The following is a 144,179-nucleotide window of genomic DNA, read 5'->3' on the forward strand; positions in this document are numbered from 1 at the left end:
GATTATTCCAGACTCAGTCATAAACAAACATTTTGCTTTGTTTTTTTTCCTCCCTCCTGGAGTTATAACACAGAATCTGAACTTTTGTTTCAAATCCTCAGGATTAGCATGAGACCCTCAGGCTGCTTCACAGGTTTCTTAGCAGAAAATGTCTATAGAGGAAATATATATTCTGCTTTTCTGATCATCCTGGTCTTAATGGGCACTCTGTCAGGTCTGAACATCAGGAACAAGTGATAATAAAGGTCTCCTTAAAGAAAACCTTTTCAACCTTTACAACCCTTGTAGGAAAAGAAACAAAACAGCAGTCTAGCAGGGTGGAAAATACTGGATTTGCCACTTCAAGACAGACAGGCTTCAACAGGGTGGAAAGCAGGACAATAATTCCTGATTGCTTTGTTGCACAACAGAGGACATCATCCTCAGGCTGTTCAGCTATTTAACTTCTAATTAATCTCAGAGAGATGGGTATCTGTCTAAGGATCTGCTGGGGTATGGGCAGGACAGGGGGAACACCAAAATTGCTTTAATATCTTCTTGGCAAAGTCTTGAACTTGATTCCTTATTAAAAAGTGTATTAAAAAAATAAAAATAAAAATCAGTTGTTAGGCCTGCAGGGTGTATCCTAAATGTAAAACAAAGTGAAGAATGAGCCACTTTCAATTAGGAAAGCATTGATATGTTGGCCTATAGAGATAAAATATATTAAATTATATATATGTATATATAAATTATAGAGATAAAAGTTTAGTCTTCCGTGTTTAGTGCCTTGCAAGGTTTTCATGGACAGAGCAGTCATGGCACACCCTACACCTTCCAGAATACTGAAAATCTATGTACAGGTGGCAAATTCTCTGCACCTACTGAAAGGATGGAGAAAAAACCTGCAGAGTTTTCCTTAAAAATCCTAATCCCTTTCACAGGTACACACACAAAAGCCTCCTTCCTGCTATTTTCTCAGAAGTCTTGCTCCTTTTAGGCATTATGGAGTGGGAAAACACCATTCTTCCTTGTACAGTCACTAGTGGCTCACCAGTGCCAGTCACTTTGCTCTGCCTGCTGGAGAATTCCCTCAGTGAGAGGGTGGTGAGGACCAGAGATTTGGTTAATATATATATATATATTTAATACTGAATTTATCCAGCAAAGGACACAGCCCCATGCAGCACGGGGTGCTCTTGGTTCCTGTTGCTCTAGAATTCACAGGAGGTACTCAGAATCTGCTGGGACTGGGTCTGAAGGAATTAGGGGTCACTGCTGCATTTTATCCTAATTTATCCTAATTATAGGATGTTTTCAGCAGAGAAAGTGCCCTGGCAGGCAGATGTTTGACAAGGACATAATCTAAGCAGACATTTCTTCTCCCAAAGGTAGAAGCAGATGCCACAAAGCCAGTGTTTAAGTTACACTGCATCATTAGAGCTGAGAGGGATCCTCTCTTATCAAGTTGCCTCCCCTGTGCTGTCCAGGCAATACCCCTGTCTCAAAACTGGGCTAATTGAGGAGGAATGGCTTGAAGAGAAGCTGTCCCCCTTGCTGGCCTGTCATTTTTTAAACCTGTAATTTGCTGTGCCAAATTTGCTGTCCTGCCTGAGCTGCGCAGTGACTGCAGCGTTTTAAGGATTGAGAAAAAATAATAATAATAATAATAACAATAATAATAAAAATAAAAATAAATAAATAAAAAATAACAGAGATGGGCAGAATGTAAAGCCCCTGTAATATAAATATTATATTGAATATAAATGAAATATATAATTTAATAATTATATAATTTAATAACTATATAATTTAGTAACTATGTAACTATATAACTAAACATAAATATAAATATAAATATAAATATATAAACAAATAAATTATATATATATTATATATATATATTTAATTCAGATGGTCTGGAAGACATTCCTGCCTGGCTTGCCCTCTCTGGCATGGTGACAAGGACAGGTTGTGATCACACACATCCACCATGGTATGAGGAGCACATGGATGTGCTGGGCCCCAGGCAGCCCAGAACAGGCATCAGCCCCTATCACCTGCAGAAAAATTGAATCTTCTTCCTCCCCCAGGCTTTGCTTTTAGTGCAGTTCCCTTCAAAAAAGCTACTCTAAACAATGATTTTATTGGTTTTGGTCTCAGCCTTTGAGTGAAGTTGACATAAACCCTGGTGGAGAAGTAGTTTTTCTGCATTGTGTCCAGCTATTCATTCCCTTGCAAGATATTACCCTGTCAGGGGGGTGAAAAGGGGGAAACAACCCAAAATATCGCAGCAGGAGATGCCAGTGAGCTGCAGGGATGGTTTTTCAATTGGAAAATAGCCTGGAGCTGTCTCTGTGCCGGTGTGCTCAGCCTGTGGGGAGAAACACGCTGGGACAGACTGCACCAAAACACCAAAACCTGGGCTTGGGATCAGACCTTGGCACTGGGTGTGCACACAGGGGCTGCAAACAGAGGGATGTGGAGGAATCCTCTGTGCCTTGGGGATGTCAGGGTTGTAAATGAGAGAGGGGAGTAGCCCTTCCTGCAGTCAGGCTGATACAGAGAGAAATGGGTGTTGTGGAGGGTCAATCCTCCATCACAAGAGGGTGTGTGCAGAAAAAGGCATTTGTGTCATCCCTTCTGAGTTAATGGGAGCAAACAACAGGAGAAGAGGCTGCCACAACCACTTAGAAATCTAGTATTTCTTCCCAAAACAGCGTTCTGGGACAATTAGATATGAATCTCTTTCAATATGAGATACCTAATAAATATTACAAATATTTTATTTTATTTTATTTTATTTTATTTTATTTTATTTTATTTTATTTTATTTTATTTTATTTTATTTTATATTTTGTTTTATTTTTAATTTTTATTTTTATTTTTTTTTTTATTTTTTTTTTTATTTTTTTTTTTTATCATGGGTAAAAGAAGGGTAGAACTGCTTGGTGCAAAGGAAAGAGGGAGAAGCAAATTCTGGTCCTGATTTCACCAGGGCTGGGACTCCCCATCATTTCTGTCCCCAGTTTCCTAAGGGTGCCTGGATGCTGTTTCCTCTTCCTGATAGGGAAAAGGAGCCAGATACTGGGAGAATATTCCAGCAAAATTGCTAATTATAAGTTTTTAGCCCTCAATCAAATTTTGACCTTTACTAGAATCTCACATGTAATTAATTGGAAACGATCAAAGCAATTCTCCATTAAAAAAGGTGAAGGATGACATTTCTTAATGAATGGGGAGGAGGAGAGGAAACAAAATGTATTATTCCGTTTCACCTGATTCAGGGGCTACAGACAGGGTGAAAATTAAAACTGAGGTGTTGAAAAAAGGAAGGTAAGGGGGGACTGAAGAGAAAGATAGCAGACCAAAATTATGTTTCCTCTTTCTCTTTAATAACAAATTTTTCTTTCTCCTAGCATAGCATTCTTTAGTAACACTTTTCCCCATGAACCATGACAGCCAGTTTTGCCTTTTACAGGCATTCTTCTTATTCAGGCTTGCACTTCAACATTTCTTTTGCCCTGTCAGTCCTACAAAGGACAGCACATGCTCAAAAAGTAACAGGAGAGCCAGGCATATTTTGTGTCTTACAGAATTAAAATCAGCCTCTATACATGCAGGTGTGCACATGAGGAGTGTGTACACGCACACACAGAGGCAGGAATGCCTGTCCCACCAGCTTTCCTGGGACTGGATGGTCCTGGTCCAGCATCTGAGCTCTTCTTTTCCATTATGTGGTGCATCAGAAATGATCCCCTGTCCCCTGCCAGACCCTTCCAGCTGAAAAATCGCTTTACATATGCTACTCCTGCTTTGAACGTGCAGGCAACTCCTTCTGCTGTGATCCCATAAATCCAGACTCTGGATTATTTTTCTGTTGTTTTTTTTGTTGGTTTTTTTTGTTTGTTTGTTTGTTTTCATTTTTTTTATTTCATTTTTTTTCATTTCATTTTTGTTTGTTCATTTTTTTCATTCACTTGTAATGAAAGTAGTATAGTACTTTCTGAGAGTATAACACACATTTCAACCCATATACATAGGTATACTCCAGTTATGGCAACATAAGAACAAAAAAATTGCTTCCATTTCCTTTAAAACATGGATTCCTTTAATGGGGTTTTGCAAAGAGGTGTCAGCAGGAGCCTCTGTCTGCTTGTGTCTCTTCTCTTGAAGGTGATTCCTAAAGATTTTTTGCTTCTTATGCACTTTTCATATATATGTAACATTGTAGAACTTTAATACCTGGTTTTGTAGCTCCTGGTATTTTGTTCTACCCTTTCTCTTAGATTTTAGAGTAATAAGGTAACTTTCTAACACATTACTGAAATACTGTTTAGCCTTATTTTCAAGCAGAGTACCTGCAAGGAGACATTATAAGAAGTGGGGCAAAGAATCTCTGGACCAACTCCAATGGGGAAGTTTTTTGGGGAAAAAAATTACCTAACCAACTGCTCTTCTAATTGGACAATATTTGTTAGATGTGATAATTTGTTACACTTATAAAAATTATGGGAATCTTACCATGTTAATGAGATGTAGAAACGTAGAAACCTGGCCATTTTAATACTGTTGGAAAAGTTTTTGTCTTTTCAAGCAGCAAAGGGTGAGCTTGGCACCTGCAGCTGGTGCTGGAGCACACTCAGGGATACCCATTTATGTTTTCACATGGTGTTTCTGTCCACATGTCACAAATAGATCCCTGTGACTGTGTTTTCTGTCATGATGCACACTAACACTCTGTAGCAAGTGCATTTCTCCTGAAGCTGCTTTCCTGTCACCTCAGTAACCTGCACTGTTGGTGGATCTGGGTCGTGCTCTGGCTGAACTCAGACAGGTCTTTGAGACTGAGCTGGTAAATCACTGTATTTGTGAATTTCTGCCTGTGAAAGCTCTCAGTGAATATGACCAGACCCGCTGTGTCAAGTTGTTTGTATTCAGAAACGAAGCCCAGCCTTGCCCAGCCCCTCTGATCTCTGAGGACCAGCTGGACAGCAAGGGAAGTTATTTTCCACCAGCTTCCTGTGCCCTTGACACAGCAGCTGGCTGGAATACCTGAAGGTGTAAGGTACTTTTATCAGCTGTGACTTCTTATCTGATGGGAAGGCATTGAAAAACAGCCACACAGCAAAGTCACAGTGTGTTCTGTGTGGATGTCCAGAGGGTTTGTCCATCTTTCCCTCCCTCTTCTGTGCCCACAGAAGTTAAAATACCTAATAAACTCTGTACCATCTGCCAAAGGGGTTATATGGTATGTATAAGAAGGAAAAAACCCTCTTGCCCTCAAAATATGAGAGCTTTTTCCTTCCCCAAAAGAGAATTTTCTGTCTGTAACAATGCACAAATGTCCTTTTGAATTTTTGGTGTCAGTGCTTCTTATGACCCATCACAAGCTTCAATTCACAGTCTGAGTTGTCAAATACAGCAGAAATATGAAAATCTTGTGCCATTTAAACATATTTTATTGTTTCTTTTCCTCCTTTCAGCCTGAAGACCTCTGGAGTGGCCAGGAAAGCAGCACCCTCCTCTCTCAGGCTTTAACCACCATTCTTACATGTCAAAGAAGAAACTTTAGGGTAGAGAAGCAGCTGGAGATTAAGTGAGGATTTATTTCTAAATCAGCACCCCACCTAGGATGACAGTGAGATATCTGATAAGGTGCTGAGCTGAGCATGATGTCACATGCAGTTTTCCAGGCACTGGAAAATGTTAGTTCACTCTCAAAGAAAATTCCTAGAGATTCTTCTCTAGACCACAGTGATATTGAAGAAGATAATAATTTAATTGAAAAACAGCACTTCCTTCAAAATTATTTCAAGTCAATGGGACAATTTCCCCTGACCACAGGATAAAGTGCTTGATGACTGGGACTAAATTTTCACTAGATTTTACAGAATTTGACGCTATAAGGAGACATATTTGGAAAGAGACAAACTTTTTTTTTAAAAAAAAATTGCTTTGTGTGCATGTGCTGTTTTTAAGTGACTGAAGAAATTTCAGTGGGGATGAAAAGGAGAAAAATGCAGATACTCATCCAATAAAATTCAAACTTTTCTTCAACTAACTTAATGCAGTAGCAGATTAATTATTTAAATTGAAGGTTTATGGTAAATACAATGCTACCACATAAAGGGATAATTATTTTATAAACAGATGGCCACAGGTTTTGTTTGTTACCCTAAGAATCTAATTTCAGTACTTTGTTTCAAGACTTCATAGTTTTGAAAATATGTCTACAAAGAGTCCAGGCTTGATCTCAAAAAAATACAATTTAATCCAGTTATGAAGAAAATCAACCAAAAACCCCATGTTTGGAAATGGTTACTAAAACTAATTCTTTTGTCATTTTGGGAAAGCAACTGTTGTGCTGTTTCAGCACACCAGTGCCATAAATAACTTCTAAGAATAAATCTCGCCCAATTTTTTTATGGTTTTGTAATCCATACATCCAGGGATTTAAAGCCAGAGAGAGCATTAACTCATCCAGTCCTACAGAATAAAGCCCAGGGAATTCCATGCAGTTCCTATTACACAGTGTCCAACAGCACATGCTGTGTCCTTAAGCCTTCCTCTCCTCCAGGAGAACACGCCCCTTTCATCATCATTTCATCCTGTGGTTAATCCTCTGCTGTGTTTAATGCATATATTTTATTTCAAATTTTAATATGTGTGCCTTAAATTGCCAGCTCTCGGTTTTCCTTCTCTGGAAGGTAAAACATCCCCCCAAATGCATGTGGTTTTACAAAGAGAGGACCACGCTCTCTGCAGAGCCACCAATAAATCACAATTCCAAAAAGCAGCGAGGTTTTTAATGGGTGGCAGGGGATTTGTTCATTTGTCTCTGCATTGCTTTATGTGGCTGATCCTTCATCTGAATTCATGCTCAGGTCCAGCCATTGTCTTTTTCAGCTCTAGGATCCGGAGTGCTGGAGAAGAGCTTTGATTCCCTTGTTATTGCTGTTATTGCTCACTGTAAACTTGTGTGCTGGGGCGAGGAGGACCCTGCTGCAAGAGGCATTTCTTTCAAGGGAACAAAAATTTTATGATTAAAAATGAGAAATGCTGATAGACTGCAAGAACACACGAATTTGAATTTGCTACTGTGCAGAATGGGGGGGTGGAACAAAAAAAAAAATTGAAAAAAACCCCAAAATCCAACCCGTCCCAAAACCCCTATGATCTTGTCCAGGAGAGCCACTGAAAAACCGAGCTGTACTTCTCTCAAAATTAATTTCCTGCATTGAATCGCTGGTTCTCCCTGCAGGTAATCAGTTGTCAGGAAAGGACCTCTGTGAGTACACGGTGGAGTAAAATTATGGAGCAATCCCAGCCCGAGTTTCTTGGTGCAGGGATTTGTGATCCCACTAGGGAGAGCTCATGCACTGTGTTTTTTTTTTCTCACAACTGTTGCAGCACGGTCCTGTCTTTCCCCTTCCTCACCCCACCCCTCAGGATTATAAATCCTGAAACGTGTGCTTATAATATTTAAAAAAAATAAAAAAAGCAGAAAGCAGCAGGAAATATTTGGCGTGGTTTTGCCTGCACCTTTCTTCTCATAATCAGGTTTTCCCACTTCCTTTCTGAGCTGTAAGATTGGTAAAAAAAACTGAAACAGAAGACTGAGCCTGGTGGATATATTTTGTTGTTGTTGTTTTTTGTTTTTTGGTTTTTTTTCCCCCCATAGGTCATGAAGTACATCCCCATTCACCCCTGTGCCTTGTAAATATTGGGAAACAATCTTTCTGCATCTTGGTTTCTTATCTATAAAATTGGGATAATGACACTTTTTTTTTTTTTGCACCTGCCTCCACTATTTGGTTGGCAGAACCTTCAAAGCAGAGGCCAGATGTGCCTTCATTTTCAATTGCAGCCCCTCGTTTTCACTGTGTCCTGCACAAGACATTACCTAAAGCACATCCCCAGCACAAAGAGGAAACAATAACCATAGTTTGGGGAAGATATTTGTTCTTCACAGAAAAGTTGGGCATGAGGGGAGAGAAAGGCGTAATTTTCTAGGCTTGGAAAGCTGTTTTGCATTAAAGTACAGCTTCCAGCTGGGAGCTGATGCTGATAGTTCTAACACAAGTACTTCCACAGCAAACTATTCCCCAGACAGCTGCAGGGATCCTGAAAACCACCAGAGGCTGCTGTGACCAAATAACAAAGAAAAATCCACCACACTGACCCACTGCAGGACAAGCAGGTCTTCCCCCTTCCCACATATTTTTATTTCTCCTTTTCCCTGCTCAGCTGCTGGCAGCAAGGGCTAGAGTCAGCAGCCTCCTCACTGAAAGAAGCTAAAGACACCAACAGAAACCTGAGAAATCCCTGCAATTATGAATCAAATAGCGAATTAAATGGTGCTTTCAGTGAGGGAAAACAGGAAAAGAAGCAGTGTGGTGCATCTAGAGAAATTATTCTTTTGTCAAAGTGGAATATTAAATATTTGGAATACGACATGCTCCTCCTGATTTCCTGATGTGGAAAATATGGAGTCTTCCAATGTCTTTTTTAACACTTCATCATGACTTCCTAACATCCAACCTAGAGGCACTATCATAAATCTGTTGGATAGTAAATCCTGCTAAACCATGTGCCATCAGTTATTGCCAGTGCCTAATAAACATCTGCAGGTCCTTCACCTTGCTTACCAAATGTCTTTTATTATATATTTTTCCTTCCAAGGACAGTTTCTGCATCAGATAGGAGTGACAGCACACCTTAGCACAGTTAGCCAGAAGGATTCTTGCTCAGACTTACAGGTGTTGCTCTACACTTGTGCTTCCTTTGCTCCCTTTCTTTATCACACTTTTTTTTCTGGTCTTGAGATCTGAGCTTCAAATGCAGAAGGGGAGGAAGGAGGATGGGAAACATCTTTTTTAAGGCCTCATCTATGTACTTTGTCTTTTTTTCACATAAAAATACGGTGTCCAGCATCTAAAATACAAAGTGTCTCCTCAAAAGAAAAAGCAAACAGAGAAAACAAATTCCTAAAAGTTTACAGACAGAAGCAAAGCATCCTGCAGGCATCCAGTGAAAAGAAGGAATAAGTAGGAAAGGGCAACAGTCAGGACTGAAGAGTTCACATATGTTGTTTTATTGTGTTTGGGAGGTACTTCTGTTAAAAATAAAAGAAAGGAGCATTCCTCAAAGCCAAAGAGTGGTAATGGCTTGAAGCAGTAATGGAACACAGAAATCTGGCTCGTACATCCAAGACTATAAGTGATCCTGCTCCCATCACATCTCAGGGAACATCTTCCACCTTGTGTTCAAAAAGCTGCAGCCAGGAGTGAGGAAGCCTTTCCTTGCAGGTCTTCTATTAGTGGAAGGAAAAGGCTGTTTTAAAATTCAGATTTACCAGTGGATGGAGACATGGAATTCTGCTTTAGAGTGATCCACATGCCTAGAAAGACTATATATTTTAAAATGTCTCATGTGACCTGATAGGGCAGTTCCCATAACACCAAGCCATGTGAAATCTGTTCTGGGTAGCAGAGTGGCTGAGGAGGAGGAGGAATCTGGGGAGGGCACACAGGGGACATGGCTCACACCATGTGGGCAACACTGCCTTGATCTGGGGGACTTTATATATATAAAATATCTATATCTATATCTATATCTATATCTATATCTATATCTATATCTATATCTATATCTATATCTATATCTGTATCTATATCTATATCTATATCTATATCTATATCTATAATTAATTCTATATTAATTAACTAATAATACAATAAATATTATAATGTATAACTAAAATAAGAAATAATAACATAATAATAAATTAATCTTATAATATTTTTATATATTTTTTATATATATATGTATAAAATATATACCAATACTGCTCCATCTTGATGGGCTTTCTTTCCCTTTAAAATAGCATTTAAGCAGAATTTTGACAATTTTACTTGGCTACCTCCCTTTCCCTTTCCCTTTCCCTTTCCCTTTCCCTTTCCCTTTCCCTTTCCCTTTCCCTTTCCCTTTCCCTTTCCCTTTCCCTTTCCCTTTCCCTTTCCCTTTCCCTTTCCCTTTCCCTTTCCCTTTCCCTTTCCCTTTCCCTTTCCCTTTCCCTTTCCTCTTCCCAACTTTTCATCCTTTTCTCCTTTTCCTCCTTTTCACCTTTTTATCCTTTTCCTCTTTTCTTCCTTTCCCCCTTCCCCTCTTCCTCTCCACCTTTCTTTTCCTATTTTCACCTTTTCCCCTTCTTCACTTTTCTTCTCATTCTTTCTCAGTCTGTGTTTCCCCTTTTTCTTTGTCATTTTCCCCTTTCTTTCCCCAGGTGGAGAACATAGGGGTAGCCCAAGCTTTCCCAAGAAAGGGGAATTGAGGCACTCAGTTTGTCAGTGACCCCCTTAGGATTTAGAACTGCAGCCCTGTGGCTCCTGATTAAGCCCTGGGAGAAGGATTGCACACAGAGGGAGAGGGAGTGCATATCCTGAGTAAGAAAAGAAGATTGCTGAGGCCTGCCTCTGGGGGGAAAAAAAAAAAAAAAAAGAAAAAAAAAGGCTTTTTAATGATTTAGAAGTGAAGACATCTGTATCCATCACCCACCTCGGTTTTATCTGAGTTAGTTTTGTGCAGAGATAAGACTATCTGCCCTGACACACAAAACAAGGTCTGCTTTAATGTCCCGGCCGTGGATTGCGCTGCAATCCCAGCTGCGCCGTGGCAGGATCAGAACAGACGTCACAGGAGTTATCTCAGGAGGAAGTTTTCAAGGGCAGCTATCAGGTGTGCTCTATTGATCAACAAGATCCCAGGCTCTTAGGAAACCCTTGTATCTCGAAACTGCTGCCACTGGAGTGCTTGGGAAACCTTTCTCCCCGTGTGGTGGGGAGAGCTTGCCCATGCTGTTCCTACCCACAGGGAAAAACAGGAGCTGCCTGAGTCTCCCACTTGATGGAGGTGATATGTGTTCTGGGCCTGGAGAAGAATAAAAACAGGTTTTCTGGCTGATAGCCTTCATTGTGATGTGTTTTGTCTTTTTTTTTCCCCTTCCAAATAGGAATCATGGGAGCCTTGGTTAAATGGAGCTAATTTTCTCCATTTCAGAAAAGTAACGTTGGGAAGTGTAAATTTCCTCACGTTTTTTCTGACTAGATGACTCTTCTGTGGTGCAAAACAAACTGCTCTCCTTCAGTCTCAAGTACAATCTGGCTGTCAAAATGTATTTTGAGAGGCACTTGCAGCAGCAGCAGATCTCTGATGGTGAGCTATTTTAACATAACCATGTAAACTTCCAGTAAACAATGAGTACCACAACCAAAGAAGGGAACATCTCTAATGTTCCCTTGACTTGAGGGGGAAGTTCTTGTGTGCAAATCTATCATTTAACGTGCTTGGACTTGAGTGGAAATTAAAAGTAATTAAAGGAAATTTTATTAAAAATATGAATATTTGCATGTAAACCTGATATCTGAGAGGCAAAGTGAACCTCTGGGGTGTGGGGTGAACGGGGCCTGCACTGAATCTCTGGTAGAGACCATGTCCTCTGTGAAAAAAGGGACATCTTCACAAACCTCATGGAGCTGGGGAGAATCATGGAGCCTTCTCCTTTCTCTTCTCACACTTTGTGAAGAAATGCTCCTGAGGAAGTGTGGTGAGGCACTCAGAAAGCATTCACTGCCATATGCAGCCCTACAAGATTATGATCTTGAAGTCATCACAAATTCACTCAAAAAGCTCTGAAACAGGTTTCAGTCTCTTTGCATATTCCTTGAAGTCCTTGCATGATTGCACAAGATGTTATGTTAATAATAATGAATTTTATAGAGCTGACGTGCAGATTTCTGATTTTATGAACAGTCAGATCCAAAGAATGTTATGATTGTCCATGTAATTCCACTGTATTCAAAATACAAACAACACATCACTGTTTTTTGCCCAATATGGAGATTCTAAACTCCTAAATGTGCTTCAGAGAAAAAAAAAAAAAATAGAAAAGGTGAATTACCTTTTCTGCAAATACACAATGGCAATAAAATGAATGAGCTTCACGTTTTTTTCTCCAGACTGTATGTACTGCTCCACAACACATGGGAATTAAAAGGAAGGAAAAAAAATGTATCAAGAGCTGCAGGCATAGATTTGAGAACAGGGTTTTGAAGAGAGAGAAGACACTTGATCAGAATAGCGATCTCTGAAGGTAGAGCCAAACAAAAGCAATGGAATAAAAAGCTGGCAAAACCAACCAAAGAGCTGGCAGGGATTAACTCGGTCTCTGCTTCATGCTGGTGACGAGCAGTGCTGGGGCTAATTGTCAGTGATTTCACAGGAGCTGCCTCTGCTCCCCAAAGAAGCCCAGGGTCCTCATCCCTGCTTGTCACAGGCCAGTTTTCTCCCAAGAGCCATTAACTCCACGAATCTGTGGTGGGTGCAATTCATGTGTGCCGTGGGAATAGTTTTCTTGTGTGTGAGCAGCGGAGCCTTCCCTTGGCCTCAGTTTTCAAAGCGTTTCAATGGCCTGCCCTGCCATAATCCCCATGAAATAATGCAGGCCGAGGTAGAGCAATTAATTTTAATTGGTAACTCAGCCTATTGACTTCAAAGGGAATTCAGAGATTGGGTTAAAATTTGAAGAATACAAGTGTAAGTATCACCACTTCTTAAAGGAAGAAGAAGTGCAAAGGGCTGAGTTGAAATACTCCTGCTGGGTAAACTCTGAAAAAGTCATTGTGCCTTAATTTCCCTGATCAATAATGGGGGAATCATTACAATGCTACCAAATCCCTTGGCAGCACTGGAATATTTGCAAATAAAGGTTTATCAGTGTAAAACAAATCAAGCTGTTTTCACACAAATTTTTAGTTCTTTGTTGTTTTTTTTTTTTAGTTTGTTCTCAGTGTCAGGCAGGAGAGTGTTCAGCTTTGAGATGAGGGACTGGCTCTAAGGATCTTCAGTGTCATCCTTTGAAAACTTGCAGATTGACTTCAAGTTTGGGCTTCCTCCAGAACCTTCATCTAAATCAGATTATGGTAGATTCCCAGCAGACACATAGTGCTACATTTCTTTACATTTCTTTGCATTTCTGCCCTTTCCCAAGCAGAATGTATGTATTTGATAACAGGAATCTGTGCAAAAGGGGAAAGGCTCTAAGCAGAGAAAAACATGATTGAGTTTGGAAATATTAGTGTTGAGGACTTTTTTATGAAGAAACTTCTCAAGCTTTTGTTAATCACAGTCAGAATAGTTTAGATTTCCTTAGATTTCCAAGTACTCATGTTGGTTCATTTCCTGCTTATTAGGGATTTTCTGGGCACTAACTAGGGATGTGTCCCAATCTTTTCCTGGCTGTCATTTCCCAGATCATTATGTTGTGCTTACAAAGCAGTTTGGCATTTTTTTGTCTTCAGCCTGGGCTCTGTGTAAAAGCAGAATCAGTTGTTGTATTTCCTAGAGTAAATGTTTTCATGCTTTTCAATATTAGCTGTATAAAAGATGTTCACACAACTTCCCACCCTGAGCCCCCATCCCCAGTGGGGAGATCTGAAGAAAGACACCTACAAAAACAAAGAAATAGACTCCCAAAACTGAAACAAGAAGCCCCTAAGAGAACCCCAGCACAGTTTTAAATGTGGGGTCCTGGAATCTAGCCCAAGTTTTCTCACAGTTTGAGTGAATTCCGTTTTCAAATGCTATGAGTGAAGATAACTGATATTTTGTGTGATATGGATTTTTGGTGTAGCTGTGGGTGGGGAAGCAGATGCTGTTTCTGAATAGATCCTTATGCCAAACAACCTGAAAAACTCCTTTAGTAGGAAATTCATAGGTGAAAATATGTTTTAGGGTCACATTAATTTAAAATTTAGCACTTTTTAAATTTCATGCCCCAATTCCTAGAGACAAACTTCCACTGCAGAGTGGCGTATGAATGTTAATTAACTGCATACATGCATTTTAGAAGTACAAAACTGGAGTTTAAATCCTGCACAGCACCAGGTCCCTTGGCCTATTCTGGCAATAAACACTCACACACATGATTCACTGCTTCACTTCAAAGCTGAGCACACTGAACAGGCTACCCACAAGTGACTGAGGGAAAAATATTGGATAAATTCAGAAGGAAAATGTCAGGTCTCTGGTCATAAGGTGCATGTATGACAGGAAAAAAATGAGGAGCCAAAGCACCTTTGTTCAGATCAGTGATCACCAGTCCTATGAGCCACCTTGGTTATTAATCCTTGTTTTGGCTGCTGTGATCTGGTCTCAAGATGAATACATGAGGGATCAAAACTTTTTTACATTTGGTTATAATCTAAAGTTAGAAACTATTGTTCCCCCAGGGCCTGACTGAAAAATGAACACACAGACTTGAAATGTAATGATCAGCCAAAGAACACCATCAAAAAAAATCAGATCAAATAAGGTATTGTGATGCCTTATTGTGATAAAATTAGGGATTTTCCCCCATGTAAACTTGATGGTAAGTTCAAGTTCAAAAGATCTATTGCCATGGAAAAGAAATATTAGATTGCTTCTTTTATAGAAAAGAGAGGAGGGTTTCCATTTAAACACTTATCTGCTATCCATAACCTCTCTTTTTCCCTTTGTTCCCACATCTGTGAGTTGGTGGTTTTGGACATTTCCCTTATTCCAGCATGGAGCCTCATAGAACAAAAATATTTTTGCTGGGTTATTTCTCTGTTTGGTCTATTTGATACCATTCAGGTTTTAGAGTTCTTTATGTTAAGGCCTATTTAGTATTAAGAAACTATCATAAAATTAAGCTTATAGATGTGAATTTTGCAGGTGTTAAATTAAAGCTTGGTTGGTTTTGGTTGCTCCAATAATTACTAATTTCTATATAGCTAAATGTGCTTTTTTTTTTTTTTTCCCCTCAATATTTATTCTTGACATTAGGAGTTCCCTTGAGTAACATCTAATAAAAGTGTGTGAAAATAAATCTGCTGACCAAAGAATACATTCATATGGTTAGAGGATTTTTCATCTGATCAATGGTTTGCAGCACCAAGGTTTCAAATGTGGGATCTTGGAATTGGGCCCAAGTTTTCTCACAGTTTGAATTAATTCAGTTGGCAAACACCGTGAGTGAAGATAACTGATATTTCATGTGATATGGATTTTTGGTGTTGCTGTGGGTGGGGAAGCAGATACTGTTTCTGAATGGATCTTTATGCCAAACAACCTGAGAAACTTCTTTGGGAGAAAATTCATAGGTGAAAATATGTTTTAGGTTTGCATTATGTTAATATTCAGTTTTTAAATTTCCTAGCTAAGTTACTGTACTATTAGTTAACAACGGAGTAGAGAAGCAACACAAAACAAGTCTAGTGTAATCCCAAACAAAATTTTTTTATGGTTAATTTAAAAATAATTAATTACCAGCTCCTCCTCCAGCCACCTCTGTGTTTCTCCCCCCACTAAAACCAAACATGTGCAATGTGGGACCATGGAAAGTAAAAGAAAAATAATTTCATGGCAACCTTGACTGCTTACATTTTCTCTCAGGATCAGCTGTGAAGCCTAGAAGATACTGTAGATGATTTTTGATTGTGGTGTACCTGGAGGGAGGAGCAGCATGTAATTGTGTTGCTTTGAAAAGAGAAATTATCTCTGTGGCCATTTCTTTCTCTGCAGATGTTTACCTGAGTTTTGCCACGCAAAAGAAAGATGAGGGCTAAATCTCCCTTGCCCATCTCCTCTGTTATTTAATTTCCTCCCCTGTCATGACCATGTTTTGCCCATGGAGAGGAAGAAATCTCTGTCACTCACAATGCAGAGAGCTCATACTCATTTAGTGCTTCCTAATTAACTCCAGAGAAATTGCTTCACTAGCTATTACTGCAAGGGCTTTTCAGTCAATTGTTGGCACTTTCCATATTGTCATGGTTTTCTTCTGCTCTGGAGCTTTCAGACCACAGGGTTGAAACTCTGAGTCTCTTCTTACCCACTGTTCTTTAAATTTCAGCCTTTGAGACCTATTGTTTTTTGTTTTAAGTAAGATATGTTTTCTCTTAAATAACAGAAATAAGTTTATTACTTACATTTTTATGGAAAAGAAAAAAAAAAAACCAAACCACTTAACACAACTGCATTCTCTCATTCTCTGCCTACAGAAGTAAAGGAAACACAAAAACTTCAAGCCACACTTCAAAATCATACCTGTTTCAAGGTATTTCAGGAAAATACCTAATACACAGTATCCGAACACTTGGTGGGTTGAAATGGAGGTTATTTTTTCCAATTAACCCCAGATTTCAGGACAGAAGAAATGTGATGTGTTTATGAGCTTGAGACAAAATGTTTTTTACATGAAGAGCAAAATAAAGGAAGGCAGAATGGGAACTCCAAAGAGTTCTTATTTGTCAGGTTACACACATTAACCAAACACTGCTTACCACTATCTATTTGGACCACACTAGAGAGTGATAAAAGTCTTTGAATTTCCATGGCTTCATTTCCAAGCTCCTGGCATTCACATGGGAACTCACAATAGGTCTTTATCAAATTTGAAAAGGTTGATTTTCTCTCCAGGAATGTGGTTGTAAACAGTTGCTAGGCAAGAGGGAGGGATGATTGTCAACATTAGGAAAAAAAAAGAAAAAAAAAAGAGATTTTTCACCTTTTGTGTGTTGACATACAAAGGTACAGGCACATCACAGGAGGCTGAAGGGGAATCTCTGCTGTGTGTCACCTGCAGTCCTGAAATGAACCTGTCTGTACCTGAACTCAGTGCACCAGAAAAGCAGTCAAATTACCACAACTTATTTCCTTCATTCTTTCCTTCTTATGGGTTTGGTTTTTTGTTTGTTTGTTTGTTTGTTTTTTTGTTTGTTTTTTTTGGGTTGGAAACCAGCTTTCTTTCACTTCTTTATTTGGTGTCAGAGCCTTAGCTGATATAGCTGATATTGTCACACATTAATGTATGTATTCTGAATTTCCCTTTGGCTGAATTTATTCTGCTTAAAGCACATTCCTAGCATATCTACATTACGATTCCCACAGCTTCTCAGTGTCCTGAAATCTTTGCTTATTGCCCCAGACCACAAGGTAACTAAACACTCCCAATAAACTCACTGTCACTCATAAACATCTTCCTGCTCCAAAGCCAGAACTTGCCCAACGGTTTTCATTTGAATCACAAACACACAAATAGTTCAGCAGCAGTCCATTAAATACCATGGTAATCTGCTGCTTTTAATTATCCTCCTCTGTGCCGTAACAGCTGCGAAGCACAGGGTGACAAGCCAAACGTAATTTAAATACTGCGGTGTGCTCCAGATGTGTCAGTCATCTGCCAGGTGTTTATTTTTAAGGTATGACTTGGAGTCTTACCCTGTTAGCTCATCTTCTGCTATAGAAAAAGTCACTAAAAGCACAAATTCCTTTGTATAGTCATGATTGTGATTATTTCAGTTTTGGTAATGGGGGACAGCTTTTTTGCTTCCCCTCCAGGGCTAAATATTAATTAAGGACATTATTGCTACTATTTTGAACCAAGGCCACACCACACAATTCATGATCCAAAAGCAGCTGAAGTGCAGGGAAAAGTTTATGGTGTTGCTGGTTTTGATTTTGATTTGGTTTTGATTTTTGGGCATCTACACAGCACATGCCTGTATTTCACATTTGCACACTACTCTCCCCACAGTTCACTGACATGAATAATACTCGGTTTTGAATGTTTTTGTTGTTGTTTAATTTTTTTGGTTTTGTTTGTTTGTTGTGTTTTAAAAAAATTATCTGGAATTTCAAACCCCTCTTTTAAAAGCAAATAAAAGCAATTTTTCAGGCTTGTCATGTAATAATGTGCTTTCTTCCCCCTGAACTTGGAACTCCCTATACACCTGGCGGTACAGAATTTAAAAAAAAAAAAAAAAAAAAGAAAAAACACAAAAAAGTCCACTTGGCTCCCAACATTCGTCCTTTAAAATATTCTGTGAAAAAAGAAAATCTATTGACTTAGACCTTACAACAATGAATAATAAGAGGCAACTAGGCTGTTGCATTTTTCTGATCTTTTCCTTTTATTCCTAAAATAATAGATTTTTCAAGATATTGGTACAAAATGGCCTTCTCATGAGCACATTGTTGAAATTGGGAGAGTGATCATTCATAGCAGGGATTGATAGGGCCAAACAGTTTATATGAAGATTATTAACTAGCCGTGTCCCAACATGCCTAAAATATTCTGTATTGGTAGTGCATGCAACTGTAAAATAAAGTGGTGCCTGTCTTTTTTTCTGTGAAAAAACACATTTTTTACATAAAAATGTAAAAGTTCATTGCCATGCTTCCATTTAATCTTCTCAAATAAATGAAATGTTGACCTTAAAGGCCTTGTGAACACCAAAGAGAAGCTGCAGCCATGCATGGGCATCCAAAACTGGTGGAAGGAAATCCAAATGGGGCTTAGAGGATTTGTAGCTGTGTTTTCTACAGAGCTGGATGACTGATGAGGACTTTTCAAAAGGTATTGCCTATGAATACAGCTATTTCCTAACAAAAGGCACTCCATGGCCTAAACCAGGTGACTCAGGCCCAGGGAATCCTTATTCCAGTCAAATGGGAATAAAGCATTAACTCTTCCTTTTCGAGCCAAACTTGAGGTGGTCTTTACTTCCCTGCCTCTCTTCTTGGTCTTCCTGATGGGATGTGTCAGAATTCAAGCGTGTTTGTGTTTTGTTTGCTTTTTTTTTCCCTTTTCTTTCTTTCAGGCCTGGAAAACATGAGGCTTTGGGCCTTGGGTTTGTTAAGTTTTTGTTTTGTGACTCATCATGGCAACCCTGCGTGCACAGCGCTGAGAAATGAGCACATTTGGCTCCTGAAATGTGGCTCAGGGAACAACCCAGCAGAACCTGTGGCTCTGGAGAGCAAGCAGCAGCAGGAATCTGGCAGAAAATGAGGTCAAACCAGCTCCAGGATAAGCAGGATTTGTGGTATCACTCAGGAGCCACAAGGCTTCCCAGCACTGCACTCAAGAGATAATTTCCAAATGGGCAAAGCAAGACTTTTCCCCAGTGTTCCATGGAGTAAATGACCAGCCTGGATTCTGGGAATGGCAGACAAATTGGAGCGCTGCTGAAGTTTACCGGTTTGGTAAAAACTTGAGACTTGGGATAACGTGTTTTCTGAGAAATGGGCTGCGCTCCTAAACGTGTCTTTAATACGAGAGTCATTCCCATTTGCCAGTGAACTTTACTTTTCCTCCGAATTTGCTTTGACAGTATTTATTCATCTTTCGAATGCCATATTGTTTCCATTGCTTTGTTATTTTAAGCTGGAGATCTAAGCTTAGACAATATAATTCTCAAGCCTAAAAAGCAGAGGCACCAGATATTCCATTTTCTTCTACAGGTCAAAGACACATAACTTAGTCTGTCAGGTGATGAGATAAACATCAAGCAGTTCCCATTGGCTTTCATACTGACAGTCAGGAATTCTGAATCTTTTGGGAAAAAAAGTCCATGCTTTGGACCTTAGCTCTAATGTTTTGCTTTAAAATCTGAAGCTAATGTTAAAAAAAATAAAATAAAAGGATTGTCTTCAAACAGCTGCAGGATTATTCATGTAATTATAAAATATATTTATTTTGGAACGTAAAATGAAAAAGAATGAGTCAGAAGCATCCTAATTTAACTATCAGCACTCTGTGAAAGAGAAAATTTGGAAATCTTCTCTTTACAAGCAAATACAACAGAGCTTTATCGATTCAATTACTGATTTAACTAGAATAGGATCTGCACAGGTTGTTCTCAAGGGACAAATGTTCTGATCATCAGTGCCTTGTTTATTTTTAATTGGGGGATTTAACTCATGGGATCCTTTATATCTTTCTTCAGTGTTTCCATCCTGGCTGTTTTATTTTGTGAATGGTCACGCTATTAGGACAATTGGGCCTTCTGAGGAAGTGTCATGACTTATTTATCTGAGTTATCTGAAGGTCTTTCACTGCTGCTCCTCATTGTCCATGTGAAGTGATTTTAGCCGTGCTCACCATCTTGCAGTGGTACAAACAGTTTGTAAGGGTTTATTAATCAGGGGTAAACCCTCAGCTCCTTGCACTTGTGGGACTCTGACGAGAATTTCTGGCCCTTTTCTGTCCCATATTTAACCTTGGGCTTGCTTTTCACAGGCCTGGACAGACAAGTGCATGAGGCTGTCCCTCAGACTCCTTTTCTTCAAGCTCAACAAACCCAAAGCTGCTCTTCACAGGACATCCATTCCAGCCCTTAAGTGGCAAACACCCTAATTACAGCACATTAAAGCTGGATCTAGTTGTGGAAAAAAACCCAAAAGTTGCAGACACCGTAATAAACTACAGCTTAGAAGACAAACCATGGAGACTAGGAAGACAAAGCAGTAATTGAAATTGCATCTGGTGCATAGCAACGTTTTTACAAGCTTCCAGCTTCAAGGAACATTTAATTATTCTAGGATTATAGTTACAGCATGAAAAAACACTGAATCATTACATTTCCTTGAGTTTTTTATATATAGTTTACCTGGAATCTTATCATTGGAGAGAATAATGGAAATGTACTTTAAAATCCTTGCTTCTAGAAGGGCCTGGAAATTTTCACACAAAACCAAAACAAAAGGAACATCAAGGATTTGCAGCAGATGGCTAATTTTGTCTCTGTAGGGATTTGATAAGTGCATTCTGGACAAAGAGCTGGCATAAATAATTAGGGCCAAAAGCACTAATAAGGGTACACAGACCTGCTCCACAGAGAGGCTGAAGAACACTTTCAAAGGGGTTAGTACCTTGATATTACACTTTTTATTTCTTTGTTTCAGTTTCCTTCTTCAGATATTGGAGATCTAGAAGTATTTCTGAAAGTTAGCAGGCATGGTTTCAGCCAGAGGCTCAAGCAGACAGAGCTCAATTTTTGGACAAGAAAAAGCCCAGCCAATAATCCCAAATCACCAGCACCAGTTCAAACAAGCCAAGAATTAGACAGGCTTTGTCATTATTCTTCTGTTTTGCATAGACACAACTTTTGAGGATTCACAGCTGCACCAATTGGGAAATGCATTGACATAAAAATGCCCTTTTTTGAGTATTTCCCCTCAGTTAAGTGCAGGTTAATACAGGACTTTGCTGTATATTAAAAAAAAAAAAAAAAAAAAAAAAACCAGAAAAAAAGAAACTGAAAAAAAAAAAAGAAAAAGAAAAAAATCTGCCATGTAGAAAATAATCTTGTAGTCTGTAAAAATGCAAAATTACTGAATTCCAGTAGCTTTTCACAAGTAGAGCCCAGCAGTGCGTGGGATATTGCCCAGCTGTTCTCATTTATTGCACCTTGGCCATCACTGCTCTCTTTGGGAGCAAACATCAAATACTCAGATCTAGTGGATGCCAGTTGCCATTACCTGCACTTCTGCAGCCAAAGGCCACCTTCCTTCCTGCTCAAAACCTTACTCACTGGTGGAATTACGCAAGCACACCGTAATAAGAGCTCTAATTATATTGTTCCTTTTTGGGTAGGGCTTCCCCCATCTCCAGTCAGAGGATTTTTTTTTTTACAGGATATCTTGTTTGTAGTTTCTGTGCCAGCAGAGTCACAAGTCCTTTTTAGAGTACTGCTGAGTGCAGTTTACTGGTGGGTTTATACAATTCCAATGATTTATTAGCAGCTTAAGGAATGAGGTGGAAAACTACTGTCATAGCTATGATTTAATACTAAATGGCAACACATGAAGATTTTCTGCAAGTTTTATGTGCTCCTTCCTGGTGGCAGGCTTTGTGTCATTCCCATGGCTCCTCTCAGAGATCTTTGCAACCAGTAGATGATTCAGGGGATGCACCTACCAAAGTCAGACCTGGTTTTGTTTAGATAATTATTTGGAAAGAGATCCTGATAAAACCACCCACAGCATCCAATTAGTCCAGCTGAAAGTCAGTCCAGCTGTCCCTAGTATTCAGAGCAGAATCCACACATATGTGGAACTAATGCATTTGTCTGATATTTGTCTATTTGACCAAGCAAATGTAATTTAAAAGCATTAATATTAACTGGAGAACAAGAGCCCAATGAAATCTCGTCAAGAGAGAATTTCAGTTTTGCCATGTCAAGGTATTGTTTAATTTTAGATTACTGAGTGCTTTCCAGCTTGGGTTTTCTCTTTCCTTCACTAAGAATTAGATCAGCTTGCATGCATCTGACTATCCCAGGAGTGTTTGTGCTTAGATGAACAATCTCATGTGCAGAAAGACCCTAGATATGATGTGATCAGAAGAAAATAAATCTACAAGCTCTGTTGAAAATAAATTTTCTTTTTTTTCTTTTTTTTTTCCTTAGCTGTAACATAAAATTAGCATAAAAATGAATGAAATCCATGTAACGAGTGTTTTTTTTGGACATGCAAATCAGTAGAGCAGCATACACTCCATCATAAACAATCTATTTTAAAGAACTTTGAAGACTTGGTTTCTATGTTATGCAATAAATATTTAGTATTCTGCTAAGTTACAAAAGGAAAAGAAAATCTGCCCTTTTATTGCAATAACCATAGCGATATTCAGAATAATGATTCAGCAAGGGACATAACAACCTTATATTCTTCAAACAGATTCTGTGTATTTTTCAGATTCTATTGCTGCACTGAACTATTAAATGTTTAAATGGCCAGGACAGAGAAGGAAAAAAACCCAAATAATTTTTTCTTTATTCAGACTGTAGCCCATATTAGGCCACCTTTCCTGATAGGTTCTTCGTGAAGAAATTGCAAACTAAGTAATAAGAATCTGCAACCAGAATGGCCTTTGCTGTGGTGTCTGTTTTCCTTCCTTCTTCATGAATTCAGTAATAACAGAGATAACAGAACAAGCATCTTTCCTCACCATACCCTTGTGTGAGAAGGTGGAGCTGTCATTGCCATCTGACAGGGAGGGAGAAACCCCAGGGGTAATTCTGACATATTTCCCTACCTTTTGTCTTACCTTCCAAGAAGAGGGCCACTCTCCCACTGCAGTTGGCAGGAGGTGATCAGCTGTGCTGGAAATTTCTTCAGGTGGGTGAGAGTAAACAGAAGACAGAAGGATGTTCCCTGAATCCACATCAACCACAATTAAATCCCCATTACTCTGCTTTACAGATGAAAGTCTTCCTTGTGGAGAATCCAAAGGGGTTTTTGAGGCAAACATATATATTTTTCCCCTCCAGTCAATTATTTTTTACTTGTTTCTGTTATTTTTAAAATTTATTTTTTTTTAAATCATATTGTGGCTTTTTCTTTTTTTTTCTTTTCTTTGAGCTATGAGAAGAAAGCCTCGTGTTCAATGCCATGCTTTTCCTGGTGGTTCTGCATTGCCTGATCAGCCACTTTCCATATCCATCCACTGCAATAAATGCTGTGAAAGACAAACCTTGAGATAAAACAGGGACAGGGAACATGCTTTTCTGGTGACCCCTGTGTCTTCAATCAGGTGCAAAATCTATTTGTCTAACCAGTTCACAGATGAAAATGACATTAAAAACACTGCTTTGAGCAGGGATTCTTTGGGTAGGAATGTGCTGAATGTACCCACTGGTCCAGCTCTCCAAATTGGATGGAAAAGGAAATTTCTAGCTCAGAGTTTTCAAGAGCGGAGCAGCCCTGGGCACACCAAGCAGACCTTTAGGAGCCAGGAGATTTTATGGCTCTTATCTCCAGGGTGAGACCGCAGCTGGAGGAGGAGTTTTAAGTCTCTCTTTAAAATCAGGTTTGGATTTTTGGCACTAGAGTGTGTCAGCTGTGGACCTGGAACACCGATGTTCACCACGAGCACCCAGCCCAGGAAAAGCAAGGTCGTGCTAACAGCCCAGGCGTGTGTGGACAGACCTGAGCTCCTGTGAGCCACGTGTTGGAGAGGTGCCACGTGGCTGTGTTGCTATGACTTTATTTTCAGTCTAACAAACCCAGCCTGTGAGCACAAGGCTTCCTAGGCCAAGCACAGCACCCTGTTAGCACAGGTCTCTACCTTCCCAGTAAAATCCAGCCTCCTTCATGAACAAACTGAGTTTTTGGATCTATCTTCTTGCTCACCTCCATGGGCGCGTGCCTAAATGACTTCCCAGAAACCACAGAGGAACTGCTGGCACTGCAGAGATTTAGTCTCATTCTTCAGACTAAGAAAGCACTCTGCATAAGGAAAAATGGGAGGCAAACGACTTCCTGGTCTTAATCCCACACCTTAATCGTTCTTTTGGCCTTTACTGTTGCAGTTAAAGTTTTCCTGAGCTGCAGAGGAAAATACGGTTTCTGCAGATTCCAGCTTAAGCCCTATTTCTTTTTCATAAAGGTAGTCATGAACTTAGAAGCCAACAAAACCACACTTTATATTAAAATTATATTATGTTGAAATGATCTTGGTACTCCAGGCAACCCTTCAGCAAGATTTTCTGTTCCATATTTAAGATCAGACAAGGGCAGGCAGTGTCAGGTGAGAACAATGTTCAGCCACATCAAAAGGCTTCAGTCACGGTGAATTTTGCTCACAAAAATAACTGTGCCAGCTCGTGTCCTGTACCCCAGAAAACTTACTGTCCCACCAGTTTATTCTGTCAATAATCAGACCACATCAGCTCAGGTGGCATTTCTTCATCCATGTTACATTTCCAAGTACACGTAACCTGTTTGTAACATGCATTTCTCAGAGGTCAACGATTTATTAAGCATTTGCCTCGTGGCATTTTCCCAGTTTAACATCAGTACCCCATAATAATGATGTGCAAGGGCACTTTAACAAGACTTTCATGGTACACCACAAATAACATAATGGAATGAATCAAGCATGTGATGACAATTAGTAGCGCAAGGATATCTGCTGTAACTTGCATTTCAAGCAAGATATGAGGTGGAAAAGGGCAGTAGCATTAGGTCATCTCATGGGACAAGAATGTTTGTGATACACTAATTGTGAAGTATTTCCTGTAGATGGTACACAAACTCTTCTGAGGAGCATCTCACAAAGCAGAGCAAACTTTGCTGCCTTTGGAAGTTCTCATAGTTTTGCCTCCTGTTAAACCATTTTTGTTCATGTGACGTAATAGTCTGTTCTCAGGAGTTAAATACAGATTCTTTCCTTGAGGTAGGAAGATGAGTAACTTTCCATGAATCAAGCTGATGAGAACATTTCCCTGAGGGAAAGCATTGTCCATTTAACACAGGTTTATTTTAAAAAGAAAAAAAAAAAAAAAAAAGAAACAGGTTACGTATACCCATTGCAGTTCAACAGAAAGTTCTCCTTCTTTCAAGTGGGTAGTGGCCTAAAATGTCAGTATGGACAGGAAGATGTGCTGGATTTAATCACAGCCTAATGAACTGTTCTTTTTACTGAAGATGTAATTGTCAGTACGTGCAGAAGTCTCAGGCAGACTTAGGTAAGGGATTTTTAATGAAGTCTAAAGAGGAGTACAACTTTCTGTAACACTCACTCCCAGGGTTCATTCCTAAAACCCAAATATGTTGCTTTATATTACTTTTTACATTTTCATCTTTGCAACTCACCTGAGCACCATGGAGAGAAACCAGAATCCCAAACCCATGCATCTTGTCTCAAGAGACTGGAGCCATTGTTTTTAAACTGCTCACCTGCTATTTTTACGGATTTATTTTATTCTTAAAAAATATTTTCTCTCTTCAGTCTGATGGAGCAAATATGTTTGACCTGACTGCTAATAACACCTCCCTGTGCATTCCCTTAGTCCCTAAGAAAGGGAGGCTGTGATATCACATATCAAAATGTGCTCAGGTGTTGCCAACAGCTGAGTGACCTCGTGAGACACAAGGGCAAAGATGACTCAGTTCTGCCTGGATGGATAAGGGAGCAGAAACCTACAGGCTGCAGGCTTCATAGCTCCCACACAAGCACCCCACAGCCAAAACCATCCGTGGGTCTGCTCTGAAGGTGAAGACCAGCCCTAAACGTGCTCATCTTACGCCCAGATTTCACACGGCCAAAAGCGAGCTGCTCCCTCGCTAGCGCAACACATTGAATTACTGCCACTAGATGAAAACAATCTGGTTGGTTTCCTCATGATCTGGGTTGGTTTTCCAGCACAGGCTCCATGCCCTGGGTGGGGACAGCCCCTGGCTGTGTGTGCCCTTGGTGGGTGCCCAGCAGCCGAGGCCGTGGGCGCTCGCACACCCGTGGGGCTGCGTGCAGCCACTCGCTCTCCTCCGACCACGCAGGAGCTCCCACCCCATGGCAACAGGGCACAAACAGCAGTGTTCTGGGTGGCTGTTTGCAGGTTGTGGCTGGCAGTTGCTATGGGTGCCTGGCAGGCAGGTGAGAGAAGCCCTCCTGAGGGGCACTGCCAGCAGCTGGCTGCTCCTACCTGCCAGGCACGCAAGGTTTCCCTCCCACCCTCTGCACGGAGAGCCAAGGAGGCTGGATGGACACAGACAGGTGTGTGCTTGGCCACGTGGCAGCAGCATCCTGCAGAGGCAGGTGCCAAAAGGAAGGTGGCATTTCTCTTGGCTTGCATTTTGGATACACTCTGCTGCCAGTCGAGCATGCACCTCCTGCCAGGAGGACGCTGCTCCTCCCACGTGGTGGAAATCCTTCTGCACAGATGGCAAATGCTGCTTTCTTTGTACCTCCTTGCCAGTGCTTCTGAGAAAGCCTTGGCATCCCACCTTACTCAGAAACATAGTGTGGTCCCCACGTCAAAATCAGACGCTCTTGGAACGCTGCTTTTTACAAGTACATGTTGGAAAAAACCCCGAGAAAAGCTTGTTTGCAAACCTTGGTTATTGCTTTAAGAACAGGACTGACACTGAAAGCCATCCTGTCCCAACCTGCAAACAAATTCCTTTCAAAGCAAATAATCACTATCTCAAAACCCACTAAATTTCCATGGTGATGCCCACCACGGGGGTCTGAGTCACCCACTTGCCTGATTTCAAAGTGGCTGCTTTCAACACTACCTAACAATCACAAATCTGCTGAGGTACAGCTTGTATTCCCACTCTGAAGTTCCTCTCAGCACTTCTCTCTTCTTCTGTTGTGTAGCTTTTCTCAGCCTAGATGGCCCTTGACTATTTCTGGGAAAAGGGATGAGAGAATTTTGGATGCCTCTTTGAATTTTATTAATCAGACTGGCGAGTTAATGGGAAAAACATTCTCCTTCTGATTGAATTAGAATTAACCATAGCAACAGGATATCTCAAAAAGCTTTTGTTTTTCTCAATTAAGACAGGAGCAAAACACTTAAGATTAAACCAGACAATTTGCTAAAATTATTCACTTTCTATTCGGATTTTTAAAACTTTTGATCCACTTACCCCTCTTTAAGGTTGAGAGTATAGAAACAAAGACATTCTAGGAGAGGAAATTTCCCTTCAGAAAGTGTCTCAGGTTTAATTTTATAGATTAAAGTGCTTTAAACTGCAAAAAAAATCGGTCCAATCTTAAAAGCGCATTTGGTGTTCTCAGCATTTGTCAGTGTGCATAGAAAGGAAATTAAACAGCATTTCTACCTCTAGATCCTGTGGATTACTTTAGAGCTCAAGAGGTAATGAGAACATTTTTCTGGCTGTGTTTTAGGGTCTAACCTGCAGCAAACTTTTGCTGAGGTGCCAGTGCTCTTGTCTCGACAACGTTCCATTTGAGTGAACTTATTCCAGGTTTACACCACCGCACTTTGAAGAGTGTAAGGCCTTAGAAATCAATGTCTGCTTTGTGTTCCTGTGACAATGGCTTGCAGTTGCCAAAACCACAATCCTTTTCCACAATATAAATAAAAACTGGACATGCACGGTTAAGATTAGACACTGTCCTGTTTCTCTTCAGCTCTTGTAAACAGCAGACATTTGGAAGAAAAAGGAGGGATCAGGGATCTAGAAATCAGGAAAAGTGATAACATGTCCTTAGTAGGGGAAGAAATACAAAACCTGGATTTCCAGTGTGATAGCAAACAGCCTTCTGAATCAACAGTGTCAAAAACCACTGCGCTTCGCAGAGGGAAAAGGGCATTTGCCAGAAAGTCTTCCCAGAACTTCAGGTTTTCATGTGAAATTGTGCCCCACAAGTCTAAACTCCCTCTGACAAGCTGCTCTCCTAGGTCAGAGATTCTCCTCCATCATCAGATCCTCATTCCCATGTGCTGGCTGTGCCTCCTTGGGAGGTGATGACACGGGGTGACGCGGATTTCACCGCGCGCGTAACGCGGCGATCTGGTGTGGGAATAACCAGAGGCTCAGCGCACACGTGTGTCACCAGCCCCAGCCAGGGGCTCCAGTCAGCAGGGGTGGCTTGTCAGGGGAGATGAACCCACTGCTAACAACAGGTTTACTCGTGGCACTCTGTTGTAAAAGCTGCAGGTAATTGCTCACGTTGCACCACGAGTTTTGTCAGAGCCGTGAAACCGGGCACTGCTCTGTGTCAATTTGCTTTTATCCCGCTCATCAAAGGCAGAATGAGCTGTCATTGTTTCCAGCACAGGACAGAGGGGAGAAAAGTGCCTTGGACAGAACTAACAAACAGGAAAATGCAGCTTTTCCTTTTTTTTTTATTTTATTTTGTTTTTTTGCTAGATAGTTATACCACAAAACGCTGCAGCAGATTGTGTTTTCCAGCCAGTAACATCTTAAACACAAAACCTGCTGATTTTGTGGAGAGTACAAGTCAAGGCACAACAGGATTTTTGGCCTATTTTTAAAAATAGAATGTGTTAATCAGCAATGTCAACGAATATTTAAACCACTAGTTATGGAAAAACAGATTGGTGCTCTCTGCTGTTTTAAATCTTTAGGATTCCTAAAGTCACCATGCCATCAAATTTTCTATCCATTAATTGTTAAAAAAGTGGGTTTGAATTGAACTTTTAAGGTATTCACTCAGAATATATTTGCACCTTTTTTTTTTCAAGAAAACCATTTCCTGTTGGCAGGATGGTTTCAAGCTCTGTGTCACAGATTATTAAAGCAAATGTGGCCTTCCCTGGTCAATTCACTGGGAACTCAGTTTGTGAAAACTTTCCTATTTGGCTACCTTTGAAGACTCTTTCATCACATTCCTAACTATTGGGTCAAATAGCTGCTGTTACCATATAGATGTTTTCAAAGTTTTGATGGAAACTACAGCAATTTAATACAATTTTGCCAAATACACTGGATGTAACTATGAAGGGGGTTCCTGTGCTGTGAAGTTTTTGGCTTTTGTGGGTTAATTTTTTTTTTTTAATTACTTTTAATCTGTTGCATTTTTATCTTTCCTTTATAGTCTTTAAAAGCTGGTGGTAAAACTCCAACAGTTTTCAACAAAAGAGAAAAAAATAAAATTTTGCACTGGTTCCAGATGACCAGAAGGCAAAAAATGTTGGTGGTCCTGTTCCCTTCGGTCCTACAAGGAAACAAGAACAGTTTTTATTTCTATTTAAATGCTTAGATGGGGGGATTACTCTATCAAATACAATCTCATAACACAGTTTTGGAAGGGGTTGTGAGGAAATGACATTTCTATTAGCATTTGGGGGCTATTAAAAGCATCTATCATTACAGCAATATCTAAAATACTTGTTTGAGAACTTGTAGATGCTTTTTACTGACCCAAAGTGCCACACCGTAATACCAAAATGAGCATTTTTCATCACAGGAATTTGTGTACTGCCGACTGCAGCACAGCAAAACCACATCCTCAGCATGAGACCTGTTCCTGTTTGGGCTTAAATATATTTGGGAAGGGTGGGAGGGAGGGAGGGCATGGTTAAGGTTAGAAAAGGCCTCTAAGATCATTGATTCCAGCCATTAACCCAGCACTGAGCCATGGCAGGTGACCATGGCTACTTGCAACATTCAAGGACATTTATGGTGGTGCCCACTGTGAGCAATGAATGACAAATCCAGCCCTCTGAAACACTCCAGAAGTATAGATGTGTTCTTATATAAAGTATCTCTACAGATGTGGGCTGGATTTCCAAAAGAAGCTGAGAATCAACTCAGTGCCAAATCTGTTCTCCCCAGAGAAGACAGCTCCGATTTTGTACTTCAGACTCAATTGATTCAGGTTGTGATCAATTCCTGCTCCTCCCCTCAGCAATCTAATTTTGTTTGTAATGAAATTCTGTGAATTCAAGGTGAGAGGTCCTGTTTTCCAAGTCAAAGGCTAAAAGCTTAACTCCACTGACATGATTATTGTGGTATTTTCAATGGTTTTGGACTCACTTTTGCAACATATGTACTCTCACACTTCCACTGCAACTACTACTTTTGGCTTTAATGTCAGGTTATTTTCTGATCTGTGAATACATTTGTGGATGTCAATGTGTCCTGTGCCCACATACACATTTAAAAACCTGTTGTTTGAAGCACACTGGGAAGATGAGTGTGAAGATCACTCTCTTCCTGGGTACTGGGTTAGGGCTTTGTTCCAGAATCACAACCTCACACTTCTTGGGAAGCACCAGTGAGGAAATTGTTCTGTTCAGGCAGGCTGACTCCAAGCCTGCACTTTTTTTTTTTTTTTTTTTTTTTTTTTTTTTTTTTTTCTTTTCTGCTAATAGAATCTAAATTGCAGTGAATCAGAGGAGTTAGTGGAATGAGACAAAGGGCATGCTGGAAAGACTTGAGTTGGTCAGATGCTGCAATCACTGAGGCTCACAGTATAATCACCTGATGATACTTTACAAAAGACTTTAAAACACAGGGAAGTTGTTTTGCTCTTTGGTGAAAGTGCAGCACACATTTTCCATTCTCTGGCTGCTGTTCATGCAACAGGCTGTGGAGAAGATGCTGAAAAGCTCGTGCTTCTCCAAAAAAAATGTGCTTGCTTGGGTAAAAAACCGTGTTCTTGCAAGACATGTGGGCTTATTTATTGTTACTATTTCTAAAGATGCCAGTCAAGGTCACAAGATTCAGTTACTCATGTGCAAATACATCTGGAATGACACATCCTCTGTTGAACCACTTCCTGTGAAATTAGATGTGAGCAACACTAAGGAGCATGTCAGAGATGGGAAGAGATGAAATGACTCTCCCCAGGGCATGGAGTTGCCTGCCACTCTCCCTAGCAGCACATCTGTTATGCAGCAGATGAAAAGGGAGTTTAACCCCACAATGTTGGTAATGCATCTCTTGATAGAGGCCTCTGGCTGGACACTGCACATTCTCCACCTGGATTACCCATCTCAGTTCTTTAAATTGTGTTTACACAGTGTTACCTTCACTGCATTCACATAAAATTGGTGTCTGCTGTCTCTCCATCATTTCCAGAGCTCTTGTAGCTGCATTTTGTGGCACTCTGAGAGTCTGGGAGGGCTCTGCTCAGACACAAGGCTCCTGAATCAACCTTTAGTCTCACACACTCAGTGTGTGTTTTCCCTTTCTCACACCCATTTGGGGGTCAAAGGAATCCAGGGCTGAATGCTACGTGAAAACTCCTCTTGGTGTTTTGCATTTATCCTGTGGGGTCACATCTACATTTCCAGCTTGTTCCCTAAGACCTACCTAGGCCACAAATAATTTTTCAAAATCTATTCTGAAAGAGTGGGGAGGGCACCAAATAGATTACTTTTATCTTAAACACAGGACATTTTCTTCTGGTGCTACCCAGACCCTCTTTTTAGTTTCACAGAACAAAACTTCCCTCTGAATTACTAAGTACAATTCTGTTTTTGCTGTGGCAAGCTTCCTTGTTTTTTCATGCACCAAGGGAAACACTGTATTTAGCCAAATGACCCAATGATGTTTGAAAATGTCTAACAACTGAGGGCACTCGTTATGAAAGTTCATCTGATTCAAACTGGTTAGGAAGCAAATCTTGGGATAAAAGGAGGCTTTTTTTTTGAAAGTACATTAATCCCTAATAAGATACAGAGTGATTCAGAGCCTGTTACTGTTTTGACCTCCGGTAATGCTGCTGAAATAATTCAAGGGATGAGTTTGTCAACATTATTCTGTAATCTTTAATTATAGGCAGAGTTCAAATTGATGTTATTGTGTTCATCCTAATTTTCCGTTCTCTAAAAGCCCAGGGGCCAAAAAAGGGAAAGCACTTTTGTGGCATTAGGAGAACGTGCCATGAGTGACAATTTCACCTTCCTTCAAAGTCATGCCTCAAAGCAAGCTCTACAATCTGCCAAAACCTAGTCCTTAGCAAAGCACTGGTGATACTGCCACAGAGGGAGGACACACCAGTGGTGACAATCCCAAGTCCAAACAGAGCCTTTCCCCATCATGAAGAGAGTAATGGACAAATATTTCTGTCAGGAATTGAACATCTGATCTGGATTCTTCCTTTCTAAACCATTTCATCTGTCCATGCAGAGGTGGGCAGATGCCTCATTCCATTTCATGAACTCTTCTCTGCCTCTGTGTAAGACACAGAACCATCTGCATTGTTTATTTATATATCTTTCCTATTTTCTCTGTTAGCTATATTTTTTTTCCCTCTGTATTTTTGCCTTTAGTGGTGTCATAATCCCAACTCTTAGTTCGAGCTGCATCACTTTATCTAGTCAAGACAATTTCCTCTGGTTACAAATTTCATGAAGAGCTCGTGAAGGTATTTGTTTCTTTCACAAGTCCTCCAGCTGAACCCATCTGGGGTCAGCAGAGAGCAAGAACAGCACAAGAATAAAGTAGGTTTATGTGTGAATTTTATAACAATTTCAGGACCTAAGGCTCGAGATATCACCTTGAAGACATAAATTTGATACAGGCACTATGGACCCAGGTGGAACTGAAAAAGAAGACACTCTGGGCTTTTACATATTAAGTAATCATTCCTATGTTCCCTCATTACCCCTGCCTGTGAGCAAAAAGGTGAGAGGAGCTGCAAATGGGTTAATCCTCTATTGTGCTAACAGGCATAAGAAAACACATCCTGCTCCAAGATATCTAAATAAACTCCATTTACAATGTTCTGACTCTGCAGCCACATTTTTCAAAACTTGACACCTCTCTGGGGATAATGCTATCAAAACAGCTCATCCAGCTTTCAAAAGGGGTAAATCCCTGCTGGCTTGCTGCTGATCTGAGTTTTGCATGCACTTTTGTATGAGTTATTTAGTACTGGGACCTGCCCTTTCCGAGTCGCCTTCACTTCATATTTTCATCCTTTTAGTGATACTTTGTGTTTTACAGACACTTTGTACACCTTGGGATTAACTCAATGTGATATCTTCTACCCCTAAATGTACTGAAACAGCTAATTTTGATCCACAGCCTGTAGAGATTAAAGTTCCTCTTTGCAGCTGCCTTGTTTTCTTGCCCTCCCACTGCCAAATGCTCTTTACTATGAATTTATTCCAGTTATTTATTATTATTATTATTATTATTATTATTATTATTATTATTATTATTATTATTATTATTTATTTATTTGCCTTCTAAGAGGAAGCTTGACATTTCCTCACCCATGAATCATCTTCCATCATTGCACTTTTACTTTTCTTCTAAAATCCTCTGTAAACACTTCCCCCACAGGTTATTCAGGAACTGTTACACCAAGACTCCAGAACATTGCATGTTTCCTCCATAGAAATGTCATTAATTCTTCAACTGGTTGCTGAATTTTACTTTTTTTTTTCCCCAGAGAAACCATTCCATCTGATCTCTTAAAAATTTGACCATTGGTGCTTCAGAACTGCAAAGAAAGAACATGCAAAATTTGGATTTTCTCCCAGACTTGCATGCTGATTAAATTATTACACCTAGAGACCCAGTTTTTTTATTTCTTGCCAGTGAACTGAGAAGTCTCCTCTGGTTTTACTGGGGAAAAAACCAAATTGTGGAGTGAGTTATGATAAATACTGAACTTGTAAAGACAGACTGAGGATGTCAAACGTGAAATTACACCAGATGTCCTCTGTGAACACAACTGGCTTATTACACAAATCCAGAGTTCTTTCACTGCAGTTTTAAGAACTTGTACTGAAGTCTAAACTTCAGCAAAATTCCTTGTGTATATGCAGACTTGTGTATAGAATCTGGTTCCAGGCAATTCCCAGTGCTGCATCCTTGTTAGTCATTTGAGCTTTTCTTCGGAGGTGATGGAATAGGAGCAGTGGCTTGGATTCTGGATCCAAGCAAAGATTTTCCTCTGCTTGAGGTCTCTTTCATCGCTGTACTTTCAGATCTGTTTTCTGTGCAAAACCTGTTGTCTTTCCTAAAGCTTATGCTGACCAGGAATGTTTAGCTGCAAGCCAATTTAGCCTGTTTGGAAGGCTTAAGCTGCAGGTTTGGATACACATTTGTCAGTGTTCACAGTCCTACGGGCTCTTGTGAGGGCTTTCACCTCCAGTTTTAATTCCATTTACAAGTCTGGGAACTTTTGTAAGGTTTCATCCATCTCCAAATGGCATCTCAGCCAGAAGAGGGGTACTCTAGGTTCTGATAACTTCAGATAATAGCTTCTGATAGCTTCAACTAGCCTTCTGGTTCAGATTCAAGCTTATTTCTCTCTCTCAATAAGAGTCTTTTGGTCAGAAAGATAAAAACCCTTCATCCCACACTATTTTTAATGACACTGGTTTCGTTCATTTGTAGTTAATTTCATCTTTCCTTAGATATTTTGGCTTCCATTGCTGACTTTACTGGAAGCAGATTCCAGCCAGCTGATTCAGAGATGGGATCATTACAGCTTTAAGGGAAGACATGTGATCCATTTCTTCTTTCTGAGAAAAGCTCTCGGTGCAATGCCTAAATTCAAAGGTGATATTGTGGTTGGATTCACAGCTCTTGGTACTCCAGATTCAGGCCTTCTTTGAATGCAAGTTAATGTGTTGAAAAGATAATTCTGAAAACCTAACCATGAAGTTTCAGGGGAAGTGGTTTTTTTTTTAGCCACGTATTCCGTGGGCTCTGTTCTGACAGATTTCCTACATTTCCTGTATGATTTATTAGGTTCTATGAATACCCCAACCTTCAGACAAATCTGTCAGCTCTGTTCCTAGAATATGAATCTCTGGTTTGAGTCTCCCAAAATTATTTGAATACCATCAGTCTTGTGATTAATACTCATTCTGGAATATTTATTTATTTTTTTTTTGAGTCCTGCATCCATCTTTTCTTAACCCAGCTCTACTTTTGTGCTTGCTGACTTGGTGCAACCTTTCTAGGGCATCTTTCACTGTTGTCTGCTGTGGTGCCATGCCTTGCCAGGAGGTATGGAGGGGAAAGAAGCATCATCCTGTTGTGTGACCTGTTTTCTCCAATAAAGTCTGCCTTAGCTGTGTGCCGTGTTTGGCCTCTTACATCTTTTGTGATTAACAGGAGTAAGTCTTGGCTTGAGCCTGTGCCTGTAGGGCCCCTTGCAATTATCACCAGGCACCCACGAGTCTTGCCAACTTTGCAAAAAATGTATGTTACACAAATCTCAGGCCCCAAAAGAATCTCTTCCTTTCCTTCCCTGTTTTCCCTTCCATATTTTGGTAGCAGTTCAGTCACCATTGTCTATTTCTCCAAAGAAAGCCTTCCTACACTCTGCTGCTTTACAAAGTGAACACAGTTAAGCAGAAGGCACAAAAAAGTCATTGAGCTGACAATGCAGAATGGTTTCTAGTCTCATTTTCTCTGTGCTCCCTTTCAAAACAGTTTTTTCCAAGCACTGTATTTTCCCAAGTGCTCCTGGGCTGTTTTGCTTGCTTAGTCTCCTGCAGCAGATAAAACCTCTATTCTTCAAGATTTCTGGTACTAGAATATGTAAGCAGAATCCACTTAAATTTTTCACATTCGTTGAGAAGACAATCTGCTGTACTTGATGAATTCTGAGATGTTTTGGTGAAATTACCTATGATTTGACTTGAGCCATAGACCTCTGAAGAGCTCCCTCTGAACATGTAATAAAATACAATTTTCATTCTCATTTCCTCAAGTGCAGTGTGCTGCAAAGCAGCATTTTTCACATGGTTTTAACTTTCAGACACAGTGACTTGAAACATAACTGTGCTCCGCAGCCCCAGGACTGGAGAACAAAGTTTAAAAATTTCCTGCTAAAAGGCTTAATGATGCAGAATTTAGGTGTTAAAGTACCTGATCTCTAATGTGTTACCTCCATGACAGGAATATAAATGAGTGTGTGAGGTATCCAGTGTTGCCATAAAATGTTTGGGAAGAGTAATGGCTTCATAAGGTGACCAGAACATGGAGTTACACTAAAGAAGGAGTCACAATCATGGGCAATAAAAAGAGCTGACCTGAACTGTGGAAACTAGGGGTCAGTCTGAGATCTTGTCATTCCCAGTCATCAATGTTTTACACAGATTTTTTACTCAATTTTACTTGAGTTTCTCTCAAGAGAACTCGCCCACAACACCGAAAAATCAAGTTCAGTACAGTCTCTTTTCTAGCATACGTCTCCTTGCTTCCTTTCAAACTTCAGTAGCTATCAAATAATGGAATGAAAACATTGATTAAGTTGGAAAAGACCCTTAGGATCTGTGAATCCAACCAGTAACCTAGCACTGCCAAGCCCAACACTAAACCCAGGTGCCACATCCACAATTTTTAACTCCTTTCAGGCATGGTGAATAATCGTCTTCTCTGAGCCTCTTTCAATGCCTGGCCACCCTTGAAGTGAAGAAATTGTTATTAATATCCAGTCTGCATCTACTCTAGCACAACTTGAGGCCGTTTCCTCTTGTCCTGTAATTTCAAGGGTAATGGGAAGCAGCCCAAAATTAAAATCTTGAGAGTAAAATAAAATAAAATACTAGCAATACGACAACACTTGGCAAGATGGCTCTGCCATTTAAGCAGAGGTGGCAATTAAAGTAAACTAAATGTACTTTAAAAGTCTGTGTTGCTCTGTCCATCACTCATCAGCATTGCTTTTTTGTATAATTACCATTATTCAAATAATCAAAATGTTCCATGAACTAGAACTTCTTGGAAAACCTCTGCTAGGAAATCAGATGTTTATCCCCAATTGCACAGGGTGTATTTGTAACCTGGAATAAAAAAAAAGCTGTCCTGAGGAATTCAATGATTCTGTGCATCTGCTGGCATTAATTAGAGGATTTAATCTACTCTAAGCTGATTACACCCAAAACTGAAGGAGGTTAGATAATGGCAGAAGCCAGTGGACCAAACTGTGTTGTATCCATCCTGTGCAACTCTGCTGAACTCACCTGACTGCACAAAGTATGGCAGAGGCAGAATTTATCCTGACAACCCTCAAATCCAACATAATCTTCAAAGTAAGTTTTGGAGTTTGATGCCCAGGTCAATTTGTTGTTTTTTATTTTTAAGTACACTTTAGCATTCATCATTCTCTGCTCACATCTGGGACAAAGAGTTTTGGAGAAGGGTGTTCAGACATGGTCCAGGAAAGGAAAGACCTCAACATTCAGTATTTCAAAGGAAAAGGAATTAATAAATCAGTGCAAAAAGTTAATATTTATTGCTGTTGTGTAGTTTGAAAGAGGTAGATTTTTTTTAGCCCTGGCATTCTTCCAGTGCAACTTGTCAAACCAGGTTACATATGAAATGTGCCTGCAGCCAAAAATGTGAGAACTCAGTGTGAAGATGTGCAGAGGCTTGTTTGATTTGGGGTGATTTTTACTTTTCATCAAAGGAACTACATGATCCTCTTTCATGGGTAATATTTCCAAGGCTCATTATTATTCCATTGTTTGCTTTGGTTACTGGGGCTCATTGCAGGAAACATTTAATTTAGTTTCTTCATTATGAGACACTTTGTCAAGGTGCAGTGCTGTGCTTTGTTCTTTAGACTTCTGATCCATAAACCCTCCCTGGCTTTGCCATGTTTATTGACACCCAAGGGAATCTGCATTGCATAATGTGTCAGGCTTGATTTGTTTGCTTTTCCTTCCCAATTGTCTCTATTTTTCTGGGGAAATATCCTTCAAATTTATTTTTTTTTTCAGACACAACGACAAAAGCTTATGTTTGAAACAGTATTGATTTCACAGTATGAAGAAATTTATTTCATGTGACAACATCAATGCGAGATATAAATAATCATTTTACTCTGCTTCTGCTTAGAGGTGGTAGCACAGATCAAGGATTGTAATTTCTTTAAACATGCTAGCTCAACAGACTGTGATTGTCAAAGCACACTTCTAATTAATTTTTAAATAGAAGGAACTATCATAGCTCTTCTCTTTCAATGAGAATTCTGTTTGCCAGCCAAAGCAGCTGCAGCAACTTAGCTGTGATTTTAGTGAACCTGTTGTTTTTTAGGCAGTATATTATTTTTATCTTTCACTAGTTCATGGGCACAAAGTAATACTTGCACCAGAGAGAAAAGAAATCCAGAGGTCCATGCCATAACAGGTTTTTGGAGTTTATGTGTGTGAAAAAACAGTTCTGCATAGACTGCTTTACATTTTTATTTAAGTTCTTGATTTCCAGTTAGTGGAAAGTTGTTACAACTTGTCAGGTGAGAAAGTAATGAATAAATATTGAAAGTTAATTAAATAAATGTTACGGTTTTGTAATGTGTCCTTTCCATCAGTTCTCGATTGTTCTTCATTGTATGAACACATTTTCCTTTCGCTATAGCACATTACTTTTAGTCCTCCCAGTTTCAGTTTTCAGTCCTCCTAATTCACACAAGATTTGTTGTTTCACCTGAAAGAATCTTCTGTCCTACCCTGATTTCCAAAGACTGTAACCGAAACCTCTTTCCTTTATTTGTTCTGGAGCTTGGAATCACATCTCATCTGCTATTTAAAAGTTCCTTTTTCACAGCCTTCCTTACTAAGTTTCCTTGCAGACTCTTCTCTTGAAATCACCTTTTTGCATTGTCTATCCCCCTTCTCCCTCATTTTGTTAATGGAATAAAAATGCAGCTAATTTCCCTTCCTTCATGTACTGTTCGACTAAGTTTCTCCTGCCTAGAATATTTTGCTTGCAGAAGTCAGTTTAGCAGACAAACTATTTTCTTGGAAGTTTTGTTCTTCTCTTTGTCTGGTTAGGTGGAGGCTGCTCATGTTTTTTAAATAATTTTTTTGCAAGGTGTACAACTCCCAGTGTTTATTGCTACTTCTGTGTTAAGCATTCATCTTACAACTCTTGTCACCATCCCTGTGCTGAATTTAGCTGCAGCTTGAAACAGCAGTGTGGAGATTAAACTAAATTTAGAGATGTCAGGCTACTTATTCTGTAGAATATGTGTGCTGTGAAAAGGTGAAAAGCCTGGAGTGTCCTAAAATCACTAGAGTTAACTGAAGGGGAAAATACAGCATTTTTTGGGAGAGAGGAAGGAGGAGAACAACCTGACAGCAGTGAAGTGAGGGAGCAGCAAACAGAACAGGTTGGTGCTGGTTGTTTTGAACCCAACAACAGCTGATTGTGCTGTGCCAATTGGCTGCAACCCTGACAGCAGGTGAAGCTCATTTCTGTCAGACTTCTTGACTCTGAGTGGTTCCAGCAACGTAGATACTGGTGATGGACCAAAGAGATAGAGAGAGAGATGAGATCTGCTCCATTGTTCTGCTCAGAGCAGCTTAGGCCAAATTTTTTAATTAACAAAATGTTACCTGCAGCCCAGGTATCCCTGGTTGTTTGCTGTGCAGGGAGGTTATTCAAATTGCCAGGCACACTTACTCACACAGAGTAAAAGTACTGGAATTGCCCCAGGTCAATGCAGATGAAGAAGGGACACTACCACCAAGAGAACTTAGATCAGGAAGTGATTTCTGTGGGGGAAGAGGAGGGAAACAGCATATAGGGAATAGAAAATCCCTTGAAGACAGCTTAGAAACAGCACAAGAGACCAGTGGTCTGAACATCCAAAATACAAAAAATTATTTAGAGATAAATATCTCCTATGACCAAGCTGGATTTGATCTCATCTGAGAACATGGAGAGGGTACATTTGAATGATAGCTTGCCTTTCATCCAGGGGCAAATTGGCTTTTGGAAGACAGTGAGATATCAACAACTTTTCACAATGTTGTCCCAGACTTCAAACTGAGTGAAAACCCTCTTCAATGAAAAGATTCTGGTTTCAATCCAAGTCCCACCCATTATCCTCTGCAGAGTGAGTCAGAGCTTCCCAAACATCCACAATGTTATGTCAACACCTTCTTGTGTGAAAGAAAACGTGTCCTCTATCCTGGAGTCTTGTTGTAGGTAAAAATAATTTCAAATACATGTTGAGCTGGGGTTTCTAAAGCACAAGTGTCCAAATAAAAACTCAAGGTTAGGAATCAGGTTCCAGGTATGATCAAGGAGAAGGCAGAGGAACAGAGCTGCTAAGAAGTCCTTACTGAAAGCAAGTTCCTGGCTTTCTCACCTCTACAAAATTCTTCCTCCCTTCTTCCTCATCCCTCCAGCATCACTGAGCAACATGTTCCAATATTATTTTAATTTATGACTAATATAATTAGTTTAATGTTTCACTCCTTCCTCACATAAACCTGAAAGTGAACTCAGATTCCACCGTAAGTAAACGAAGAATGGCACGTGAGGCCTCCCTTGAGAAATGCTGGTGCAAAAGGAAATGAAGGATTTCGTGGAGGTAGCAAAAGAAGTCACAACTGTTCAGCTAAATACAATTCTTCTACTCACCTTCATTTCCAGCAGAAATATTCAGTTCCAAAGAAGAGGTGTGCTGTGGAAAGGCCAGCAGACCCTCATGTCTTCCCCGTACATCCCCTGAGAAATGTGCTAGAAAAAAGTAAATATCTCAGTGGCAGACAGACAATTGGAATTTTCAAAGGCAGAAAGCACCAGCTTCTCCTGAAAACTGAGGCACATCATGATCTATTTTTCTTAGAGGATGTTACAGTCAAAGTATATGCACAAGTGTATAAATATCCATATAATATATGGATATACATGCAATACATAAATAGGTTTTAAACACTATCCTTCATTTTTTTTTTTTTGTGCTTTCTGTCCTACCCCTGTGGAAATGCCATTAAATCACACAGAAAATAATATAATGAAGCTTTTAAAATCTGTCCATTTAGCACTCCAGGAAATTCAGAAAGACTGAAAACACCATGTAATTTACAAACATTTCTTCAGCTAATGTCAGTATTTCTTTTCATGCATCTGCTTGATATAATATCTATTAAGCTTGGGAAACATGCAGGAAATATTTTTAATGTAGTTGACTGGCTGCCCACAGAGTACTACTACAGTTTTGTAATAAACATTAAGACACTGCTTGAATACTATTAAAGACATTTGCTGTCTGAAAAAGCCACACAGAATCACTGAACCATAACTTGGTTTGGGCTAGAAGAGACCTTTAAAGATCAGCCAGCCCAAACAGGGATGTCATTCACTAGATTGTTTTGCTCAAGGCCCATCCAAACTGGCCTTGAATATTTCCAATAATGGTAAGCCAATGACTTCTCTGGACAACGTGTTCCAGTGCCCTCACCAGTCTCATTCCAAAATATTTCTGCCTTATATCCAGCCTAAATTTACCCTCTTTCACTTTAAAATCATTGCATTTTGTCCTGTAACTACAAATGCTGCAAAAATATCTCTCTCCATCTTTCTCTGTTTCCCTGTAATATACTGAAAGGCTGGAGCCTGTTCTTTCCAAACTCCTCTGGTGTCCAGGATGAACAACACCAATTCTATCAGCCTGTCTCCACTGGAGAAGGTTTGCAGCCTTCTGATCATTTTGGTGGCTCTTCTATGGTCCTGCTCTAATATATCCATGAATTCCCTGTGCAAACTTCCTGAGAGTGCCCTTGATCCCACCTTCTAGAGCCTTAGTGAAGACACTGAACAGTGTTGGTCCCAGAGTGGGCTCTTTAGGAACACCATTCGATGCTGGCCCCCACTCAGACTTCAAGACATGAGCTGCCACTCTCAGGCTGTGACCATCCAGCCAGTTCCTCGTCCATCCATCCATCCATCCATCCATCCATCCATCCATCCATCCATCCATCATCCATCCATCCATCATCCATCCATCCATCCATCCATCCATCCATCCATCCATCTGTCAAATCCATGTCTCTCCAACACAGAGGCAATAATTCTGTGTCCTTTCTATGTTTTTTCAAGAATGGGTGTGATATTCCCTTTTCCCCAGCCACTGGGAACTTTGACTGCCATAACTTTGCAAACATGACAGGGAGTGTAGTGACAACAGGGTACTATGGACTTCATGTATACTCAAGTTCCCCAGGTGGACTCAAACCTGGTTGTGTCAGGATACTCTCTTCTCTGATGAGACATCCTTTTCCAAGAAAGAATGGTCTCAGTTAAACCACTGTGCTCCAATTGTTCCTTTTTAAGCATCTTAAAGGAAATAAATATATTTTTTTGATGCTATGCTTCCTCACATCCTCTCTGATAAAGATAAAAAGAGAGTATCCAAGGAAATTCCTGGATATGAATCAATGCATCTTTATTTTTTTATCATACATATCTTTATGTATTTCTTTGAACAATTTACTTGTAATGCTCTGAAGGTGGGTACAGTATAGATATGCCTAATGTATTTAGAGTTAACTGATTAATTTATCACATCCATATCAGCTTTTAAAGTTTAGGTACTCGGTACCTAAATATTATGATATTCATGATTTTACAATTGTTGTTTCAGAGATGCAGTCAGTCAAAAAATATGATTACACTTTAGGTGTATCCATCAACCTGTGTGTGGAATCATGGAACCATAAAATTATTTAGGTTGGAAAATACCCTTGGGATCAAGTCCAGCCATTAACCCAGCTCTGCCAGGGCCACCACTAATCCATGTCCCCAGGTGCCCCATCCACACATCTTTTAAATCCCTCCAGGAATAGTGACCCAACCACTTCCCTGGGCAGCCTGTTCCAATGCTTGACCACCCTTTCGGTGAAGACTCTTTTCCTGATGTTTAATCTAAATTTAATCTAGTCCTGAGTTTAATCTGAACCTCTCCAGTCACAGCTTGAGGTTATTTCCTCTTGTTTTATTACTTGCCACTTGGGAAAAGAGTATATAAATTGATTTAAACTCCCCAAAATTTAAACAGTATACATTGTTCACACAATCTTTTATAAAATATGAAATTTATAACAGTAATTTTCTGGATATCTTCCCAAACTTTAGAAGTGAATAAAACCTATGCATTTTTCTCCTTGATGTTGAAAGCAGTTCACAGTGAGAAATTCCACACAACAGACACCAGTCTGTCTAATGGCACATAATCTGTGTGTTTCCTTCCCATGACTCTTTATCCAACTAAACCAGCACTTTCTAGTCTGTCCTAAAAAAGTGATTTCACTCTTTTCCAGAAGCAACAAGCCAGTGCTTCTTCTGCCACCTGCACTGTGATCTGGAGCTGTGCAACATTCCCTGAGATCACACACCCCTTCTCCTAAGGCAGCTCCTCTTCCAGTAGCCACACTTGACAAACTTTGGCTAAACTTACCCAGGAGGTTGTGTCCCTGGGGAGGTGAAGGCATGAAAAATGCCATTGATAAGACGTGAGTCAGGGGTGCTTCACCCCAACGTGCGCACAACCCGGTGAGATCACCTGGCACCTTCCCGCACAGGTACATCACAAGCGTGTGCTGAACAGGTTTGATTAGATAAATCCATTGCACAATGATGATATTTGCTGGAGCTGAAAGAGGAGTGAAAGGTTGGATTGCAGATGGATTTAAAAACGGGACAAGCTGGGTTTCCGTCCGTGCTTCAAGGATGTGGCGAAACCTGGAGCATTTGAATGGTGCTCAAAATTACCTTCAGATGAGGCCACTAGCAGAAATGTTAGCAATGGGGTATCACATTTCTCACAGCCTCAGGATTTTGCTGAATATTTCCAGCTTGCCATTATTCCCTGATATTCCACCATACGGTTTGACGAATTATTTGAATTATCTTCAAAGCCCTTATAATTAGCTCAGTTTCTTTCGTCTCTGCAAATCTTGGCAAGTTATGTCTTGTAAATCAATCCCTTCATCTCCTCCAGCAAAGCATAAGGCAAAAACTGTGGAACATACAAAAATCAGGTGAGAACAAAGCACTCCCTTTTCAACACATGACATAGAAAGCTACTGTAGATACTAATTTTATTCAAGTATGCCCAAATGCTGTAGTCACTATAAATTTCATTCATCATAAACGCTAATGGCTGTTATTATCACTTGAATTAACCTTTATTTTTGCAACTCTAAACAAAATTGCAATGATCAGCGAGTTTTTTCCCCTAGACAATGTTTTTTCATTTCCCCCTCAAATTTTTTATCTCTCCTGAATTTGACCCATCAGTCTTGAATGGCAGGAAGGACCTTGCTATGGTCCATGACTCATTTCAGCTCTTCCCCAGCCACTCCCTGGGTGTGTTTTTTGTTTTGTTTTGTTTGTTTTTTAATAGGAACAGCTCTTGCAATCTGAAGCTGTACAGCTCTGTAAAATGATGTGGCATCACCTGCCTGCCAGGGGAAGGGATTACAGCTTCAAGAGGAAAATGTGACACTCTTTCACAAGGGTTCCACTCACAAGGGTTCCTGGTACAATTCTGACAGCCTAAAATGCTTTTAAAAGCATCCATCCAGATGCTCTGAGAAGTGCCACTCCTACAGACTGAAGATGCCTGGCTTGTGTGTTTGGTAATTATTTGTTATTGGAAAATGCTGCCCTTTGAAGGATGTTGTGTGCACAGGAGTCACTCAGGCTGAAGTTTCTGCAGAATCAGCTCAATTTGGTCATGATGAAGCAGCCATCAGCTACAGGATATCCCTCCACATTTCTGGGGAGGGTTTTTGTTTCCCCAGCCTTTGATTTCACAGGCAGACTTGCTGAGACACAGGTTGACTCTTTCTGGTGGCATTTTGGAGCCCAGCATATATGGGCAGGCTAATTTCTTATCTGGTACCCCAGAGCTTTTTCTTTGAAAAAAAACCCAAACAAATAACGACATGATGCAGTATTTTTCTGGTCCCCAGGGTCAGAATTTCTTATTTATTGTAGCTGACATTTGACTCGTGGTTGAAGAAGATGGTTCTTTAAGTCCACTGATGTTTCAAATGACTGCAGTGGTCCAAAATGGAACTAAAAAGTCTACACACACTTCTGGGGACTCACCTGCTTTCCTAAGAAGGAAAAATGTGAAGTGAATAAAGTATGTGAGAACAGGAAAGCAAAGAAGAAAGCCCAGCTCCAGAGTAGCTTGACATTTCAACATGAAATTAGAGACTTGCCTTTTCTTCACTGCATGTTCTCTGCTTCAGATCCACAGGAAAAGGTGTACTTAATCTAAAAATTGTCAAGGGAAATATTACATTATGGTAAGAAACTGAAAAAAAACCCCTCATTTGTGGTAGCCCAGAAGATCCAGATGGCAAAATGTAAGATACTAAGTTCTTACATTTGACTTCCTACCTGCAGCAAAATAAGTGTTCAGTGCAGTGATGGCTATGTGGTACAGAAAGCAGCTTTTGCTACATGAAAGGCAGTGAATGGCCAGCCTCTTGACCAAAAAACAAAAAGGAAACCCAACCCTTCTGGTCAAAATACTGTTTCAAGCCTAGAGATCAGGCACTTTTTTTACCACTACATAGCTATTAAACTTCAAAATCTTCTCAGCCAATTGAAAAGTGAAGAATGAGCCAGGAGGAAGATTTTCTTTCTAAACATCTCTGTAAATTGGAAAACTGTAAGTTTTATATTGCAAATAATAATGGTCATTAGTAAAAATCATCTAAGTTTTATGTTCAGAGGAATGCCTAATAAAAAATCAGCTTTGGTGGAAGCATGGCAAATGTGCTTCCCAATTTTTTGATGATGGCAAACAAAATTCTGCCCATACAAAATGGCCCAAGCACCAGCACTACTTGAACATCCTCTGGGGTCACCAGTCAGGTATGGGCACAAGTTTATCCACCATATCTATTAACAGAAATCACATCTCAGCCTTAAAGGATATTTGTTCAGCAACAACTCTGATGTCAACAACTCGCAGACCAGCCTGGGAGATGAAAAGATTTTTAATGGATTATTTGTGTATTATCCCAACAGCACCTTCAGCATCTTAGGGCAATCAAGATACCCCAATCTCAAATTTACATCTCCCTTGATACGTCAGTTGTATCTGGCTGGGTAATTTATTCTCCACCATAGGGCCTTGACTCAGGGAGAGACGTCAGCACATGTGTAATCTTGAGCAGGTTCATTGTCCCATTGATTTCAGCAGGTGATTCATAAACCTGGGGAGTTGCAGTCTGGCTCTGCTGGTGTTTGCCAGTGATCCCACGCAGTTCAAATCTCATTTTATCCCCCACCAGCTTGCTGTGAGCATTCTGTGCTTTTAAAACACTGAGCAGTGGAACCTTTGGGGACCATGCATTTACAGCTTGTGGGTCTTTGGGGAAGGAGGAGAATGCTAAACTGAAAGTCAGGCTGTTCACAAAGCACTTCAGTGGCTTTTTAATTGCTTTTGTGCCCCCTTCCTAATCCAGCCACTCTTTAACTGTAATTTTATTTTTGCTTTTGTATTTTGCGCTTGGATTTTGTTTGTTTTTTTAAGGTGAAGATAATAATTCATTGTTGCTCATTTTCTGTTTGAAAATACGGCTGGACTGTTGCCTTTTCAGGGTAAACTTCCTTTTGGAAATTCCCTAAGTCCATGTGTTGGCAGGATCCTTTTCTGCCCTCAATCTTCTTCCCACAGGCTCTGTCAGATGACCTAAGCACAGCCTGCTCACGCATCCAGGTAGGCATTTGGCACAAACTATTTCTGCTGGGATTAGCAGGCTCTTCCCAGCTGCTTCTTGCTGCCCGAGCAGAGCTGCAGCAGAAGGGACCAGGAGATGGCAGTACTGCATGAGCAATTGGACTAAAACCTGGCATTTTTCAGAATTAATTTCTGGGGAAACAGGTTTTCACTGGCATCGTCAGAGCTCATTGCAAATTCAGCCTGCCCTCAGCCTGCTTTGCAAATCTATATCCCCTCCACCAGATTAAGGAGAGAAATGGTTAATGGCTCAAAATCTTCTGCTATCAAAATACTGTTTTTTGTTTTAGCACAGTATGTACCAGCATGAAGGATGACATGATGTTTTGGGGCACCACAGAAGGCGTGTAAGCAGGAGATACGATTTCCCCTTGTCTTCTGTCTTGAGGGTGGAAGTGTTCTTTCAGAAGAAAAGCAGCCTAAAAATACTGAACTTCACTGCAGAGCAGCAGAGGAAAAAGTTCTTTGCAAATATTTTTAGAGAGCTGTTCTTCCTTGGCAAGTGAATGATCTTCAGTGTCAGCACGGAAGAGTTAATTACAGAGGGGAAAATAACGTGCTAATGTAGCTAAATTGTTCTCAGTCTCCTGAGGCTGAAGAACCTGGTAATTTCTGCATAATGGTCAGTCCTGCATGGCAAAATGGGTGTAAGGCTGACTCAGAAGGCAGCAGGAATGTCTGAGCAATAAATGCTGAGCTTTAAATATCTGAGGGATTGGATTTTTCCTCTGCCCCTTCACTTTGTAGTGGCACTAAGGAAAAATGCCTTTTTGTGAATGAAGTGGTTGTAGTGAGCTGTGGAACTTCAGTGTAGGAACACCTTGTCTTCCAAAACCTTGTGCCTCCAAACTGTTTCCTTCCTTCCTTCCTCTAGGTGAGGCAAAACAGCCTTCAACGTGGTCACTTTGAATTATGTTCCGTGTTGGTGTGGCACCTCCAGCCAGCTTCCCTGATTTCTGGTGCTCAACAGCCTTCTGTCTGCGAAAGCAGAGTGAGAAATCGCTCCTTCCTTCAGATGTGAAGAAACAGTTGTGCTCAGTAATGCACAAATGTGAAATGGAAGTAAATGAGGAATTATCCAAATGGGCAGGACCTACCACCTATGCTGAAAGGAAACCCTACCATTAAATCCTGGAGATTAATGCACTAAAATCCAATGTAATGTGACCTAGCAAACAGGACTGAAGCACACAGTGAAGGCGGTTTTCCTTTCCTCGGTAAGAAGAGGCAGGAGGAGGAAAAAAATAGCGTTTTTTTGTCTGCTTGATATTTGATAACAACTAACAGACACCTTTCCTCATCTTTTTTTCTCAGGAGGATGCAAAGCAACCATTCCACTGGCGATGTTTGCTCTGGAGATATTCCACCAGCGGAGGAACAGTCAGCACTAACGCACACACAGCAGCCTCCTGTCAGATACATCCCTTCATCCCCAGCGTGGTTAGAGGCTAATTGAGAGAAATACATTCCTACACAATGGCTAACGAGAACAGATTCATGCATGTGTGTGTTTGTTTAGAGAAATGCATGTACACTTTATTTTGTTGTTGTATTTCGCCTGGAGAAATATGCTGAAGTAACGAAACTTTTGCTGGGAACAGTAACACCAGCTGTTGAAGGACACAGAAATTTACACCCCATCACATAAATGCTTTGTTTACTGTAGTTTGAGAAATGCCATGAGGGGGAAATCAAGCAAGACTGAGGACAAGTTTTATCTTTGCAGGTTTCCTTCCACTTGCACTGGAAGTCTCCAGCATTTGAAGATTTGTTTGAGCCCACCTGGATGGCGTTTTTCTGTCTTGTACTGAAGATTTAATATTAGTTTTCTCTGCAAGGTCATTGGTACACAAAGAAAGAAAAAAATCCCAACATGCCTTTGAAATCCTTCCACCACCAGGGCTCTGCCCATTTTTCATCTGAGGGAATACAAACGACAAACTGATTTAAATCTGGCAGCAATAGCCACAGAAGTATGTTAGGACTGCAGCCCTCCTAGCACCACATGGAGGAGAGTGAGATCCAATAGCATTCCCTAACTTCCCATTTTCTGTTGATTGCCAAATCCTCTAGCTGGTGCCTTCTCCTCTTTTCTGGCAAAGATGAGTAGCTCCTGCTGTCTTTGCTTGTCCTGGTCACCATGTGTTGGTCCTGCACCTCAGGAGATGTGTCCTCCATCAAAGCCAAGGTCCATTTCCAAGTGCAATTAAATTGTGGCTCAGAAAACGACAATGCAAAATGTAAGGGAACAACATTACCTTGGAGGAAATTGTGTATTCAGCAGGTCCTCCTCACACAGCTTCCACAAAGCATAACTTCTCCAGGGCATCACGGCTGGACTTGGTAACAGGTGTGACTTCCTTCCTCTGTAGGACATTGCGTTTTTAGAAATGGTTGCCTTCGCCTCGTTTTGTGACCCTACATTTTCAAATATTGAATTCTTTAAACTGAAAACACATGGCTGTGTCTAATTACCATTCCTAATTCCTGCTGAGATAGCCTGAAGCTGATGTTTTAATGAGCTTCCTCATTGTGGAGAAAAGCAATCAGCAGGTAATGATAGGCTGGACATTATAATGTCCTTCTCTTGCTGTTGTCTAGGTCAGTTCCAAACTGATGTTATCATCACAAATAATCAAAAAAACCCTCAACAAACACCCCAAATAAAAGGAAATACTTGCATATCTGCATTGTTGGTTGACATCAAAAGATTCACGAACTCACACATGCCACTCATTCATCCACTATTTTCATTATGCAAAGAATGCAGTTAGTCAGTAGAGAAAAAGAACAATCTTCAAGCCATTTTAAAGACAAATATATTTGTGACTGGAAATTGCTATCTGCCAAATATTGCTTCATAATTTGCCATGGAAGTTCTCAATATTTTCTCTTCCTTTCTGCCAGTACCTATCCCCCAACCAAAATTCCTGCATGGGGCTATGCCTTGGCTTTCATCGGCCGTGTCAAAAGATGACACAACAGATGTATAAACCTTTGCAGTGCATTTAGCTTCTAGGAAAAGCTTTCAGGAAAACACACATGCCTGCTCCATGCATACTCAAAACTCAGCAGATGTATCGTGATGAGTTGCCTTGATTTGGCTCCAGAATTAAATTATAGCCATCAGCACACACCCTGCCAGGAAAAGGGAATGAGACTCTGTTAAGCCAAATCATCCTGCTTTAGCTGCAGTCATGATTTGGTGTCCTTTGCAGAAATATTTCCTTCTAAAAGCGTTCAGCTAACATTTGTTAATGTAAGTATTTTAAAATTACTTACAGTAGTTGTTTTATTGACTTTCAGGGCTTTCATCTCTCTCTTTGTAGGTTATTACAGCTGATTTGAAGCAAACTGATGAAAAACATTTCACTGCAAAGGCTGATTGATGAGCCCAAAGGATCTCACTGGAAATGTTTAGTCTTGAGCAGCCTCTACCAAATCCCAGAGCTGGCTCCAAAGTGACTGAACAGGGATTCCTGATGAGCCTCATTCCAGAGCAGGGAAACACAGTGGTTCATACATAGTCCAGGAGATCCTGACTCTTGCTTATTTAAAAAATTAAATTCTGAGTAATTTATTGGCAGCCCAATTGGTGCTTAAAACAAAGTTTTCTGTAAGGTGCAGGATGAAGGAACCCTCATTAGCTGGAAATGTTGATTTTTTTAAAATTTTTAAAAATTTTTTAAAAATTTTTAAAGTTTTTTTAAATTTTTTTTTTCTCTTCTTTTTTTTTTTTTTTTGTGAGTTCTATTACTCATCAATAGAGTTCAAATCAATTACTGGGAAAGAAAGTTTCCTGTTAGGATCCTCTTAAGTAGAAAAGGATCTAAAAGTCATCTCAAGATCATATTCTATTCTTTTGTTTTATTTTGTTTCTATTTTATTGTTTTATTTATGGAATACAGCTAGGTCAGTTTTGGAGAGGTGTCATGTTGCAGGAATATGTTCTTGTCCCAGTGTGGCAAACTCTTCTGAAAGGCACTGGTTTCATAAGATTCTCCATCTGGATTAAAATCTGAAAAAAATATTTAAAGGGTAATTTAATAATAAAACATGGCAATATTCATAAACTATGAATGGCAATAAAAAATACATTTTTCTGTTTTTGCTCCCTAGTTTTGCTGTCTCTGTATTGATGAAGACTTTCAAACCTTTGGTACACGTGTCCAAAAATACATATTTTCAGTTTGGGATTTACCCATTCATATAACCAGAGTATGACAGGGACAAATCAGCATGACTTCCCTGGGAGGAATTTCACTCCCTTTCAGTCCTTCAATGCCCTTCTGCAGCTGAAAGAAGGACTCAGCAGCATCATAATTATTCCAGCTCTCAGCACAGTTCAAGAGACTAATGAGGAAACTGAGTAGTGGAAAGATGAAACATAAGACAATGCCACAGTTCAAAAACTGTCTGAGAGGCAGAAAATAGGGCAAGAAGCTGTAATTGGTGTCAAATCACAGACAAAAGCAGTGTCTGTCTGTAAAACTGCAGTCTTTGTCTCATGGACCTGTAATAAAGCTTTTGTCAGTATCACATTTTGCAACAAAGCAAACCCCAGACAATATAGAAGATGGGAATTGTAGAGCTGCCCCAGCCATGCTGCCTCCTGTCAGGCACACCAGCCTCAGCAGAGCTTCCAGATGCTGGAGGATTTGGTGCCATCACATCACATAACAACTCTTGAAAAAAAACAAAACTAATTGTTTTCTCCATATCCGATGCCCAGCATTCTAGGCTGCTCAGACCTCAGAAAGGCCCTTGCCAGGGCATTTGGCCATACAGATTTAACAAAGGCATGACCAGACGTGGCTCCAAAATTCTTGGCAAGGCCCTGGCTTCAGCTGAACTCACGTTTATTTTAGTCATCCAGCATTTTATGTGTTTTCTGTTATGTCTTTCTGACCTTTCAGACTGGCTGGTTTTCAACGTATGTGGTGATTATTTTTCTTATGTGGAGTGCCTGGTTGTAGGCAGGTATTGGTGTAGTGTTGTGGCAGATTAAAAAAAGTCATTAAATGGCAGGTGACTTTTCTATGAGACAAATATATTCCCTGAAAAGGATATTTTTCAATAGGCTTTTCAAGAGTAATTATTACATATTAGTGAAGAAGGTTTTGCCTAACTTTCAATGGGAAAAGAGTGAGTCATAGGTAGGAGACCATTTCTGTATGGGCACCATCTGTTTTATTATTAAGCAAGACTACAGATTTGTTTGGGAGTTTTGTGATTTATTTTTGAATTTTTGCTTTCAGGTTGAAAGAGATAGCAGGAGAGGCAGGTACCTGTTTGAGGTGGAAATCAGGCTACTTCCACTTAACTAATTAGAAGCACAATGCTATCTGTTTGCTGCAGCTACAATGCATTTTTCAATGAATTGTCTAGCCAACATCCCAGCAGTGAGCAAACGACAGCAGTTTCATTTTGTGTGGCAATCGAAACCATTCGGTTTCAAAGAGCGATTGAAGTTTAATAAAGCGTTTCATTGCTAACCACCAAACGGTGTCAGATTTCCACTGGCAGGTTTAGGCAAAGAAACCTCCTGCTTTTTTTTTTTTTTCGGGACCAACTGAATCAGGGATGTGTCATCAAGAACCAGCCTTTTTTTTTTTTTTCACTTCAGCCTTTCAGTCACTCCACAAGTGGCTGGGAATGGCAGGCTGTGTGTGTTGGTGAAGTCAGTGTTTATTCAAATTCTGCATATCCTGGAAGCATCAGGCCAGGCTTCCCGGGGCACTGCCATAAACTGAACCTTTTTTTTTTGTGAGGGAATGTTGGAAATTAGTTGTGCATAACGCCAGAAAAGCCAAAGCTGTGGAAGGTGACAACACAAACAGGGCCAAATGCCATGTGGTGGAGTTGATCCACTGCCTGAGCTGATCCTAGGGGGAAGCACTGGCTGTGCCCCACTCACAGACAGACAGGATTTAGGATGGTTTCAGGCTGTGAAAGCAGGGCAAACGTGGAGCCTGATCCACACTTTAAACCCCATTTTTGCTGCACCATGTGTAACTGGTAGTGCAGCATGTGCCACAGCTCCTGTGTCTGAGCTCTTTGCAGCCCACAGATTTCTCTCATCAACTCACTTCAGCATTGCAAATCAGGCTTCCAGGGCTGGGAGGACAGGTCCTCAAACTTGGACTCACATTACACAGTGAGAGCTTTATTTTATTTAAGTTTATGTGCCCTGAGTCCTCAGCAAAGGAACAAAGCTGTGTTTGGTGTATGGAGCTGTTTACAAACAATTCGAACAAAGCTTGAGCAGCTGGGCTTGCAAAGCACAAAGGCTCCAGTTCTGTATTGATGAAAAATAAAAAAAAAAACCAAAGCCAACAAAATCACTCTTATCCCCACCAAAATAAGTCATTGCCAGAAGCTAATTCAGAGGCTGGGAAAGCTAAAGTCCACTTCAAAGTTAATTCTGGGGTTGCCCAGTGTGTAAATCTTATGAGACATACTGGAAAAAGTCAATATATGAGTCATTCACACTAATCCATCAGGACATTGTGGGAATCCACTCTTATAACCCTTTGGGCTAAATGACTTTCCAACGAAATTCCATTGAAAGGAAGTCACAGGGGACTGCTTTGGTTCTCTATGTTTTGCTTTTCTTTTATTTATTTCCTTCTTTCCTTCCTGCATTTTCTTCATTGCTTGTGCAATTTATTTTACCTTTCTTTCTTGCCGTCTTGCTTTTCTGCTTGTTCTTTCTCACTTTTATTCATTCTTCCTCTCTCCTCTTTTTTTGTTCTCTGTTCTTTCCTTCCTCCCTTCCTTGAGCCTCAGTGCAATATGAACAAAGGATGGAATCAAGGTTTGGATGTTGATCTGAGGGTCTGGTGTGACTTGGAAGGGGAGCTGATAAAATCAGTGCAGAAATGCACCGTGAAAGGCAGTGATGAACCAGGGAGATTTCAACATGCCTTTCACCAGGCAAAGGATGGCAGACTGGCAGTGAAGTGACAATTTCAGCATTATTCTCTTACCATATATGTTACCCAAGACAACTGACTGGGAGTTTGTTGTCACAAAATCAAGCTCTAAATGCAACTAATCATTTTCCAGGTCTCCTATCTCTACCACCAGCTCTATGACACTTTTATTTTCTACTCCTCCAGTCCTGAGTTTCTTCACCCCAAAGACACGCATTTTAAGGACATCAAAGCAATGAAATCTGCTAAAAGTGCACTATGGGGTGTCTTCAGCCTTTATGAGCACTGACAGAAAAATGTTGATGGAAACTGAGAGGAAAATTTAACTTTCAAATCTCATTTCTGGTCCCCAGACAGCGTGTTTACTTTCCACAGGAAACTTAGTGTTTTTTTCCTGAGAATTTAATACTTTTAGAAGAAAAGACAATTCCGATGACAGCTGAATAGGAGCCATTTTATGTTGCTTTCCCTCTACCAAAAAGCATGAAAGCAGTGTTTTCTGGATTTTGTGGCCTGGAATTTGATCTAGACTCCATTGAAAACGCAAATGTCAAGGAAACACAAATTCTTGTGGAGGTTTCACAAAATGGACACATTTCAGAACATGATTTTTCAAAAATCATTGGATTTTTGAGAAATCAAACAAGCAGGCAACAACAAAAAAATCCAACTCCCAAATATTTTTATTAAGATTTTTTCAACGACTTTGATATGCTATTGGGAATTTTCTTTCGCAAAATGAAACATGGAGCATCAGACATCTCAATTTCTCTGGTAATCCTTATCTCTGAGATGGTGAAAATCGCTGATACACCTATGGGCATGATATATCTAATATATCTAATATCTGATTTGCTGAGCAGTGAAGGCTGGCATCTCACTGGTTCTGCTTTACACTTTGAAACCCAACAGGATGAAAAGTCAATTGGTTTTCTCCTCCTGTAAACAAACAGCTCTTGCATCACCAGCTTTGTGTACTAATTTCCATTTGTGCTGCATATGGCTGGAGATTACTGCACATTAAGGCTAAATTAATTACTAACTGTAGTTAATTTGTTTGGGAGTTGAAGTCCTCCTTCCTGGCATTGGGAGCGACTCCCCCTTCAACTGGAATCTGTGCTGGAAGTCCCAGACCTCTTTTCACATCAGCTGCTGCACCAAGCCAGCAGTGCCTCTTCTCTGACTCTTTGTACCTCCTTGCATTCCCCTGCACCACAAAGACTCAAAATATCTTTAGGATGTGGCTGATTTCTACCAGAAGACTTGAATAATTCCACTGAGAGACATCAGGAGATTTAATTATTTTTCTCCCCCTCTGCAGAAATCAAGAACCTCCTTTGCCTTCCCGCTTCTTTCTCACCCAGCTGGCTAAGTTTTAGAGGAAGAATTTTCCAGAGGCGTTTCAGGGTAATCTATGATGATTTCTCACTTTTGGAACAGAGATTCTATGAGGGGTTTTCTCAGACAACCTCTCTCCAGCTGCCCAAAGGCTCTGGTTTGAAGGGAACCCCACTGCTTGTTTATGGTTGGTCTGCAAATACAAAGTCAGGTTTTGTGGGCACGTTTCAGTCCCTTCCAAACTCTCTGGCTCTTCAAAGACAGCAGGCACCATCCTGCCAGGTTTATTTGAGACTCACACTACCAGACTTGCACTATAAATATGGTTATGTAAGCATGCAAAGCATTGTTAATGTTCAGCTCACACCAGTGCTAACAAACTGCTGTCATTTAAATGTTTTGTCACTGCAGAAGGTAATAAGAGAGGAGAAAAAGGTCTTGGGCTGCTGAACAGCTTTTGAAGTTACTCAGTTCAAAAAAGTAATCTATGAAATTAACATATTTTCCATTTTTTCAAGTAGAAATTTTTAGAAATTAAATTAAGCGTACCAGTAGGTGACTGGTTTAAAAACATAGACTGAAAGAGGACCAGGATCCTCTGCAGAAATTAAATCACATGCAAGCTCAACTGCTGACCCATTTACAAAAGAAATTTGTCATCCTAGGCTGAGAATACTACTGCTTTCTGCAGTTGCAGAGCTTATTGTGGCAGTCTGGCGTAAGGCTATCTGAATTACATTTTATCTTAACCAAGCAATAAAAAAATAATAATAATTATATCAACTAATATTATCAGAGATTTTTGTCCCTTTTTATCATTGTTATGAAAGTTTCTTCACCACTAGAAGTCTTTTAATAATTTTCATTCATGTCTACTTGCTGGAAAGACAATGTGTCTAAAGCCTTTTTGATGTTCCAATAATTAAATGCACCCAAATTTAGGGGTATCTTTGCTGACATCAACTTTCTTTTCTAAGAGTTGTCTAACATTATTAGTATTAGGACAAAGTCATGATGTGAAAGTACACTTTCCACCCACTCAGGCCCATATTTGCAACACACAACCAATGCTACTTCTGCCAGATTTGATTTGTCTTCAAACTCTTGGGGCTGAAAGCTGGCTTGATTTCTGATAATCTGAAAAAGGTAGGCATGATGATACAAAAGGTTTCTATGCTGCTACCTCAAATGAGAGTTACAGACAATATCTGCTCAATTGCTTCTCACTTTATATGACAGGTAGTCAAGAACTCATTATTTGCATGGTGTTCTGTGGTCACTTAAAAAGGGGGTTCATAATTGGAGTTTATCTTTGCTATTACACCCTGCTTTGCGACAGAAGAATTAATAGCTCTTCATCTTCACCTGCTTACAAATGAACATGTGAGTTTATATGGTTAAGACAACAGTTTTGGGTTTTTTTTTTGTTTGTTTTTTTTTCTTTTATCAGCATTACCCAGATATTCCCAGCAGGATGGACACTGGTATCCAGAGAGAGAAATTTCAGGGAGGGACTGGAGAAACTCACAGAAGATGGAACATGGATGGTTTATAAATATGGTCCCTGAGATTTGAAATCCAACTTAGGCAGTTCCTAATCCACTGACCCTGATACACTGAAAGACCAGAGCATCCACAGGGTTTTGCAGTAGCTCTGATATTCTTTGTTCACACTGGTGGCCAGGGAAGGAGGCAGAGCTTCATTTAGGGAAATTCTCCTTTCCAACTATTCCCCTGTGTAATTATTCTTCTGAAGACACTTTTCCTTGGGACCTGGGTTTGCCCTTCTGATTCTGGAGATTTTAAATGTGTAGTATGGGCAGGAAAAACCCCTCCAATTACAGAATTTCTTATTCCTTCTGAAATTAAATGCCAGGAGTGAGATTCTTCCTTTTGAGTTATAGCCATTGAATCTATTTTGAGCTAGGAGTGTTACTACACAAGCTTTTGCAAGTGACTGAACAGAGTGCAGCACAGTGAGCCAGGTCCTGTCTGTTCCTACAGAAAGCACAAGGAAAACATTGACAGGATTGCATCACCTTAAATCAACATAAGACTGTGGCTAATTGTTTTGAGATATCAGTCCTGTGGTATCACACAGTAGAAGTGAAATGATTCCCATGAACACAGCACCTTGTACCTGCTGAAAGAGCTGGAGACATGACAGGTGACACACTGTCCTTTGCTGCACTAGGTGTGGAAATCACTATTTTGCCACTCAGAGGACAAACCAGAAATTGTGCAAGAGCAATTAACTAAATCCTGCCTTCAGAAGAATCTGTAGACACGCCTTGCTCTCTGCAATGAGATCAAAGGGCTCTAGAAATATGTTTGCCAGGGCCTCTCCAGAGCATTATCCCCAGATCACCCGGAATGTGAGTGACATGGCAGAGGTGTTGTCTTTGCTGGCATTTCCAAGCCCACATCTGGGAGGTCATGCAACTCACATTTGCGTCTTTAGAGAAATGAATTAAGCAGCATTAGAAAGCAACTGTGAGCAGCCTGCAGTTACTCAGTGGATTCAGGACTAAGCAGAACCACAACACTTTATGTTATCTGAACAACCCTGCCAGTCACTTCATTATTCTCTTTACTATCTCTCAAATTTAGTTTACATTTATTGACCTGCCTTTGTCTGTTTGTTTGTTTGTTTTTGATTACAAAAGCATTTACAAAATCCTTGCCTAGGCAGATATTCTTTGTGTCTCAAGACAAGGTTGCCTTTTCAAAAATTCCCAGATATTTGCCAAATAGACAAGTCTGTATTGTGTAGTTTTTATATTTGCTCCAACTGTAAAGCAATCAGCTTCTGATGTGCAGCAGTTACAAAACAAAACACAGAAAGCAACACCTCTAGTAGAAGAATGTGAATAAAATACTCCTAAGATTTTACAAGATTTCACTTAAATATGTTTTTTATTCCTCTGCAGATTCTATCAACATTACATGTTGAAAACACTAAACACATTATCAAAAGGCAATGAGGGTAGCAGTAGGTTTTTTTAATAATTCTAAGGAAAAACAATTGTAATTGTCATTTTAGGCACTAGGTGTCTGTAATCAACCTTTTATCATACCCTGGACAGTGATGATTGTGTTGTGTTGTACCCCTTGGTTACATTTAGCAGAGAGCTCATGGAGGCCTAGCTGAGTAGGCAAAAAAAAACCCCATTGCCACAAATTCAGGGTTTAATTTTGGGGGTCAACTGTACAACAGTAAAGTTAAAGTAAAGTAAAGTAAAGTAAAGTAAAGTAAAGTAAAGTAAAGTAAAGTAAAGTTAAGGTTAAGGTAAAGTTAAAGTCAAGTCAAGTCAAGTCAAGTCAAGTCAAGTCAAATAAAATAAAATAAAATAAAATAAAATAAAATAAAATAAAATAAAATAAAATAAAATAAAATAAAATAAAATAAAATAAAATAAAATAAAATAAAATAAAATAAAATAAAATAAAATAAAATAAAATAAAAAACCAAATGTTGTCAGCACTGGATAAGTCTGACTGAGAGTCCTTTAAACTCAGTTACAGATTCCACTTGTTTACAGCACCAGCCACAACTCTCTCTAAATACCTCAGGCAACCCAGGGCTCTCAATTCACAATGCATGGGTTAGAATTTCTCCCTCCTATCAGGCACACACAGTTCTGTTTTCCCTTTGGCTGGCACAAATTTAAGTGTTTACAGAAAATGCCCTTTCTGCTGAAGAAAAAAAAAAAGAAAAAGTAAAAAAAAGGAGAACTTTTTTATGAAACAAAAATGAAACCGTCTCTACACCCCCAGGCTCATTTCCAAAGCACGTCACGTTCATCTGTTCAATTCTCACTTCCTTTCCAACAAGGAGTGGTTAATAGCACTTTTTTCTTATGTTTTATTTTCTTAATTTTCCTTTCACTTGTCCACAGATGCATCCAGACTGTTCCAGTCCTAGTCTTTTTCCTCTTCCACAGGTGTGGAATAGTCTCACATTGTAAGCTGCTGGTTCCCCTTCCTAATGGGAATCGGTGGTGCAACTGTTAGAAATGCCAGTGGACAAAAAAAAAATTGACTGATAAAATTATCTAAATTCTCTATCATTTTCTCTTGCTTTGGCAAAACCTTAAATAGAAAATGCTATCAGGTTTTCTCTTCTATCTGTGATTGTCTCTAGGAGGGAGATCTTTACCTTCTTAAAATATTCTTGCACAAATGCCAGCAAACCAGAGATTTATCTACAATCAATCTGCAACTTCCCATTTAGTACAAAGTGGCTTACTTGCCCGTGACATTCAAAGAACTAATTATTTCAGGAGTTAAGCATAGGTGTTAACCTAGATAATTGCCTTATTGAAGTGTAAATTGACCAAAGTCACTTCACAATAGTCACGATTACGGAAGCAGATCATTACATTAACATTAGAAAGGGAAAGTGACGCTGACAGAAATCGTGTGCCCTAAAAAATTAAATAAATAGAGTGACTTCTGATTGTGTGCTGATAAGAAGTGGGACTCAGGATTCTGTAGGACAGACTCCTAAAAAGAACAGGGCATGTAAAGCTACCAAATCCCTGCAAATTTTGACAGAACAAGCGCTTCTAAATACTCCCTATGATTTCAGCACATCTTTTTATAATTTTATAACAAAATCTTGCACTCTTCTAAATGAAAACCTTCATGCCTGCTAATGTCTCATTCAGTGAAGCTTTTACCACGAGGAATTAAAATTTTCATGAATTGCACTCACCGAGAGTATCCTAAAAGGGGAAGGATTTTTGTTGTTATTTTTAGACGTGCAAGATATGGAACTAAGGGCAACAGTATAACGATGTGAAACATAGCTTGCAAGAGTCTCTGTTAACTGAGCTTTGAGTAAAATTAGGAAGACAACTGTGATCAAACAGTTATTCTGCCACTCATCTTTCCCATTCATATTCCTGCCTTCATGATATTCCATCCTTTGATGTGTGTGCAAACGTTTTCCAGAAGATTAAGCAAGATTTGGCCTAAAATCAATGCAATTTAAGAGGGGTAGCAAACTGAATTAAGGTAAACCAACATGAGAAGGCTTTGATGAAGTTTAAATATGAAATAAATAGCTTGAACATTGATTAACCCCTCTTGTTTTAGAGATAAATAATAAATAAATAAGAATAATAAAAAAAAAAGACAACTAAAACCAAACAAAAAACCCATAACCGAACCAAACTAAAACATAGACTGCCCATGAAAAACAATGCAAATACAATGGAAAATATAAAGAACCATCCCCGAGACCAGAGCTAATTTGGGTAATGAGATCAAATTTCAGAGCTTTTATGCACAGAAGATACTGACCTTAGCACTACCTATAGGTGCTACTTGCCCTGTATTTATTTTCATCTCCACCTTAATTAGTCCAGATCACTAGCAGAAGGTATAATTTGTTCTTTGATTTAGAAAAAATAATAATAAAAAAACCAAAAACAAACAAACAAAAAAAAAACCCTAACAAAATTGTTAAAGGATCAGGCATTTTTGTGAGCAAATAAAGCTTCCTCATTTCTTTTCTCTAATTTTCCTCAAAATGCATTGGGTTTTTTCAATTCTTCCAAAGTCAGGAAACCCACACACCTGCTTACAGTGCAGCAAAGGAAATGGATGTGTTAGTGAACAGCAAATGGGATGCCTCCAAGTGTGCCAGACAACTGCAATATATCCATTAATATATATATTTGATAATTGGGGACAAAGGCAGGGAAGTTGCTCAAAAGTGAGTAATTTGCCTTAGGTTTTCTGCTGCCACTAAGAGCAGAACTTCCAAGCATTCCCATGAGCAACACGGGCTTTGCAAGGGCTCAGGACAACAATTACAGCTCTGACAGCTTCCTGTCAGGTTTTTAATTCGAATGGGATTGTAATTTTTTTTTCATGTGTATTTCTTCCAAAGACAAATAACATTTTTTACCAAAGAAGCAAAGGAGAGAAACTGCAAAAATATGCCTCACAAAAATAAAAAAACCCTAATCTTAGGTTATTTCTTAAAAGAAACTGTCCAAAGCAGCTTAAAAAAAAAATTGTTGTATTTAGCAATTCCAAGTGCTAAGGAATGTGCAGCAGAAGGTAGGGTAGCATGGAAATAAAGTCTGAATTTGGTTCTATAGCTTAGTCCCTAAGTACCCAAGGAATTTCTGCCTGAAATATCTGCAACCTTGGTCAATGTTCAAGTGTTTAATGGATTTCATGATATTTCATCTGCCTTACTGAACTTCCTCAGGAAAGGGCTACCTTTCTTTTATTTTTTCTGTAATATGTTTATATTTAGCTAAGGCTAAAATGTGAAACATAAAGTTCCTTGGAGATCTTTCCACCTTTGGAAGAGTAATCTGCATTCCAGAACATCTCCAGTAATAATACCAGGTTACACTGCTAAAAGTCTTAATTTATCTGAATATCAAGTACATAAACCATCAATCTTCATTTGGACAGGGAAAAGTTGTGCCTGTCTTTAGTTCCATAATCAAAGAATTGCCAAAATACCAGCTCACCTAAGATTTAATACTGTTCTTGTAAAATGTAGAAAGACAAAGATTTTTTTTTTTTTCCTTTCCAGCTGCATGGAAATGCATGAATGTGTCTTCCACCATACTCACAGCATCAAAGAGTTTCATCCTTATGTTCTCATCTCAAATATAAAAATTTTCCGTTGAACTTTATCCTGTGTTTTAGAAAGTGGTCTGTCCTTGAGGTGGAAATTCCAGGTGATGCAGATTACAGCTGGTTGAAAAAAAAATCCCTTAGAAGAAATCTTAAATGAAATATCTGAGTCCCTTTTTCTTCATCTGAGATTGAGAACTGAAAGTCTCAAGCTATTGCATAAGAGTTTCAACCAATCTTAAATACAAGAGCATGGGGATTGGGTGTTAAGTACCTAATCTTTAACTGATAACATTTTTTGCAAAAGAAGGATAATATTAAACATACCTTTAAAAAAATTCAAATGTGGGGAAAGGAATGAACATTTTCTAAATATCTTTCCACAAAGTTATCAATCACTGCAAAAAGGAAAACTTCCACTAAAGAAAACCTTGTTATCTGTTGGAAAAAAAAAAAACCTAAAAAAACCCCCTCTGACAGATTGTTTTAGTAGTTAATTATTCTCATTTATGATTTATGTTTAAATTTAATTTTTTTATCACCAACTGCCAGACAATCATTCTCTTTGCTTCAGAGTCAGTGAACCTCTTCTATTAGGCTCTGTAGGTGCTGTTTCAGATTGTAATCAAGTCATATTTAAGTTTCTTTTGTTTTAGCAACCACCATTCTAAATCCAGTCTTTTACCAGACAAAAAAAAAAAAAGAAAAAAAAGAAAAAAAATTAAAAATGTCAATTCTTCTCTTCAAAGGAGATTAAATGTGGTTTTGAGAATTGTAGTCAAGGAATCAGTGAACAATTTGCTGAGGTTCTTTTGGCACCATTTCCCTAATATCTGTTTATAATTATCTTCAGTTTTAAAGCAAGCACTTCTCTGTGTAGAGAATATAATAATGTAATTCTTAATCTGCACTTAAAATATCTGTTTACTCAGTCGCCAGAGTGACGGTACCACACTTAGAAGATGAACTAAACCTTTCATTATCTTTAATAAAACAAGAATCTGTTTAAAGAAGACTTATTGTGGTGTCTCACTGCGCTTTGGAAGGAAAAAAAAGAAAAAAAGATAATTTCTTAAAGTAAGTTTGACAGGAAAAACATGTTCAGCAAAGAAGTGTCTCTTATTTAAAGAGCTCAAATTCTGAACAGACTGCTACTAGTATTTGCAGATTTAATTTTCTGACGTTTCTCATTCTTCTATAAATATCAAAGGTGTCTCCTTTAAATACTATTTCAAACTGGTTATAAGAAAAACTTTGTCTCTTGTAACTCATGAGTTAGGGAAAAAAAACACTTAATCAAACTGCTTCTGTTCTGCTTTTCTTTTTAACTCCTGTTTCATGCTGGGATTACAGGAGAGATAAAAAGCAGAATTCCTTCCTGCAGCATCATTTCTATGCTTTATAGAAATATAGAATTATACTTGCATAGAACTGAGATAGCAAAAAATTTTCGCTTGGTTTGTGTGTGCAGCTTTGCCTTGCTTGTTAAATTGTCTTTTATCCTTTTTTCTCGATTTTTCTCTTCTGATTTGCTTCTCCTTCCATCCCACTGTGGGTGGATGGAGTTGGGAGTAAGAGGAGGGCTGGTGAGTTGTTGGTTACTCATGTAGCTGATGAGAGAGCTCATGGAGACTGCTTTGCCATCCTCTGACTCTGCAATTGGCCTTGCCATGCTCTGTGAGCCCACACAAGAAGTGAAATCCATTAATAACTCAGATTAAACAGCCCAACCTCTCTCCCTGTGGGATGCTGAGACCTGGCCATGCCAAATTCCTGCCACTCACCCTCACCTGGGCAGTCAGAGCAAACAGCCCTGAGCAGGTTTGTCTCCTGCACCATGCCTTTTGCACAAAGCTGGTCAGAACTTCAGCACCAAACAAGTGTGGACTGGTTTGATTTGTAGCAGGGTAATCACTGATCTAATTTATTTAGAATCAGAATGTGGAGGATGCTGCAGTGAACAAGAGAGTTTGGTCTGAAACAATGAACAAGGAAGCATGTGAAACATTTTCTGAAATGTTTCAGAAAAACTGAAGCACATGTGAGAGAAATAGTTCAGTGCAGGGTGTTAAAATGTCCAATGGCAGTGCTAGAAGAACAGCAGTGCACACCACATACATTGCTTGTTTAAGACATTTACTGCTCTCTCATTTTACCTCACTGTCTTGTTGAAAATCAGTTTGCCCCTTGGGAGAGCTTGCCAAGGGTAAAATGCTCCAAGTGCTGAGAGCATGGCCTCTCACTGTGACAGCACCCAGAGAAGCACTAAGAATCAAAATCCCATTTCTTCCTCTTGTGCAAAGTCTGTTACATAACTTTCCCCCTCACCCCTTCTCTGGCTGCTGAAAGTGATGATGTCCCACAAACCTACTATTGCTTCGCTGAATTTGCATCTTCCTGGGTTTGGCTATTTTTTTTTAATATTTTTAATATTTTGGGCGGCTTTTTTCAGGTTGTTTTTTTTTGGTTTTTTTTTGTTTTTTTGTGTGTGTGTGTGTGTTTTTTTTGTTTTTGGTTTTTGTTTTGGTTTTTTTTTTTTTTTCCTGTCTCATTTGATTTATAGATTTGTAACACTATTAGAAGCCTCGCAGCCTTTTTACTGGAGGGCTCTGAACACATCTCTGGTTCTCATCCCTCAGTTCTCATAAAGGACTGTTCATGATAAGGCTGCAATGCCTTCTACCTCTGATAGTCTCACCAGTTCTGGAAATGCCCCTGTCCTTTTGCAAGAGATGATTTAGTATGGGTAATACATCAGATTCTGTCCTTTCTTAATTTATGTTTAAAAAAAATTCTTGCTCAATTGCTGAGTGCTGTATGCTTCTATATTCCTCTGTAATTTTTTTCCTGTGACCTAAACCATTCTGATACCATTCCAACTACCTGTTCCCTGGAAGAATTAATGTGTAAAACAGTACATCATCATTTACTCAATGGAAACTCCTAACAGGGAAGGAAATAGTTAATGCCTTCTGAATTCATGGAAAAAACCAAAAATTACATAGGGATTTTTTGGCCATAGGGAAATTATGGCCAAGAGGCTGGAAGTAGATCGAAGTTTTGCAGGTTTTGAAGTCACTTTAGGTTTTTTCTCTTTTCTCTAGCTTTACGATTTGGTTCTAATTTCTTTTTTGTTGTTGTTGATTTTTTTATACTTATTATTTATAATTTTTATTAAATATACACTAATTTACACATTACACTTACCTATTCATCTTTCTGAATCAAGTTTAAAACCCGTTCCTTCTTTCTTGAATATGCCCTCCCTCCCTTCAGTTTTGCAATCCCAAGTCGTTTGTGTTTGATATGTGAAAAATGCTTTATACCTGATTTTATACATGTACAATAAAACACAAATGATACCAACATATGTTACACCTGGGATCCAGAGCTGGCCTCTCCCTGCCCTGCTGGGAGCCGGGCGGCTGCTGCCCCGCTCCTGCTGCTTTGTTACGACTATTCTAACATCTTCCTTTGAAAGTTATTAGTTCATGTTTAATTAAGTTAATAAATTTTCTATAAGTTATGCGGGGATTGTACTGGAATGTTGTCATGAGGGGTTTTAGCCAGTAGAGGCAGGTATGGAGAGAAGAGTTTGGGAACTTTATGGAAATTAAATACTAAGGAGGACATAATGGACTGATTGGAGGAGAATCCCAGAAATGAAAAGGACTTGACTTATTGAGAAATGATTGGTGTACAACGCTCTGTGATATGGATCAATAAGAGAGCCTGGATTTATCAAATCAAATCAAATCAAATGAAGAATCCCAAATTAACTGATCCAACTGATACCAAACTTATAAAAAGGGATAGGGACTAAGAGTCAGGGTCTTCGATGGAGCCAAACTCCTGAGGAACACCCAGCCATGTCAAATTTGTAAAGGCTGTTGATTTAAGTTATCTGACTTGTCGAGTGGGCCGTGGGCTTATCTTGGGACCTCATCTCAAACTAGTGACATTTTTGTTTAATAACCGAGAATACACTTTCCAAAAAGTGTCAATCTCTGTTTATAAGAGCTTCTCACGGTTTTGGTTACACTGTAGCCGAGCAGCCCCCGCCTGCCGATCCCTCCTGCCGGCCAGCTCTGCTCTGTCCCCAACTCCCGCAGGTGCACCGCCATCCGCTGCCCCGGGGTTTGTGAAGCAAAGCTTCTCTGCCATCCCTTCCCCTCAGGGCCGAGCCGCCATTACAGTGTGCCGCACAGGCCGGGGCCAAGGGGGCCTGCACCCACCCGGAGCTCCTCCTGGAGCCCAGCGGGCTCCAGCTCAGCGGGGGCCGGCAGCGGGGCATGGCTTAGGCTCGGCAAGGTGTGAGCAGCCGTGGTCCGACCCTGCCTCAGCCGGGGTCCCGCAGCTTCCCGTCCCCACCCGGTCACTGCCGGGGCCGGCCCTGCCCCGCTAGGCCGAGCCTGTGCGATTCAGCCCTTCTGGGACACAGGGCCAGAAAGATTTCAGCCCTGAAGCAGCAGGCTTGGAGTTCAAGCCTTGGGAAGCACTTGCCAAAGGCTTGATGGCAATTCATACGTTCATCAAGTCACCCCACTGAAAGTTATGTTTCTAGAATCTTCCCGGATCTCTCCCCCAATTGGTTGCAATTTGTTGCAGTATTTTGCATCCTTCTAACCCCAGTCTGTGTCTGGACCCACGCCCTCAGACTGCGCCCTCACACCTCCCCTAGATATTGTTGTGTCTGCCCCTAGTCCTGGTCTTTGCACTTTGCTCCTGCGCTGCGCAGGCTTTATGGGCCTCATCCCTACTTGATTTTCCTATTCCAGTTGGTTTTGGGGACTCCAGCGAACCCGCTCCTTTAATTTCCTCCTTGGTTGCCCAGGTGTCAGGGGACCCTGAAGCTTTAAGGATTGTTGCGGCCACTGTCAGCACGACTGCAAGGGCCGCAGTGCAGCGGGACCCGGCCTGACCGGCAGCCGGGTACCTCCTCAAAGGTGGAAGCAGGACAGAGATTTCCCAGGCTTGCCTGTCTACAAAACGTCAATCTCACAGAGGTGGATCCAGCTTTTTAAATGCTTTAATAGGTAGTCACTTCCCACAGCTAGCCAGCTCTGGGATTTTGCTTGGCACAGAGGCAGCTCTCGCTTAGCAGCTCCTCTCAGTAAAATCATTTCCATGGGGGGCTACTTCCCTCCTCACCAAATAGCAGCACAAACTGTTCTTCCTGTCCTCCTATCTTTGCCAGAGAGCGCCTTTCAAAGGGATAACAATTGGGAGGGAGGGAGTTTACATTTTCCATTGCAAAGAAGCCTCCTGCCTCCCTTAGCAGGCCCCTGTCTTTCAAACAGACACACACGGGATCCTTTGGCACCTTCACTTGGCCACAGCCGCTCCTGATCATTTGAAGGAGCAGCTCAGAAGAAGGGGCAGTGAGCCCCCAAGGCCTGGGCTGCTCCAGGCCACTCCTGGTGCCTTGGGCTGTTGAAGGGTTGCTGGGGTGGCCTTTGTGACACAGGCACGGGTTGCCGGGGTGGCCTTTGTGACACAGGCACGGGGTGCCGGGGTGGCCTTTGTGACACAGGCACGGGGTGCTGGGGTGGCCTTTGTGACACAGGCACGGGTTGCCGAGGTGGCCTTTGTGACACAGGCACGGGGTGCTGGGGTGGCCTTTGTGACACAGGCACGGGGTACCAGGGTGGCCTTTGTGACACAGGCACGGGGTGCCGGGGTGGCCTTTGTGACATAGGCACGATGCATCAGGGCCCTCGGTGATGCGAGACCTTGTGATGCCTAAAGTCCATTGTGACATGGCAGAGCCCCAACCCCGGCTGGGGGTATATAAAGGGTTTGTGGGGCTCGGGTCAGTCCCGGGAGAGCGGCTGTGTCCAGGTACCTGTGTGCGCCAGAGGACTGCAGACATGGAAGAGGAGAAGGCAAAGCCCAACTCCCAGCCCCCAGGCCCTGGCCCGGCTCACAGAGAGCCCAGACCTTGAGGGAGCAGCAGGAGGAGGCTGAGGGGGCAAGCAGAGGGAGGAGAGGAGCCTTAGATGCAGACTCTCTCTTTGTGGAGTCCTGCGCTGAGGAAGAGCCAGAGCTCTGCCAAGGAGAAATGAACAAGTTCCAGCAAGGGACTCCAGGGGAAACCTGCACCGAGCAACAGCTGTCCCCAGGAGAAGCCCAGAGCTGCCAGGAGCTCTCTGACTGGGATGAAGGCCTTGAGCAAGAGCTGGACCAAGTATGGGGGAGCTACTGGCATTGCCGGGACTGGGATGAAGGCAGGGACCAAAAGCCCTCCCCAGTTGTCTCCGAGTGGGACGAGTGCAGGGAGCAGGAGCCGTGGCAGGCGGACAGCGATCACAGTCAGGAATTCTCAGACTGGGAACAATCTCCTGAGCAGCGGCTGTCCCCAGGAGAAGGCACAAGCCACCGGGCACTCTCGGACTGGGATGCTTGCCGCAAGCAAGAGCTGTCCCAGGAAGCGGCCAGGAGGGACAAAGAAACCTCAGCCAGGCAGGAGTGCATTGGCCAGGAGGTGACTGGAGGCAAAGCAAAGAGAAAATCCTCCAGGTCCAGCTGGGATGACAACAATGACCGAGAGCTGGCGCAGGACAGTGGGGAATGCAGCGACATCCTGAGCAGCCAGCTCAAGGCCTGGCAGCGGGAGGATGATGACTGGGATGAGGTGAGTGTCCTGGAGCCACACGAGGAAGGAGAAGAGGCCAGGCAGCAGAGACTGGCGGATTTAGCCCGAGAGGGAATCCTGCTGCCTGTCCCTCGAGAAGCTTGGGTGGAGTGCCAGGAGCCCGAGCTGTGCCCGCAAGAGCGGCTCTGTGCTGGGCCCGGCTCTCTGGCAGCCCAAGCCACGGTGGAAGATGTCTCTTCTCCTGGGCAGCCGCTTCCCCGCAGGAAAGGCCGCTGGCTCTTGAGGCGGACGCTGCGGGGGCTGTGGGGGCTGTTCCGCTGCCCCTGGCTGGCGGCACAGCCGCAGGATCAGCGCCCGCTGCCAGCAGCGCCGGGCTGCAGATGGCGGCTGCCCCGCGGCCTGCCCGGCGCCCCGAGGGAGCCGCACGGGCTGCCCCGGCCTGCGCTGGCCCTGCGGGCCCAGCCGGCCCCGGCCGCTCTGCGGCACCCCCGGGCCGGCTCCCCGAGGGCACACGACAGCCCTGCGGCCGGCCCCAAAGCGGCACCCGAAGGGGGACCCTCGCTGCCGGGGCTCAGCGCCGCACCCCGGCCCGTCGGCCGGCCGGAAAGGCACCTGGAAAGTCATCGGCTCCCGGCGGCAGCCTGGCACCGCCGGCGGCACCCCTGCACCGGGTCCCCGAGGGCCGCAGCCACACGGCTCTCGGCCCTTTGCAGGGACACCGACTCCAGCTCCTCCCTGCTGGACTCCAAGGCCATTTCCTCTCCTCCGGAAAGGATTCCATGCTGATCCTGTGGCCATGAGGAATGGGCGCAGACAGGACGTATTACTGCCAGGATACAACCGCACCCCGCTGGACTGTGACAATCACAATTCTAACAAAAGAAAAGAAAGTTGTGTTTAGGAAGTAGTAGTAGGAAAGAAAAAAACCCCCAAACCTCCACACTAAAACCTGCATGAGACCCTTCAGAAACCAAAAAATGATAAAGAATAAGAATAGGAATATTAGGAAGAAGATGTAGAAGCTGAAGTAGATGAAGAAGTAGTAGTACTAAAAACATGGAAAATTAAGAATAAGAATAGGAAAATAATTAGAATCAGAGTAGAAATAAGGAAAGAAATAAGAAAAAACATAAGAAAAGCTTAGGAATAAGTGAAAGAAGAAGAAGCCGAAGAGGAAAAAGGAGAAATGTGAATAAGGAATGAGAATGAAAATAAGAATATTAAAAAATGTCAAGAACATAGTAGAATAAAGGAAAAGCCAAATCAAAAGAATAAGAGCAAGCTTCAAGAGATGTAGGAGAAGGAGAAGGAGGAGGAGGAGGAGGAGAAGGAGAAGGAGAAGGAGAAGGAGAAGGAGAAGGAGAAGGAGAAGGAGAAGGAGAAGGAGAAGGAGGAATAGAATGAAAAACAAGGAGTAGAAGAAAAGTGAGGGCAAGAAGAAGAGCTGCCACAACAAGAAGAAGCAGAGGCAGTGAGGAAGGATCACAATCTCTCCAAAGGTTCCCAGCGCTCTCCCCAGGCTCACTGCTGAGGCCTTGCAGCACAGCACTGCACGGGATGCAAAGCCATGCAGCAGATGCAGAGTTTGCTGCACGAGGCTGTGTCCAGGTTCCCCCAGGCAGGGCAGGTCCCTGGGTGCTGTCCCTGGCCCAGGTGTCTGTCAGTGGCTGAACTCGATGTTCTCAGGGGAACCCTCAGCACTGAGGAGACCTGATGGAGAGCGTCAAAGGGACGCATGGAGGGGGGAAATTTTCATTGTAATCTGTCCCCTTCCTTTCCCTTCCCTTTCCCCCCAGCATACATTACAATAACTGTTAAGTGCATATTTTGTGTCGAGACAGAACAAAAACGATTAGTGTTGATGTAAACTTCAAAATACTGGTGATGATTTTTCCTGTATTTACTTACACTAACTGTAACTTGTTTCTCCCAACAGAAACATGTGGATGGAGTAGGGATGAGCATGAGGTAAGGCACAATTCCTCCTGTGTGAAAAAAGACTTTTTGTCAACTTATTAAAATTCTGTCCATGGTTGTATTCCTGACAGCAGACATGAATTATTTTGTTTTTTAGCTTCTCAAGCAAAAAATACGTCCCAAGGTAAATCATGAATGACAGTGGCTAAATGGGTTCAAAGCAAGTGAAATAAACCCAAACATTAAGGATGTGAATAAACAAAGTTTTTATGCTAGGGGAAGCTGGGGAATGGAAGAGGGATCCAGGATAAAAGCAGTTGTACTATGGTTTGAGCCTTGAGGAACTGCATGACATTTTTGAGCATCATATTAGCTCTGCCTCTGAAATTCCTCTCTTGCTTCCAAGACATTACAGCTGTGGCAGATTTTAAACCTTCTAAAAACAGGAAAATCCAGGAAAAAGTGATAAATGAAAACATGCTTCACAGACTGGCACAGCCCTAATCCACTTGCTGAGCTCAAGCTGGTGTCAGAGAAAGTTTGGTCCAACTGAAATTTTTGCAAAGTGGATGTAGGCACACAGAACCAGGTGATGTGGAATCCGGGGGGAGCCCCATCCACAAATAACAGAATAGAAACACGGCAGAAAATCTTAGCTGCAGGTGATAAAATGACACTGGTCCTCTTGTTCCTCAGGATTTTGTAACACACAGCTTAAAAACCACACAAATACGCCGTAAATTTCATGGGTCATGTGATGGTATTCAAGAGCTGAGCATCCTCCTGAGACCCTAACACAACCCACCCCCAAACACTGGGCTGAAAAGATTGGCTTGCAGCCTGCAGAAATGAAATGCTAAGCACTTGACTTGAAATTGCACTCTGTGTCAGTAACAGGGTCAAGAAGAAAGCACAGTTTATCAAATTCCAGCTGCCAAGAAAAAGAGACACAATATATAGGCAGGCCTGTGCTGTAGACTGGTGTTTTCCCGGACAAACTCTGTGATGATAATGCCTGAAAAATTTTCATCTGTTTATTTGAAGCATGCTGCAGGCTGAAAAATCTTCATGAGAGGCCATACCAAGTACTCCATAGAGCACTTGATATTCCCCAAACCAGGCTGTTAGCAAGACCCCTGCTTGAAATTACGAGGGTTCCTAAACTGCTCTACATCTGTTCACCCCGGGGAGGTTCCAGTTTAGGTGTAAAGCAATACAAATACTCTCAACAATCCTCAGTAATCTTTTTGGGCTTTCTAAGCCTTGTGCATAACGTTTTTCTTTGCTGTGTTAAAGAAAAAAAAGAAAAAAGTTCATGCAAAAACTGGCCAAAAGATACAGCTCAGTTGATGGACATCTTTAAGCTCCTACAAGGAGCAGCACTGGCAAAATTCCTACAGCTGCAAGGGACCACTGTGTGTGTTTTTATCTGGTTCATGATAAACTGGTTTTACTTTGGTGTGATGGAGAAGTTTCACGTGCCAGCTTAGCCTGAGGGCTGTGGTGCTTGAAAGACGGGAAGGAAGCAAAAAACATCAACTGCATAAAGAGGCCCACAACAGGTTTGGAGCCTGGAAGGTTTTTTGTTTTGGGGTTTGTGTTCTGCACAGAGTGACACAGGAGTTCACATTAAATCTGGGTGCATTAGAATTCACTGTGAACAATAGTCACGCTCTAAATTCTGTGCTCTGTTTTAACACTGCTAATTTATTCTGAGGCTATGAAGAACTTTATAAATTGGCATTACCATTCCCCCCCAGAGTTAAAATAAAATTTAAAAAAAGGAAGAAGAAAAAGAAAGTGTTCATTTAGGTAGATATATTTGTATTTATATTTAGCAATACATATATCTACACTTATATTCCTGAGTCTTCCTTTTCTTGACCCACTGTTTACTCTTCATTCTTCAAACCATCTTCTGGGAAGATGAAAAGAAATTTTTGGCCTCAAAAATCATAGATAGCTTAAAAATATATTTGTGTCCTGAAAAAAATCCCATTCTTTCCAAGGCTTCACTGATAAACACAGAAGGTTTACACCTTGTGCTTTGAGGTTGCAGCTGCCTTGACTGAGTTTTTCACACTATATGCACAGAAAGCATATACATTTTTATTCAATAAATTATTTGGCTTTAAAAGTATTCCAAAAGATATCCTTGTCATCCCACAATACACTTTGGGAGGATAATAAAGTGCCTTGGCAAAGTTTTTTTTTAAAATTATCAAGATCTGACATACCACAAAAATTGTATATTACAGTATTTCTGTGCACAGAGGAGCAAGTGGATAAAATTTAGCTAAGACAATAGCAGTATTCTCAATTAAATAGATTACCATATCTGTTCTTATATATAAAAAAAATATTTATATACATAAATACATACACACACATATATGTATATATGTATATATAGATATAGATATATGCACATTAAAAAAAAAAAAACAAACAACAATGCCCCTAGTGGAATTAAATACAGTCCAAAATATGTAGTTATTTTATTGTAGCTATTTAGATTCACCACTGGATAGTGGTGAAGGATTCACGTTCATGCTCTGGTTTTTGGTGGCAAAAAAAATGATTCAACACAGCTGTGCCGCTGAAGAGCTCCTATGTGTGCAAAAATGAATCTGAAATTTCACAGGAAAAGCCTCCCTTTGCAATGCTGCACCACTTTTATTTTGGTTACAGCTGAAAAAGCCAAGAACTGTGGCCCTGGCAAGAAAATATCTGGCCATACCCCTGTAGAAACCACTCAGCTCAGGGCGCGCTATCACTTGAAAGGAAAAATTAAGTTGACTTTTCCTTCCTTCACATGGGATCTGCCTTGCCTGTTCTTGCCAGGGGCACGGCGAGGCTCCACTCAGCTTGGCTCCTGTTCTGCACTGTTGCACTCACCCAACAAAAAAAGGCATCACAGCCATTATACTGGCTGAATCATTCCTTGGCTGGATGTTGGCATAGACACGTCTCCTTGAGCAGGTGCTGACAGAGCTGAACTCATTCTGCTTGCCTTCCTCCTCATTCCTGCCTGGGTGAAAGCCAGGTCCAGTCTAGGAACTATTTTATAGCATTGTTTTTAGTTTTGTTTTTCCTTTTTTCTTATAGATATAGGCACTGCCTGCAGGTTTTGGCAGGGAAAGTTATCATAAGATTGAAACATTCTCCAGGCAGTGAAGAAAGCCAGTTGAAGAGCTTAAACTAAGACAGGACAGAGGTGCTTCCAATGCCAGGAATTCATGACAACCACTCTGGAGCTTCACAGCTCCTGTAGTTTCTCTCAGCTTTGTGTATCACACAAACCATGGTGAAAATATCATTAGGTCAGGCTTTCTTCAAAGCTGTGTGACATCCAAAAGTGCCCTGAAAGTTGCTGGGGCTCTGTGGTTTTGTACTCCCGTGGGACAGTGTCCTTCTTGTCAGCTCCACCGCCTGTCACATTTCTTAGCTGTGCCTCCTGTAGATGCTTTTGGGATGGATATTTTGTTTTGCAGGTGGCACACAGGCTGCCATGAAAGCAAACCCAAATGCTTGCAGCCTCTAGGTGTAAAGAAGAACCATTAAATGGGGTGGTAATGCCTCTTAAGAGAGTCCTTGGCTGTCCCCTGGGGTGTGGTGAGGGGAGGCAAAGGCACCTGCTTGTTAAGCAGTGACTGTCCTGTCTTCTGTGTTATTTAGTTGTTGTCCCTCATAATTTATTTCTTTGTTTTCTCTCTGTCCCACTGGAAAATGGTAAAAATTCCAAACCAGATGGAAAAGAAGCTTGTGCCCTTATTTGACCACCCACAGCATGCATTCAGGTTTGAATTAAAGGAGTACTTTCTATGTCCAAGAGCAAGTGGGAAAACCAATGGAATTTTAGCTTGAGAGGAAGGTGGCAGTTTATCTCAGACTCCAGGAATTAAGCTTTGTGAAAACACTTTAAAATATTACCCATTTTAACTGCAGTATCTGTCAGGTGATTGGGTTATGGCCCTTCTACAGCTTGTGCATTGAGCAGTTTCACACATGACAACTACACAGTGGAAATTACACATCTCCAAGAACATTTAAAATCACTGGCCTTTTGCTGTCACACAATGCCTGCTCATGCTGTGGAGGAAAAATCCCTAAAACTTGTATTTTGTGTACACTTCAAACATTTATGTAAAGGAATATGGGTTAATTCACATGCACATGGGATGAAATTCAGATCTCTTTTGTCAGCACTTTGTTGAAGGAAGTTAAGGAGGAGTGTTAGAGGCATCAAGCTTTTTCTTACCCCAAATCAGGGCAGGTGTTTCACTGGACACCACTGGATGAGGTTTTCCTCTCTGCCTTTGCTATATTTTGGTCCAGCAGCAGATTCTGCAGCACATATTTCCCAGACCCCAAGAGTAGGGAATTATTAGAGATGGACACATGCAAACACTCTGCCCTACAGCAGAAAAGTGTCCCAGGTAATTCACAGGGCCAAGAACTCCATGCTGAGCCAGTTCAGGTCTGTGCTGGAGCTCATAGAGCTCATGGAGATCATTGGCCTGATCTGTGCAGTTAGCACAAACTCTGAAAAACTGCTGCCTTCCCTTTTTTTTTTCAGTGATACCACTGAATAATTCACTGTAGTTATTGATTTCACTGCAAGTTGTTGCTGGAAGGTCACTTACAGCATGTGTCTGGCTGCTCCTGTGAAAGACAAGATCTTTTCTAAATACAGCTGAAAACAGGGGACAGAGTGTCCCCCTGCATCAATCAGTGCAACTGCCTCACACAGAGCTTTAAAGAAGTTATTCCATGAGAAAAACAACTCAGTGAATTGCAACAACTCCAAAACCTAAGGAATTTTGTGTGGGTCTTCCCTGTGTGGGAGGCAGAGGATGTTGGCCAATGCTGTTTTCAAAGCAGACTCCATTTGCACTCCACAGACCCCTGCTTTGCTGTACTCCAGGATCTGACTCTGACTGGCTTCTCTTTGTGTTCTGCACTCTGCAGATGCTCCTGATGCATTTACAGAAATAGAAAAGCACCAACAGGAGAAGCAGCAGAAGTTAGGGCCTCAAGGAAACACATTATGTTGATAAGCATGATTTCTTGCCTTTTTTTTTTTCTGTTTTAATTCATGTATTCAGACATATTTGTACATAAATTCCCTCAGACACACACTCAAGTATGCAGTTATTTAACTCTGTGGGTCATTGTGACTAGGAAAGTGACTTTTATACGTCTCCCTTGATTAAACACAGACAATTTTAGCTTGAATACACTGAAAAAACAGAAAAATACAATGAAATGTGGAATGTTTTTAGAAAAAAAGTACCATTTCAAAATTACAAATTTTTCATCTTGTCACATTTCTTTTCCTCTAGAAAACAAAGAAAGAGTGAGGACTGTCAAAGTTTTAAATTTGAAGTTTTGAAGGTACTATAACAAATTCTGCATATGAGATGCTGGACAGTTTTTCCTGCACAAATTTTCTCCAGCCTTCCGTAAAGAAAATTAATCTGTGGATGTTCATGAACTTTCCTTCTCTGGAAAGCTATTTCAATACTTGTTTAAATAATGTTTAATAATTTGGTGGGGTTTTTTTTTTACCTCCCGCTAAACTGTGGTTTCACTGCCTATTTATTCATCACTTCCATATTTTTAACAATCTCATATGAAGATAAATTTTCACAAATGTGTGATTGCCAGAGACTTAAGAGCTGCTTTTTTATGCTAAAGACACAAGAGGAATCACCCGGGTTGCTTAGGATGTCAGTCAAGCACATCATCCTGTTTTGAGTGTAATAGCCTATTTTCATGGAGGGGATCAGGAGGAGCTCTCTGATGCCAGGCACATTGTTTGATGTGCACAACGCCCCGTGGTTTGTACATTTTGAATATTTTGATGATGAGTCCCTAGGCATGGTGCCAAGAGGCACATGTGATTCTTGGATGGGTCTGGGCCATTCCTAATGCTCCTACATTCACCTGGGCCTGTGCAGCGTCACAAAAATAAAATCTCAATGAAGTGATTTCAAGATAAAGAGCAAGCTCTCTAAATGTGTAAACATTTTAATTTTTTTTTTTTTTTTTAATTGCATTAATGTCCTTCTGCAATATTCTTTAGGTTTTGGGATTGTTGCAACTCACTGAGTTAGTTTTTTTCATGGGACAACTTCTTCAAAGCTCTGTGTGAGGCAGTGCCAGGACTGTAGGAAGCAGGAGGAGACTGTCCCCTACTTGTACCTGTATTTAGAAAAGATCTTGTCTTTCACAGGAGCAGCCAGACATGCTATAAGTGAACTTCTAGCAGTGATTTAGAGTGATACAGCTGAACACTTCATTTATAATTAAGCAGTCTGTGTAATAAGTCATATGTCATAAGTCTATGATTAAATGATCCCATACCACATGTTGTCACTGATTAGCATATTTTGTTACTGTAAAATTTTTGCTGTTATTTTGGATTATTTTAAAAGATGATAACACATAAGGATAACTGCAGATCTGTGCTTCCTTCACTGTTCTTCCAGGATCCTACCTCAGTGCCTCATTCAGTAAAAGCCTTGTGGTTCATGTTTCATCAATAATTGCATATTTTTTCTGTCTTAGGATCAGCTTCAAAGACATATTCCCTAGAAATAATCTATACTAGAAGACTGGAGTGTATATATACATCACACTAAAACAGGATTTTTATTCAAAAAACCTCTTTTAAAAACCAATACATGGGATGGGTTTTGCTTTGTGTGGAGGGAACCCCACTCTGACACAGGGAGCCGTGGCCCCAGCTTGCACAGGTTGTTCCTCTCCAGATCAAGAATGTGTCAGAGGAACCTGACTTTCCCACCAGTGGGTGAAGCTCTTAGTCACCAACCCAAAAAAAAAGGGGAGGCAGCACTCTTGACATTTTTGAAGAGATAGCAGAGGGGTTAATCTGCAGACTGGAGATAAATCTTTCTGCCAAGGTTTTCATTTTGTTTAGGTTCTGCGCTTTGGTTTGCTGTCGGTGCCTCGCCTTCTCTTTTGCCCACTCTTAAGAACAGATAGTGTGTACTTTTATGCTCAGATAAATTAAACCAGCATGAGGACGAGCACTCCCCAGGATTAGCCTTGGGAAAGAGTGACTAAAGCCTGGCTTTGCTCCAAAAGCTTGAAGTGCTCTCACTGCTTTGGAGATACTGGCTCGTACCTGTTACATGCCTGCAGCACAGGCTGCCTGTCTGTTTCTGAGCTGTAAAATGCCACACAGTGGGCATTTAACCCATTTTGGATTTAATTAAGACTTTGCTGGATCTGTCAGAAATGGTAATATTCGTATAATACAGATACGTATGTACACACACACAGAAGAGAGGGACTAGGGTGTTAAGAATGTTTCTAGCAACTCAGTTAGCCTGTGTAGAGGGGCTAAGGGTCTTCATCAGGCAGGACTGGGGGATGTTAGAGTGGCCTGGATGGCATTTTGTGTCTAACCTCACTAGTTTGTTCCGTGGCCTCTCCAAAACGGGGAGATGCCATGTGTGCACTTACTGTGACAGCACCAACACACCTGATAAGAATTCAGGCCATCAACAGATACCGAGCAGCAGAATTTAAGTAAAGTCACTGATGTTTCAAAGATTCTTTCTTGTAAACCCAGTTGCATCTGTCCCTTTTTCTCCAAGCAGATTCTAGGTCAAAGACCCACATCCATGAACTCCTTTGCCTCCTCCTCTGAAAATCACCTTCCACACAGACTTGCACTTGAGGCATGCTTGTGTTCCTCTCCATACGAAGTTTAATCTCCTTTTTGATGGTGATCAAGAGCTGTTATCAAAATGATCTCTACTTCTTTCATGTTGGATTCAGAGTTTGGGCTCAGACAGTGGTGTACCAGAGAAAGCTTTGCTAAGTGAGAAATCCAGCTTGTGTGATCAGGGCTGCCAACTCAGAGAGTAGCAGCAGTCTTCATTTAGACTGTGGGAAAACTGCCCTTCCAGGTTTTTCTCCATGGTGGTAGTCTGGAGAAAGGAAAAAACCTTTAAGCCAAAGAATGGATAAATCAGGTGTTCACAGCAAGGCTTAAAAGCAATCTGAGGTCCTTCAGAGGGAGAATGCAGGTAAGCTTAAGAGGAATGTAAAATGTAAACATGAATACAAGAAGCAGAAGAGAAAAAAACTTTCTCAGCTCAGGACTCAGTATGAAAAAAAAGAAAAAAAAAGTGTGTCCACACAGGATGCAAAAATTTTCCAGAGAAACCATCTTTAGCTATCCTCATCTCCCAAGGATATCTGAACCCAAGAAGAGACTTGGGTTCAGAGCAGGAAAATGGGAACAATAAAAGCTGTGTAAATGTTGTATCAGTTTACCTGATCTCATATTTCTACTATTGGTGAAATATGCAACTTTATTGAGAAACCTTTTAAAACCATGCATCTTGACAAATTTGTTCTGTACGGTAAACTCAGAAAGCAGAAGCTCTAGGTCTTACTGCACTGCTACTGGCCTGGAGCAAGGAGATTGTACATCTCATGAAGAAGTGATTTTGAAAATGGAATTTCTTGGAAAAAGCATGCTGGAGTGGCAGGAAGGAGAGAAATTGGTGTCTTATGGCCTTTTTTTTTCTTTTTTTTTTTATTAAATTACACATTTCTGCCTTCAAACATGCTGTTTGATCCAGGGGAAATTACTTCCATTGTATGTCCTATGGCCATGCTGAGGCTGTGACTGTGGAACTTGATCTGAAGAGTTTAGCTGTATTTTGGAGGACATCCCTCTAAAAGGGCTTCTGCTAAAACAAAAAAAATGTAAACACTGCTTTTAAACACCTCCCTTCTCCACTGTCCTGTGCATCCTACCTTATATATATAAATATCTGCTACTACATGTCTATTCTTTCCATGGAAACAATCTCACCACTTGCTCTGGGACTGTCTTTTGCCACCTGAAAAAAAATCCCAAGCTGCCACATTCCTGGTTTTAGAACTCACAAGTAAAAAACAGATTTAAAATGGGAAAATAACACACATTTAAATACGGGCTTTGCAAGGCAGCCTCTGTCCCAGTCGGAGGGAGTTTTTCACGTGGCTGCTTGTTCGGCACAGAAAGAATAGGATCTTCCTATGCCTGTCTCTCAGGACTCTCTTGAAGTACAAGACAGGCTTTTGGTCCATCCTTACACCATTCCCAATCCAGAGAAGGGACTTCCACAGAAACCCAAGCTGCAGCTTTACCTCATAGAGGCTGAAAGGTGTATTTGATGAGCTGCCACAGTTCTTGAGGCCTGTGGTCTTTTAAGCTTACTCTAATCCCATAACTCTGGAGTGTTTTAAGTCTGCTTTTCGCCTCCCAGCCCTCAGTTTCTTCCATTCCCCAAAAAAATGGAGAAGTATATTAATCACTTTCATAAGTACATTAATCACTTTCATGGTGAGCTGTGAAAATCAAGTTTTAGCTGGAAGCTCATTGCCCATCCTCAAGCCCCTTACTTTTCATAACTTCCTGAATTTCTTAAATGCATGCAGTCTTCAAACAAAGCACACACCAGCTAAATAAGTGTGAGAGTTCTCTTACTTGCTTTCAACACGATGCTCTGGAGTGACAAACTCACCCTTCTGACACTTAAGGCAGCTGCAAGCCACACTGTGCCAAGGGAAAGGGGTAAAAGAGAGGCAATAAATTGTGGCCATCTGTTAGAAGGCAAAGTCATGTCCCAGGAAGGGGAATGTCTTCATGCAATCATAGTTCCCATTAATTAGCATGTTTCCACTCTCCCTTCCCCTCTCTGACCAAACTCAGGCGCCTTAGAGTCTGAAATTGTCTCGTTTGTCACAGGTGACGAAAAAACTCATTAAATTTGGGTTGAAATCCTGACCTTATCACAAATTATTTTGTTTTTTTCCTTCTTTTACGACCTTGGGCATGTCCTGTAATTTCACTTCTACCATGGCCATGAGGTTTTCAGAATGCATTCATGCATAGCTTCTTTGGCCCTGATTTTAGTGTGTACATTAAAATTTAGTGTGTCACAAAAGTGACTGCTTTCTTTCCTGACTTTTCCTACTAATTTTCTGGCTTTCTTTTCCTCTGAGACTCACAGCATGAAGATTTAGCAGAAAACAGCTATTTGTCAAACAGGAATAGCTTAGTCCAGCAGTCTGACCTGCTTCACAATATCACCAACAAAAAGGGTTTGCAGTTAAACTGGAGTTTTGTTTAGAACAAACTCTTGTAGTAAGCACCTAATTTTAAACATTAAGAAAATCGGTTCTTGGCCAGAAGAGGGCATTTGACTTCAAGACTTGGTCTCCTCATCTTGAAACAAATCGAATCAACCAACCAACCACAAAGAAACCCATTCTACATTACTAAAAATTCATACCATTAATGGTTTTGATTGTGCTGTATCAGATGTTTAAACCTTCCTGTCAAACCTGAAGCCAGCAGAAGCTGAGAACATGACAATGAAATGAAGAGTTATTGATTCATCTTTCCCTGAAATACCCACTTCCTACTTTCTAGCACCAAGATAAGCAGGAGCTTTACTCAGACACCATTCAAGGAAAAGAACCACTTACAAATGATCTTTTTTGCCCTGAGCTGCAGGGAGTTACTTGATGGTCTGAGCTGGTGCAGTTACTCCTTTTTATTTCCTTTATTGTTTGTTAAAATCTTTGAGGTGGTGAGCACACAGGGGTTTCATGTAATATTAAAGCATAAATTGGGGAATATTCACACCCTTGTGGTAGTCTCTTATGCTTCCAAATCATTACAGCAATTACTAACAAGAACAAGACCCCAGCTGTGCGAATGTGGCATTCCACAGTGTTGACAGTGAGCAGAGAAAAAACACACTCACTGAAAATTATGGATTTTTGAGGTCTTAATTTAAAGCAATGGGAGGTACTAAACAGGGGAAATACTCTCCTGTAGCTGAAGAGTTAAGAGTATGGGTAAATTGCAGATTTGGGTGAAGTAACAAATCCAAAGAAATCCTGGAGCTGCCAAAACTTTATGTTTCATGATGTCACATTTACTTTCCTGTTCTGCTTCTTCCTTGAAGACACTGAAATTCTCAGCTTTGTTATACTTTTTAAAAGAAAAAAAAAATAAAAATCCCTTCCCTGGTTTTCAGTGCCAAGAAGTATATCAGCATTACAAGGAACTTGAAACTTGGTTTGGGTCCTACTGATGCAAACAAAACACAAAAATATTTCTGATCCCCTCCAAAGTTGTAGCATTTTCTTTGCTAAACTTGTATGAACTGGAATTGTCCCAGATAAAATTGGTAACAGTAAAACCAAATAAATCTGCTCCCACTTCCCTCAGCTACATATTTTCAATTTAAAGTTTTTATGAACACTTACAGCTCAATTGTCCCTGACCTCAGCAAAGCCTCCAATTTTATGCCATTCCCAGAAGAAATTCCAGCCTTGAATATGTTAGGATGTCCTGCATGGCTAAAACAGTCAGCTCAGCTGCAGCTCAGGCAGTGACAGCAAAAAGTAGATTAAGCCAAAAGCAGACCCAGGAGAGCAAAAGGGGGAATATGAAGGTGTTGGTAACATAAGAGTTTAGGATCAGGTTTCCTGAAAAAATTTGTTTTCCAAATGGGTTTAGGACAAGATGGGTTACCTTTCCAGGTGATATCTGAAGCAAAGAATAGAATTTGTGATTTCAGCATTTTGTAATCCGTATTTTTCTCTTGAGGCTGCTGTAGATATGCACATGTGCCTGTGAAAAATAGGAATTAAATGTTAGACATGTGTTAGCATTGGAGAAACCAGAACAGCAATGAATGCAACAGACCATTAAAGAGATCAACACTGGTTTCAGTGTGACACAGAATTCCCTGAGACCAGGGACCAACTTTGCCAAGTGCAGCTGAGTAGGTGGAACTGGCAGCTGAAACAGCTCAGCCTGAAGCAGGACAGACAATTTTGCAAATAAGGAAACCCAAACACAAATGATTGATGATGATGATGATGATGATGATGATGGCAGGGCACTTTTAGCCTCTGTCTTAAAATGACCATCATCTGCAACACCATGTAAGAACTAGAAAGAAAACGAAAAACAGAGAAAAGGCTAGTTAAAAAAAAATAAAAAAAATGAAACAGCTTTCATAAAAGCAGTCATATATGACTCTTTGAAACTTTGAAAAAGGTGGTAAAGCAAAATGGATATGATAGGTATGTCCAAAATCACGAGGGATAAGGGAAGAGATGTCATCATACAGGGGTAGTACTTTTTTCTGTGCGTTTCATAAAGGTACCTGGATGTTAGACAGATCTACTGAGAAAGAAGAAAATTTTTTTGTTGATTTTAATTTCTGAGATTTGGGCTTCATATACAGTAGGTGGATTTTGATAGCTGCTGATAGCTGCACTTGATAAACTGAAGGAGGCTGACCATGCAGAATAAATGAGCAAGAACATACCTAATTTTCCTTTCTTTAGGTGCCTACAAAGTAAAAAAGATAAAGGAGGCAGAAAGCTCACCTCTCTGAAGAGCAGGAAGAGTAGCCCAGGAATGCTGAAAGAAGTGCAAATAGGCTAGGAGGCAGCAGAGAAAGTGTTTTATCATTGAGTTTTTATTTAATCTTCCCAAATTTTTGCCCTTTCTCATGAATAACAAAAACGTAGGGAAAAAAAATTTGTGCTTTCTACAGAGGACTTCATGTGTTTGTGTATTCTCACAGCCTCCAAATAAGTTCCTCATGGGCTGTGCAACCACCAGTCTGAGGGCTTCCCTTCCCTCAGGTCCATAGGAGACCCTCTGCATCCTCAGAGCGAGTTGAGGGACTGAAAAAATGGATGGATCCACTAGGAATGTCCCAATCTGTTCTGTGAGATCTGCTCTTTCAGCTGCTTCCTAGGTGGTGTCTTCCTGGTATGTTCCAGACACCACCACTCTCCTCTCCCTGAGCTGGTGGATCCTTTTTGTTTCGCGTGTGACAGGCAGGGTGTTCACAGAACACAGCATGCCAAGTCCATTTCTTTGTGTTTATAAGTGGTGTAAACAGCCATTAAAGTCCTCCCAAAAGCCACAAGTGATTCAGAGCGACGTCTTCAGTCAGGAAGGTTGCTGCCTCTCACTCTTTGAAGCAACATTTTTCAGGTGCCTGTCAAGCCGCCAGCAAGGCAGGGCTGGAGCATCTAGGTGGAGCTACAGTCAAAACACAAGCTTCAGTGGAGTTTAAGCTGATTCAGGGCATGCCAGCAGTTGTGCTCCATGTCTTTTCTCCCAGGAAAACTCTCAGGTGCACTACTGGGACCAGACAGCTCGATGGAAATGCAGTGAGGATTACAGAGAAGGCGTGGATGGAAATGTTACACTCTTTATTTCCAGTATCCACCTCAGCAGACACCAGGTGTGAAATACGAAACTCTGCTGCACAGACACAATCCAGACTAGCCCTCAAAGAAGGAGCATGGGAAGCAAATAAATTAAAATTCCACAAATATATCGAGTGGCAGATGTACCCAGCTCAAAATACCTCCCATTGCAGTCATTCAATTCAGAAGGGAAAAAAAACCAACAAACCAAAACCAAATAAAACAACAACAACAAAACCCTTTAAAGAAAAAAGACAACAACAACAACAACAACAAGAAGGCATATCCAGGTCTATTTTACATACTTTAATTAGAGTCATGGTGTTTATAGAGCTTGGCCATGTCTGTATGTGATGGTGCTAAACAAGCATTCAGGTACTTTAGCAAATAATTAAATTGTAAATTAAATTTACAATCTCTCTCTCTATATGTAAAAGGTCAGGAGGTGTTTTCAAGATGTAGATAATTATTTACAAAACACTTATTTCAGCTTTCCTTAATGTATTTGAGTCCACTAATGGCTCCTTTTTATTTCTTCCTTCAGCATTTGGGCTTTACATAGACAGAATACTTATGTGTGTAGGTAAGTGTATTAATTCTTAATATTTAACACAAATTCTAATGAGTTACTTCTTAATAGAGGCAGTGTACCTTCTAGTATAATCCATTTAACATACAGTGGTTGCACAGGTCTTTCCAAAACTGGATGCAGAGTTGTTTTAAATAGATGCACAAACTATTAATTTGGTGTTCTCCACTTTCTGCAGCAAAACCAAGACTTCTAAAACACAAGCATCCGTGACTGAAAATTTTCTCTGGGCAGTAAACTGTAAATCTTATGGGTAAAAGAACTTTTTGTTGTCAAGTCAGATTGCAGAGTCATGAGGATACTCAATAACAAACAAGATAAATACCAAATATATAATGTGGCATGTCAGTTTTTGCCCAAAATTATTTTAGAGGCTGATGAGGAAAAATATTCCAGTAGTTTTTTTCAAAATTGTTTGTGAGTTGGAGAGAAACACCCTGAAAACAAAGGCTGCTATTGTTCATACATGGGCTATAAGATTCTGGGAGCTGACACAAGATTCAGTTCCTGTGTCTACAAACATATTTACACAAGTTAGGGAAAACTGAATGGGTTGAAAACAGTCCTGAAAAATGTTTCTTTTCCCTTCCTCTTGCTGCAGCTGAAAAATTTGTCCACCTTTGTTATCAGCTGTAATTTTGGCACACCTCTTTATCACCTAGAAACCTTACAGGAAAATCCACTTCCATTACAAAACAAACCAACCAGATTATTATTTTTACTCCTCAAATATAACAAAGCCAGTAGTTTATGCTCCTCAGAGAGAACTGAGATGCAGGAAACCTGGCAAGAGTTTTTTCTACCACAAGTTTGGGAATTCGAACCTTCTTTGTATCTCCATTTATAAAATGTAGTAAAGAAATTATATGCCAAATTCTGTAACCCACACAACTCTGCCTTCCTCCCACTTATATATATATATATAAAATTATTATATTTATATTTATATATTTATATATTATAATATATTATATTAATATATAATAGTAATATATTATATAATTATATATGTTTATAATTTATATATTTATATATTTATATATAAATATATAAATATAATTCCTCCCATTTATATATATATAAAAAGAAAAATATCCCATTTTCAATCTTGGATCGTTTGTGATTTTCTAGTATACACTTCTGTAGATTTTCCAGTTTAGAAAAAAACCTGAGAGCTTTCAGTGCCTGTCAGTGTTTACTTTTATTAAAAACAACAGAAGTTTCCACCCAATAATATGTGGCTTGTTTAACTATCATTTTGGCATTAGATCTCTAAGATCCAACCCACAGAAATTTAAGACAATGATGATTTACCCCAGCTGAAGTTCTGGCTTGCTTTATCTTTTTTTTGGTTCCAACCCATTTGTTGATTTTGCACACATTCACAAGGAAAGTCCAAACCCTGGCACGTCCAGCATTCATGGAAAATGAAAAGATTCTTTTATTTGACAATGCTGGAATTTCAGAAAAAACTACTAACCACTTTTCTCCTTACAGAATCTCCAGAAAATAACATATGTAGGGCACTTTATAAATGATGAAAGCATTTTTAGGTAACCCTGTTAAACAATTTGACTAAATATCAGAAATATTTCTGATTTCCTACAATCTCCCTTGGGCATTTGGAGCCAAAGAAACAGAAGGTGGCTTGTTTGAGGATTTTTCTTATTTTTGCCTTTCTTCCTTTCTTTCCTTTTCTCTCTTCAGTTGATGGAATTTTGCCCTTGTCCTTTTCCAAGGCACAGAGTGAGGCTTCTTTTCCACATTCCATGATCAGAAGGGAGGACTGAAAGAAGAAGTCTGAGGGAATTTTATAGAAAAGTTTCTGGCCATGTCAGAGGCATTAAGTTCTCATATCCAATAAGAATGTGCCACATGAATAAAGAAAAAAAACCCTACCCCATCAACAACTACAACAAAACCCCCCCAAAAACCCCACAAACCAGGAGGGCAAAAATGTATTAATCAATAACAATTAATTTAGGATGAATTTAAATTCCCACCCAAAAACTTAATTTAAATTCAGATCCCGGTTTTATCAGGGCTGTTTAGACCCACGATGGAAGAAACATGCCTTGACCCACAGGACATTTTTTAGGGACTACACAGACAAATTGGTGGGATGAATCTCCAGGGATGGAAATAAAAAACCACTGACCCAAAGCCAGCAATAAATCTCAGCCCACTGTTTGGCCAAGCAGTGTCAGAGAGAAGAGCCACACTCAGCTTGTGTATACAGCTGATGCAAACTTTAGAACCCTCATGGACACTGAAACTGCATCATCTGAAAACTTCTCAGCCTTTTGTCTCTGTCTTCAAAGGCAGGGAAGTTCTGATTTAGTCACTGGGGTAGAATTGCAACAGAAGTTGTCTAGGGGGCACAGATCTTTTCTACCAGCTGGCTTTCCCTGAGTGTTTTTCAGTACTGTGTTATGTTCCTGCATTCCTTTTTAGAAGAGAGAAGACCTCCACAGAGAGATGCTCTTTCATGGGTTCAATCAGTATAAACAGATTTACCTGAGCAGCTTGTTCTACTACTGAAATACATAAAACTCCACTCCACTTTGGTTTTTTTGTTGTTGTTGTTGTTGCCTGGCAGAACTTATCAGAGTTTTAAAAAAATAAATATATATATTCAACTCTTTTTCTACTGTACCATTTTATTCTAGAGGTTCATACTCACTTTTAATGCTTTTCAATTCTCAGCTGGTCTAGCTCTCAGAAAGAGCAGCACCACTACTTGCTAAAATTAAGCTCATGCTTAAACATTTAGATGCCACCACCACACGTTTTTCACATTATGATTTTAGACTGTGAACATGAGGGTCAATGAAGGTACAGTCAGTGAAGAATTGGGGTGGAAAGGGGGAAATGAGCACAGTGAGCAGAGCAGAATATAAAAGCATTGTCCCTGCCAGTGTACACATCTCCTTACGGTTGGGTAAGCTACATATGAATATGCAGCTTTCTACCACTAATAACTTTGAGGCAGAAATAATAAATAATTTTGAATAAATATCCTGCACTCTGTGCCAAACCAACAAGACCTGAATCCCCAGTCATGCAACACCAAGGAACAGATTTTGGCAGAGTACTTCTTCCGAAGCTTTGAATGTGTCCTTGAGTGTGAAGTGACACGAAAAACTTCAATCAGAATAGGAAGGCCTGATTTCTGCCAAAACTAATTAACCTGATAATTAATGAATGTGATACACAGTGTCTGATCCAGAGGTTTGTCCTACCTTTTATCAGTGAATGAGAAAACTTGGTGCCTTGGTCCCCATGTAAATCTGTTTTATTTGCCTGGTTCCCTGCGATGACAGCTGATGCCACACCTAATTCCTGAAAAATGGCAGGAGGGATTTCACTGTTTTTTTGTAACTGTGAGCGTGGAATAGAAGTGTTTAGATGGCCAAGAAAACTGCAACTCTGAACAAATGTTATGTTCAGGGCAGGTATGGAATGTGCAGGGTGTGTGCTGATGCTCTGACAGCTGCATCTATTTTTAATGAAAGCAAGATGTAAATTATGGAGCCAGCAAGGTGCGTGTGAAACAAAAATACATCTAATTATAAATTTGTCCTTCTCTTAACCTGTTATTTAGATAAATCTGACGAGACCACACTGGGTGTTTTCCTTACTTTCTCCCATTCTAATTTAGTCTTTGAACAGGAAGGCATGCTGGTAACTCAGTTAATTGAGTTGGACATTATGTTTACTTGTTCAGTTAAAAGCACAAGAGCTTAAATTGTGCTCCTCTATTCACAAAAGAAAGATCAGTGGAGGAATTAAAGTTGACAGCCAAATGACAGGGTGAATAAGAAAAAGCCACGGAGGTTATTTAGGGTCCAGAACTTCAGTGGAAATTCTGATTTTATTTTATTTTGTTTTATATTTTATTTTATTATTTTATTTTATTTTATTTTATTTTATTTTATTTTATTTTATTTTATTTTATTTTATTTTATTTTATTTTATTTTATTTTATTTTATTTTATTTTATTTTATTTTATATTTTATTGTTTTACTTTATTGATTTGATTTTATTTTATTGTTTTATATTTTATGTTTTATTTTATTTTATTTTTTGTTTTATTTTATTGATTTTATTTCATTTTGTTGTTTTATATTTTATTTTATATTTTATATTATATTTTATATTTTATATTTTATATTTTATTTTATTTTATTTTATTTTATTTTATTTTATTTTATTTTATTTTATTTTATTTTATTTTATTTTATTTTATTTTTAGACTTAGATATTACAAAAATAAGTACTGGAAATCTGGAGATACCCATATTTAAAGGCTTTCAAACCCCTGCTGCAGGGAAAGACAAATGTCTGCCTTTACCCTGGGGGTGCCTGAGGAATTTCTGAGCAGTTTCCTCTTAATCTCTTTTTGCAACCGGAGCCCTTGGTGCAGGAACCGAGCAAAAGTTTTTCATTGTAGCAAAGAAATTAGGGGGTTAGTTACACATTTGGGAGCCAGGGTGACTTGACACCAGGTAGAACAGGCACTGAAAGTTAGAATTACTGCAATGTAAGTTGCAGTTGGAATTGCCAAAACACAGTGGGAGGTAAATAACTTACCCTCGTTCAAGAGGCAAACTCACAGAATGGAAGAAATGACATAATTATATAAATCTCCCCAGTGAGGCAGTGCCACAGGAATGGAACACCACAAAACCTTTCTCTAGGTGCACAATTTTTTACAAAATTTTACAAAATTTTTACAAAGCTTTTACAAAAACTCTCTGTCATTTCATGAAATGGATCAGAACCAGAGCCCAACCAACCAGGAAAAACAAATTATTTAAAATTTTACTTCTATTAGTTTGGTCAAAAGAACCATGTTCTGCCTATGTTAATTGAATTAAAATTATTCCTTGGAAAAAATCAATACATCCAAAACTGAATGCTTACCGTGAAATATTTGGTTTTTGGCAAAACCTTCTATTTGATTTAGTGAGTGAACCTAAAAAAAATGACTGTAAAGCCAGGGGATTTGAAACAATGACTTCAAAAGATTTCACCATGAAAATGATTAGGAAAATGAAAGTAGAAACACAAGAAAGTTCCAGCTTAACATCATGTTGACTTCCACCACATTTTGGCCCTCAGTTTTTTCTCTGAATCTGAAAAAAAATTCCTTAAGTTTGCTGTGCATAAGGAGCTTGGTTCTCTTTTTTTTCTTTTCTCAGTTTGTGTTCTAGTTGTCTGAACTTGCTATGTAGCTTAGAATTTTCTATATTTTTGGTGGCTAGGCATTTTAAAATTTCTGGAAATTTGTCTCAAAACAAAACAAAAAAAAATTAATTCTCTGTGTCACTCCCTAGAGAGAACTGAAAAATTAAATAGAGAAAACTTTCTATGGGCCAAATGTAGAAATTGGTGTCTTTGGCTAATAAAGTATTATTATTATTTCCACTGATCTGATTCACTTAGGAGGCCTACAAAAATTGCAGAGAGAATTTTGTCATGGGAAATTGAATGCTGGCTTCCCAAACGATTTCTGTAAGAAGTAAGACACTTGGATACTCAGTGAATTAGAGTTTTCTCTTTGTTTCATCGAAGTCTTTTGTCTTTCCTGTCTCCCTGTCCCAGATGCTAAACCATGGCCAAGAGTGTGGGGATGCTGCAAACCAGAAAGGTGATACAGGCTGAAGTGCTTTTTCAGCCCTGGGAATGAAATGAAACTAAGAAGGTGGTAAGAAATAGCAGAAAACCTGTGTTTCAGGTGTCAATCCTATTTATCTCCACAAAAACAGATTTTTTGTCCTGAGTCTTAGGCAAATCTTTCAACACTAGAAGTCTTCCCACACGGATGAGCACCTATTTAAAAAGGTGAATACAGTTTGGATGGCCTGTAGAATGAAATATACTGATATTCTGGGCTGGTTCCACATTGGTATTTAAATAAAAAAACAATCCAAAAAACCAAACAACATTAAGTTAGAAAGAGCAGCCATCCCAAAAGAACTATGACAAATCAGATGACCCAGTTTTCACACGTTAAATTTTAAGTCCAACAGGGAGATCAGAACTTACATCTCGCCAAAAAAAAAAAAAGGTTCCTATTTAAGCTGGCAGGTCACTTCCACATCTAAAAGATGCATTACATTTGAATAAGAATTTTCCCATATTTGAGGAAAAAAAAGAATAATCCACTGTTTAGCATTACAAATAGCAAGTGCAATTTACTACAAGGTTTATGAGACTAATTTATAGTCCAGTACTTCATTCCCACAGGTCCCACATCACCTCTGTCTCTGAGAGATTATTTCTTCTGTGCTCCAGTGGCTTCAGCCAGGTTACTGTGTTTGCTGCCTGTTTTCTAAATAATTTATTTCATTTCACTCTTGTAGGTTTCTACTCCTCTAGGAGAGCTGCCTTAATTTCACTATGCAAATTATCTGTAGATTAATTAATTTGCTGCCTATCCAGTTGCAACACTGTTTTCAGCATCAACTAGTGCTTAATTACCCTTGGGTACAGATCAGCAGATGATGCTGTTTTGGGGTTGAATATATATATTTTATATCCATTTTACAATATATTTTATTTCCATCCCTGAATATATAGGGTGAAGTGACAGCACAGCTTTTCCAAATGTTTTATTGCAGTCTTAAATTAAAAAAAGCAAAACAAAACAAAACAAAACAAGTCAACCCCCCCAAACCTTAGAGCTTCTACAAACATATTGATTATTATTTTTTTTTTTTTTTGTGCAGTTGTTTCTCATAGAGCTGCACTCTGGCTAATATTAAATAATGAACCTGTGAAAGCAGCATGACTTAATTGCCAGGGGTTTGAAGCCCTTACTCTTTCCACGCTGCTTCACAACCCTCAGCAGTGGCAGGGAAATGCTGTTATTTTATAACATCAAAAGAGAGACATCAAAACCTTCAGGATCTCTGTAGAACAGAGCAATTCGAGTGGGAAGGGACTTGAGGAGGCTCCAGTCTTTGCTCTATAGTTTTCTTCATTTCTGTCATTGATGAAACTTAAAAATAGTAGTATAATACATATGTGTCAGGCTATGGCATAGTATTAAAATAAAAACTGCTCCATACCCACCCACCTCATGGCTGAAGAAAGATCCTCTCACTTTAGGCTGAACAAAGGCCATACAGATAATTTGTGGAATACAGAGAATTTGAGGAATAGCAGGAAATTTGACCTGCATTTATTCTATCACAAGAACTGTGCCACACACACTTTTTTAAATTTTAATTTAAAATTTAAACACACATTTTAATTTTGTGGTTCTGTAGGGTCAGCTCTTCAGCCCTTCATGAGAAGAGGAAATATCCAAGGTTGAAAAAAAATAACAACATAGTCATGGCAACAAGTGTGTGGGGACAAAGAGATGTAATTCCTTAGAGTGATATGAATTCACTAACATTCAGAGTTTAGGGTCTGGAAAACCCCATGGTCTGAGGTTCATTTGAATTATAATTTTACTCCTTTCTCCTATATGATTTTGCTATGTATCTCCACGATAAAAAGTTTCCAAACTTAGAGCCACAGTAGTGACACATGTCCAGGTAAAGCAAGATTTCCATCATGCTTAATTCAAAGACAGGCCTTAACCCAGCAGTTTTTGCAGTTTTTTTAATCCTTTGAGAGTTGTCAAATATGGAGACAAAGTTGTTCAACCCACTGGTGTGAAAAACATGCAAGAGCACCACATGTTCAAAGAGAAAACAACCCTGGCACGTTCATTTTTACAAGCTGCAAACACAGAAAGTCTGCAAAAAAGCAGCAAATAGCTGACATCCAGACACGAGCCTGGCTTAATATGTGATACTCCATTACTTCTAAATGGGTGGTGAAAAAAAAATTCATGTTTTATGCATCTGAAAATATTTCAGGGAAATTCCTCACCTTTACTACTCTGTGAAGATGTAAAAAGTATGGAACTGGCACAACCCATACATTTTATCATGACATTTGAGAATAAAACTTAAGCCATCATATCTTAAACTGATGGGTACTGCTACTGTAAATCAGTGGTGATTCAATTCAAAAGGGTTGACTAAAAAGGACTTAAAAACATATTTTTTATAGTGCCCCAAAAAAGAGTTTCCCCATTCTCAGTGAGGATAGAACTTTTCCAATTTCCTTTAAAAAGTTCAAGACTTTTAAATTCAGTAAAAGACTTTTAAATTTAAATATTGCACTAGCAGTAGTTTGGTTTAATCATTTGCAAGTATGACAACAGTTCTTAGAAAACATTATTAAAAAATATTTAAAATATAAGAAAATATTAAAAAGTCTTATAAAAAAAGCTCTACTTCAGAAGATCTAGTCCCATTTGTTTTTTCCAAGTGAAACAAATTGGAATCAGTTTCCTGTAGATAGGTGCATCCCAGAAAAATAATCATGACCTCTAGTTTCCAGTCTGATGTATCTGAATCTTGTGCCATTATGCTTTGTTAAGCTGGTGTAGCCTTTTTTTCCCCCCAGTTCTAGTCAGCCTCAATGCTGAAGAGAAGAAGAGGAACGTAATTTGGAACAGTCCAGATAAATTAAAGACAAAGCAAAATTAAATTTAGTGATTTGAAGGCCATTTTAAGCTGAGCAAAGCTCAGTATCAGTAGATTAATGCAGGATTATTCCTGCTGAAACAGGATGAGGTACTGCCTCAAGGAAAGTAAAAAAACCTATAAAAATCAGTGGATGATTTGATGCAATATTATTTAGCATGAGTTGCTCAGCATGGCATTTTTCTGTCACCAGCAGCAACATTTCCTGTAATGAAAGGGAATTGTAGAACAGGATGTGGACAGAAATGTGTTTTCTAGCACAAAAAGTCCGTATTCTCAGTGCCATCTCCCCACAAACTGAAACACAAGGGGTCTATGTGCAACTTGCTTCAGAACTCAATTCTCTGCCCAAAGTGAAAGTCAGGCTCTTCACCACAAATGGTTACATGTGTAAAAAAAAAAATCTTTATCACAGCACCTGAAAGACACATTTATGGATCAGAATGGAGAGAATTCCATGGGGGAAAAAATGGCCTCATTTTCTTTTTTTTTTCTGTTTCCTTGGCCAGGAAGATTACTCCCAGAAGATGGAGGGAAGCTTCTCCTCTGCCTCAAGTGACACCTCCTGTTTCCAGCCAGATTTAACACCCCTCTCCTGCACAGCTCCCCTCACCTGGGCATAATCAGAGCATGGGAACACCAATAAAGCAGAGTTGTCCCAGTGACCAGCTCCTGGGGTCAGCCATCACCTTCCAACATCATTTTTCTGACAGAACTGAGGACAGGATTTCCTGGGCAACAAGGTTTGGAGCAGGACATGGATATGAAGAGAGAAAGGAGTGCATTCAACCTGGAACTTTGGCACTGCTTTCCCTTCCCCCATTCATCTCAATTTATATATTCAATTTATATATTCAATTTATATATTCAATTTATATATTCAATTTATATATTCTCTGGTGATCCAAAACAAAGCAGCTAAACAGAGTTGGGCAGTGCCTGACCATGCATGAATTTGCTTTGTTTCTGTCCCCATGATCTTGCTGTGCAGGCATTCACACCTTTCTGCTGCATCTGTATTTCCCTTTGCACTCTGTTTCACTGCTATCCATTTGAAAGTGATTAGCATATCAACTAGCAATATTAAAACATAAAAGATACAGGGAGCCACCAGGGATGTATCAGCTGGTGGAAATCAGCCTAATCACACCTGATTGAATTGAAATGCTACCAAATTCACCTCTCTGAAGCATCTGGCCACACGAATTTGGGCTAACAACGTTCAGCTACCGACTGACCCTGACACTGATTGTGAAATGCTGACTGTCCACAGAGAACAGCTTTGGCTTGAGCTTTCACAAACCACCCCATCTGGGTCCCTCTTAGCTCTTCACACTAACAATTTGCCTGGCTTTTTACCAAAATCAGTGTTTATTTGCAGCAGTCTAATACAATGTTAATTGCTTACTCATTGAAACCTGGCTGGCATTTTCCCCACCGTGGGGAATTGGCAGGGCAGGTTCCATCCTCAGTGTTCCCCGTGCCAGCTACTCTCCTGTCAGCCAATTCCCACCCACCCCACATTCCTGCTTTTCCTTTGCTCTCCCCCTCTCTCTCTCCTGTTTTAATTTAGGCAGAATTGTGTGGTTGAGTAAGCTCAGAGGGCGATGTGTTGCCACATCCAAAGACGTGGCAACAAGGGTGGTAGATTTTCATTTATTGCCTGCTCCAGAAGCAGCACACTGCACAAAATAGCATTTGGTTGTGGGGGGAGGAAAGGGAGAGTTTTGAGACAAAACCTTCACCATTTCAAGTGAGAGATCTTGCCAAAAATCCCAGTGGGACTGTGTAGGCCCCCACAGCTGGAGGGGTGATGAAGGATCCTGATTTATCAAGAGCTGCCTTAATTACAGCAGAACAAATCTTGCAGGAGGTGTGCCAGCAAGCATTGCAAAACTTTAATTTGTTTGTGAACACTTTGATTTCTTTGGATGAAAGGCAGTGCATAGGGTTCCTGCTATTAAGCAGAGTTTGCTGATTTCTGGCAGAAGTGTGGAGCCCAGAACTGGGATAAAGCCCAATAAAATTTGGTGAGCAGCCAAAAAAATTGGTAAAATTTGGTGAACAGTCACATGCTCCTAAAGGTGTCCCCAGCACACACGACAGTGAGTGGCCAGTGGCAACCAAAAAATAGTCTGGTTTGCCCCAGGTGCTCTGTCTAGGCACTGAAAAGATCAGCAAGAATCTTTGTCCTAAATAAAGATTTAGGACAACTGCAACCCCTCAGCAACTGGAGGTCAGACAGAAAGGTTTTTTGCTCTGCTCTTGAGTGATTTTTTTTAACCTCCTAAAAATGAGAGACTTCTGTTTTGATTAAGAGAAGACAATCTAAAAATACAAAATACCAACCCCCGAAGAACTGGCCCATTGTTTTATGAAACAGAAAAACCAGAAGTGGGGTGAGATGAAAATCACAGGAAGAAGATCCATGGAATTAGTAAGTGCATGTAAGATTTTAAAAAATAATGCCAGTTTTGAGGCTTTAGACATGGTAGAAATTCCCCTCCTGGAACCCAGCACTTGATTTTCAAGAATCAGGCCTTTATCCTGTCAAAAAATCCTTCCCTGCTTCTGAAGATGTCCTCTGTGAATTGTGATGTATTCAGGTACCACCAAGTGATGTTTCTCACTTAGCTTTGAATGAGGCAATATTTCCTGCAAGTGTGACTCTATATAAACCTTACAAGAGGAAATTTTGCACAAAAGACAGTAAAAACCAGAAGAAAAACACCTTGTGCTCATCCCCCTTTAGTCTGAACACTGAAAGTTTGACGCTTTAAACACTGAGTTGGACTCGATGATCCTGATGGGTCCCCTCAAACTCAGAATATTTTATGATTCTGTGGTTCTGTATGAAAAGTCCTTGTAACTTTTGGGCATCAGTGCTTTTAGAGAAAGCCCATTTTTCAAATAAAGTGACTTATAACTCATTAATGTAGTATTTTTCCACCACTTTACCTGCTGTACTGCAGCTTAACTTACAGTAGTTTATCTTTGTTCTCAGAAAGAAACAATTCTCTTCAAAGTGTTGTTGCTGCCTGTGGCACATGAGGACAAGAAAACAGTACATGTAATAACCCTCTGGTAACCATCTCTCTCATGATAATTCCAATATATTTTTTGAACAAAAGAGAAGATAAATTGCCATTAGTGTTGCACCTTCAGACATCTGAACTAATTAAATTCACAATGCTTTTGATTTTGAGTGTTAATTTTAATCAGACAGAGACTTGGAGGACCAAATGTTTCCCAGGCTTCTGAATTCCCAACATCACCCCATCACTTACAGTCTCATCATGTCAGAGCTCTCTTTCTCTGTTGGTGTGATATGAGGGGACAGTGCAAAAAATGTTCCACCAGAGGCTAGCCTGGAGGAGAATCCAAGCCTATATCCTGCAATGGAATGGCTTGGACTGGAGCTTCAAAGAGAAAATGCTTCCCCTGGAGGAATAAAGCAAAATTGGAGTTGGGTGAGCCTCAAAGGAAATGCAAGCTCAGAAGCCATTGCTGATGTTTGGGTTTGGAATTGAAGTCGAGCCTGGTGGCTCAGATCCTCACCACAGACTGTGAATGGTACCAGCTTCAGAGAGAAGGGGCTCGAGGGAAGAAGACTGAAATGGGGAGCAAAACTTTTGCAGAAATTAATGTGCATGATAATATGATTGTAAACCTATTTGCATTTTATTTGTTATTTGTTTTTCTAATGTAACAGAATCTCCCTCCTACCCTTTTATGTGTCCTCTTGAATTATTCATCGTGGCAGCTGCTTTCCCCTTGTCATTCTTACACAACTTTTCCTTTTTTTTTTTTTTTTTTTTTTTTTTTAAATTTTTTCCTCTTAAATTTCACTTCAAACTATTTCCTACTTGGGAGGTCCTACAACTCTGAAGGAAGCTAAGCCTGCCCCAAGTCTTGAGTATTTTTTCCCTGCTTCCAGTGACAGGCTAGTGAGAACAAAAGCTGAAAAACTTGTTTTCCATCATTGTTACACATTCCCCCAAGGACATTACCCGAGCAGTGCAAGGCAGAAACAACAGGGGACAAGTCTGCTGGCAAGAAAATCTGTCTCACTAGTTTGACCCCAATCTGGAAAACTTTTGTGGGTGGTGGTGATCAGTGGAAGCTCCAGGCATGAAAATCTGGTGATCTTTGGCTCTCTGCACCTGCCTGGGATACTTTTCTGAGACAGTTATTCATCACTACACTACACACGAACATAAACTCTCCTGTGATGCTCTTGAAAGAGTTCTTCCCCCACCCCTGCACCAGTTTCTCCATTTGTTTTCTAAATGGTCTGTTGACTTTATGAATTTTGGAAAACTGGTTCTTCCTCTCCTGACAGGGGGGTAACAGGGACATTAATTCTGTTACCAAGCAGAATTCTCTCCTAGAGGTTGAGTTGCACCTCACAAAAAAATCTCTAAGAAAACTGGCAGTACAAAAAGACCTAAATGGCAGAGCATGTCTATCTGCCATGACCCTTGCAAGATCAGTTTGAATAAAATTGATTGGGTTTTTTTGTAATTTTTTTTTTCCTAAAATCCAGTCACCCTTTGGAACAAACACTGAAGTCACAGCAGTGCAAGTGACAATAGTATATTTGAAGGGATAAAACAGCGTAAGTGGGGCCCAAGTAGTGAGCACATTCAGAGCATGAGAGTGCCAGCATCAAGGAAACATTTGGACTGGACAAAGAAGTTTTCAGTTCTTTACAAGAAGTAAAAGATATGTAATAAAAAGCAGCAAAAAATTAGGTTAAATTATTAAATCATTTGGAGTGAGGAGGCATGAGCAGTGAGATCTCATGGTCATGAATCCAAGAAACAATCTGCAACCAAACATTGCCTCTGTATGGGCAACTCATTTCCAAGCCAAAAATGCACAAATTTCGATAGCCAGCCTTGTAGCACATTTCACTTACAGGACCCTCATGATATCACAAAATGCATACTGATAAATGGGGGTAAAAAATTAAAAATTAATTTCAAAATTAATTCAAATAAATCTCTTATTTTGAACAGGTGAAAACACTGTGTAATCCCAAGACAACACAGTGGGAAGGAGAGTTGTGGCCTCTGGATCTCAGGGGATTGATTCTCACACCACTGCAAGGCCCTCCAAAGCCTGAAGGGTGGAGTCACCTTCATCTCTGGGTCTGTCAGCAATTTTATTTTTCCTGTCTCTATTTGTGTTGTTACACTCTGTCTTGTGCTTTGTGAAGGCAGCACTGCCAGCAGAGAACCCGGTTCTTATTTTGTGTGTACATTTCCACCTGAAGAAAAGGTGAAAATTCTCCTGGACTCTCATGCATCTTCCTTTCTAGACTAGGCAACGTAATCACAGCTGTCTCTTACTTTGCATCTTGTAACAAACAGCTTTTTAATCTTGCTTCTCATCAAGCACATTCTTCTTGAGATTTACTTACATCAACTCTGGCTCTGTAACACACTTTGGGTTTCCACTTGTCCTAGTGGATTCCATATTTTCCACCACCACATCTTCCCAGCTGCCCCTGCCCTCATGTGCACCCACATGATGTTGCCATGATTATTTTGGGCTAAAAGGACTTTGTTTATGCTATGAAGAGCAAAGAGGAGAGCAGACAGCCCCCTTGGTAAGCATCATCTCAGATCAGGTGCCTGTGATCAGGGTTCTGGAGCTGAAAAACTTCTGCAGGATGAACAAGCACAGTAACACCACCTGATTTCTGTGTGTCATTTGCACCAGAGAAACATCTTGCAGCAGCCTCTGTAAAGCCAGTGCAGTGTCAGGAAAAGCTGAAGAGGAAGAGTTTAGTACATCCTTTAAGAGAGTTGTTAAATTATTTGTGCTGGGTTGAAACAAGAGCCTGACAGTCAGCATGGCCAAGAACAGAATTCTGAGGAGTGTAAGAGGGTACATGAACAGGGGATAAGTCTGGGATATTTCCTGTGCTGGGGACACTGCCTGTATTTAAAAGGTCACTTAGACAGCTGTCTGAACATTTTGTAGCATGCCTAGGTCATGGTAATTAATTTTGAGCTTCTTACGGGAAAAGAAAACTGATAAACAAAACCAGGCATCCGATGGATGTGTCATTATTCACACCTTAATACAAAGGCCCCATTCCAGTACCCTCTAAATTTATTCAGATTACAAAAAAAACCCTAAACCAAAACAAAATAAAAAAACCCCAAACAAACAAAACAAAACAAACCCCAAACAAACAAAAAAAGAATAACAAAACCAACAAAAACAACATGAAACAAGAACCCCAAAAAACAAGAAAAAAACAAACAAAAGAATCCACACAAACAAGAAACCCCAAAGTTTCATTTTCCTCATGAAAAGAAAGTCAAGACTGCCACACACTTTCAGAGATGAAGCTCATCAGCTCTCAGCTTGCAGGGTTTTCCACTAGTGGCAATGTGGAACACTCCTTCCCCACATTCTTACTGTAAATTTTTTTTAATTATTTTTTTGTTTCTTTTTTCTCTTTCTGATTCTGCTGCACTTCTTCTGTACTTTTTTCCACTCCTGGATTTCTCAGTCTCCTCTGAGCTGAGCTCCTTGGGGATACTCCTTCATGGGGAATCCCATTTATCACAGTCCTCTGGGTCAGAACAAAAACTCCAAAGCCTGTTAGGATCTTGTTTCTCATGTTTATTAGGATGTTATCACAAAACCTGGCAGGTCACTCCAGAATTGCTGCACAGGTTCAGTTCACTGCAACCTGGTTCATTTCTTTCTGGTGGTACAGAATGGCCTTGTGGCTCACTTTGTGGCTCACTTTGGCCTTTGAAAGCACAAAATGGTCCCAAACCAAGCAGTTCTTTTATCTTTATACCTATTTTCACCCAATTAACAATAGACACTTATATAATTTTTCTTAATGACCCAATGACCCATCAGCTGTGTGCTGCGCTGTGGCATTTTCTGTCCAATCACTATTACCCAAAAACCTCAAGAACATGAAGAAGAAAGAAGAAGGAAAAGAAACAACATTCTAAATCTTTTATCTTGTCTTTTGCTTTCTAAACTGTTTTAAACTCTAACTTTTTCACCCAGTGACTTAAGAAACTTTCTAATCTACACACTCACACTTTTAGCTTTTTCTATCTAACTTTAACATTTGCTTTCATGTACCACCATGAAAACACGCTCATAAATTTCATATTGTATGAAATCCAGTGTTTTTCTGGATCTCAGAGCTAAGCATCAGAAACAAGGGCACACACTCTGTGTCTCAGGCTCCAGCACTTATTCTGTTACCAGCATGACGAGACAGGAACCACACTTGTAAGCAAAACTGGGAGCAAATCTGCAAGTCATATAAACATTTATTAAATTTTGAGGAGCACCTATTTTCAGGTTTAAGCTCACTACTGAAGCTCAGCTAGCATACCAGCTTTGGCTAATTAAGGATTTTTTGTTAATTTAACTTGGGTAAAATTTAAGGTTTAAAGAATAAAGGGAATGCACAGTACAGACTAACCATAATTAAATGTTTCCATGGCTTCAGATGGGATTAATCTTTAATTTGAGCTAGAAGTGCTGAATTAATAGGAGGCCTGTGAACATGCTCTAAACTTCAGTGCTGTGCTCTTCCTGTTGAACCTCCCTCTGCTTCCAAATGCCTCTCCAAACCCACATGAATTCAAACCTGTCCTAAATCAGGGGGTGAAAATCAGCCCAAGACATGTGCTGTGTCTCCAGTAAGGTCTTAATGAACCAGAAAATAAGACATCTGTGTTTGGAAATTGGTGTTAACATCCAGTCACTGCATGGCTGGAACATTCCAGCTCAGAGGGAACACTAAGGGAACTGGAATAAGAAACTTAAAAACTGGGCCATGAGCAACTTGGGGAGGAAGAGTTTCTTTGTGTGTTTTCTTCCTGTGGTATTTTATTGCAAGGTGACTCCACTGTGTGATTTCACACACAGTGAGCTCTGCCTGTACTTCTCAAATTTTTCTAATCTTCAAAACAAAATTACTGAAAGCAGAGTCAATAGAGGCAAGTAAATAATTCCAAAGCAGCAGTGATGTTTGAACTAGCCTAGGTCTTTTATTTACAATACTTTTTTCCCTTCATGGGTAAAAACTGCAAGCTTCAAACTCTTTGTCCCCAATATCTCAGAAGCCTCCTTTTGCCTAATCTAGTTATGAGGAAATAACAGGGAAAACCTTGTCTTTGTTGGAATAAAACCAGATTCTGCCAAAAAAATCCAACCTGAGGCCTGATGAGCCACGAACTTGGCAGTAACTCCCTGCTAGGAGGATCTCCTGCTGTCCTAGACCGATTACCAACACTGCCAAAAAACAATGAGTTGGGCCAAACATCTTCCATCAAGTCATTTTACCTTTATTTTACAGCATATTTTGCAGCATTTCTGCACTGCCATGGTTCTGTTTTCACACTGGTACAGCTGAATGAACTTGCAGCATTCCAGCTTACCCCAATTTGTCAGCCTAAAGGCAAGAACATAAATGGATAACTTTCCCATTGTCTTGGGGGAAAAAATCACCTGTGTCTGTGCAGAGAACCTGGCTTCTACAGCCGCAGTTTCAGCTCCTGTGTTTTTATCCCATGTCTCTGTGGGTTTGTTTGTTCTCCCTCAGGCCTCAGCTGCCAGCTCTAAACAGGAAAATCCCCACTTCCATTCTGGTGTCATTAATGCCTGCTGCTCCCTTTTTTCCTTTATTATGGATTCCTACGAGTCTTCTGTGTGGGACTTCTCAGGCTTGTCAAGCAATGCTGAAAATGAAATTTTGGAGTCAGAGGGTTGAGAGCTGTGACCTTGGGCTATATGATTTAACACTGCTATTAATTTTTGAAAGGCAGAGACGTCTATTTCTTTATTTCTTCACAATGGATTATTCCTTCAGCTCTTATTCATCAGTTTGCTAAGCTGGAAAGAAAGCACTGAAAACCCAAGGAAAATAAAAATGTTACATCATCACAGCATTAAGTTCCATTAAGTTCTTAATTACGTCATTATTCTTAAGTTCTTAATTACATCAAATAATTAAAGTTCTCTTGCTTTTCTCCTGTACTTTTCCTCAGTAAATCTCAAAGTACTTTATAAAGGAGGTCAGATATTTATAACATAGAAGTGGCATGTAGAAAAAGTTGGTTCAAATTCCATTTTGTCCACTGCATTCTGGTTAATCCCCCTGAAAAATATTTTTCTATATTTTAGAATTATTTCCCCTGTTGGGAAGCTGGGCCTGAGCTGATCTTAATTTCTGTAAAAAAACTTCATAGGTTCCCTCAAAAATGAGTGCTAGGATATGCTTCTTGAAGCTTTTTTCAGTTGAAAATTTAACAACATCTATTTATAGCTCTGAAGATTTGAGGAAAACAAAGCTGTTAACATTAAATGCCTTTAATGAGCCAACAAGTGCTTGCTGTGTCCTGCTTGTACTTTTGCTTTGCAAATCATTTTGCAGGAGATATGTCTGCATCCAGGATTACTGCTGGAGCTGAAATCTCTCTATGAAAGGTCACATCTCCTTCTCTGACAAAGCCATAATATATATCTTTTTGGAGGAAATGCAAAGCCTGAGGTAGAATGAGGGAGAGCACTCCAATGGTGCCAATTCCCAGCTGTTCAGAGGAAATGTCAGAGGCTAAATGTGGCTTTTCCTACATTTTTTTATCCTGATTTTACCCACTAGCAAGCAGCAGGATTTGTTTCCTTTCTCTTTCTTAGCCCTTCTTACATGGCTCTTGTAGAGAGCCTTGAGCAGCTGCTGCTCAAAACAGGCAAAGGAAAAACCAATTTTTATTCAAAATTCAGCCTTGCTTTTACCCAAACACAGGGAAGTTCATAATGCCACGGACAAAGCTATATCAGGACTTCCTGACAGATCTAAAAATATTCATTCTTCAGCCTTAAACGTAAATAAATGCTGGACAATCACAAATGGGCTTTTCCCTTGCTGGAAAGTGTAAATACACAAATTTCTCTAAGGTTCTGTCTGAGCATGAGATTCCTCTCTGAACCTCATGAAAAAAATCACACTCCACTGAAAAAATACAGGGGAGAACCTGCAGCAGATGTAACTGCAAACTCCCAGAGCATAGCATTTTTATTTGCAAATTGCAAAGATGCAGCACAAAGGGTAACTGAAAGATGATGTTGTCCAAGAGTGAAAGAAACTTTTGATACAGGAAGATGGGAAACTGATAATAATTTTGACAAGCTGCTGCAATTCCGCAGGAAAACCATTCTTTAGAACTGAATCTTTCTTCAGAAAGTTTTTTATTATTTGAAAGATATGGAAAATGTAGATTTTTCTTCAGAGGACCACACAGTCAAATATTGACTAGTGGTTTTGATTCGAGGCACAGAAAAGAAAGATTTTTGATCTAATTGCTGTTTCTACTTGAAGCAATATTTCAATCAGAGTTTGGATTTCCATCTCAAGAAAAGTGAAACTTACAAGCAAATACATGATTCTTTTTGACCTATAAAAATAAGAGTGTATTATAAATAAACAATAACAGTAAAGACCAACTCAAAGTTAAGCCCTGTAGATTTTCAGTAACAATTTTATTATTCTTGTTTAATGCATTTGCCTGGTTTGTGAAGATATTTTGGACAGAGGGAGTAAATAATGAACTAACCTTATCTCTCATAATTTTTGAATATCTTTTCCTGCAATGTAATTATTGATTTTAGCATTCATATGTGTCCTGCTGTTTTCATAACTGAATGTGATACATATCCAGATTATACTTTACATGGTCAATTATGAATCATAAATCACAGCTAATATTTCAAAATTCTCTTCAAATTACTCTATTTTTAAAAGTCATATAGTAAGTAATTCTTTTTTTCTAGAAAGTCAGATAGCCATGGCTAGGAAATTGAGAACATACTTTAAGAACATATGCTGGAACCCAGATATCAAGTTAAGAATACATGTTAAAAATACATGTATAAGAATATGTGTAAAAAAATACATTCATTAGGAATATGTGTAAAATTAACATATTATTAATACCTCCATATGTGCATACAGAATACTCTTTTTACTCTGAGAGATCTGCAGCTTGCATGGACACATCTTTCTGTTAAACATTTTGTGAAAATCTTGTAACATTAGCAGGGTTTTTTCAAATGAAAACCCATTGTTGGCCAAAGGGGACATAATTAATCTGTGAATTACATATCTCCTGCTCATGGTGTTTTTCTGCATGCCAAAATGCATAGAAATGGGCTCTCTAGTTGACTTCTCTTCCTATTCATCATTACACTTCAATGAAATCCCAGATACAATGAAAAAAAAAAGAGAGATGAAAATACACGAGTGATGCAAAGGAAGCAACCACGGCCTGAAAATATTCAGGAAGCATTTGTGGTTGACCAAACACACATTCACAGAAGAAAAAAATGAGAATGCTTAAATACAGGACATTTCTGTGTGTCCATATGGATAATAATGATATGGCCACAGTGGTGTCCGTATTTCAGCTGCTCAGGATCAGAAACAGCAAAATGTTGCCAGTGCCATGTGATGCTGATGAAATACAAATATTCTTACATGTTTTTAAAGTACAGATAAACCTCTTCCTGATTTCTTCTTTTTTTTTTTTTTCATTGTGTATATTGGCAGTTAAAACAAAAAAGACCTGAAAAGTGGCACAAGTGATAAATTTGTTCCTGCCACCCTGTAATTGAAAAGGATACTGAAATAATTTGGGGATTTAAACAGAAAAAGCACACTGAAAATCAGTATGCAAAATCCACCCCCACACCATGTGGTGTTACAGCTGGAGTATTGTCTATATATATATATATATATATATTGCTAAAATGAATGTTACAGAATTTCTGAATATTTATATTCTGAATATATATTTATATTCTGAAATATATAATGAATATTTATTTATCTGAATATATATACCTTTTTTTGCAATTTGCAAAAAAGAAGATCTTGCATGGTGAGCAGTATTTTGTAAGAAAAGAACCCAAAAAACAGAAGTTCTTAAATAGCTTTAGAAGCCCAAGCTTTAATTCAAGCTATGTGCTGTGATGTAAGGGAAATGTTAAGTAAACCAACCCTGGGGTCAGTTAATTGCTTCCCTCAGTATTTTTATTACTGAGTATCAAGATTCCTATTCTGGGATTTTAAAGTGTGTGTTGCTCACAGATTTTTTTTTACAAAAGAAGCAATTGAACTCCCCCAGAAAAACCCAAAACTATATTCTGCAAGAAATTTCTAGGTACAAATGTTTAGGATCAAGTATTTGATTAAAAACCCCCACAAAAACCCATCAGAAAACACCAACAAAAAGAAACAAACTAAAACTACCCATGAAAATCCTGGAGCATCATATTTTACTCTCTGCTGTTCTACTACAAAAAAAAAACAGTCAAATGTAATGGGAGTGACAAATGCTGAATCTTATGTCTCCAAAAGTATTTCTGCAAATATTTTTTTTCTTATTTTTCCCCCCACAATATCCTTGTCTGATGATACCAGAGAAGGCTTACTTCTAATGGTTACTTAATCTGTATTTACTACCTTTCATGTTTTCCTGCACAAATATCATCTCTGGTTTCAATGCAAAATAGTTTTCTACCGATTTTACCATCTAAAATATTGAATATTGCATTGATTTTCTAACTGTTTTAAGATGTAGAGGCATACACATGGAATTAAGAAGGCTGAAAACTCAGAGATTGTTTAAGAGCTAGAATCTTGTCTCATTCTGTCACATGCCACATTTTGAACACGAGTGCAGTTAAAAAGAAGTTGTGAACCTGTGAAAGCAGCCAGTTTTGATTATTATTTTTTATATCCCACATTGTAATATTCTGCAAGAGAATATTTTTCTCCCAACTCCAAGAGGACTGAAAAAAATAAGGGTTTTGGCAAGTAGCCATCTGAGTAGGCAGTATTTTCCTGCTTGTTATCCACACCCTGCAAAGCCCTGACAACTATTATCACAAAAGAGTTATTTTGCTACTTTAAAAAAATCAAGAAAAGGTGGTATTTCATTGCAAGCATGGGTGTTTACTAAAATAATCTGAAACTGCAAATGCTCAGAAAATAAATACATAAGCTGAGTGTTCATAAGGAAAAAGAAATAAATCAACATCTATTCAAGTCAAAAAACCTCAAAAGTCTTTTTTTACTTCCATCTTTCTCCTTATCTAGCCTCACAGCAGGAGGACATATCCTAGAATTTTAAATCATGGCAGTCAAAGCTGGATAATTATTAGCAATAATATAATTCTTTACTAATAATGACTGTTATTAGTGTTATTATTTTGAAAGCTTTTAAACAACTCCAAGACATTGACAGTTCTGGGAAGTGTGGGCATTACATTGCTGCTACACTCTCACAGCTTATGTGCAATTATTCCAAAAGGTCTGAAGGGAATAAAGAATCCACAACTGCAGTTTAATAATTTGTGTTTGATTTTGATTTTTGGTTTGGGGTGTTTTGTTTGTCTTGAATATGACACAGTGAGTTATAAACTCCTGAAAACTGACCTGCTATTATTCAGTTTATGGCTAGGAACTGACTTGTTGGAGAAACGTGAATGTATTTGAGAATAAAGTCGCGGTGAACATTTGCTCCATCACTTGGACCTCAGGTAACTTCTTCAACTCATTAATGAAGACACTTTCTGAAGCCCAGCTGGCTCTGAAGCCAACCTACATTTGATACAGATGCACATTTTTTGGTGCTTTGGCTGTGTTCAACAAAATCTTTTTCCTCCCTGGCTTTCCAGCAGAGCTGCAGAAGCCCCTCTGGCACTGCCTGACAGCTTCAAGCTGTCTCTGTCTACTATGAAAGGGTCTGGTTACTCTTAAAACACTCTTAATTAATTAAAATAATTAAATATATGACAACAGCCACTCAAGAATGGCAGCTCCACTAATAACTAGTAAAGTACCTATTCAATTTCAGACTGTGACAGTGGTCCAGCTCCTGGATCACATCTTGCAGTTTTCAGACAGAAGTTAAAGATGTAAACACAACAGAAGAGAACAACCTGAGCACTGTTGTGTTTTTATTTTCTCTTTTTGAAGGAGAATTCAGTTTCTCTCAAGGTTTACTTCTTCAATTAAATGAAGTCTCCACATTTTTTCTAAGTAATTCAGGCCTGGACAATGACCAGTCAAAGGCTGGACTTCGTGACCCTAGAGGTCTTTCCAAACTAAATGTGCCAGTGATATAATAATAAAAAATAATAATTTAATAACACCAAAGCAACAACAATAACAATAACAACAATTATTACCAACACCAACATAATAATATCATGAAGACATTTACTGTAGAACATGGGAATAGAACGTAATCTCTCTGCAGGCACCATAGCAGTACAACAATACAATACACAGCAGTAAGAAAAACCTGTATTTTGCTTGCCTTATCTGTGCTACCACTCAGCCAGGGTGTAGAAGATTCAGAAGATGTGCTGGCTGCCACTCTCACAGGTGGGGTTCTGTCTGCAGCACCTCTGCTCCCTCTGATAGCTGACATCACCAGAGGATGTGAAATTTCAGGCCACCTGCAATAAAACCCTCAACAAATCTCAATAATTGAGATTTGTCAGGAACTGACTGCAGAAACGATCTCTTAGAAAATCGTGTTCAACATTAATCCTGGAATCTTGTCAAGATGCAAAAGATACCAGCAGCTAAACCATGAGCTTTGACCTTCGTGCCCGAGTCCCTGCAACATCCCCAGGGCAGCCTGAGATGCTCTTGGCAAGGGGAAAGTGAGTCAGCCAAGGGAACCGCAGGGCAGGTTTCTCTTGGCACGGATGCCCAGTGCAGGGTTTGGCCTGAGGATGCCTGAGCAGATGCAGGAGAAGGTTCTGGGGCCTCCAGTGGAGGTTTTGGTGACTCACCCAGATCTCAGCACCTTCAGCAGTGCCCCAGTGCTGACTCAGCCCTGACTCAGAGGGCAGAGATGCCTCTCTGAGTCACCAACACCACCAAATGTTTTCCTTCAAGTTCCCCAAACAGGATATAGGCCCCGTGTGTGCCTATTTCTCCCCTGGGAAATCTGGTATCAGACTTCAGCTGGAATGGCACACTTATTTAGAGAGGATTTTTTCCTCAATAACCTTGCTCAATAAAGAATTTTCTCTGGAGAAGCAGCTGAGTTGAGATCTTTCTTCTGCACAGAGGAAACATGTGTATGACTATTATAGAACTGGTTTATTCTCAATTGAAAGTTTATAATGAAAAATTGCTCTTCTACAGGAAAGTAGAAAAAAAAAATAAAAAATCTGTACTTAACTCCACAAGAAAGATGATAAGAATATTGTTCTTTGGATATTGTCATCCATCTGGAGTAATATCTGTCAGATCTCTTTTACCAGACTGTTTCTACAACACTCAAAATATATGACAGAGGTATGTCATGACTTTTTTCTGTCTGTGCTTAAAAATAATTGTGTGTCATCACACTTGGGAGATAATTATTACCTCTCCAAAAATAACAGCCTTGCAGATTGTCCATAATTTTAATCTGGCAGTTTTCAAATGATTGTGTGTGCAGACAACTTGAGCTGTGTGTACACACACACATACATTCACAACCCAAAATTACACACATACATATATGCATGTAATGTGAATAAAGCAGTGAACACATGAACAGATTTACTGTTATTTAATAAAATGATAACCTGTAGCATTAAAGGAGGCTAAATACATAAATATAAAATGAGTATAAACGTGAGAAAGAGTGTTTATAGTTACACATATATAGTAGTATGAAGTTCAAAGGAAGAGCAAAGAGCCAAATATCACTGGCATGTAATTCAAAATGCCTAAACTCATTCATTTACTTATGCCAAGGCAAGAGTTAGTAGCATGTGGAGTTGTAATTGGAAAGGATTAATCCATGGAAGGTAATAACAATGTTTAAATAACCTCAAAATAGACTTACAAACCTTGCGTTAAATAACTTTAGGTTGTACAGGTAACATGGTCAGGAGAAAAAAAAAAAACAACTTCCTAATTTGAAGACTGAAAGAATGTGGAAGTTATTAATTGTAAGAATGAAAAAAAGAAGCCCCATGCAAGTGTGAAAGACAGCAGCAAGGATTCAGTCCTTCTGCAGGTCTTCAGAAAATTAGACAAAGTCAACATATATTCAAAAACCCTTGGAACTACACAAAGCTGACTCAGTTTTCACACTGACAATTGCAAGCTCTTGGCCCAAGGCTGTTGTGAATCATCCCCAGACAATTATTTTTTTTTATCCCCATAAATAACCCAGCTAAACAACAGCAAGTAAAACCTGGGGAGTAGAAGCTTTAACTGGTGACACCGCTCACACGACAGAGCAGAAAACACCCCAAAAATTGGCACCTCAGGTTTCTCTGTGCAGCAGAGCACCACTCTTGAGCTGCTGGATGAGTTTTTGACTCTATTATAGGTACAGTGACACAGCCTGCCTCTCACTCTGTGGCTCCTGCCTGTAAGACTGAGAGCTCCAGCTATTCCCAGGATTGAGCCTGAGGACCAGTGGACCTGGAGAGAAACTGAAAATGAAGCCTTTCCAGTGCACAAGAGGGAAAGCCAGGGGCAGGAAACCTTTTCAGGAGACTGGGAAAGGATGGGCACAACCCTTGTGCATGGAGAAACCTCGTGGGAAAGCAGAGGGGTGTGAAGATCAGTGCCTGACACCGTGCTGGCTGCTCCCAGGCACCACCAGCAATCAGTCCAGCAGCCCTCACCGGCCAAAACTGCTTTACTGGGCCATTTCCAACCAAAATTGGATGCCACAGGAAGTGACTCTGCAGCTCTCCTCCCTCTGAATCAGTGCTGGAGCTGTCAGGCACCCCACAGCAGGACCTACCACAGAAGATGTTAAATCATTTGTGGTCAATTAGCAACCATGTGCCTCTTCCAGCCTGCAGCTGTGGCTCAGCTCCAGGAGCTTTCTTACACCTAGTGCTTGCCCTAAAGGCTTGATGCATTTTCTGTCTCATTCCTCTGTCCTGAAGCCTTCACTGCCCTGGGACTCCAGCCACAGATGTAAATGCAAGGGGGTGTAGTTATGATTTATGCCAGAAACACATACCCTGCTGTAAATACAGCTACGCCCAAGAGAAATGAAGAGTTGCTCCGCAGTACAAGCAGTGCTCCTTGCCATTCCACAGCTGTTGTGGTAGGATGGGAGATAGGCATGGATTTTCCTTCCCACGTATCACTGAGTGAACGAGACAGTTTTGAAGTAAGTGCAGCTCCAATGCCTTGTGGAGGGAGAGGAGAGAAGGAATCCCACATACAAACCCCTGGCCCTGAGCTCAGGTTTGGAGAGCATCCCAGATCTGACTCAGAAAATGTGAGTCTTCTGCAGGTTGCTTAATCCCTGAATGCTTCAGAGCCCTGGAGCAGTGAAACACAGCAGGTAGAGGAGTGGGAAAGCTGTAAAGAGGTCTTTTAAAGAAATATCAGGGTTCTCTAAAGAAAACAGTAGTCAGTGGATGTAGCAGTAATTATTCGTTATTGCAACATGACGGTTTCCTTGGATTAGAACAAATTGATATATTCTTAACATTCACCTGCTCATTTTATTTAAGGCAGAGCATATGCAAGAGGCAAGAGTTACACTTGAAAGTTTCCCATCCAAACAAGGGGTTGAAGCCTTTAAAAACTATCAGCCATGTGTGGTGCACAGCCTTGGCCTGAGCAAGGTGCACTTTCTTGCTAAAATTCACCATATGAAAATGCTGTGGCAAACTCAGATTGACATTTAACCCTTTGTGATGGCTTGGATTTAGTAAATATTCTTGTGCTCAGAGTGATAGGCAGGAAAAAACTAAAAAACAAAATTAGAGCTATGCACCCAAGTAATAGTTTAAAGAGGGATTACCATCTGGAGCTAGAGTATAGCATCACTGTGTCTTAAAGAAAGAGTGAGACAAAATTGGGGTGAATTTTTACTTGTTCATTGCCCTCAGTCATACAAATAAGGCATGAATTTAAAATCAGTGGGTGATTTTTATCACTAGACTCAGGATGTTGCCTTCAACCTGCCTTAAAAGAGCTCTTCCTAAATAAAAAATTACAAGAGTGCAATAGTAATGGTGATAATAATGATAATAACAATAATAACAATTATGATGATAATAACAATAACAATAATTAATAATCTATCCATAAAATAGTAATTATGTTCCTAGTCTATAAAAGCACTAAACTACTTCATTAATGCTGAATATCAAAAATACACTTGTTTCAGACTGGAGTCTGCTACACCCTAAACTGTTACATTCTATTTTAGTGAAATTTTGCATCTAATAAAATATTAATAATATTTTGTATTTTGTGGCTTAAAACCCCTCACAACCAACACCTCACAGTTCATCATACTACACTGGGTCTGTGCGTAAAGAGACCACCATTTTTATAATCTCATAATCAGTCTTAAAGAAAAAACTCAGCACTGTAAATTGCCACAGGGAGAAAAAAAAAGGAGAAAGTGTCTCCTGGAATGTGCATCTACAAGTGTTTTATAAATAAAGAGTGACACAGTTTCCCTTTATACTGCTTAAAATCTCAAGTCTTCACAAATTCAAGTCCCCCCTTCAAGGGTTTTGCTTATCAGGCTGCATCTTACAAACATTTGCATTCCTTGCCCTGTTCTGAAGACCTTTCCAGACCTCCACCATTTGGGTGGCTAGAAAATTTCTCTTAAAATTCCAGTCTAAACTCATACATGATCAATTTACAACCATCTGATGTGCTGCCAGTATTAGTTTAAGATAATTTCCCCCCTCTCTTGACGTGTAGCCAGTTGGAACACATTTACAAAAAGCTCCTGCATTGCCTTTTTTTTAGCACACTGAACCAAGACACACTTTCTAATTTGCTCTCTAATGAAGAAACTTCACTCTTGTCATCATCTGAATAACCCTACCTGACATTCACTGCAGTTCAAGATCACAATCTTTCTCAAAGGGCACAAGAAGAAAAAATAAACAGTTCAGAACAGTAAAGTTATTGACACATAACACAGATCTCTCTCTGCATTTTATATCAAATGACAAGACCCCATTTAAAAATAATTAATTGAAAGGCTTTGTTCTCTTTACACTACTCAAAGTAGACTTCAGGCAGAGGTTTTGCCTAATTTTTAATTTTATCATCATCTAGTCTTGAATTGGGAATACCTATCAACTCCTTACTTAAAAAATTGATACAAATAGAAATGTTTGTAAACCAAGAGCCCCTTTAATGAAAGCAATGACTCAAATAAAAGTAATGACTTCCATTTTACAAGAGCAGCTCCTCCTTATCTCTAAAAGATTCTTTGTTGTTGGTCAGAAAATCCACCAGCATTTCTCCCAGTCTATATCTGTCCCACAATACCATGAAAACATAAGGAAAAAACTCAAAAATCTTTACCCTTGCTAGGTATTTGGCTGTTCTAACAATAGGGGAGGAAAGACAGGGGAAAGAAGAGATGAGGGACAGACATTTCTGAAAACTAGTCTGTGATTTAAATTCTGGAAACCTTGGCAGCATCTGCTAAAACTCTGCAAAATCTTCAGTCCATCACAAGCTGCCTTTTATGGTCAAATTGGTGATAAAGTCCAAATTTTCACCACCACCATGTGTTCCAGGCAAGTGTGGCCTTATCCTGCCTGTGTCACATTCCTGTGATCTCTGCAAGGTTGAAGCACGGGTGTTGGAAAGGAAAACCCTCTGTATATATATAATATACACATATAAATATATATATATATATATATATAAAATGTGCACCAGTGAGTAGCCAGAAAAAGGAATGACCTTGCAAGTTTTAATAATTTGTTTGAGATGGGCTTCTCTGAGGCTGCCAGAATCTGCATTCTCCTCAGTTCATCCAAGGTTTAGCTCTCCTTGCCTTTAACAGCCAACTCTGCACAGTTGTTTACAGATTTTAAATGATTTTAATTTTTTTTTTTTTCCTAAAAGTATTATTTTAGCAGATTACCAGTACAATCCCATTCCATAAAACTGGCTATCAGAAAATTTCACAGGTACTCAGAGAAAACTGTACAGGAACCATAGTCCACTGGGTTGAGCAAAGGATGCCTGGTAGTGAGGAATAATTACGTTTTCTGGAAGAACAATTGCTGCAATGAATCCTAACTTTTTTTTTTTTTTGTTTTGAAATAAGTATTATTTCTCCCTCTTTCTAAGAGGAAGCAGGGATTTAGTTTGATTGTTGTCTTCCAGTACAAATTATTACAAAAAAATACATTTTTTGCCTTTATGTTACTTATGATTTGCCTCCAAGGGTCAGTCTGTTCTTTAGATCAGGTTTTGCACAAGGGAACTGTTGGAATGAATACCCATGAACCTGATAAGCAGTGTCAAAAAACAAATTCTGCAGTAATTTCCTCCTTTGGGCATCACTTCCACTCTCTTCTGAGAGTTCTGTGGAGACATCTTTGCTGGTAGGTGTCTGAATAAATAATATTCCTTTCAATTGGGATCTCCAGAATAGGTGCAAATGCTGTTTGGCTCATACACTGAAACATAGAATAAAAGGAATTAATTGAATTAGTTTATGTCTTTTCCCTCTAGGAAATAAACTAGTTACACCTAGTGAATGTAATGAGCCTGTAACAAGATTCAGAGAGAGGAGAGTTAGGGCAGTATTTTGTTTTTAAGAACAACTGAAAAATGAATGGCGAACAGAAACCACAACAACAAGACAGGGTTAAAATCAAATATTTGTATTCCTGCTGAAATTAAGACATTGTGAAATAAACCTGATGGCTACTTCCTTGAGGATGCCTTGTTTTTTGACCAGTAGTAGATTGGAAAATGCTGGCTGGGGAGCGTAGCACAGCCAGCCACAAACCCCAGCACAAGAGTCCTCCAGAGGACAAACAAATCATGGATTTTCCAATGAGACTGTGAGCCCCAGAGACTTTCCTCAGAGGCTGAAGCTTGTAAGAGCTGTCCTTTGGCCTATTCCACCTTTACTTCTTTTTAATATTAACGGTAAAACAGCTTCAGAACAGCTGAACTCCGTGGATTAAGGAAAGTAAAAACTTTCTTTGTCACACAGAAGAAAAGCTGACAGCATACAAAATGCAGCTTTCACAGGCTGATGCTGTGAAATCTATGGCACCTCCTGCTACACAAAATCATTATGCTGCAACTCTTCCAACAGGAAGAGAGGAAAATAGAAAGGGACTAAGCAATTACTTGGAATTAAATACAAATTGAGAACCAAAGACGGGGTGCTCCTTTCCACTCCCTCTTCAAAATGTTCTTACCCAGTCCACAGCACCTTCAAAACCTCATAAAACCTAGGAAAGTAAATGAAACATTCACTCAGCTGTGAACAAGAAGCCAACACCCACAAGGACTGAGGACAGACAACTGGAGTGAAATCCAAACTTGCATAATTCACTGGGAGCCAAAAGCTATCCACCCTTACCAGCTGTGCCCCTTTCTGCTCCTGCCCGTTTTCATCACCTTGTTTTTTTACAGCTGGAAGAGACAACCAGCTTCCTGGAGACTCCAGGCCAAAGACTTTGGGCCAAAGACAGGGTGGTCTGTGTGGAGATTTTGAGTGCTGCTGGTGTCAGGTGCCTGCTTCTGGTTCCAGGGCAGTGAGTCTCTCTACACTGAGCATTGAGCGAGAATTTTTGCGTCACTGCGGAACCAGAACATCTCTCCCTCAAGTTCTTACATGAGTGTCCTGACAAAGTTTGGTCCGTACAAGGCTGGGGGAGTGCAGAAAAGCATCAGGGCTGCGCAATTAGAGGAAATTACCACCCACAGGTAACGTGTTAATCCATTCACTTTGGTGCTGGATCCTGAACTCTGTCAACATGAGTGGTTTAGTCACAGTGGAGCACCCCTCATGCAACTCTGTTAACTCAAGGAGCATAAAACTCTTTCCAGAGAGGAATTCCATACATTTTTATATAGACAGGAAAGCAGAATTTTGGCTTTTCTCTTTCATGTGAGAAAGTAATAATGAATGAACATTCATGCTGTAACTTCTTCACAGGATCTCTCAGGTAATTTCTGTGGTACAACAACCCTTAAATACTCTTACCTTTTGAACAGGGAGAACAAGGTGTTCATGATTTTTATCCTCTCTCCCTGCTTTTTATGCATTTTTCAAACATACTTTTATTTCTTCTAATCTGATGACTGTAGCACTCAGGATCAGTCAGTGCCTCAATCTGAGTTTTGTTTTTACTGTTGCACAATGCTTCAGTCAATGTACCTGACACAGCTGTGCTTTTGTTGAAGGACGTGTTGCAATCCCTCTCCAGTTCCACTTTAACAGCAGCAGGACACTCCTCTGCGAGCTGCTTGTGCTCATCTGGCTCCCTGCCCAAGGCATGTCCTAGGATTCTTGTTCCAGAACATTTTGCTTTGCTCTCTCTTCTGCTCAAGGTGGCTCTGAGTGATTGTGCTCACATCCTTCCTTTCCTCCAATCTTTGTGTCCTTCAGTCTGAGAGCAGCCTGATGGATCTTCTTGGATGCTCCCTCTTTCTTCCCTTCTACCAAAATTTTGTCAGGGCTGCACAGGAGAAATAAGCCAAATTATATTTTTTCCCTTTGGGAATTAAGGGAGAAAACACTAAACACCATGGATTCCTTAGTGACAGTCTGAGTGCTCCAGCACCTCATCTCACATGGTCATGGGCACAGTGCTACTCTGAGGAGAGAAAAAAAAGTCTGCAGAGAGCAAGGATGGGTAGTCATATCACAAAAATAAAGATCTTATTCATCTCCATTAGTCAAGTATTCACTGTGTAATCTCCCTGAAAGATAATTTTTTTTTGTTCACTGTTCTATTTTTAAAATGCATATTTTGTGAATTGTGTGTGCACCTGGTGGTTTTTTTAATTTGTTTTTGTTTTTTGATTTTGTTGTTTTTGTCTTGGAAGATAAATTAAACACAATTATGGCACCTCTGTGTCCTGTATTTGAAATCTTCCACCCTTAAATTAGAGCCATTTCATAATCTACTTTCAGTGTGCTGCTTTTTGAAATAGAAGAGACAATACACAGCAAATTTTTGAATTTTGGTAATGAGACACATCTATTCGCTATTTATGTGCTCTGAAATACAGTAGGAATTGGGATTCTGCTTTCAAATCTGCTCTTCAACTGTTCAAAATACCATTTCCATCTACGCAGATCCTTTTCTACTCTGCTGTTTGCATTTTTTTAACACGTGCTGCCCGGGGAAAAAATGGCATTTGCTGATCACAATGCCTCAATTACCATGTTGGCAGCTATTTTTTCTTGAGCAATGTATAGCTTTAATGAGAAAAGTGTGCCTTTAAATTCCAGTACATTTCAGAAGTTCATCTGAATTACTTCTGATGGGAGGGCACACATCACAGTCCTTTAGAAAATTGTTCAGCTTTTTCTGTAAAAGAAGAAAACATTTTATAATCAGTGTTTTTTCAGAGGAATGAGGAAAGACTACAGTGTTTAACAAGCTTGTAAAACACTGAGTGAAGCCACATTATGCTCATTAAAATACCTGCCTGTCCCAAAATTTTGGTTTTTGGGACCAAACAGTGCCAGAGCTCCCATATGAAAGTCGGTGAACAGGGAGAGAGGAACCTCAGTGCCAATGAATAGCAGTGAACTTAAATAAAAACTTCCCCCTCTGATGGAAAAATTAGAGTTTAACTAAACATAAATCCTCAAGGGAAAGTCTCTCCAATTTAAATAAGTGGTGAAAAATAGTCCTGGCATTTTTTCAGCCCCAAAGGAAAAGTTTCAATTGTTTTGAGCATGTTGGTCTTCCTTTTTAGTTTCTAACCTTGGCAATTTACAAGACATAATCTTTGCCAAAATGTTAATACTTTGAAACTAAAATATTTCCTGCGGAAAAGCCTCATTTTTGGGATTATTCCACTTGTATGTGTTCTTTTCCTCTTTGTCTTTCCCTCTGTTTCAGAATTTTTAGTTTCTGAATTCTTGTCTGTGTGAGACACTTCCAATTCGAAGGCAGAAAGTCACGGAAAAATAGGATTATCTAAAACAGCTATTTTTTTGAAATGCTACAAATATTGAAAATTTCTCCAGTTATCTCAAATATTCAGTGTTGGTACAATTTTTATTTTGAAATTAAGGAACATTTTTTGAACATAACATATATTTTTTCTGTCAAACATCCTGAACTAAACCTTCTAAGCACTGAGTCTGGCCAACTGAAGATGGTGTGAATGTAGAAGCTTCCCAATCCATGGCTCTGTTAGATGTCAAAAAAAACCCCAAACCAAAACCAAGAACAAAACCAAACACAGAAACCCCAACAGCAGTCTAAATGCAACACAAAAACTAAAATTTGGATTAAATTTAATTATTAATTTTTCAGAGATGGCAAAATCCTTCTGAGAATGCACTGAATAATGCTCCCTCCCAGGAGTTCTGCAGTAGCTCTGGATCTTTCCCAGATTATTCTTATTAAATCAACTTGCTTCAAGCCTCAGTTACATTAAAAAATGACAAAAGTGAGTTGCATCCTCTAGTTAGAGGGCACAGGTGTTTTCCATTTGGGATAATCATCCTTTCCCAGTGAATTAATACTTTGTGCAGCCTTGAAGATAGGGATGAACAGCCAAGAAAAAATATGAGCAAGGAAATCTCAAACCTCACCAATGGCACTATCCATAATAATAAATAAATAATAAAATAAATAATAAATAATAAATTATAATATTATTAATAATAATATTATATAGTATTAATATAATATAATATAATATAATATAATATAATATAATATAATATAATATAATATAATATAATATAATATAATAATATTATTATATAATTTAATATAGTATTTCATACTATGATATATTATATAATGTAAAAAATAATAATAAAAGATAAAATAAATAATAAAAGCTTACTTTTGATCCATAAAGTCCTTTTTCTGTCTGCTAATTGAGGTTTCTGTTCTCCCCTGTGGAATCAAGTAGCAAAGAAAAGTGGTGTATTGAGCTGGTTTCAGCCAGCCCCAAATTCCCTTGTATTTTCCTCTCTAAAAGGGAAGTTTCAGATTAGAAAATTCCACTTGGGCTTGTTTCTCAGCAAAGCAAAACTACTAGACAAGAAAAGTGAAATTAGCTATTTCAACCATTTGGAGGTACATCTGCAATATCAGAAGAATATGTGAATTATCACAGATTGAATCTCTGGTTGAGTATGTTGTTTCTCTTATATTTTTTTTCAATCATTTTGGGCTTTTGTTTTAGTAGCATATAAAGTAGACTAGAGGTTATGTTTTAAGTATGCAGCTATGAAATACTAGGAGCTTCTACAACAATTTTTAAACATGAAAATTAAATGAACAGAATAATGCTTACTAGTATTAACTAGGAAAAATAATTGTTCCTTGCAAACAATTATTTTCAGTTATGGTGGCTTTCTCTTGGCTGATTCAGGCCTGAGACATTTATCCAGTGGCTATCCAAAACTATCTCTGGAGTTATTTCCCTTTAGACTTAATTGTGGGTTTGGCTTTTTTTTTTTTTTTTTTTTTGTGATACTATTTTCCCGGTGATTTTATCACTAGAAGTTTTTCTTCCTCAAAGACATTCTAGAGGAAAAGTCACATTTATTAAATATGGATTTTATGAACAAAGCTCATGGCTACAGAGACTAACGCTCAAGAAGATTTGTCAGCCTTAAACTCTGGACAGAAAAACTTAATGTCTTCTTGCACAAAGCAGAAAAAATTGGTGGCAAGAAGACAAATGGAGTTGTTTACCATGTTTAAAGACGGCTCAGGTAATGGTAGGAGAAATTCCATGAGTAATTTCACTGGAGAGAGGATGCTGCCCCAATAAAATGGCAGCAAGAAAAAATCAAGTTTACCTCTCAGAGACTGAGATAGTGGGATGAATAATGGTGTCAGGAAATGAGCCTTATTTAGCAAGTCCGAAAAGAGAAGGGTGTCTTTTGTTTTGTTTTGCTCTTGGGTTTTGGTTTTTTTGGGTTTTTTTTGAGGGAGAAAGAACAATTCTGTGGATGAAGATACGGCTATTTCCAGATCAGGAACAGAACTGTTTTGGATATTTTGACATCAAAGCCTGATGACCTCCCGTCCCCTTGAGGATCTTAATCGTGCACACCAAACAGGTCAAACAAGAGCAACATGATTCTTCAATCATCCCTAAAGAAAGGGATATAAAAAAACTTGCAAGGGATAAACTTTTTTTTTTTAATGAGGAACTTGTGGATCATGTCTATGTATTTTTTGTTGGATCTGTTGCCTTGGAGATTGGAAGAATGCTGTTGATTGTGCCTTTTCCTACCAAATAAATGAATTTAAATCCAAAGGATTACGTATATATTATGTTGTACATTATATATATCAAATACATTGCATGAAAGTTGTTTATATAGTGCTTATGTTGTATAGTGGAAACATTTCAGATGAGAAAAATATTAATGAATAGGGCCTTTATTTATTTTATTTTATTGAGTTATGCTGGAAAAGCAACCTGATGTTTCTGTAACTTTTGCCATTCTTTATGCTTTTTTTCAGAGGGTCTGCCACTCAAAAAGGCATCTGTGCTCACTTGCAATACAAAAAAGGGCAGGTAGTAAGTGACATTTCCAGAGAGAGAAAAATTAAAAGGAGTGATGTGCTGTTGTAGTGAGATTTAGGTTCAGGAGGATGTCAGGAGAGTAAAATAAATCTGCTCCTACCAAGGACTACCAGGCACCTCAGATCTTCAACATCACCCATGGCCACAGCTTGACCAAAGCCTACAAATTTCAAGCATCTTTTTTTGAAGACCAAATGCCTTTGAGACATAAATAATTAATGCAGAAAAGCCAAAAGCAGAAAAAACAAACTCATGGAAATTCAGATATATTTAACCAAAGCCTGTTTCTGTTGCTGTTGTAACACAATTGTTTCCCTTTCTTGCAAATTTAGGTGTCTTCAGTAAAACTCATAAGCCCGGTGCTGATGATAAATCACCCAAGAATGCACAGCTATGCCAGAAGAAAAAAGGTCCCAAAATAAATACACTGTTTATTTTTATAGCTGTTACTTGTTCCTAAGCTCTTTCAAAAAATCACTCAACTTGCCCAGCCGACAGAATTTAACAGATTCTGCAGTAATTACAAGGCAGAGAGAAAAGGAAGCTGTCTTTTTTCTCAAGGTAAAGACAACAGGACATTCTCTGAGCACCTTGGCTTCAACATCATAATATTCAAGTCTTTATCAGCCCACAACACATTTTATCATAAGATTAAAAAAATAAAAAAAAAGTGATTGAGCTGGACCTGACAAATGGTCTCCATTATTTCATAATTATGTGCTGGCTAATTCTAGAAACACTTCTGTTGGCATACAGGTCAGAATTTCAAAAATGTCCTGACCAAGATTTCTCATTAACCCAGGCTACCACATCAGCAAGGAAAGGATTCTCTGTGTAAGACTAAATTTTCAATTCTTCATTTTCACTGCTAACAGAAATTTTGGCCAAACTGGTTTGTTGCTTTCCTGGTGGCAAAACATAAGCATTTCCCGAAGAGTGTGGTGTGTTACTTTTCAGCCAGTTCTGGAACATGGTTTCTGAAGTTCTTGAAAATATACATAATTAATGTAGCTAATACTGCTCCTCTGAGTTCTTTTTTTCATGCACATAAGTTCTATATTGCCGTAAAATTTGTTAAAATGACACGATGCATTTCTTGATTTTATTGAAACACGTATTTTCCCCTCTATAAAGCTGAAGACAAGAAATGGCGCTGAATTTGGAACGAAGCGTGCATTTGGAAATGGCCATTTACCCTGGTAGCTTTGTACAAAATTCAGATGGATTGTAGTTTAATTACGTCCTATGCGTGTCTTGCATTACTCTTGAACAGAAACAATCGAGCATTTTGATTGAGTATTTACTTCCAAAACCCTTGACCTGGTTCCCTGGAATAGGAATTAGCTCTGAAAGTAGCATAAATTAGTATTAAATGCTGTAATAGTATCCAATTTGTACCTATAAGGAAGCTTTAATTAGTATCATTATAATCAGAAGAATGGTAACTCACATTATATTTCCTAAATACTGATAAACTCAGCCTCAGCAGTTCAAAGTTTCTGGAAAGTTGCAGCTGTCAGGTGGTGGAGGAGAGAGAAAAGCGGAAAAGAAATGTAAACGAAGGAGAAGGCACTGCCTGGCTAAAATGTCAAAATTTTATCTGTCTCAGAGTAAGAGGTTTTTCCCCTCTCTAAGCAAGGATGGCATCTTCCCTATGTTGCACTGTAGGGATTTATCCCACTGGGATAAAAGAATTTCACTGAAAGCTCCTCAAATGGGAAAACTCTTTTCCTCAGTGAGCTGTAGGCCCGCCCCCGAAGTTCCCCCATTGGGGCTATGTAAATTATTGCCAGAATATTCTCTGTTCTTCCTCTTTCCATTGGCTACTTTTTACCGCAGTAATTATAATATTCCTAATCCTCTGTCTCCATTGGATTCTTCCCTCAGGCCCGGCCTTAGCTCCGCCCTGCACATAATCTATAAATATCTGTGCCTGAGGCTGGGCTTTAGTGTTTTCCAGGTCGATTCTGTCTTCTGTGTGGTGTTGTGTTTGTTGTTTTCGTTTTATGAAAGCTTTAGTGTCCGGATAACTGGATCGGATTTGTTTCTCCTATCGAAGTCATAACTCAGGGGTAATCCTGAGGGCAGTAGCAGCCGGGCCCTCTACCTGGGTCGGGGCCGGTCTGCTGAGGCCTTTCTAAAGAGTAACCCTGGAGGATCAGGTGTTCATTAAACGAGATCTATCTGGTTATTAAAGTGAGATCAGCATGCAGCTATGGGGTTTGGCTTGTTGTGCTGTGTGAAGCACAGCATTTTGCTTCTTCGTCTGTGGAGCTAACCCTAAGAGCAGCTGTGCTTGGCCCCTCAGTCACACTCTGCACAGCCTGTGCTGTGGGCATTCGCAATATATCTGCAGAAACTCCTTTTCACTTCAGGGTTTCAGCTCTGTGGTGACAGGGGAGACACTAAGGAGGGGAAAGATCTTGGGCAGGATTAACCTGTTGGGAATGCATCTTGGTGCAGGGGTGAAGAGATCAGACCTACGCACGCACACAAAATGTCTTTTGTGCACAGCTTCATGTGCTTTTCTCCAGCCCAATCTACCTGTTTGCCTTAGGCTGTCTTCTGACTTCGGGTTTCAAGAAGTGGGTAGTAGTAGTTTCAGATGCAAAAATGAAAGGTTACTTGTCTCAGAAAGGTACTTCCCTTTGCCTCTCATCAGTTCTAGGGCAAACTTTCTATGGGTACTTGGACCTGTATGAAGAATTGCTCATATGAGAGGGTTCAGGCAGGGAAAGTGTGGAAGTTTTCTTGATGTCTTGGTATCCCTGGGCTGCCTCTTGTGCGGGATAGAGCTGCTGTCCCTGTCAAACCTGAGCACACTGCTACAAGTTGAAAAAAATTAATCCAAAGGGAAAAAGGCTCGAGCTGAACTGTTCAGAGCTCTGTCTTTAAACCTGAAAAGAATCCGTCTCCAGCTTTTCTGTGAACTTACCTCTTAGGAAAAACCTTATGACAAATCCTCACATTTATCTGAGAACCTTGAAAGGAGCCAAAAGCTTTCACAAAACTGTGGTGAAACAGGTCTCGTCATGACACAGATCTGTACATTTCCAGATTATCCTGTGCTTGTACTGGAGTGGAATGAGACATTAAGGACTCAGCACGTTTATTTGGACTCCATTGGAAGCTTGTCATGACAAGACAAGCCATTATCAACTATTATTAGAGAAAGGACACTGTCTTCCATCCCTGGGTAGTTGCTTTTCTTTTGTTAACTCATCACTGGGTATTAGTAACTGCATTTATATCAACAGCAAGTGAGCATCACACAGAGCAAGGGCCAGATCATACACAGGTTTAATTTGGATTAGTGTCACTGAGCTTGGCATTTCTTCAAATGGCACTTGCTGAAACAACAATGAATAATCAGCACTTGAGGAGCCAGTGATGGGCTTTCCTGCAGAATTAAAAGCAATACCTTTGTCTTCCTTTGCCCTCTCTCTCGTTCCTCCTTTGAAAGTGCCAGGAAGTGTCTTCTTGCCGTTGGTGAAATCAGCAATGAGTTGTTCATTACGGGTGGTGAAGTATTTTATGAGTGTAAATCCTGTGTTTTGTATAAATCTTAACACAGCCATTGAAAGCTATCTGCCATCTCCATTTCCAGCTGCTAATACTAATGACAGTAGTAAGATATATTGGTGACTAGATCCTTTGTACCATTATAAACATCATAACCCTCTTTAAGAAAAATTTACACAGCACCTTTAAAAGTTCAGAAACTTCTAGAAAAATTTACACAGCACAGCCCAAAAGTTTCCTTGATCCCCTGGCAGTGAGGGCAGGGAGTGATGTGTCTGTCTGTTGTGGGCCAACCCCAAACCCCTGTGACATGTGGGATCCTCCATATTTCATATATTCCAGGCACAGTGCTCTTTTTACCTGGAGAAACTGTGATTTTAGCATGAGCAGACAGCAGTGTGGCAAAATGACAATTTTTTTTGTCTGTCAGCAGCTGGGCAAGCACATCTTTAGGCCAGGCTCTGCTCCACATCATAATGGGAAAAGGCAAAAATTCCTTATATGTTATATCAAGTCTGAGCCATTATTTTTGTTCTGCAAATGCCCAAGAAAAGCCATACAAAGGATACTTGGAAGATTGTTTCCAATTTACATTACTTTCAGTTCAAAGCAAAAATATACCAGAGTTGGTATTATTTTTATTATTTGAAATGAGGAGGGTTACAAAACTAAAGTTTGCTGGAACCTACTGCTTTTGAAAGAGATGTTTCTCTCTAATGGGAGCACTACTTGGCAGCAGCACTGTTCATGTAGCAAAAGTTACTAAAGAACAAAAAAAGCCTCACGTCTTTCCGTAGTAACAATGTCAAGAGTAGATCTAAACAATCGGTTCAGAACAAATTACCCTGAATTTCTAAAATTAGAAGTGACTCTTTTTTGAGATACAGGGTTTGTTTTTATTCTGTTTCTATTGATTCAGAGTACATCCCACCTCTATATACTCCTGAAAAAGTCTAAATTTTAATGAGAATTCCTTAATCACTAAAGGATGTACAGGTTTAAGGTAAATACTTCAGGATTTTTGTTTGCACAGTCAGTTTTTTGGAGTCTACTGAATATTTCAGCAATATTATCAAAAGTTATTATAGATATATTATAGTAGAATCCTGAACAGAGAAGTAAGCATGTCTTGCAGAGACTTTTGATATTCAAAGGAAGGGGGACATTCAGGGAACAAGACAGAATCACTCATCCCGTGGCAGCCACTGCTTAGGGATGGAGTTCCCGTTTCTCCAGTTTGGGTGCCTGTCTAGCCTAATTTAAATCCAGCCTTTGTGGGAAGTTCAGAGCCAAATGCAATTACATCTGTTTCATCTGGGCCTTCAAATTTTGGAGAGCAGTAGTGAGAGGGCTCCCTTTCCAAGGGTTGATGGTGCTCTCTTTTCGGCACAGTTTCCTGGCTTTCTGACCTGGTGGTATTGTGAAATGCTATTTGGCCTGCTTTGTGGGTTTTTATTTATAGATACCTGCCTTTATGTTTTATATTCCATCAAATTATAATTGCTGGTAACAGTGTTAGCTGTCATCTTAACCACCTTTTAATTACCTGTGTGCTTTCATGAGGTAAAGCCTCTGAGTTTGGAGTTAAATTGGGCCACCCAGGTGGTTTTTCCACTTTGGTGTTAATCTTCACTTGTGCTGTCCAAAACCTGGTGGGTTTCTTTGTGTGAGAAGAGAACTGTGCTTCATGTTCTCAGATTTCATTTATAGACCACATTTATAGGGAATTTCTGGTGATCCCGTGGCTCTGGAAAGGCTAGCACTATGGACATGAGGCAGAAGACACTCCCTTTCTTATATATACAGGCTGTGTGTTCTGAAGGCTTAAGAACCCCTCAAACTAGGTTTGAATGCAGTTCTCAGGCCTCTGAGAAGGCTTCAGTCTTCAGTAAATGCGTGCCTGTATTTCTTAAGGAGCTCAGGGAGCTTCAGAACTTAAAGGATGCTCAGGCTCACAAGAAATGGAGATACCTGGAGTTTGTGGCATCCACACAACTCCTAGGGGAAAAAAACAAAACCAACCAAACAAACAAAATGAAAGGAGATGAAAAGTTTAATTATTGTTTAGGTCTATTAGTTCTTTGCAGACCTTTAAGCCCAGATTCTCTTGGTTTACTCATTATATACTGCTGTGGTGCAAGGCATTCAAATTGTAATTCCTACCTTTTCACGGATAACAATAAATTACTCATTTTCTTCATGGTTTTATTGTTACTAGAGCAGGCCCAGGGGAAAAAAAAATGTTGACATACCTTGCTGAAGTAGAAACCTAAATATTTTAAAAATAAATTTTCTTCCTCTCTTTATCACAATTGCCTTGTTACAATGAAGCAGTAGAAAAAGAACTCCTATGGAAACATAGTAGGCTTTCTTCTTTAAAAAAAATGATAACCCCTTCATTGATCTACCATTGAAAGGCAGCATGTTTATCTGATAGGATCATATCTATCAGATGCATGCTCTGTTAAAAAAAAAAAACAAACAACCCCCAAACAATTGTTAAAGGGGAAAAAAAATTATTCCTTCCTTCTTCCTTGCAAGAGGAAGATACCCCTCTTCATGACCATCTGATTAGAGTGTCTTCCAGGTACTCAGTAAGGAATAAAGTCTTTGCTCTTATGGGAAAATAAAAGAGAATAACATTTAGCAGTTTCTTTAGTGGACGAGAGAGACAAATTTCATCATCTGTGGAGGATTTCCCTGCTTCCTGCATAGGTTGGAAGACTTTCCAAGCCTTTCCTTTATTAATATGTGCTATAGGAACAGAGAAATGCCAGCCCACAAATAAAAACCTCCTTATCAAGAAAGTGGAAGGCAAATGACAAGGCTGAATTCTGTTCAAATTTAGAAAAAACCCACCTTGTCCTTTGTCACGATGGATTAACAGATACCTGTGTATCTGAATGAAAAACGTGCTGTGGGAGTGAAAGAAAGAAAATCCCTTCTGGCTTTCATTGCAACACTTTTAGTAAAGAACTGCTGTCTTGGGGGGATGCAGTTTTTGAAAACTTCCCCTGCATTGTGGATACAGAAAATAAATAGTCAGCTTTACTCAGGCTGAGAAGTTAGACAGAGGACTTGAGCACAGAAATCCAGGCAGGAAATCTGGAAATTTCCTAACTCTTCTGCCCTTCTGTGGAGAAAATAAAGGGTAAAATCTCGCTTTCACTTTGTAAGGACAAGAGAAACAAAGAAGACAAAAATAACAAAACTGAAACTGACTGTAAAGACATCTGAGAAATCTATTAAAAAGCTTTCACATTTGTCACATCTCAAGTTCCATGTATTTTTATTGCTTGATAACAGGCATCTGTGTCATGTTTTATTTTCCTCTTTATCCACAGCTTGTAATTATTTTTAACTGTGACAGTAGAATCCCATCAGTGAATATCTGTCATGTAGTGTGTCTCAGAAATAAACACTCTTTTACAATCCAAACTTCTCAGAAAACAGGTCAATATTTGATTTTTACTCAGAAGTATCAGGATGTAGAAAAGCCTCCTTGTCTCCCAGGGGGGCAGACACACTTGAGAAAACTGTAAGGAAAAGCAAAATGATGGAGATGGAAAATTTTCCCTCATTGGGGGAAAATAAAATGAGAAACGAAACCAGAGAAAGCCCCCCCATCTCAAAAACTGTCAAATGTTCCTTGAAAATGGCTTCACATTGAAAACTTAGATGAAAAAAGTAAAAATAAAATGCATTTTGTATTTGAATTGTGGAAACTAAGTGGCTCTTTGGAAAAGACTACTTGCCTGAAATGCCTTCTCTGCCTCCTGACAGACTCAAAAAATTGTCAGGCTTGCAGGAACATCACTTTCATGTGTCCTGGTCCTTCTAAAGTTTCTTCTGAGTTGCTGTGGAGGGAATCTGGAAAAATATTTCAGTGTGGCTGGAAAAAATGCTGCTCCTAAACCCATGGATTACCAGTTGTAAAAAATGTATTTTGAAAAGTTTTTTCCGGAGCAGCTGGTAAAAATGTCTTTGCTGGTCATCATTTGTCATGGACCTTCATGTTTCCTGCAACTCACAGTCTGCAGAGAGCAGCACCAAGTTGTGATTTGGGGCAGGAGGAGGGATTTGGTCAATTCTGATGAATTTATTATAAACCAAATATTGTTTCATGGTGCTTGTGGTTTGACTGAAAAATCATTCAGTGGAAACTGATTTGTTCCTCTTCAATCTTACTGTAGATATCTTGCTAAGCATTTTTGTTGCCAACAGCACTGCCAAATTTACGGATCCTATGTTTAATAATAAAATACTTTTGTTCTTAAAACAATAATACTGAACACTATTGAGTGTGATGAGGTAGGATGCAGGGTCAGGCTGCGCAGTTGGATTTTGAGTATCTCTGGGGATGGAGCCTCCACAACCTCTTTGGGCCTGCAGCTGACAAACCAACAAACACAGAAGGAGCTTGGAAATTTTCTGGAATCATTGGCAAAAAGCAGCAGTGATAACCATGCCAATCCAGAGACTTCTAAAGGGTTTCTAACATCCATAAAAGCCAAGCTGTTACTACTCTGACTCACCGCATGTCAACAATGCCATTTCTCCATGTATAATCTGCATTTCATCCTTGCTGCTGAGTGCAGAAAGGGCATACATTAAAATTCTGCATGTAGGTTAGAACTTCCAGGTAAAAATGTCAGACTCTCAACCCTTAACACCAGCTACCTTCTCCTTCAACACATTCACTGAATCAGCCTTTTTCAGCTGTGTATTTCCTTCTGAAAAAAAAAAAAAACCAACAAACCCAAAGGGTATACATGTAAGTGTTGAGAGAAAAGATGAATAATGAGAGAAATGTTTCAAGAATGCAGAATTTTTCAACAAGTTCTTAAGCACTGCTGAGTTATTAGCACCTCCTAGAGAATTTGGGATTTCATCTACAGTCTTTGTCTCCCTAGCAACGAAAGTTTAGTGTAACAGTACTGTTAAAATATTATGTATTTTGTTTCCCCCATGCCGTAATGAGAGACATAAACTAGAAAGAACCATTCTGGAATGGTGACTTCACTGCAAATAATTTCAAAACCATTTCCTTTGAATCTCTAGACTCACTCAACTTGCAATAAATTTTACAAGAAATTTCACATTGCAAAAAAGCGATAATTATGTGTATGGTGTATGTATGAAACCTAACAAAAGAGGATTAGGAGATATAAAATTCTTACAAAAGGATACATTTTGGAATTTATATCTGTCTTCTAGAAAAAGGAACCAAAGCATAAAACAAACCACATTTGAACGAAATAGCAGAGCTGTAGTTAAGAGGATCTGGGTTAGGGTTTCCAATTATAACTTTTACAGCAACACTGCAATCGGTCTGCTTTGCTGACTTCCACTTGCTGGCCATCTGTTGTTTTGCCTGTTAAAAAGCCTTTCTGGAATTTTATCAGACTTTTTTCTTACATATGAGCACTGGAAAGGCCAATTATTTGTAATAATTGTATTTGCAGAGCACTGTGCAGAGAATGGTGCAGATGTGAGTGTTCATTAGGTAAAAGCAATGTGGAAGCATTAAGTATAATAATATTGTCGAACTCTTTGGAAAATACAGGCATGATACAGGGTTTTTTTTTCTGTTTGGGGTTTTGTTGTTGTGGGGGTTTTTTTTTGTACACAGAATTAACTGGCCATGAAATCACAACATGCCCTCCACACACAAAGCTATTTTTTTAAAAACTAAAGAAGTTGGATTAATTAAAAATGTAAAAAAAAATTTAAAAAATAATAAATAAAAAAAATTAAAAAAATAAAAAGTTGGATTTGTTGGGAACCTGTGGAGGCCCAAGCACAAATCCGCCTTTGAGGGTTTTTGATTACTCTTACTTGATGTATCTCTTTTTCAGTTGTTATTTAAACATTCATGAACACTTACCTCTACAAAGATCAATTTAGTCTCAAATATTTTGTGTATGTTGTCACCATGTTAACCTCCTCTTTTGTTAATATGAGGGTGCGTACTGCACAGATTTCTTTTGGAAAAGCAAAGGTCAATCCTGGCCAAAAATCAAATCTCAGGAGTTTTGTTTGATTCTTAAAGTACCATTAATGACAGAAAGCAAGAATGGAATCTCTCTCTAGTCATCACATCTGGAGTTCTCCGTTCACTTTCCTCTTCTGTATGTCAAGCACATGTAAAATATTAGGTATGATCCTATGTTTGGGTTCCTCATCGAGCCACACAGCTGCTAAGGAATTAAGCAGAGATGGATATTGACATTTCCAGACATGTTTTACACACAAACCACACCCAGTGCTCTGACAATCTTCAGTCTGGAGATTTACACTCACAGCTTCACCACAATCTCACTAAAGGCTGCATAAGGTATCTCAAACCTTGCTTCCTTCCCATTTCAGCAGCTTTTCAGCTTGGCTGTTCTTGGCCACTCAGATTTCATTACAAAAAGGCTACAAAATGTGATGTCAGCCTAACTCAGAGCTACAAAGTCTAGCTGGGGAGATGGACTTCTGGAGGGTTAAGTCTAGAATCTGGTCTCACAGAATGTGAGAATTAATTGTGAATTAATGGTGCTTGCCTTCTGTCACCTGTGTGGCCTCTGCATGGAGCCCTGCTAAATGAGAGTTGATTTATCTAGCACAAAGCGACAGAGGGACTGCAGAGCTCTCAAAATCTGGTCTATTTCTGTTCACACATTCCCAAAGAGTTACTAGATACACCCACCCCACCTCTGATGGAAGCACAAAGCTTCCAACAGTTCCTGCAAGGCCTGTCTGTGCTGTACTGGCAGGTAGTGGAATATGAGGGGATGGCTGAAGGTGACTTTTTCAGAATGTGTCTTGAACTCTTATGATTAAGAAAGAAATCGTGTATTAGCACAGAGTTGAAGAAATGAGCAGGAACATGGGGATGGAAAGGGGTCTGACAAGTTCTGGAGGCAGGCTTTTCTGTCATAAAGACAGCAAATGTGTGCCCCAGAATGTGCCCAGCTGAAAAAAAGGAGATGATGGAGTCTGTATGGTACATGACAGACAAAAAATCCATTCAGCGACTCCAGCTTCTTCCTGTGTCAAGCTAGAAGACATCAGATTAAATCCATGTACTAAAGCCTCCAAAACGGGAAAGGTGCTCAACACCACACATTTAATCCGTGAAACTTCTTGCTCCAGTGCACTTTCAGTGGCAAGTTCAGAGACTCCTTAAATTAATAAGAGAAAAATCTTAGAAGGACTGTTGAGCATAGATAAGTAGCCTCTAGCTCAGGAGCATCTCTGAACTCCAGTTTCACAGCCCAGCTGTTTGGGGATGTCTATCCCATGCTCCTTCTGCTCTGTCTTCTCTTGGCACCTGCTGCTGACCACTGCAAACCAGAAGGTTTCATGGCTGAACCTCTCATGACTCATTTCCAGCCTTATGAAACTTCTCTGACATCACAACCCTTGGACCAGGTTTGAAATTCTTCAGTCTCTGGAGGAAATCTGTCAGCACCCTAGGATCATGAATAATAGTACTTGCTGCCTAATTGCTGTGAATGGCCTGGCTGTTTTCCTGCCAAAAACTTGTCAAGGTGAATTATTATGTATGAGGAATATAATCTTGTCCTGGTTTTGTCTGGGATAGGGCAAGATGCTGTGAGATTTTTGAAACCAATCTAGTGTAGATCTAGTGTAGATGAACACAGCCAAATTAATCTCAAAGGATGGATATAGCTGAAGATCATTTTTATCAGCAAATAATAATATTTTATGCCATATCCTAAAGAAAAAAAAATCCAATTGCACAATCTTTATTTTCCAACCAACCTGGCCAAGTAATTTTCTTATCTATAACATAGCATTTACTAGATTGATGGATTGTGTTGTCTCAGTAAATACATTTTAAAATATGTATAAAACATCTTACAATATCCAGGTTTTGATAAGATCCAACATGTTGCTATGGAAATGCAGAAGTTCAGCTGAAAAATATTTGGGTTAATTTGTGGATGATTTTTTTTTCCTCTGCCTTCATTCATGCTGCACTCGGGGAAGTTTGTATTTCTTACTTGAATGGGTCAGGCTTTGAGTAAAGCATTGTGAGTCCCTGATAATTCTGAATCAGCTTTCCTTTAAAAATCTTAGCCTTGTTAATACTTTATCCTCTGTGTAACACCTCATTTTCTGTATAGAAATTCTGTGCAGATCACATGGATGTCTCTGCACTTTCTCAGATTCAACATAATTCTTAGTCAGACATTATTTGGGGACTGAAAAAATCTTTCTCTATGTTTATTAACGTTTGCAGGGGAAAAAATTCCAAATGTTTCCAGATTTGAATCTTCACTAGATTTAAAAAGAATTCCGCCTTAAACCGTATTTATCACCACTACTGTAAAAGTTGCCAACTTCAGAAATGAACAAAATAGTTTAACAGAATTTCAAAATGGTGTTGTATTCTCACTGTTCTTCCTACCTTCATGTTGCTTGGATTCCTGATGCTTTCCTTCCTTCCAGTTGAAGAGGAATCTTCTGTGAAGCCAGGAGCTTCACAGCACCTTGCAGCCCAAGGTAAAAACACAGGATTGCATTGTGGGAAGCATTATGAGGAAGAAAACCCTTCAGTGAGGCCACAAAAATGAAAAATATATTGAGATATAAAAAATAGCTGCCATATGGCATTACACTGTAAGGCTGATGTGGCACTACATTTCCACTTGGGGAGAAACCAGAAATACTTCGGTCATCTCTACAGGAGCAAAACTTCCATCAGCCTTACCCTAAGGATGAATAATGGAATTAACTCAAACCAAACTCACAGGTTAGCAACAGCTGCATGTGGTTGTTTAAGCAAAAGCAGCCTTTGAGAAAAGACCTGTTTCCAGGCCTGCTATGAAACTCTGTGATTTAAGAAATAATTGTTTCCATGTTTGGAAGCTTGAGGCGCAGCACAGGTATTATATCTGAGGGAGAAAAGCAGAAACTCATCAGCCTTGCTGTGAGGATTTCTCTGAGCTGCACAGTCTGTGTGGAGGATCCTACTTCCATTCCCTTTCTTTTTACATTCCCCTCTTCTTCCATTTCCTGCTTTCCACCTCTCTCTTTCCAGCCCCCACGGTACCCAGCTGTGGCAGGAAGGACTCTCTGGGTTCAGAGGTGGTATCAAAGGTCACAGAAGGTGTTTTCCCCCACCCTAAACGACTCTGGCAAGCTGGAGACAGGGGATGGGGAGCAGCCTGAGGCACCCAACAGCTCCTGTGCCCCGGTCTCCCATGGGAACCTCTCCTCCCAGCCCTTCCCAGGGGAGGGAGAGCAGGATGGGCACTGGGGAGCAAAGGCTCTGCCACTGGAAGGGGAGATCCTGCTCAGGGCCAGCTGAGGAACCTGGGTGTGCTCAGCTCCGTGGGACCCGGCGGGATGGAGCCCAGAGTGCTTGTTCACTCGAATTTGTTTCAAGTGGGTGTTTTACAGTTTAGGGTTTTTTTGTGTTTGTTTTTTGTGCCACAAAAGTTACTCTAAAGTTAGCCAGGCTTCAGCTGAAGCAAAAGATTCCAACAGTAGTGACTGACATCTTTGAAAAGAGAGGTGGATAAACTTCCTATACATTTACTGCATGAGGATTAATTCATTCTAGCTAAAACTCACTGCACTCACCACCTCAAATCTCTCTTGTGTCTGTGGAAAGGGAGTTGCTAAACCACTAGTTTTCAACTGGAAACCAAAAACTTCCAGGAAACGTGGTCAGGGTTTAGGCTTCACAGCCCAATCCTGTTTGCTATGCGTGAGCAGAATTTGAAAGTTGCATTTAAAATTAAAAAAAAACAAGAAAAAAAACCCACTAACCATCAAGAACTTAGGGTCTTGCAAGTGGGGAATGGAAATGTTTTGAAGCATGCTGAAAAAAGAAGAATTTATTCTATCTCTATAAATGCTTATTTTTTAAGTATTTCTAAATCATCCTTAAATGGATGTATGGAATGGAGAGAGGTGATTTTAAAATCAATTTGAGAACTAGAAAAAATAAGAACAATGTAGATCCAGAAGGTACCAAAAGTATCACAAAGAAATTACAGCTATAGCCTGGAGTTCTAGCAAAAGTGTTCTTCCATAATTTAATTTGAATACAGTTGTGCATTTTATGACTATATAGAGCTGCTGTGTTTAGTTAAGTCATTGTACCCACTCCAGTGATAACTCACACACTAATTTTCTACTGCAAATTGGAGTAGGTCAAAAGTTTACGTTAATATATTCTCTCGTCTGAATTGGTTTTCAAGGAGAAGTATTGAACTTTTAAAACACTTTCAATTTTCACTTCATTTTACTAAACTTCGGCAAAATAAAATCTACTTTTTTCTGTTCTCAGAATTTATCCTTATAAAGAGTATATTTTCAATGGACAAATACTCCTTATGACTAAGGAGGAGGAACTTCAGCATTGCTACTTTCCTACTTTCCACAAGCTTTTGGAAATGGAATTAGATATAAATTGTCAGCTCAAAAAGAATGTTTATCTGCCTTTTGTAACTATTCAGTAATCTAGCTGATGGATATTTCAGTGTATTTTATATTCTGCTTTCATGTGTCTTCTGCAGTTCTATAGGTAACACCCTATACTCTCATGATTATCTCTGCACACATTAAAAAAAAAAAAAAAATCTTTTTACTGGATTGCAGTTTAACAAAAATACTAGTCTTCATTCCTCCAAGAGAATGAAAAAATTGATCATCTGAGTATGCAATAAACCAGGTGTTTTGCAGACTTCCCAAACTATTAAGTTTTCACCCACTCATGTTGTGGGTAAGCCTCAAAATTATTAAAATTTTAAATTAAAATTTTGAAAGGTTAATAAGTTAAACCCTTATTAGATGTTTAGATGAAATAAATTCCAGAAGAACCTTCCAGATTTGCATTTTGGGGGAAGAAAATCCTGCTTAGTTTATTTTTAGTAGTTTTTTACTTCAGATCGTTATCTCAAAATGAGGACTTCTGTTCATCTGCAAAAAACAAAACAAAACCCTGTAACTGAATATACCATCAAGATTATGTAGCAGAAAGGAAATGCACATATTTGGAAACCAACTGGAAGCTACATTGGACCCAAATCAAGTAAGAGCTGAACTTAAAAGAAATACACACAAGAGGATAAAAAAATCATCTTACAAACTTTTGTTATACTTCTAAGAGGTTCCAACTCAGAAATTCTGGAAGTAGAGGGCATCTGACAGGTTTTATTCCCACTGAGGTCAGAGGAAAGTGTTGCAATAACTTCACTGAGCTTTTTAGTAATCTGTCTCCCAGAACTTATCTCCCAGAGTGTGATTACATAGCAAAAATCTATGAAAAACGGAAAAGTGACTTTTGAAAGTACAAGCAAAAATGCCAGAATTAACACTAATGTTTCTACTTGTGTTTCTCCACGCAGCTCCACATATTCCACCTTCATAATGATACAGGTTAATAATAGAAACACTTGTTGGTATTTATTATTGACCAGTTCATCTGTTCTGCATTGAACCCAGCAAAATGAAACATCTACAAATCCAATGAAGATACTTTCTTCTCACAGTTGCTGTATGCAGAAGCAGACAAGTCCTTCCAATTAATCTGATTTAATTGATTTTTTTTTTTTAATTCCTTTTATAAACTTCACTTTAAGTGTAGGTCCTGAAGTTCAGCAAAAAATAAAGAAAAAAAAAAAATACAACAAGGTGTTGTATTTTGTACCCAAAATACGTTTGGGTATGTCTTCAACACTTCTTGGCAATGCTTAATTATTAGCAATATGATAGTCCAAACCTTGAATTTTTCCTTCTGAGAAAAAGAAAAGGCTTTCTAGAATGAAAGTAATAATATTAATTAAATGTATTTTTAATGTATTTTTTTTAGAAAAGTGCAACCAGTTGGTATAATTAGAGAAATAATTGTCCAAATATTTAAAAATCATGGATTTTTGAAAGAGCTTTCAAATTTCTATAGTATTTTTTCCTTCGCCTTTCATGTTAGTAATTTCTTGTAAAGATGTGCAAGATGAAATGCTTTATCTGTTGAAGTAATCCACAGGCTGCAGAAGCTAAGCACGCCTCACATTGATATTTTTACTTCTCACGTGTCCTCAATATCCAGTTTTAGAAGGGAGTTTAAAAAAGCATGGTGAAATCTGTTTTTCGTCTTGTCAAGTTGAATCTTCACACAGTTTTTTAGTTTATTACCTGAACAGGACATGGTGTCTTCAGTTTTTGCTGCAACTGTTAAAATATTCAAGAAGGGCTTTTCCTCCCTTTTCTTCTTTTGTCATTTTTCCATTTTCATATTCCCAAGAGGAACGTGATCTATTTATCAAAAATAGTTTTTATTTTATCTTACCCTGTAATTTTCCCAATTAAAAAATGGCTTACTTTCAGAAAAGGTAATAGGATCTGATTTAAAAAAAATAATAAAAAAATTTCCAAATCATGTCTATTTTTCTCTTCCGTGGTCTCCTGAATATCTGATGCATCCTGACAATCTGAAAAAGCCTGTATTTTTCTTTTATGCTTTGCCCATCTTGCATTGGTTACTTTTTCTTCCCACCCTGGCAGTGCCTTAGTGCCCTTCTCCTTCTTGCCCTGTTGAAGATGCTCAAGGGAGCCAACGCTGAGACTTGAAACTTTGTGAAATTGGAGTGAATTCTTTCAGCAAAACCACAGATTTTGTGTTGATCCTCTCTGCACAAGATTGGTGTTAGGAGGCCCTGCTACAAATTGATCAATTATACAGTATGTTATAGAGGCATCAGTAGAATCCTTGAAGCCAAAATAACTAGGATTTTAAAGAAAATGGAAACATGATTGTTATTATAAACACCTGGCTTTTGACAGGCAGACAGATAAAAAAACCATGATTATCCTGGATACAAATGTCAAGCAGCTGAGGTGACTAAAACTGAGACGAGAAGAGGGGCAGCCAGGGGTCCACACCTTTCACAAACGGGCATGCAGTGTGGGTAAAAACAATAATTTCACCATGTCCAAAAAGCCTTGAGGCCATCAGGAAAAATTACCTATAGGAACAGATTTGTGTGAACGCAAATCTTTCACTTCAGTGCCTTTGAAATTTATTTTTTTTTCCCCACTGTCGTGGTTTTAAACTAATAACTAAGAAAATTACTTATTTCTTGCTGTGAGATATGGATTAGAACAAGAGCAAAACAGGCATAAAACTTAAAAGGAAGAAAAAAAAGAAAGTTTATTGACAAACTACAATAGTAAGAACACCAGAATAAACTTCCAGAAAAAAAACTTTTCATCCCCTATCTACCCACTATTCCCTTGTTCACATGACAACAGAGACAAAAAACTTGGAACTTTGGTGGTTAAAACAGTCCCAATTCCTGCTACAGTCTTTTTACCAGCCTTTGTAGAGAAACAGAAGTTTCTTCCTGTTAATTTATGGATTTTCTCACAAGAAAACTATTTTTGTTATAGTTTTCTATTGCCCTAATATTAGCTGCCCAGAGCTGCTATTATTAGAGCCCACTCCTCCCATTTTCACATCACTCTGAAGTGTGTATGGGCCATGCGTCTAGAGATAGCATTTTTAAGAATAAGTTATTCAAAGGCAAAAAAAGTCTCCTTCATCTGTTTCTGTGAGCTTCACTAGAAAACAGTTTTCTCATTGCCTCTCAGGGCTTCAAATCTCCCAACAGTTTTCTCATTGTCTCTCAAGGCTTCAAATCTCCCAGCACTTCACTATACCATAATTACTTTACTTTTTACTCAAATTTACACCTTGAACACTTTATTCCTCTCTAGATACTGTATCATGAATTAAAGGAGTTCTTTTCAGGACTTCATTGTCCATCTCCATAGTTTTAACAGAAAGATATTTCAGCTTAATTAAAGCATCTTCTTAATTCTCTACCTTTCCTGAAGCTTCTTTTCTTTCCTGTCACTGGTAGCTTATAAAGTCTCTTTTCATGTTGATCTCTCTCTTTCTCTCTCTCTGGATAAAAAGATTAATCTGCAAGTCTCATCTGGGTAATGAAAGAGTTAAAATCTTGCCCAGGCTTTTGTAGATGGTTCTGTGATCTCTGCTGAACAGGAGCTGGAGCCGTCTGTGATGGAAGGTTCCTCATGGCTGCTCTGGAGCGTGTAGTCGCTGCTCCAACCCGCTGCAAGTCCAGGGCCTCTCTCTTTCTTCACTGGGCAGTTTCTAGTGAATTAGTTACAGCAAAACCTGCAGCCGAGCCAGAGATCGGCCTGGCCCGGCCCGGCCCGAGGAAAACCTTCCCCAGGCCCCCCCATCTCCCGGCCGGGAGACGGGGCAGGCCCGGCCCCATCCCCGCCCAACCGCATGGCCTGGGCAGGGAACGGGAGGCCTGGAGCTCTGCCACTCTCCACAGCCAGGAAAACAAAGAGAACCAAGAGAGTTCTGGTTTTACACTTTAAGGTAGGGTTCACAAGTTGATCCCACTTTTCAATGGCCTAAACTGCTGTCAGTTCTCAGCAATGACCGATAATTGGTCAGGAGCAAAGACTCCAAGCAGTTCCCAGCAACTCCAACTTCCTTAAAGGTAAAGTAACTCCATGACACCCACCAAACACATTTCTTAATTAACCAGTAACAATTAATCTTGTTACTTAAAACTGTTTTGATAGGAAGAAGGGTTCTTAAAGGCCTTCTGAATAAATGAAACTTCTGAGGGTTTGGCCAAGAAGTGTGGGTCAGCCTTGTACGAATGGGAAGGCAAATCCAGGCTCAGCTGCAGGCTAAGCTGGGAACAAAAATCCTCATTTAGCATCATAAAGAATTTTCTCAACTTCAATTTCAAGAACTTGACCCTCTCTTAACTCGCTTTAAGATAACAACACACAATTCCTGCTCTGGGGGAGTGTATTTCCAGACTGAGGGTGGAAAACTGGACAAGGAAGGCAGGCATGGAATGTGTGTGTGCTCCAGAGGTGGCAGATGAACAGCTCTGATTTCTAGACTGACTCTTAAAAGCAGAGCCACAAAGGAGAAAAAAAAAAAAGTGTTTCTCAGTAGTCTAATCAGAAAACAATGAGTATGCAAAAGAGTTGTTTTAGCACACTAAAAATTTATTTAACTTCCTTTTTTCAGGCTTCAGAAAAAACTAAAACACCCTCAGAATAGGAAAACACATAGTTTATGATGAGAGAAATAATTTTCCAAAGGCCCAAAATAACCCCCTAAATCAACTTGGAAAATAACTGTGTTGTTATGGGGGTGGATGATGTCTCCAAACAAACACAAAATTGCTGGCATATCTTATTTTCTTATTGATGATGGAAAAGAAAGCTGAAATAAATAACAAAATTCAAAAATGTCTGTGGGAAAAAATTCCCAAGGAGTTGCAGCAGCCCAGAGACTTCACAGCATTGCTGGGAAGGAAAGTGTAATATCAGATCTAAAATTAATATATTAAAAAATAAAAAAGTTCCAATATTCGCCCATATTCCTTTGTAATCCAGTTCAATCAAGCCTACACAACAAAATTAATACTGAGTTTAATATAATCCAGTACTGTTGTGGTTTTAAAGCATTAGCTAAAAAATCACTAGGAAACTTACCCGTTTCTTAGTGTGAGATACGGATTAGAATAGTAAAACAGGCTTAAAACTTATAAGGAATAAAGTTTATTAACAAAACTACAAGAATAAGAAACCAAAATAAAACTTCTAGAAACCTTTTTTCCCCACTACCCAACCATTCTCTTGTTCACATGACAACATAGAGACAAAAAAAACTGGTGGTTAAAGTCTTAACCTTGCTATAATCTTTTCATCAGTGTTTGTTGATAAAAAGAAATTCCTCTTCTGCCAATCTATGGAGTTTTCACAAGAAAACAATTTTTCTCATGACTTTCTATTTTTCTGATGCCAGCTGCCCGGGAAACTGTCACCAGTCCTTTCCTCTCATTTCACACCACTCTGAGGTGTGTTCCTGCATCAGGAGTCAAGAGAGGGGGTGTCATTTTAAGGATGAGTTATTCAAAGGCAGAAGTTCTCTTCATCTGTCTCTGTGAGCCTCTCTGGAAACAGAAGTTTTCTCTTTGCCTCTTAATGGCCACAAATCTTCAACAACTATTACTTCTCTTTTTCTGTTCCAGCATCTCATAGGATCAAAACTACTTCACCATTTGCTTAGATCCGCACTTTGAAACACTCCATTCCCCCAAAAATACTCTTTCATGAATTAAGGGAGCTTTTTCAGAACACTATTGTCCATCTCCACATTTTTAGCAAAAGAACATTTCAGCTTATTAAAGCATCTCCTTATTTCTCTCCCCCATCTGAAGCTTAATTCCTTTCTTCACTGCCTTTGATAGTTTATGTTGTCTCTTTATCTGTTGATCACTCTTTCTTGCTTTCCTGGAAAAATGATTAAATCTGCAAGTCTCGTCTGGGTGGTAAAAGGGTTAAAATCTTGCTCAAGCCGCAGGTGTTCATGGTGCCAAATTTCAGCTCAGCAGCGCTCAGAGCCAGGAGTCTCTCGAGAAAAGTTTCAGCCACCATGGACACTTCTAGGGAAGCTGCAGCAGAGCCTGGCCTGGCCTGGGGGTGGGAGAAGCTCCGCAGGCTCCATCTCCTGGCTCAGGAGCTGCGGCAGGCCCAGCCCAGACCCCACCGGGGCCAGATGGCCTGGGCCAAGGATGGGAGCCAGCTGGAGTTCTGCTACACTTCACAGACAGAAATAGACAAAGAAATTCTTGGGTTCATATCTTAAGGTGGTGTTCACAGGTTGATCTCACTTTTCAATGGTCAAAACTACTGTGAATTCTCAAAAATGGTTTCAAGGCAGAGTGAGAAGTGGGATTGTCAGGGCTGCCAGTCCAGGTGGCCCCAGGTAAGGACCTGGCTCCCAGGCAGAGGTGCTGAGTCCCCTTTCTGCCAGCAGGCCATGTCTCCAACACTTGCTCTCGTCCTGGCCCTTGTAGCCACCCCCATTGTGCTGAATGGGAATTTAGAATTTGACAAGGATGAAGTAAAACAGATGCAGGAGCATGAGGAATATCTGCATCAGGAGATGACAGCTCCTGGAGGAGACTGAGGGGAGCAGTGGCCCCATGGAAATGCTGCTGTCTTTTGCCTGGCAACATCAGTGTCTGCTTTGGGCCAGTGTAGCAGTGCTGCTTCTGGTTCTTGTGGCTATGGGCTGCTGGCTGGTGAGGCGAAGAAAGCGTGGCTGTGACAGCTGCAGGGAGCTGAAGTGTTTCAAGAAATACGTGATGGTTGCGAGCAAGGAGCCCAGCGGAGAGGAGGTCAGTGATGACGAGGTTCAGGTCAAGGGTGCAGAGTGGTGGCAGCCCTTTGGCTGTGCCCACCCCATCAGTGATGGGTACATCCAGGGTAAGGCTGGAGCCGCTGTCAGCGCCCTGATCTAGTTGAGAACGTCCCCACAGCTCATGGCTGTGGGGTCACACTGGACAGCCTTGCAAGGTGACTGCCAAGCCCAACCCTTCTGGGATTCTGTGCTTCTCCAGCAGGACCTGTCCAGCACGAAGGGGCTGAAGGAGCTGGTGGACGAGCTCCTCGGTGTCTGCCGAGTGCTGTCCCGAAGGAATTTCATGCCGGAGTTGCACCTGGTCGCCGGGACGTACAGCAGCTGTGAAGTCTGCAGCGTCCAGGAGAACAGCAGCACCTACCGCCCGCTGGTCCTGCTGCGGCCACCCCCCGGCCACTCCTTCATCCCGGAGAGCACGGAGCATCCGCCAGCCGGGCGCGTCCGTGTGGCGCTGGAGTGCCTGTGCTGCGGGGAGCGGCTGCTGGGGCCGAGGTGCTTTCTCCACGCCTGTGGTGGCCAGCTGCCCAGGGATCAGGAGTGGTACCTGCTGGACACCCTCTGCACGGGCTCGTACCTGGACACCGAGAAAGTCACCCGCTGGGTCCAGATGTTGGTGACATCGGCCTGGCAGCTTTTGCCCCAGTCACGCCACTGCCGGCTGACGGCGCTGCCCTCCGGCAAGGGCTGCAGCTTCCAGCTGAGCGGCACCTCAGGCCTGCGCTGCAGCATTGAGATGGCTCTGGCCCTGGAGCAAGGTCTTGTGTAGGGAAACGCTGCCCAGGAGAAGAGCTGGGTCCCACGGCAGCTCAGACTGCCAGAGGGCCGGGCCCGGCACGGAGCCGCTCTTGCGGGCACGGCTCAGAGTCCTGGCACTTAAGCGGAGTCTCCCAAGGGACAGGCAGCAGGATTCCCTCTCGGGCTAAATCCGCCAGTCTCTGCTGCCTGGCCTCTTCTCCTTCCTCGTGTGGCTCCAGGACACTCACCTGATCCCAGTCATCATCCTCCCGCTGCCAGGCCTGGAGCTGGCTGCTCAGGACATCGCTGCATTCCCCACTGTCCTGCGCCAGCTCTCGGTCACTGTCGTCATCCCAGCTGGACCTGGAGGATTTTCTCTTTGCTTTGCCTCCAGTCACCTCCTGGCCATATGCATTCCTGCCTGGCTGAGGTATCCTCGTCGCTCTTGGCTGCTTCCTGGGACAGCTCTTGCTTGCGGCAAGCATCCCAGTCCGAGAGTGCCCGGCGACTCGTGCCTTCTCCTGGGGACAGCCGCTGCTCAGGAGATTGTTCCCAGTCTGAGAATTCCTGACAGTGATCACTGTCCTCCTGCCACGGCTCCTGCTCCCTGCACTCGTCCCACTCGGAGACAACTGGGGAGGGCTTTTGGTCCCTGCCTTCATCCCAGTCCCGGAAATGCCAGTAGCTCCCCCATACTTGGTCCAGCTCTTGCTCAAGGCCTTCATCCCAGTCAGAGAGCTCCTGGCAGCTCTGGGCTTCTCCTGGGGACAGCTGTTGCTCGGTGCAGGTTTCCCCTGGAGTCCCTTGCTGGAACTTGTTCATTTCTCCTTGGCAGAGCTCTGGCTCTTCCTCAGCGCAGGACTCCACAAAGAGAGAGTCTCCATCTAAGGCTCCTCTCCTCCCTCTGCTTGCCCCCTCAGCCTTCTCCTGCTGCTCCCTCAAGGTGTGGGCTCTCTGTGAGCCAGGCCAGGGCCTGGGGGCTGGGAGTTGGGCTTTGCCTTCTCCTCTTCCATGTCTGCAGTCCTCTGGTGCACACAGGTACCTGGACACAGCCGCTTTACTGGGACTGACCCGGGCCCCACAAGCCCTTTATATACCCCCAGCCGGGGTTGGGGCTCTGCCATGTCACAATGGACTTTGGGCATCACAAGGTCCTGCATCACCGAGGGCCCTGATGCATCGTGCCTATGTCACAAAGGCCACCCCGGTACCCCGTGCCTGTGTCACAAAGGCCACCCCAGCACCCCGTGCCTGTGTCACAAAGGCCACCCCGGCACCCCGTGCCTGTGTCACAAAGGCCACCCCGGCACCCCTCCAACAGCCCAAGGCACCGGGAGTGGCCTGGAGCAGCCCAGGCCTTGGGGGCTCACTGCCCCTTCTTCTGAGCCTCTCCTTCAAATGATCAGGAGCGGCTGTGGCCAAGTGAAGGTGCCAAAGGATCCCGTGTGTGTCTTTGTTTGAAAGACAGGGGCCTGCTAAGGGAGGCAGGAGGCTTCTTTGCAATGGAAAACGTAAACTCCCTCCCTCCCAATTGTTATCCCTTTGAAAGGTGCTCTCTGGCAAAGATAGGAGGACAGGAAGAACAGTTTGTGCTGCTATTTGGTGAGGAGGAAAGAAGCCCCCCATGGAAATGATTTTACTGAGAGGAGCTGCTAAGCGAGAGCTGCCTCTGTGCCAAGCAAAATCCCAGAGCTGGCTAGCTGTGGGAAGTGACTACCTATTAAAGCATTTAAAAAGCTGGATCCACCTCTGTGAGATTGACGTTTTGTAGACAGGCAAGCCTGGGAAATCTCTCTCTTGCTTCCACCTTTGAGGAGGTACCCGGCTGCCGGTCGGGCCGGGCCCTGCTGCACTGCGGCCCTTGCAGTCGTGCTGACAATGGCCGCAACAATCCTTAAAGCTTCAGGGTCCCCTGACACCAGGGTAACCGAGGAGGAAATTAAAGGAGTGGGTTCGCTGGAGTCCCCAAAACCAACTGGAATAGGAAAATCAAGTAGGGATGAGGCCCATAAAGCCTGCGCAGCGCAGGAGCAAAGTGCAAAGACCAGGACTAGGGGCAGACACAACAATATCTAGGGGAGGTGTGAGGGCGCAGTCTGAGGACATGGGTCCAGACACAGACTGGGGTTAGAAAGACGCAAAATACTGCAACAAATTGCAACCAATTTGGGGAGAGATCCGGGAAGATTCTAGAAACATAACTTTCAGTGGGGTGACTTGATGAATGTATGAATTGCCATCAAGCCTTTGGCAAGTGCTTCCCAAGGCTTGAACTCCAAGCCTGCTGCTTCAGGGCTGAAGTCTTTCTGGCCCTGTGTCCCAGAAGGGCTGACTCGCACAGGCTCGGCCTGGCGGGGCCGGGCCGGCCCCGGCAGTGACCGGGTGAGGACGGGAAGCTGCGGGACCCCGGCTGAGGCAGGGTCGGACCACGGCTGCTCACACCTTGCCGAGCCTAAGCCATGCCCCGCTGCCGGCCCCCGCTGAGCTGGAGCCCGCTGGGCTCCAGGAGGAGCTCCGGGCGGGTCCAGGCCCCCTTGGCCCCGGCCTGTGCGGCACACGGTAATGGCGGCTCGGCCCTGAGGGGAAGGGATGGCAGAGAAGCTTTGCTTCACAAACCCCGGGGCAGCGGATGGCGGTGCACCTGCGGGAGTTGGGGACAGAGCAGAGCTGGCCGGCAGGAGGGATCGGCAGGCGGGGGCTACAGGGCTATAGTGTAGCCAGAACTCGAAGTAGTGCCTGAGAAGCGGTAGGCCGGGACAGCAGCCACCTCCCAGCAGGGCAGGGAGAGTACAGCTCTGGATCCCTCGTGTAATATATGTTGGTATCATTTGTGTTTTATTGTACATGTATAAAATCAGGTATAAAGCATTTTTCACGTATCAAACAGAAACGACTTGGGATTGCAAAACTGCTGCCGAGAACCTAGGAAGAGGGTAATTTGCAAGAGAAAAGGATGTCAGGGGGAGAGGATGAGTCGCCCAGGCATGATGGGCCTACCAACCACCCAGCGATTAACGCCTGATACCGATCTAGTCTAATTCCTCAGGACTATACATCTTAATGTCCAGTTCCTGAAAATCTACTCAAACTCTCTTTCCATCTCAGAAATCCCATCAGCAGACTGATGATTAGCAATATAAATATGTAACATAAGAAGGACAAAAAACCAAACCAAACCAGAACTAACAAAAACAAAACAAAACAGAAAATAAACCAACCCAGAACTGAAGCTGCATAGCCTCAGGTCAAAAAAACTGTATAAAACTCTGCTCTCCGACGGACAGTTTGTGAACTTTGGGGGAACCAGTGCAATAGAGGCTGGTTCGGAGTTCACCCAGTGGCGACCCTGGGCTCGACGTTGGCTTTGATTGTGGCTGTTCCGAAATTCGATTTTGCAAATTTTTCATATAAATCTTCACTGATAAAATTTGGCTGATTTCATTTATAACACCGGCCACTTAGCTGAGCATGGGGATGGATAGCTCCCTCTTTTAAGGAGCTAGCTGATCATAAGGTCCCAGCACAGTGCTGTCTCACAAGCACAAGCTCACACCACGGCAGAAGAAGCTGGAGCCAGCTGGGCTGTGGTGGCAGCAGCCAGTTCCTTTCCCCAAGCAGCAGCTCCGATTATTGTGAAGCAAAGGCAGCAGAGAGAGAGAGAGGCAGCAGCTGCCCCAGCCCTGTGCTTCACCTGCCCAATTCTCTGTATGTTCCTCCACAGAGAGAAATGCCCACATAAGAGAAGTGCAAGCAAATG

General features: G+C 40.2%; 3 protein-coding genes and 2 long non-coding RNA genes across 7 annotated transcripts in view; 4 read left to right on the top strand and 1 right to left on the bottom strand.

Annotated features, from left to right (window-relative positions):
• Positions 1-42,202: 42,202 nt before the first annotated feature.
• Positions 42,203-65,833, bottom strand: LOC147647995 (uncharacterized). Its single transcript, XR_015280232.1, has 5 exons — positions 65,614-65,833; positions 49,823-50,558; positions 48,799-48,906; positions 45,009-45,063; positions 42,203-43,795 (listed from the first exon to the last, which is right to left on the bottom strand). It is a non-coding gene; the product is annotated as an uncharacterized LOC147647995 (long non-coding RNA).
• Positions 47,672-48,034, top strand: LOC111941872 (uncharacterized). Its single transcript, XR_002870318.2, has 2 exons — positions 47,672-47,757; positions 47,855-48,034. It is a non-coding gene; the product is annotated as an uncharacterized LOC111941872 (long non-coding RNA).
• Positions 65,539-101,297, top strand: LOC111941861 (uncharacterized). Its single transcript, XM_023945075.2, has 6 exons — positions 65,539-68,053; positions 69,951-69,982; positions 83,757-83,795; positions 89,410-89,512; positions 92,868-93,031; positions 97,376-101,297. The coding sequence occupies exons 1-4, from the start codon at positions 67,481-67,483 to the stop codon at positions 89,414-89,416; spliced, it is 651 nt and encodes a 216-aa protein (XP_023800843.2). The 5' UTR covers positions 65,539-67,480; the 3' UTR covers positions 89,417-89,512; positions 92,868-93,031; positions 97,376-101,297.
• Positions 101,298-139,469: 38,172 nt separating this feature from the next.
• On the top strand, positions 139,470-141,479 carry LOC111941869 (inositol 1,4,5-trisphosphate receptor-interacting protein-like 1). 2 transcript variants are annotated; one of them, XM_023945085.2, is made up of 2 exons: positions 139,470-139,664; positions 139,887-141,479. In XM_023945085.2, the coding sequence occupies exons 1-2, from the start codon at positions 139,470-139,472 to the stop codon at positions 140,451-140,453; spliced, it is 762 nt and encodes a 253-aa protein (XP_023800853.2). In that variant the 3' UTR covers positions 140,454-141,479. The 2 variants fall into 2 exon arrangements, with proteins under 2 accessions (XP_023800853.2, XP_023800855.2); XM_023945087.2 differs by having other exon boundaries at positions 139,890-141,479.
• Positions 141,480-142,954: 1,475 nt separating this feature from the next.
• The window catches only part of LOC147647996 (inositol 1,4,5-trisphosphate receptor-interacting protein-like 1), a 5,421-nt gene continuing 4,196 nt past the window's right edge, over positions 142,955-144,179 (top strand). For both annotated transcript variants that reach the window (XM_086867425.1, XM_086867426.1), the window contains exon 1: positions 142,955-144,179. This exon is cut by the window's right edge and continues 2,782 nt beyond it. The gene's annotated coding sequence lies outside the window, so the exon portion shown is untranslated.

The sequence above is a fragment of the Cyanistes caeruleus genome, chromosome Z, assembly GCF_971803275.1.
Source record: "Cyanistes caeruleus chromosome Z, bCyaCae1.hap1.1, whole genome shotgun sequence".
Classification (NCBI taxonomy): domain Eukaryota; kingdom Metazoa; phylum Chordata; class Aves; order Passeriformes; family Paridae; genus Cyanistes; species Cyanistes caeruleus.

What these genes read in the sequence shown, in the direction of transcription:
- LOC111941861 (XM_023945075.2), top strand. Translation starts at nt 67,481, where the DNA reads ATGAACAAGTTCCAGCAAGGGACTCCAGGGGAAACCTGCACCGAGCAA. An exon ending in AGGATGATGACTGGGATGAG is followed by an intron (nt 68,054 to 69,950) that starts GTGAGTGTCCTG and finishes TTCTCCCAACAG; the next exon opens with AAACATGTGGATGGAGTAGG. An exon ending in GGAGTAGGGATGAGCATGAG is followed by an intron (nt 69,983 to 83,756) that starts GTAAGGCACAAT and finishes TTCTTCCTTCAG; the next exon opens with CATTTGGGCTTTACATAGAC.
- LOC111941869 (XM_023945085.2), top strand. Translation starts at nt 139,470, where the DNA reads ATGGAAATGCTGCTGTCTTTTGCCTGGCAACATCAGTGTCTGCTTTGG. An exon ending in AGGAGCCCAGCGGAGAGGAG is followed by an intron (nt 139,665 to 139,886) that starts GTCAGTGATGAC and finishes GTGCTTCTCCAG; the next exon opens with CAGGACCTGTCCAGCACGAA.